Source organism: Mus musculus, chromosome 3 (assembly GCF_000001635.26).
Source record: "Mus musculus strain C57BL/6J chromosome 3, GRCm38.p6 C57BL/6J".
In the NCBI taxonomy this organism is placed as follows: domain Eukaryota; kingdom Metazoa; phylum Chordata; class Mammalia; order Rodentia; family Muridae; genus Mus; species Mus musculus.
In genome coordinates, this window is record NC_000069.6 from 81,863,774 (window position 1) to 81,981,639 (window position 117,866).

General features: G+C 39.0%; 2 protein-coding genes, 1 long non-coding RNA gene and 1 pseudogene across 4 annotated transcripts; 2 read left to right on the forward strand and 2 right to left on the reverse strand.

Moving 5' to 3' along the window:
• Positions 1 to 16,953: 16,953 nt before the first annotated feature.
• On the forward strand, positions 16,954 to 17,093 carry Gm22531 (annotated as a pseudogene).
• Positions 17,094 to 52,815: 35,722 nt separating this feature from the next.
• LOC102640985 lies at positions 52,816 to 60,861 on the reverse strand. Of its 2 annotated transcripts, none has more exons than XR_375741.2 (3): positions 60,564 to 60,861; positions 53,343 to 54,430; positions 52,816 to 52,871 (listed from the first exon to the last, which is right to left on the reverse strand). It is a non-coding gene; the product is annotated as an uncharacterized LOC102640985 (long non-coding RNA). The 2 variants fall into 2 exon arrangements; XR_001783861.2 differs by having other exon boundaries at positions 53,343 to 54,988.
• A 7,966-nt stretch (positions 60,862 to 68,827) lies between these two features.
• Positions 68,828 to 92,952, forward strand: Ctso (cathepsin O). Its single transcript, NM_177662.3, has 8 exons — positions 68,828 to 69,002; positions 77,759 to 77,864; positions 78,420 to 78,559; positions 81,089 to 81,256; positions 82,541 to 82,662; positions 87,600 to 87,763; positions 88,426 to 88,518; positions 90,453 to 92,952. Exons 1-8 carry the CDS (start codon positions 68,892 to 68,894, stop codon positions 90,485 to 90,487), a joined length of 939 nt encoding a protein of 312 aa, NP_808330.1. The 5' UTR covers positions 68,828 to 68,891; the 3' UTR covers positions 90,488 to 92,952.
• Positions 92,953 to 94,638: 1,686 nt separating this feature from the next.
• On the reverse strand, positions 94,639 to 111,955 carry Tdo2 (tryptophan 2,3-dioxygenase). The gene is made up of 12 exons (NM_019911.2): positions 111,886 to 111,955; positions 111,551 to 111,656; positions 110,548 to 110,638; positions 107,864 to 107,934; positions 105,717 to 105,844; positions 104,312 to 104,498; positions 103,212 to 103,319; positions 100,149 to 100,260; positions 98,952 to 99,009; positions 97,660 to 97,739; positions 96,697 to 96,787; positions 94,639 to 95,171 (listed from the first exon to the last, which is right to left on the reverse strand). Exons 1-12 carry the CDS (start codon positions 111,918 to 111,920, stop codon positions 95,018 to 95,020), a joined length of 1,221 nt encoding a protein of 406 aa, NP_064295.2. The 5' UTR covers positions 111,921 to 111,955; the 3' UTR covers positions 94,639 to 95,017.
• Positions 111,956 to 117,866: the final 5,911 nt, after the last annotated feature.

Sequence of the window (117,866 nt, forward strand, 5' to 3'; positions counted from 1 at the left end):
TGTCAGTTGCCTTGTATGGGACCCATCCATTCCCTTGGAAACCTAGCTATAACTAATAGCTATAGTTGGACTAGCTATAACTAATAGCTGTAGTTGGGCTGTCACTTGAAGGACAATTGAGCTCTATGCCTCCCTGTTGAGCCACTTCTGTTCTTCCTCCTGGTTTTATCTAAGACAACAGTTCTAACTCCTCTCACATGTATTTGCTGCTATAAACTTATCTGTACTGGCTAGTTTTGTGTCAACTTGACACAGCTGGGGTTATCACAGAGAAAGGAGCTTCAGTTGAGGAAATGCCTCCATGAGATCCAACTCTAAGGCATTTTCTCAATTAGTGATCAAGGGGGAAAGGCCCCTTGTGGGTGGGACCATCTCTGGGCTGGTAGTCTTGGGTTCTATAAGAGAGCAGGCTGAGCAAGCCAGGAGAGGCAAGCCAGTAAAGAACATCCCTCCATGGCCTCTGCATCAGCTCCTGCTCCCTGACCTGTTTGAATTCCAGTCCTGACTTCCTTTGGTGATGAACAGCAGCATGGAAGTGTAAGCCAAATAAACCCTTTCCTCCCCAACTTGCTTCTTGGTCATGATGTTTGTGCAGGAATAGAAACCCTGACTAAGACACTTATCTAAAACAAGAATTCTTTCAAATTAACATTATTTAGATACTCTAGTCTTTATATTGTCTTCTTAGCAGCTATTCTGATGCTTGGCTTTATGACATCACTCACACATTTATCCTCCCTTGCCCAAATCTTATCCAAGTCCTATTAATGTTAACTCAGCGCTACTCTTACCTGCTGGTACAGTATTCCTAACAGGCAAATGCACTCTATAAGTTAATCCTACCCTGACCCCACTCATACCACAAGCAGCTGTTGCCCTATGTTCTGCCTAGTGAAAATTGCCATGTATCTTATTTGCCTTTTTAAGGAGGATAAAGGAAGGCCAGATGTCCCTTTGCATGTGATACAATGAGCCAGCTGACCTCTAGTTTTCATATAATCCCATTTGTCTGCTCAGTGGCATCCCTCCAGTGTAGTGAGAGTGGACAACTCCTAAGGATCAACTGGAAAGGATGAAAGAGACAAGGCATGAGTTCCTAGAAAATCTCATCTAACTCATGCAAAATTGTGAGCATTCCTCCCCTTTCTTAGACCATCACTCCTCTGATTTGCTTTGAATCATAGCAATGATTCTCTCTGTAATTTTCATATGATAAAGGGTTGAGAAATTGATGGGAAAGTTATCCTCCCACGATTCCTACTGTGGTCCAAGAATAAAAGCCTCCTTCATCACTCGGCCCCTCAACTGATGACATGTCTTATCATTTGTACTAAAATTCTAAGATGTAAAAAAGGCCTCGTTTTGGGTGAACTGCTAATATTTTATCCTAATAATACAGATTTGTACTGGAGGAAAATTTATTTTGCCCTTTCTTTTCAGACCTGTTCACTTAGAGGGTATAAATTACAGAACAAGAGAAAAACAAACAGTAATGTCTCAATACCTTGGATTAGTCAAGGTTTTCTAAAGGAGTGGAACTGTATGTATGTATGTACATACATACATACATACATGCATAGACACTGCGTACCTGTGTGATTTATTATAGCAAAGAAAAATGCATGGCTATGTACATCAATTAGTGGTTAATCAAGAAAAGTACAGGAAACAGAGTGAAGTTTGCCAAGCAGGTCTAAGCTTGTCATTGATAAGCATGTCAGAGAGCTAGCATCCTTCTGAAACAAGGTGGCACAGTCTCACGGAGGGGATAGCCATAGATGTCACTTAGAAAAGAAGAACTTTTTCTTTTTGTTCTGTGTCTGGTTGTTTTTCAAAATAATCAGTTCAAAATTAGCCTTATGCCAAAAAAGCCTATCTTGGGCTGATGGTATCTGGTCTCTTGAATTACCTCTTGTAGTTTGTCATTAGACAACCATCTTCAGGAAGAATGACTGGAACAGTTTTCTCAGTCACTCCAAAGAAACAAGGGGCCTAGCAGCAAGGGATGAAGGGAGAGAGTATATACTAAATGTGTATTAAGTGATGGATTAATAAACAAAGCTGTCTCTGCTTTGTTGGTACTTTCATATTTACAAGGTTTGTTTTGAATGCTGGCTTTTACTCATAAACAAAAAAGATGACATGTTTTGCTTTTTAATACTCTCTATTCAAAAGTGGATATTATACTAGTGATTAGCTCAAGGAATTGCAACAGAATTAATGTCAGTCTTCACAAAATTCTGACCTTCTCTTATGGGCTTCATCTCCATCATGACACACGAAACTTACTGCTAATAGTATGTGTGTGTTTGTCATGCTTTCTTTAAGCATGTGTCTGTCTTTACAACAGCCTGAGCACTAGAATGGCTCCTGCTATAACCATAAGATTCCTCTTTACTTCCTCTCATCCTCTCAGCTTCTCGGTTAGACCAAGGTAGTGCTTCCCTGTTTACCGCAGGAATCCCACAAGAACAACATACAAAGTGACTGGAAGTATATCATATGGAATTTTGTGTCCAGTTTAAGGGCACATCTTACTCCTCATTAAATGAAGTAACTTTCCCAGTGGAAAGGGCATTTGTCTTCTTTCTAAGGCTTTGCCTACAACCTAACGTGGGGCTTGAGCAAAGCAATTGGTTTCTGTTACAAATTTGAGTCACTTCACTTCAAGGAATCCTAATGAAGCTATTCTTTGAGCCCAGTGTTCTCTTGTTTCTTTTATGAATTCACTTTGTACTAAAGAGGAAAAAAAATCAAGGGAAATGCCTACATTCAAAAAAGAAGGCTTGGAGCCTGAGCCTCGACATACTGAAAGGGAGCTAGTGACCACCACTCAAGGTTAATCTCTAACAGGTCTCCCAACTCCTTTAGCACAATTATTTGAATTAACACAAGAAACAGGTTTGGTAAAATTTATTGATTTTCATGGTCAAAGCAATTAAATGTTTAGCCAACTACTTTATATGAGTTTCAAGTCAAAATGCCCTAGTTGTTATTCTGACAGCCACAAACATCTGTGCTCAGTACATTTTACTTTACCATATGATTTTATCCTTTTCATACCAGGCAACGGACTGGTAAGAAAAAGGTGTAAAGTTAATAAAAACCATGTGAGACTTCATACTGTCCACGGTGATTAACTGACCACCAGTAGAAAACCTCTGATCCAGATCAATTCTTTTGAAACTACACTTCAATGAATTAATTGAGTCAATTATTTTTAAAGAACTTTCTCCTAATAGGTTATAGAATTTGTTAATGTTTATTATGGGAATAAGGTCTACTTCCTTTGCCCATATCCATGGGCATTGGTATGAATATGATGCACTTCTGTTGCGGGGGCAGGGGGAGTTCAATTGATCTTAATTATCAAAGTGTCTTTCTGAAGATTAAATTACTTTGATGGACAACAAGTTTCCAAAGATTGACTTCAATTCCAGATATCCCATGATTACTTTAATATTGCAATTAAGGGGTTCAATTTGTTTTCATTAAACCTCTTACCAGGTTTTGAATGACCAAAGTCAATTACTCAAACTTTAGCCTGTGCATCTATGGAGAAAAAATACTCATGAATATTTGGAAGAGAAGTCTTTTTGCCATCTATCTAGATGCCAGTTTGAGAAATTTTCAGTTAAGCTACAAAGAATAAGCCTTGAGAAGGGCAAACATGTAATTTGTTTTCATAAACGAGCCACTTTAAGACTGAAGGGGATACTGTTAATAACTCAGGATAATGGACAAAGATGATGACCCAAGACATCCTGAAATTTACCATCACACCAGCCATCTCTTCTATGAAGTTTTCAGGCTAAAGTCCAAGTTAAAGAAAATAAATGATGTAAGAATTTTCTATGACCATGATAAATGACAGGTGATGAAAACTTAATAATAAATCAATTTGAACAGCAAACTTAATAGTAAATCTCAGAATATTGGGAAACAGGAACTGGAGAATTGGCCCAAAAAAGAGCACTTATTGCTCTTGCTGACCTGGATTTAGTTTCCAGAGTCTATTTTGGGGGGCTCACAACCACCCACAATTCCAAATCCAGGAGATCCAACAATTCAGATCACCTGGGTCACACATTTTATTCATAAATGCTGAGAAAAGTGTTTATATGAGTTTCCATGATACATGAACTCTTAGAAAACTGTGTGTTATTAATAATTTGCAAAAAAGAACATACAGTGTTTTTATGATGGTATGTCAAGTGCTGAGATAAGATTGAAGATCCCACAGGATTCAGTGTAGTCTAAGTCAAAAGACATGGCAGCAGAAGTAAAAGAAAGACAACAGAAATCCCAATGATTTCATTGCAGGAAATACTTTTTTATTTTTTATTTTTATTAGACATTTTCTTTATTCACATTTCAAATGTTATCCCCTTTCCTGATTTCTCCTCAGAAAAGCCTCTAACCCCTCCCTCCTCCCCCTGCTCACCAAACAACCAGCCCCCCACTCCTGGCCCTGGCATTCCCCTTCAAAGGACAAAGGGCCTCTTCTCCCATAGATGACCAACAAGGCCATCCTCTGCTACATATGCAGCTGGAGCCATGAGTCCCTCCATGTGTAATCTTTGGTTGGTGGTTTAGTCCCTGGGAGCTCTGGGGGTACTGCTTGGTTAATATTGTTGTTCTTCCTATGGGACTGCAAACCCTTTCAGCTCCTTAGGTCCTTTCTCTCACTCCTCCATTGGGGACCCTGTGCTCATTCCAATGGTTGGTTGAGAGCATTCACTTCTGTATTTGTCAGGCACTGGTAGAGCCTCTCAGGAGACAGCTATATCAGGTTTCTGTCAGAAGCACTTGTTGGCATCCACAATAGTGTTTAGGTTTGATGACTGTATATGGGATGGATCCCCAAGTGGGGAAGTCGCTGGATGACCTTTCCTTTTATATCTGCTCCACACTTTGTCTCTACGACTTTTTCCATGTGTACTTTGTTCCCCCTTCTAAGAAGGACCAAAGTATCTACTCTTTGGTCTTCTTTCTTCTAGAGATTCATGTGGTTTGTGAATTGTATGTTGGGTATTCCAAGCTTTTGGGATAATATCCACTTATCAGTGAGTGCATTCCATGTGTGTTCTTTTGTGATTAGGTTATCTAACTCAGGATGATATTTTCTACTTCCATCCATTTTCCTAAGAATTTCATGAATTCATTGTTTTTAATAGCTGAGTAGTACTCCATTGTGTAAATGTACCACATTTTCTGTATCCATTCCTCTGTTGAGAGACATCTGGGTTCTTTCTAGCATCTGGATATTACAAATAAGGCTGCTATGAACATAGTGGAGCATTTGTCCTTACTACATGTTGGAAATATTTTAAAAGACTATATCAAGAACAAAAAGAATAAGTAATCATAGAAGCCAGTAGACTACTAACTTTAGGTACTAACTTCGGTCTTTCTCTGGAGGTTGTAAACCTTCATTAGACTTTGGCATGTTTTATTTTAACATGATTTACACAAAAGGTGATCAGGCAAATGTGATGAATTATGTTCTTTTAGACCCTAGTATACATAGCCTCAGCTATACTGTAATGATCACATAAAAATGAGTCCTTTCAGTTTTGCTTCTCTTCCCCTCCCCTCCCATCCCCTCTTACACAGGAGAGAAGGCTCACATTTTAGTAATTAAAGTTTTCTTACTTTTTGGTGTGGGGCTCAGAAAACCATGCACCATAGACATGGGACTTGGGCTAAAAGAGACAAAAGGCTTTCCTCCCTTTCCCTCCCCTCCTCTCCTGTCCCTTCCCCTTCCTTCTATGATATCTTTTGATCATTATCTCTGTTTGTTTCTTTGTTTTTGTATTTCTGGGCATCAAACAACGGTCTTGAAAAATCAAGTGCATGCTCTTTTGAACAGCACTCTCATCCCCTTTCTCATTTTTACTCTGTAAACTAAAACATTTACACTGGAAAGTCAACACAGAAACAACTCTGTATGGGACATGGCCATGCCTGCAGTGTAAAAAGCAATTTTCAGAATATTGACTTGAGATTCCAGTCACATATTGTGGGCCCTCAATATGTGATGAAAATTTCTACTGCTAAATTGCAACTGAAATTTAATACATACTGAGAGGCTCTATATAATGAATTTTGAATGTCAATTTTATGAGTCAATTTTATGCAGTATATCACATGAATTTTTAAATTGCCCTTTAGGTCGATCAAAAAATACCCCCCGAAAAAAAGCACCTTTCAAACTTAATATTATATATCATGGACTCCACAGATCATTCATTGTATTTAACAAATGAGCTATGATTTTTTAAGTCACCATTAAGTTCACAGAGATCACAAAGACCTAAAGGATGGACACTGACCATACTAAAACTATGGTCTATTGACTGACAAAGCAACCATTTTAAAATATAGCTGAGCTGTTTTACTATTTAATTAAAAGTGACATTGCAACTCAAGGGAAAAGTCACATTACTTGTAAAATTGCACCTTGATAAATGTTTAGTTAAAGGGGGAAAAGTTAAAAACATTGTAATTTTATATAAGCTTTTTAAAGTAATAATAAAGCTTATCTGAGATGATATGTGACAGGCATGGCCTTTTGTCTCTTTTAGCCCACGTCCCATGTCAGTAGTCTATGGTGCGTGGTTTTCTGAGACCCACACCAAAAAGTAAGAAAACTTTAATTACTAAAGTGTGAGGCTTCTCTCCTGTGTTCTTGGAGCAACCTCCTCTGGATATGTCTTGCTTTTCTTTGCTTTTTCCCCCTGCTTGCCTTTGTCCCCCCCTCCCCAATCTCCCCTCTCCTTCCTTTTATTTTATTTTTTAACTAAATATTAAAAAATTTATTGGTGTTTAGTAATGATAAAATCTTTAAGAAAGATAAATTAGGGAAGGCTGAACAACCATAAGTTTTCTTCTTCTTCTTCTTCTTCTTCTTCTTCTTCTTCTTCTTCTTCTTCTTCTTCTTCTTCTTCTTCTTCTTCTTCTTCTTCTTCTTTCTCTCTCTCTCTCTCTCTCTCTCTCTCTCTCTCTCTCTCTCTCTCTCTCTCTCTCTCTCCACTCCAGATTTTATTCCCCTCCTAGTCCACCCTCCAACTGTTCCAAGTCCCATATCTCCCGACACCCCTTGTCTCCAAGAGGATGTCCCCAACCCCTACCCCTCATCCTTCCAGAGCTCTAAATTCCCTAGGGCCTCCAGTCTCCTGAGGGTTAGGTGCATCATCTCTGAATGAACACAGACCCAGAAGTCCTCTGCTGTATATGTGCTGGGGGACCTCATATCAGCTGGTCTATGCTGCCTGGTTGGTGGCACAGTGTTTGAGAGATCTTGGGGGTCCAGGTTAATTGAGACTGTTGGCCTGGCTTACCATCTTCCACCACTACACCCCCATCTTCCCTTTCCTCTTCCTGCCCTTCCTTTTGTTTTCTTTTATCTTTTTCTATTGCTGGACTTGCCTCCCCTCCCCATGCCCCCATACCCTGATCTCCCCTTTCCTCTTCCTGCCCTTCCTCTTTATTCTCTTTCTGTTTTCTTGAATATTTTATTTATTTTTCATTTCAAATGTTATCCCCTTCCTGATTTGCCCCCAGAAACCCCCTGTCCCATGCCCCCTTCTCTTACTTCAATGAGGGTGTGCCTCCACTCACCCACTCACTCCTCCCTCACATTCTCCTGCATTGGGACATCTAGCCTTCACTGGACCAAAGGCTTCTTCTCTCACTGAGGCCCAACAAGGCCATCTGCTACATATACAGTTCTGCTATGTATACAGCTGGAGCCATGGATCCCTCCATGTGTACTCCTTGGTTGGTGATTTAGATCCTGGGAGCTCTGGTTAGTTGACAATGTTATTCTTCCTATGGGGTTGCAAACCCCTTCAGCTCCTTCACTCCTTTCTCTAACTCCTCCATTGGGGACCCCATGATCAGTTCAATGGTTGGCTGTGAGCAACTGCCTCTGTATTTGTCAGGTTCTGGCAGAGCCTCTCACGAGTCAGCTATATCAGGCTCCTGCCGGTGTACTCTTCTTGGTATCCACAATAGTGTCTGCGTTTGGTATCTATATATGGGATGGATTCCTAGGTGGGGCAGCCTCTGATGGCCTTTTCTCCAGTCTCTGCTCCACACGTTGTTGTCTCCACATTTGCTCCCATGAGTATTTTGTTACCCCTTCTAAAAAGGATGGAAGCACCCACACTTTGGTCTTTCTTCTTCTTGAGCTTCATGTGGTCTGTGAATTGTATCTTGGGTATTCCAAGCTTTTGAGATAATATCCACTTATCACTGAGTGCATACTATGTGTGGTTTTTTGGAATTGGGTTACCTCACACAGGATGATATTTTCTATTTCCATCCATTTGCCTAAGAACTTCATGAATTCATCTTTTTAATACCTGAGTAGTACTCCATTGTATAAATGTCCCACATTTTCTGTATTCATTCCTCTGTTGAAGGATAACATATAACAAGGACACAGACTCCACTATGTTCACAGCTGCCTTATTTATAATAGCCAGAAGTTGGAAAGAACCCAGATGTCCCTCAACAGAGGAATTGGTACAGAAAATATGGTAAACTTATTATTTTTCTATTGCTAGACAGTGATAATTTGGATCTGCTTCAAGAAATCAACTCTATGCTCAGAGTACACACATCCATCTCACATGTAAGAAGATGCAAGATACAACTTGCCAAACGCATGAAATTCATGAAGAACGAAGACCAAAGTGTGGACACTTTACCCTTTCTTAGAAATGGGAACAAAACACCCATGGAAGGAGTTACAGAGACAAAATTTGGAGCTGTGATGAAAGGATGGACCATCGAGTGATTGCCATATGCAGGGATCCATCCCATAATCAGCTTCCAAATGCTGACACCATTGCATACACTAGCAAGATTTTGCTGAAAGGACCCAGATATAGCTCTCTCTTGTGAGACTATGCCGGGGCCTAGCAAACACAGAAGTGGATGATCACAGTCAGCTATTGGATGGGTCACACGGCCCCCAATGGAGGAGCTAGAGAAATTACCCAAGGAGCTAAAGGGAACTGCAACCCTATAGGTGGAACAACAATATGAACTAACCAGTACCTGGGAGCTCTTGTCTTTAGCTGCATATGTATCAAAAGATGGCCTAGTCGGCCATCACTGCAAAGAGAGGCCCATTGGACTTGCAAACTTTATATGCCCCAGTACAGGGGAACGCTAGGGCCAAAAAGGGGGAGTGGGTGGGTAGGGGATTGGGGGGGTGGGTATGGGGGACCTTTGGGATAGCATTGAAAATGTAAACGAGGAAAATACCTAATTAAAAAAAAAAAGAAGATGCAGTTGTTTAATGTGAGGCATTTCTGGTGGAGGAAGATAGCTTGTGCTGTTTTGACATTTTCTTTTGTTCCTCTGTGAGTCTTCCTTTTCACGGGCCTTCCACATCACCACATCACTCCAACAGTACCTTCTTTTTTTCATCTATTTGATTTCCCAGAAAATAATAAATAAATAAAATCTCTTTGAAACAACCCTTTCTGTTGTGTTTGGCCAGCAGATCATAGCCTGGGTTTTAGCCTGGAAAGGCATTTTGGAAACCTGGAAGAGAAGAGGGGCTAGGCGGCGAGAGAAAGAAATGTAGCTAAGACAGGCATTTTGATCAACAAAGTGGCAGGTTCCAACAGTGGGCATGACAAAATGATTGAGCGGGAAGCTCCACCCCTGAACAAACAAGTTTCAGGCTAGAAAAAAAGAGACTACACCCTTCACATCTTTCAAGTCATCTGGATACTCTTGACATTTTCTCCTCTAGTCAATGCTATGATCTAATGATCTCAGACAAACCTTGAATATTTTCATAATTTATATAGGATTTTTTTTCTCTCTTACTTCTCTTTGTATTTTCTTGATGGTATCTGCTATTCTCAACACTCTTTTTCACAAATAATGAGTTCCAGAGTCCAGAGTCACCTACAGTGGATTCGGTGTTAATTTCCACACTTGTCACCATACTGTTGTCCAAAAGGAATACTGTCAGTGTTCACAGCTGAATCTAGACCTCTTTTGTTTTATTCCTATATTATATGAGAGTACACTGGTTTTCTTTTTTCCCCCATATTTTTAATTGGTTACTTCCTTTATTTACATTTCAAATGTTATCCTCCTTCCCAGTTTCCCCTCCACAAACCCACAAACCCTCCTCCCTCTCGCTGCCTCTATGAGGGTGCTCAACCACCCACCCACTCACTCCAGCCTCACTACCCTGGCATTCCCCTACATTGGGTCATCAAACCACCACAGGACCAAGGGGCTCTCCCCTCCCATTGATGTCTGATAAAGTAATCCTCTGCTACATATCCAGCTGGAGACATGGGTCCCCACCATGTGTACTCTGTAGTTGGTGGTTTAGTCCCTGGAAGCTCGGGGGGTGGGGGGGGGGTTTCAGGTTGGTTGATATGGCTGTTTGTCCAATGGGGTTGCAAACCCCTTCAGCTCCTTCATTTCTTTCCCTAACTCCTCCATTAGTGTCCCTGCACTCAGTCTGGTAGTTGGTTGCGTTCATACACAGCTGTATTGGTCAAGCTCTAGCAGAGCCTCTCACAGGACAGCTATACCAGGCTCCTGTCAGCAAGCTCTTCTTGGCATCAGCATCTTCTTGGTATCTGGGTTTGGTGTCTGCATATGGGATGAATCCCTAGGTGGGGCAGTCTCTGGATGGCCTTTCCTTGAGACTCCACTCTGCTATTTGACCCTGCATCTTTTTGACAGGAAGAATTCTGGATTATTATTTTTGAGGGGGATGAGAGACACCATCTCTCAACCAGAGCCTGTGCCTATCCACTGGATATGGTCTCCACAGGCTCTATCTCACCTTTGTTGGGTATTTCAGCTAATGACCTCTCTGTTGGGCCCAGAAACCTCTTGGTTTTTTATTGTACCAGGCATGCTTTTTATATGTGATGTTCTGTCAAAAAGACTTTATCAAAATGAGATTTTTTTTCTATTAGCTGATTTTCTGCAACATTATGCACTATCATTTTACTTTTTGGACCTGGGAACTGTACCAGAACATAGGAGCTCACCCTTACTGGGCCTGATGTGTCATTGCACTAAGGCCCCAATGCTTAGGTTTTTCTTTCTAAATGACTTGAGAAAACTGCTGGATGTTATTTAAACATTTAATAGTCCTGTATTTCTGTTAAGTTTATTTATTCCTATTAATTTGTGATTTTAAAAGAATATGCCATGAAGCATACATTTGTTGAATCATAGAAATGATCTCTAAACTATTATGTTTCATGGTTTTATGTTTTATAGTTGTTACATTGATATCAACTTCCATGGTTTTATTCTCTTTTTTTTCAAATTTTTATTAGATATTTTCCTCTACACTACCGCCCCCCCCCCCCCGCCCTGTTCCCCTACCCAACTGCTCCCACTTCTTGGCCCTGGCCTTCCCCTGTACTGGGGCATAAAAACTTTGCAAGACCAAAGGGCCTCTCTTTCCAATGATGGCTGACTAGGCCATCTTCTGCTACATATACAGCTATAGACATGAGTTCTGAGTTTATACGGTAGTGCATATTGTTGTTTCACCTATAGGGTTGCAGATCCCTTCAGTTCCTTGGATACATTCTCTATCTCCCCCACTGGGAGCCCTGTGTTCCATCCAATAAATGACTGTGAGCATCCACATCTGTATTTGCCAGGCACTGGCATAGCCTCACACGAGACAGCTATATCAAGGTGCTTTCACCAAAACCTTGCTGGCTTGTACATTAGTGTCTGCCTTTGATGACTGATTATGGGATGGATCCCTGGGTGGGGTAGTCTCTGGATGGTCCATCCTGTCATCTTAGCTCCAAACTTTGTCTCTGTAACTCCTTCCATGGGTATTTTGTTCCCTATTTTAAGAAGGAATGAAGTATTCACACATTGGCCTTCCTTCTTCTTGATTTTCTTGTGTTTTGCAAATTGTATCTTGGGTGTTCTAAGTTTCTGAGCTAATATCCACTTATCAGTGAGTGCATATCAAGTGAGTTCTTTTGTGATTGGGTTACCTCACTCAGGATGATATTCTCCAGATACATTCATTTGCCCAAGAATTTCATAAATTCATTGTTTTAAATAGCTGAGTAGTACTCCGTTGTGTAAATGTACCACATTTTCTGTGTCCATTCCTCTCTTGAGGGACATCTGGGTTCTTTCCAGCTTTTGGCTAATATAAATAATGCTGCTATGAACATAGTGGAGCATGTGTCCTTATTACCAGTTGGAACATCTTCTGGGTCTAGGAGAGGAATTGCTGGACCTTCTGGTAGTACTATGTCCAATTTTTGAGGAACCGCCAGACTGATTTTCAGAGTGGTTTTACATGCTTGCAATCCTACCAGCAATGGAGAAGTGTTCCTCTTTCTCTACATCCTCGCCAGCATCTGCTGTTACCTGAATTTTGATCTTAGCCATTCTGACTGGTGTGAGGTGGAATCTCAGGGTTGTTTTGATTTGCATTTCCAGGATGATTAAGGATGTTGAACATTTTTTCAGGTGCTTCTCAGCCCTTCAGTATTCCTCAGTTGAGAATTCTTTGTTTAGCTCTGTACCCCATTTTTTAATGGGGTTATTTGAGTTTCTGGAGTCTAGCTTCTTGAGTTCTTTGTATATATTGAATATTAGTCCCCTATCAGATTTAGGATTGGTAAAAACCCTTTCCCAATCTGTTGGTGGCCATTTTATCTTATTGACAGTATCTTTTGCCTTATAGAAGCTTTGCAATTTTATGAGGTCCCATTTGTCGAATCTTGATCTTACAGCACAAGCCATTGCTGTTCCCATTGCTGTTCCCATGGTTTTATTTTTAAGAATGCTTTTGTTAAGAATGCTCTTTGCCTGTCTAAATTTCTTAATTTTGGAGCAAGGGGAGAAAACCTTCTATCTTAATATATACTTTTCAAAAACAAAGTAAAACATTTTTATTGCACAGGTAACTATGTATTTCTGTTTAATTTTGAATAGGTTTCTCTTACAGATATAGAAAAGGTTCTTGAGGGCAACAGTGAGTTTTAAATTTTCATCTCTGTTTTTATTTATTTATGTATTTATTGACCTACTTTGCTTTTCTAATTTATATTAGTCTGAATTACAAATGACTACTTTTAAAAATCATTTTAGATATCTTACTCTCCATTGTAAAGTATACTGTGTAACTATTATAGTTGGTTCAAGAGAAAGAAATATTTTTTCTGAGTTAATAAAAATGTCAGAATTATATTATATAGAAATTACTTATAAGACATTTTAAGGAAACATCTTTTCTTACAACTAAAAATTAACATATAAAACAACAATATGAACTAACCAGTACCCCCAGAGCTCCCAGGGACTAAACCACCAACCAAAGAGCACACATGGATGGACTCATGGCTCCAGCTGCATATGCAGCAGAGGATGGCCTAGTCTGACATCAATGGAAGGCTAGGCCTTTTGTCCTATGAAAACTGTATGCCCCAGTGTGGGGGAATGCCAGGGCCAGGAAGAGGGAATGGATGGGTTGGTGAGCAGGGTGAGCGAGGAGGGGATAGGAGGAAAGTGTTTTTCAGAGGGGAAACCAGGAAAGGGGATAACACTTGAAATATAAAGAAAATATCCAATAAAAATAAAAATTTAAAAAAGAACTTATAAAAGTATTTCATAGAGTTTTCTCTGTTGTCTTTCCATGGCATTTTCTTTTATCCCTGATATTTGAGCATCTCAAACAGGAAACACAAAGAAGAGATATCATCTAGATTAGCTCTGGAGGATAACTGAAAAAGAGACCCATATAGACTAGACAAGTGGCAGCTAAAAAACCAGATTGCTCCCTTTCACATTCAAGACACTCAAAATCAACTTATTTTATTTCCCTTTTATATAGAGGCTCTGAAAATAAAAAGCATAAATGTATACATAATATAGTATAAAGAAGAGAGAGAGAGAGAGAGGGAGAGAGAGAGAGAGAGCTAGTAAGGGAGGCAGAAAGAGAGGTAGAACGATCTTTCTATTCACTAAGTTTATGAAATCTTCACTTCATATGGCCAAAGATTTCCATTACTTATGGATCAGGCACTAACAGCAATGTGTAGATTCCATCTCTGCCAATGTAAAAGGCATGTAAATATAAAAAAAAACTATTTAAAAACCTTTCAACATATGAGAAGATAAATCTGATCACCCCCAGAAACAATTATTCTCAGGATGTAAATGTAGCTGAAAACAAGGCACCAACTACTTCCATGACTTCTAACCAGGACACTGGGGTGTCGATATGGAATTTTCTGACTGATGAGAAAAACTCCCCACAGAGTAGGAAGATTGAGCCGAACATTACAGAGATGCAAAACAAAAGTAGAACCTCTTACTTCAACTTGGTAATTGATGGCTTCCAGAGCACTATTAACAAAACCCACATTGCTGCTCTGAATTTCACTGGTCAGTCTTATATGACCAGAGAGCTGTATGGGCATTGTCATGATATATTTCACAGCCAAGTTTACCAAGAGGGAAAGTTTCAGACATCAGTTTCAGGGAAAGAAAGAGTGGGATATGGGGACTATGGGGCCTTATTATTCTAAAGCATCAAGGATATACATTGTGGTGGCCATCTGGGCAAAAGCAATTGCTTGGATCTCCTGGAAAGTAGTAGCAATGATGTGTGGAGAGAGATGCACAGACACTCTTGATTTCCTTTATGTTGAAAAGAGAAGAATTTTATCACACAGTTTGCTATATTTAAAGGGCAGATCAGAGTAGGGCCATTGGGAATGCCGGGCCTTGTCTAAAACATTAAAGTCATAAAGGCTCAGCCCTACCTCCTGAATATACATCCCCCAAAAGGCATACCTGAAAGCATTTTCCTTCCTGCAGTCAGATTACCCTGCAGTTTCCTGAGAAAAGGTATGTAGGCCAAGAGGAAGAAGAACCACATAGGCTGCCCTTGACCTTAGGTTTGCCCTTGATAAAGCTTTAAAAGACACACACACACACACACACACACACACACACACACACACACACACATATATATATTTCATTATTTCTAAGATACTCTATCATTTTTCATTATAAAAGTAAATCAACACTTGTATAAAAATTGACAATACAGATCACTGTAGTCTTAGACTCTGAAGAAACCTGTTAAATAATTTAAGCACTTAAGAAACAATAGTCTATTTTTATTTTTGCTCTTTACAGGCCTATGAAGAGACTGAGGCATCCAAAGAATTTGGAATGTCTACAGGATATTTAAATAAAACTTTAGTATTAAAATTATGGCTTTTACAATCCTGAGATTCTACCTCACACCAGTCAGAATGGCTAAGATCAAAAATTCAGGTGACAGCAGATGCTGGCAAGGATGTAGAGAAAGAGGGACACTCCTCCATTGCTGCTGTGATTACAAGCTGGCACAACCACTCTGGAAATCAGTCTGGCGGTTCCTCAGAAAATTAGACATAGTACTACCAGAAGATCCAGCAATTCCTCTCCTGGGCATATACCCAGAAGATGTTCCAACTGGTAATAAGGACACATGCTCCACTATGTTCATAGCAGCATTATTTATATTAGCCAAAAGCTGGAAAGAACCCAGATGTCCCTCAAGAGAGGAATAGATACAGAAAAATGTGGTACATTTACACAATGGAGTACTACTCAGCTATTAAAAACAATGAATTTATGAAATTCTTGGGCAAATGAATGTATCTGGAGAATATCATCCTGAGTGAAGTAACCCAATCACAGAAGAACTCACTGATAAGTGGATATTAGCTCAGAAACTTAGAACACCCAAGATACAATTTGCAAAACACAAGAAAATCAAGAAGAAGCAAGGCCAACGTGTGGATACTTCATTCCTCCTTAGAATAGGGAACAAAATACCCATGGAAGGAGTTACAGAGACAAAGTTTGGAGCTAAAATGACAGGATGGACCATCCAGAGACTACCCTACCCGGGGATCCATCCCATAATCAGTCATCAAAGGCAGACACTAATGTACAAGCCAGCAAGGTTTTGGTGAAAGGGCCCTGATATAGCTGTCTCATGTGAGGCTATGCCTTTGCCTGGCAAATACAGAAGTGGATGCTCACAGTCATCTATTGGATGGAACCCAGGGCCCCTAATGGAGAAACTAGAGAAAGTATCCAAGGAGCTGAAGGGGTCTGCAACCCTTTAGGTAAAATAACAATATGAACTAACCAGTACACCCAGAGCTCATGTCTCTGGCTGCATATGTAGCAGAAGATGGCCTAGTCGGCCATCACTGGGAAGAGAGGCTCCTTGGTATTACAAACATTATATGCCCAATACAGGGGAAGGTCAGGACCAAGAAGTGGAAGCGGGTAGGTAGGGGAGCAGGCCAGGGGGAGGGTACAGGGGACTTTTGGGACAGCATTTGAAATGTAAATGAAGAAAATATCTAATAAAAATTGGAAAAAAATTATGGCTTTAATATCTGGATGTTGTTTGTGGGGTTAATCTGAGCTCTGTGGTTTACAGTCATAACTATAGCACGTAAAAACTCAAACCCATATAATTCACCCACAGCTTAAATCTTGATTACTTGATATTGTTTCTGTAACATTTAGAAATTTTTAAATCCCTAGTATTAGCAATATTTTGTGTCACACACCTATAAACTCAACACTTAGGACTTGGGAGGTTAAGGTAGGATGAAATTGATTTCTAGGTCAGCTTGATCAACCAACTGAGGCCCCTTTTCAATAAAATGGACATTAAAAATAAGTGTCTATTGAGTACTACAGAGAATGGCACCCTGTGCAGTCAGGTGAAACCACTGACCTACTACCTATCCTTGGGTGATAAAACAGTTTATTAGGGTGTCTCAAAACCTAGAGGGGAAATGAGGAAAGGAGATAAACTTTGAAATGTAAATAAAGAAAATATCTAATAAAGAAAGAAAAGAACAACAACAACAACAAAATCATTCTCTTACTGCCCCTAGAGGTATTGCAGATGTGGCTGTTGTGTCATGTGTGCATCAGTACGTGGTGGAAAGGACACAAGCCACATCTATGCTCAGAGTTCTAACCTCTGAGTCTAATACTCCATGAAAAAGAATGAGCCTGCGATGACCACTTGTCTGCCTCCAGGGGGCTCCTTTCCCCTGCCCCCACCTCACCCAGACAGGGAACTAGCCTGAGAAAACCACAACCACCAGTCAGGCACTACACAGGTCTGGATGAGCTCCCACTGCTGGGAGCCAGTCAAATATAGAAGAAGCCTGCCTGGGTCCAAGAGCCCTGATGGAAGTGAATCCAAGATTACCACCAGTCAATCACCATGGGACCTGGACAGGAGCTAGCCTGAGATACCCACTGGTCTGATGTCACACAGTCCCGACAGGAAAGACCATGGCTGAGATGACCTCTGCCAGGAACCATAAAGCATGAAGTGGGCACAGCACTCCTGAAAGCACTCTTGAAACAACCCCAGGTGCTCAAGGACCCCAGGCACTACTACGAGGAACAAGTAAGTGCTATAGAAATGGAAGAGAAAGAGAAACAGAAGGATGTAGGCTCAATGAAGAGAGACAGAACAGTATACTCAAGGGTAACAAGGAACTGCCTGATGTGAGTAGCCAGAGATGTCACCTGGGACCAAGATGGGGTCCTGGCCTGTGTTGCCACTGGGGGCCACATATGGGTGCATGGCTCTACAGCAACAGGTGTCTGTTACCACCAAAAGTCAGGTGGCTATCCATAGTCTGAGCTGCTACCCAGGGACATGTTGATATCTGAGGGCTGTGCAGAATTGGTCCCAATTGCCTGGGCATTATGAGAGAGCTGCTCCTAGGGATGTAAGAGCAGATCTCTCCTTGTCCCTAGACAGCTCTAGTTCTCTGGAGAGTAGAACCTGAATCCTGCCTAAACAGTATAGTAGAGCTGGCCCTAGATCTGTGTGTTGTCAGCAAGCCAGCCTGGAGACCATGAGAATGGGAGTGCTGGCTCTGCCCCTTTGCTGGTGGTGGCCTTGGATGGGCCCACTGGGGCAGGGCAGGAGAGGTGACCCAAGTGGTGGGAGTATAGGAGAGCTGGCGGGCTGTCCAGCTCAGATATCTCTCAGGCCCAAATCCAGAGCTTTGAATTGACCAACCTGAACATCGACCTCATTGATAAACTGCTGGAGCTCAAGAAGGGGCCTATCCGACAGATCCAAAACTATATGATCTTTATGGCATAGGGCAAAGATGAGATATCTGAGAGAAGTCCTGGTGAGGTGCCAGAGGCCTTGAACCAGACTAATGACTGATTTCAATGAACATTTACAAGCAAAGATGTGTGGACAAAATGGTATACTGTGGGTATACTATGACACACTACAGATTCCACAAAGACTCTTCTTTTTACTCTGCTGAGTGGGGTTGCAAGGTTGGAAAGCAGGTGTGAGGGGAGGTAAACTGAGTGGGATTGGGATGCATGATGTGAAACTCTCAAAAAAAGAATACAATATTTTTTAAAATATTAATAGTAGAAGAAAAAGGAGGAGGAGAAAGAGAAGGAGGAGGAGGAGGAGGAAGAGGAGGAAGAGTAAGTGGAAGGGGAAAAGGAGAAGGAAAGAGAAAAAAGGAGAAAGGAGAAGAAAGGAGGGAAGAAAGGAAAAGAGGAGGAAGAGGAAGAGGAAGAGGAAGAAGAAGAAGAAGAAGAAGAAGAAGAAGAAGAAGAAGAAGAAGAAGAAGAAGAAGAAGAAGAAGAAGAAGAAGAAGAAGAAGAAGAAGAAGAAGAAGAAATTACTCAGTTTATGTAGTAAGTATCTGGCTGAGCTGGGGTGGGCTCAAGTCATTACCTTAGGACATTATCAGCAGCACTTCCATTTGGCTTAGTTTGTAATCTAACACTAACATTCAAAGTTAAAAATAACATGCTATTTTATTCTTATTTTCCTACTTTTGTAGAACTAAGACTTCTCTCTGTCTTCATGCTTGGGAGACAAGTACTCAATCTATGAACTTTTGTCTATGGTTTTGGGGTCCATGCCTAGGTTCATGGTCTTGTGTGTGCTCACCATGTGCTCTGTCTTTGAGCTATGCTCCTAGGCCACAAGTAAAGTGAGAAATTTCTGTACACTCTAAATTTTTCCCTAATATCTGTCTATCATTTAGAAATGCATTAAATTATCATATCTTATCAGTTTCTAAAATCCCTTTATTTTGTGATCACAAGTTGGGCTGGCTTGTTTTGTGACGACTTGATGAAAACTAGAGGTATCTGAGAAGAAAGGACTACAGTTGAAAATATTCTTTCCTAATATTTGACATTAGGAAAGTCTGTAAATTTTTGTGTTTGTTAATGATTGATATGAGAGGTGCCACATCTCACAGGGATGGTCCCATCCCTGGGAAAGTTCTGAGGTCTATAAGAAAACAGGCTTAGCAAGCCCTGGAGAACAAGCCACTACATAGCACTCTCCATGATATCTGCTTCAGTTCCTGCCTTCAGGTTCCTGCCTGCAGCTCCTACATCAAATTTCTTTGATGTTAGATCACAATGTGGAAGTGTGACTGAAATAAACCCTTCCCTCCACAAGTTACTTTAGGTCATGGTTTTCATCATAGTGATAGACAGTAAATGAAATCTCATGATGTTGTTATTTTAACGTATTTATTGGACAATAAGAACAATGGAAGCCCAACATGTAAAAATGGTGACTAGCAATTATTAATATTTACATTCACATTGCCACTCTTTTTTTTAAAAAAATGAGTAAAAATACTGTTGTTTTTTAACATCATCGTTTATTAGCAAAAAATTAGAATAAGTATATTTTCTTACTGTTCAGGTGTTTTACTAAAATGGCTTTGAATTCACAGATTTCATCTGCCTTGTAGGCCAATCATGAATATGTATTTTGGTAGACAATATCTGACCACCCTAGAATAGAATAATGCTTATTCTATGGGAATGACCATCTGCAAAAAAACCCAAAAGTCTGTATACATTTAAAGATGTTGAAATATAGGCTATTACATTCCAAGGTCTTCAAAGTGCCCTAAGAATATGGTAAATAGAAATCTGTATGCCTTTCTAACCTAAGAATACGGTAAATAGAAAGCTGTATGTCTTTTTAACCTTCAGAAAGCTGTCAATAAAGGGACAAATGAAACAGTTGCAGTAAGTAAACTACAGCTTAGAATACAAGTTTCTTCTAAAGCATTATGACCATATGTGGGTGAAAAGCTGTTTTTAGCAAACTTTCCAGAAAATTCTTCTAGTGCTTTTCAGCCTTTGGAAAGACCTCATTCTGCCTACAGCTCACCCCTGAGACTCATCAATTCAGCAGTCAGGCTGAATCATTTATTAGATTAGTGGCCTACAGAGAAATGCCCAGTGTGAGTCAGAGAGAGCTGTGAGTTGCCTGCAGGTTCTTTGAAGCTGAGTTCTAGCCAAGTGGGAGGGCTGGGACAAAGGGGACAGAAGCAGAGGGCAAACTTAAACTCCTCAACTGAGTGCACTTTAAATGTTAACAACCTGAGGCCCACTCTGTTGCTTTTTTCATTAGCTTTAGGCCTGTCTGAAGTGATATTTCTGTCTTCCACTTAGGGCATGGATGCCAAGTAAAGGAACTAACTCAATAGATGACTGGGACAACTTCTCAACTCCTCCAGGTGGATCTCTGACTCCTCCTGTTTTCTCATAACCCCCGGGTAAGATTTCCACTCTGTTTAATGGGTGCTTACCTGGATGTGCATTGTCAATTTGTTAATCTGAGAGTTAGAATCTCTTCCTGAAAGTGATCTCAGAATGAATTAGTTTTGTATTGAGCCAGTACCAAGTCCAATGGAGAAAACGCATGATAGACAATACGAAATCCAGAATTAAAAAGATTCAGAAATTACATATTTTAAGGCACTAAAAGATGTCCATTTCTGGGAGTGAAAGGGAAAAGCAAGTGGTGGTACAATTTTGACACAGGTTTTTTGTTTGTTTGTTTTTTTTTACTGGCTGGGAAATATATGTGGAAATTCCATTCTACAGATAATATTTAAAAATTTTAAAAATGGCCTCTCTATCATGCTTTATGTGGACATGGATTTCTATCTGTCAAGAAAAGAAGGTAAAAATTAGTTTTCTAGATTCAGCCTTCCACCCTTCTTCTACCATGCATTACTAACTGGTGAGTTTTTTTTTCCAGTTTTGTTTTTTGTTTGTTTGTATAGTTTTGTTTTTGTTTCCTTTAAAGCACAATTTATAGTGGAACTTCCTTTTGAAGAAATACAGAAAGATTAAATTTGAATAAATTTAGTCAGAATTTACAGATGCATTCCCAAATGCAGATGTATTTTTGTGGCATTTTGAAATTATTTTTCAGTGATTTTAATTATGTGTTTTAGTTATTTGTGTGAACGAAAAGCTCATCATTCAATTCCCAGATGCTTTTTGAACTTTTTCAAAGAGAGTGTGATAGCATCATCTCTAACTAGGAGTCATCTTTAGCTACCTGAGATTGCTGGCTCTCACCCCACCACACACACACAAACACCCAGATGGTGCTTCCTTGCAAGTTCCCCCCAAGACACACCCCCTCCCAGATGTTGTGTCATCCGTGGTACCATTCTCCTTATCTGTGTCCATGTTTGGTCAGTCCAGCCTGAAGCTGGGACCCACTCTTCCAAGGTGTTTATCTTTGCTGTGTAGACTTGTTTAGCATCCACACTACATTGCCTAGAACCACTGGCTGTCAAACACTGGCACTGTGCCCCAGCAAGTTTGGCTCTATTAAAATCAGCAGAGACAGGCTAGATATAAAAAGGTCTAGCAATAACCTGCTCCTGTGACCTCACTCAGCTGAGTAAGACTAGATGTTTTACTGGACAATAGTAATACCTTTACATGAAATGAGGACTGAGTTCTCTCTTATCAGTCAGATTCATGAATTCCACATCTGGAAAATATTATTCATGCAAACCCCAGGCCAGTTGCTGGGAGTGACTAGTGGGAACAGTGGTTCACTTTTCCTGAGGGATTTTGGTTACTAAAGTGGTCTTTGGAATGGGTTAGAGAGTAAGAAAGTTGAATTTTTAGGACTGCGGATGTTATACTTGAAGGATGAGATCATTCCTCTGCTACCGCAAATTTCAATATGCTTATGATATCTGATGGTATACATAGTTTAACATCTCAGTATGATATTGGAAGTGATGGAGCCATCTGCAATGACTGTGCAAATGCAGGAGGAGAGTCATGGAAATTATGAGGTGTAGGTGGGACCTTGATCCAAGAGCTGTGGGCCTGGATCAAGATTCAGTTGACCCTAATCACCAACAGGCTGGTGATACTCCTTCCACCACCCTGTCTAGAGTATTGAGATAATTCCTTTTCTTCATGCCTTATGTTGGCTCTTTCCAAAACTGAGGTTTGCAAAAGCTAAAAATACTATGTAAAGATACTTCTTCATTTAGACTAAGCCAGTAAATAATGTCTTTCTAGGTCAAGACTGACAATAAAGACTATTTTCCTTGCTTGTGGATGAACATTTCATTATACAATTTACTTTTTTCAAACTCAACAGCAGAAATGCATGCCAGAGGGAATGTGAAATGGACTGTATGAATCGCAGCAGCTACCACCATATTCCCTGCCTCAACAACATCTCTTGGTACACTGGTCTTGAAATTATGTAGAGATGAAACTACATAAAATGGTTTCTTTAACTTTTCTTAATACATGGTGTGTGTGTGTGTGTGTGTGTGTGTGTGTGTGTGTGTACTCACTGTAGAGATATCACAGGTCTCATTACATCAGGAGATATAAACAAAGATAACTAGAAGCCATAATCATATATTTCCTCAAGCAAAAGTTCATCACTTAGACAGTTAGGATATTTTTTCCTTTAATTAAAAGAAAACTGATCTTTCCTAAGGAGATCTCAGATAAGATATTCGGTGGACATTCTGTTTGATGGGAGACTGTTGACAGCCATTCATATCTACTGAGCCCAGTGTTCTGCCCTGTCATGACATTTTATAAAAACCTCTAGAGTTATTGAAAGTAAGTGCAGATGTTCTCAGTTTTCTTACACTACCTTTAACAAGTCCCCTGTGGTCACATTTTTATACAATAGCATTGTAAAATAAGGAATCTTTTAAAAGCAGGGTTAGTCAGGGAAGACACAGGTTTTAGTCACTAGTTAAAGTTGCCTTGGCTTAAAATATGTACTATTTAATAACATGATGGATGGAATTTTTCTGATAGTCTGAATATATATGTTCTTTTTGGATGCAAAAATACCTAGAGAAAAATGCCTTTGTTCTTAGATGTTATTACTAGTTTCCTTGTCATGGTCAAATGTAAATGACAACCTAATAGGAGAGAAAGAGAGAGAGAGAGAGAGAGAGAGAGAGAGAGAGAGAGAGAGAGAGAGAGAGAGAGAGAGAAAATCATCTAATTATAATGTATAATTAATGGATGTGTATTTCAGATAAGCAGTCTGTGTCCTTTAACATCAAATCAAGAGCTCTTCACAAAAGACATCGCTACAGATTGCAGAGTTAGAGATGGCTCTGCATGACCTGTGTTCTTATAGATAATCTCATTACAACAATAATCTGAACAGACCCAAGTCTCTACTGCTCATTCATGTATAGAATTCTACTTAATGCAATTGGGCAGTTCCTAGATTAATGAACTAAGATTGCGTTGTGACTGTAAACATTCATATTGAGGTTTGTAATACACTTGGCAGCAGAAAGAATAGTTTTATGTTAGTAAAATGTGTATGACCCTCTGTGAGGTAACAAAAGAAGTCCAGTTAGACAACTTTAAGATTATAGTTTTCAATAAGAAAAATATGGCAACTCCAATAATCTAAAATATCATTATGGCTAGTTTTCCAACTTCTGTGTATGACAAATAGTACCTCTGTATCAACAGCACAAATACCAAGTCCTGACTGAAACAAAAAAAGACCTGAGCAAAAAAAAAATAAAATAAAGTAAAATAAAATAAAACTGTTTTCCCTAATTAGAAGTTACAATTAGGTGGGTGGAGAGATGGCTCAGCTGTTAAGAGAACTGACTGCTCTTCTGAAGGTCCTGAGTTCAAATCCCAGCAACTACATGGTGGTTCTCAACCATATGTAATGAGATCTGACGCCCTCTTCTGGTATGTCTGAAGACAGCTACAGTGTACTTAGATATAATAATAAATAAATCTTTAAAAAAATGTTACAATTGATAGATAGTCTTATCAGCCAGTCCTCGGTGTAGTAATCTCAAATAAATTTCAAAGTACTATAGTGAAGCAAAGAGATCACTCATAAGGTCTTTATTTTTAATTTCAGTATAAAAGGTACATATCTTCATAAAGAGATATAAGAAAGAACAACATGTCAATGGCTACAAGGGGTTTGGAAATAGAAGAAAAGTATAAAGGTAAGGAAAGGGAAGCGAAGGGAGAGGATGGATGGGAAGAAGAAGAGGAAGGTGAGGGGAAGGAAGAGGAGGCAAGGGGAGGAGACAGGGAGGGACGGGGAGAGCAAGGAGAGGATAGTGAGAGAAATAGAGTGAGAAAGAATGAAAGAGAGGACGGGGAGGAAGTGAGAGGGGGCAGAACAGGGGGTGGGGCTGGCTGACCCTGTATCTTTCTTAGCTTTAAAAAGTCCAAAAGTGAGTATGGTTGTCAGAGTGTATTCAAGGTGTCACCTTTGGAACCACGTATTACATTAGTGTTCAGGAGTCAATGGCCAATGGCCACTGTCAGACATGGAGCTCTGTATACTTTCTACACTATCGACTGGAAGCAAGTTCCATAACTTAGTTTTTATTTTGTATTAATTTCAACTTTCTAACCCTTACAAAGGAGACACTAGGTAGTCTAAATAAGTTTAAAGAGCAATAAAATAATGAACATAAATAATTTAAGCATATTGTAGTTCAAATAAAGGGTATTTGCACTGTCTGCAGAACTACTGCTAGAAACAAGCAAAGATGTTCTCACATAAAGAAATGGTAAAATCCAATCTCAGCATTAAAGCTATTTAAAGCTGTATTTTAGCAATATAGCCTCAATGATATTAGCCACATGGACAACGAAGTCACAGGAACGTAGCTGGTTTTGTTTTGTTTTATTTTCAATACCTCAACATATGGAAACGTATGAGAAGAGGACAGACCACTAGAGTAGATGGAGTTGAGCAATGTGAGACTCAGTACGGATGGATATTCAGCATGACCTGAGAATGTTTTCCTCTATGCAGGATTTCATGTTTAAAACATAAGAACAAAATAAGACATATTACAGCCTTACCACAGAGACTCGTGCCAGATATGCTTTTCTTCAGCTTTCTCTTTTATTGAGTGACAGGGGAAGAAAGGAGGTACAAACAGTGTAGAATGCGGCCACAATATTATTCTGTCTCGTAACTGGAATGAAAAACCCAAATATACAATAGAGGAATGGGGTTAAAAGCTTAGAGTTATTTACTCTAACAAGTACATCTTAATGATTACCAGCTGGAAAAGGGAAAGGGAGACATTCTTATTCCGACTGTCAAAAGAGAATGATTGGATGTGGGATGGCTCAGAGATGATGCACCTCGTCTATGAAGCAACTTTCCCTGGGAATGGTTCTCCTGACAGCTGAGCTGTGCAGGTGCTGAATGCGAGGCATTTTCTGCCAGCTTGCTGATGATTTGCATCCTCACAGGATGTCGTTAAACAAAAACAGAATGGCCTTTGTTGCCAGTATAACAGGTTTGCAGAGATGTAACTTATGGCTTTTTATGCATCCGTGTGGAACTTTCCATGGATCCCTCATATACCGGATGTCATCATTATCACTCACTGCAGGGACAAAGATTAAATGCCTTTTTTTTCCATTGATTTACTTATTCATTTTACATCAGGATTGCTGCCCTTGCCCCAGTACCCCTCACATGGTCCCTCCTCCCATTTCCCTTCTCCTCTGAGAGAGTTGGGAACCCTCTGGGTATCCCTCCAAGCCTGGCACATCAAGTCTCTGAAAGGTTAGGTGCAGCCTCTCCCTCTGATGTCAGACAAGGCAGTCTAGTTAGGGGAACTGATTCCACAGACCTGCAAAAGCTTTTGGGACAGCCCCCTGCTTCAGTTTTTCAGGGGACTTCAATTCCCCAATCTCACCAATGGACAGGTCATTGAAACAAAAATCTAAACAGGGAAACAATGAAATTAACAGAGTTATAAACCTAATAGACCTAACATATCTACAGAACCTTTCACCTAAGAAAATACCTTCTCAGCACCTCATACAACCTTCTTCAAAAGTGACAATGTAATCATTCACAAAGCAAGCCTCAACAGTTACAAGAAGATTGAATAAAACCACATGAATATTATCACATTACCATGGATTAAAGCTGGACTTCAACACCACAAGAAAAAAACAGGGAGCCCACATATTCAAGGAAACTGAACAACTCTCTACTCAATGATTTCTTGGTCAGGGAATAAATAAAGGAAAAAAAAATTAAAGACTTTCTAGAATTCAATGAAAATGAGAGAAAAGCATACCCAAACTTATGGGACAAAATGAAAGCAGTGCTGAGGACAGTTCATAGCACTGAGCGCCTTCATAAGAAATTGAAGAGATCTCATACTAGCAATTTAACAGCACACCTGAAAGATTTAGAACAAAAAAGAAACAAACACACCCAAGAGGATAAGACAGCAGGAAATAGTCAAACTCAGGGCTGAAAGCACTCAATTAGAAAGAAAGAGAACAACACAAAAACTCAACAAAACCAGCAGCTGGTTCTTTGAGAAAATAAACAAACCAGATAACCAACAAGATAGACAAACCCTTAGCCAAAATAACTAAAAGGCAGAGAGACAGTATTCAATTTAACAAAATCAGAAACTCAGGAAATTAAAAAAAAATCATTAGTTCTTATTTCAAAATCCTGTACCCCACAAAACTGGAAAATCTTAACTAAATGGATGATTTTCTAGACAGATAAAACTTACCGAAATTGAATCAAGACCAGGCAAACTATCTAAACAATCATCTAACCCTTAAGGAAATAGAAAAATCATTGACATTTTCCTAATCAAAAAAGTCTATGACCAGATGGCTTTCGTTAAAAATTCTACCAGTCTTTCAAAGAAGAGCTAATACCAATACCCCTCAAACCATTCCACGAAATAGAAACAAAAGAGGCAATGTCAAACTCATTCTATGACTCACAGTCCCTGTACGCTAAAACATACAACGAAAGAATCAACAAAGAAAGAATCTCAGACCAATTTCTCTTATGAACATCGATGCAAAAATACTCAATAAAATATTCTCAAACAGAATCCAAGAACACATCAAAACCATGCTCAAATAGGCTTCATCCTAGGGATGCAGGGATAATTTAATATATGAAAATCCATTAACAAAATCTACCATATAAACCAAAAGAAAAAAAAATCACATGATCATCCCATTAAATGATGAAAAAGCCTTTGAAAAATTCCAAAACTCCTTCATTTTAAAAGTCTTGGAAATATCAGGGATACAAAGAATAATTAGACACATACCTAAACATAATAAAAGCAATTTATAGCAAGCTAATAGACAATAAAAAATTAAATGAAGAGAAAATTTGAAGCAATCCCACTAAAGTCAGGGACAAGACCAGGCTGTCATTTTCTCCCTATCTATTCAATATAGTACTGAAGTTCTAGCCAGAGAAAAAAGGCAACTAAAGGAGATCAAGGGGATACAAATGGGAAAGTAAGAAATGAAGGTATCATTATTTGAGGATGATATGACGATGAACATGAGTGACACTCAAAAGTCTACCAGAGAACGCCTATAGCCGATTTAAAAACAAAAACAAAAACAAACAATCAAACAAAACAAAACAAAACAAAAACTTCAGCAAAGTGACTGGGTACAAAATTAATTCAAAGAACTCAGTAGCCCTCCTTTGTACAAAGGATAAATGGGCTGAGAAAGAAACCATGGAGACAACACCTTCCACAATAGCCACAAATAATACAAAATATCTTGGTGTAACTCTAACCAAGCAAGTAAAAGATCTGTATGACAAGAAGTCCCTGAAGAAAGAAATTGAAGAAGATCTCAGAAGATGGAAAGATCTCCCATGCTCATGGATTGGTAGGATTAAGGCAGTGAAAATGGCCATCTAACCAAAACAATCTAAGGATTCAGTGCAATCCCATCAAGATGCCAACACAATGTTTTACAGACCTTCAAACAGCAATTTTCAATTTCATATGGGAAAAAAAAAAACCACACACACACACAGGATAGCTAAAACAATCCTGAACAATAAAAGAACTTCTGTAGGAATCACCATCCTTGATCTTAAGCTGTATTACAGAGCAATAGTGATAAAAGCTGCATGATATTGGTATAAAAGGCATTTTAAATGCTAAAAGTTAAAGTGGTAGGATTAGATAGAGTATATATTAAAATTTTTAATTTTACATTTAAAATGGAGGTAAATGTCAAAATTCTGACAATATTTAGTTGTTCTGAACCAACTTTGAGTAACTTTCAACTGTGGGAAGCTGCAAACGCCATTACAAGATGGTGCTGGCTACCACTGGCCTCCGCCTATGATTATGGGTAAACAACCAATGTGCGCATGTGCATAAGATTTTTTTTGCTGAGTCACTGCCTGGCCCGACGCATATTAATGAGGTACTGGTAGCATAACCAATCAGGTATGGACACGTCACTCCTAGGCCTATATAAGCAGCACCATTTTTGGGCTCTGGGTCTTCCTCTTCATGCTGAAGCTAGCGTAATAAAGCATTGCTGCAGAAGGATCCACTTGTCCGCATGTGTTCTTGCTGGCGAGACGATAGCGCACGGGACATTCAACAAATGTAATTTTCTTGGAAAATGCCTGATCCCTCTGTACAAAGCTGCAAAAATCTCTGCTCAGTTTCTTTCCAGAAAGCTGTCCTTTGATTCTGGGAATAGCCAATTTCTTTTCTATATTTAATGTTCTGATCATTAATTGTTAATATGGAACTTGTTATAATTTTTGTCCATGTTTTTCTTCAGTTTTTCTTCATTTTTAAAAAAATTATGTGTGCAGCTATGTTTTTATGTCTGATAAGATAAAGACAGGTTATAACTTAATGTGAAAGTAATATTATAAATTAGCTCTGAGGTATTAAAAAGTAGTTTATTGTAAAATTGGGCTAGCATATATCCATTATACTACATGTTGGAGAAACCAGCAGTTGTTTTATGAAATATACATTTTCATTAACTTTCAGCAGAATCATTAGATATGTAATTAGCATCACTTAAATTTGCCCAGTTTTCATTCTTATTGTAATGAAATTAGTTCAGCACCTGTAGTGCTTTCTGCATATGGGTCAGGACACAGCTCCTATTTCCTTTGCCAGGTTTCCCAAAAACTCACGACTAACATGTTGAAATTTCCCTTCAGAAGACAAACTTCAGGTGGTTCTTGTCTTGTCCCCTAAAGGCAAACAAGCTGATGCAGTGTAAATTTATAATACAGTATCTGTTTCTGTTGTGTTCTGATTGGGCTACAACGTACAAGGTTGATCTAATGAAGACACAATACAGATTGTGCAATTTTATTCTTTCTAGTGGGTAACAAATTCCAGGAAAGACTTGTGCTGTGTGTGTGAAGGATGCAAAGTCAGGGACAGAAGGATCTGCATCCAGAAGTGTTTTCAGCCTCTTGCAGGTTCACAGTAGAGATGGGAAGAACAGGAAGCACAGGGCAATCCTTACCTGTCCAGGGTGTTTAGAAGTCTACAGCATACTTACATCATGCCTGAAATCACTGTTTCCACAATGCTCTCCAGGTATGTGACAAAATTACCTGCCTTCTCCATATCAACACACCCTCAAATACCCCCAAAGAGCTACTGCCCTCTTCCCATCCACACATATACCCAATCTTTTCCTTGGTACCATTGTAGCATCATCTTGTGCTTTAGCAATGCCCTTAAAGTAGCCACTTCTATGCATTAAAGCTAACTCAAGTTTGAACTTCAGCTGTGCTACAAATTTGCTGTGTGAGCTTCTTTATATTTATTTCAATATACAAATCGTAAACACTCTTGGTATAATTTTATTTACAGAGATCAAATGAAAGCTTTTAAGAATATATAAAATGCTTATTGTAAACACATACTGTATAACTCTCTATTACATTATTAAGACAAAACTCTGATATCAATAATCAGCAATGTTGATGACAGTGGGTTATGTGTTGCATCATGTGGGCTTCGGGTCATTCTTCCCTTAACTGGCAAGACAGAACTTGGAGTTATAGCACTGAAGAAGCAAGAAGGGTTTCAAGTTCCTGTTTGCAGGCTCCAATACAGGCAAGGTACGTAAATGAAAATATTTAGATGTTCTTTCTGGAAAAATACAGGTGTGGTGCTAATAGCAAAGTACGATAACCAGAAAAAGATTCAGGGAATTGGAGCTCAAAAAGACTGTCAATTCTGCCAGCCTTTATAGATACTAAGATGTAGAACTCCTTTGATGTGCACAAGGGCTGTAGCAAATGAATTATAGAATTACCTTTATTTGGAGATGGGCTTTCAGCTACTATGGAAGAAGAAAATGTTCCATCATATCTGGTGTGCATCTTTAATAGAACTACCTAGACATGTAAAGGTGGTGAGAGTCACATTTCTGGTCCTGAGGCCCTGGAAAGATGCTCAGAGCTAAGCTTTCCATCACACTGAAGGAGCACCTCCTGAGGTGAGGGTTTCAGAATCACTGAATGCTGGATCCAAAATTATAAACTTGCACCTGAAATTAGGGCCTTTGATTTCTCAATATTTCATATTTTGTCTTATAATTGCTTTTGTTGACTTTTATTTTGTGGAGACTCTTCACTACTGCTAGTCTTTTTCTTTATTTTCCCTTTTCTTTATTTTCCTTGATAGTATTTTGAGTGATAGCCAAGGCTTCACATATATTGGGCAAATGTTCTGTTACTCTGCTTTGTGTTCATCCATTTTCTGATAACATAGGAGAGACATAAATTCTTGAAAACAGTAAGTGCTGTAGTATTTAGGATGCAGAACCTGGAGGAAGATGATAGGTCACACCATGTACAATGTCCTGGGGCAGATTGTGAGGCTCCCCTTCCTCTGAGCTCTGGTCATGAAATGATTGGTTTTATCTCAGCATGTGCTACCACGCAATTATATAACCCCAGAGACCTGAGCCCAAAGCTGCTGTGTTTGGTAAGTCAGAGACTTTCTGTTTGAAGAATGTAGCCAAATGCATGACTTCTTGTAAAAGTAGAATCGCTTGTGTGTTTGTTACAGTGTCTAAAATCCAGCATAGGACTAGGAGTGCATAGACATGAGAGTTTCTATACATGAATTCCTAAGAAAATCCTTGAGAAGAGAGAAACATTCTAGATCTTGACTTCATCACTTCCAATTTCTTGATTGTGACACTGCATTAATGGTTGCTATCCTTGGAGAAAAGAAAGCATTCATATAATATCTCTGTTGTTTATTATAGCTGTCTATTAATAGACTGTTTTCCAAAGAAAAAGATTAATTCTAAAAGAAATACTTAGTTAACTCAGGAAAAATACTGATACCAAAACAGATATCGAGGAAATAAATACATTATGTATATAACTTCACAGTGAGCTTATGTAATAGAATATCTTCATTAATTTAGTCAATTAAGCTTCATATGAGCAGGTGCTTATAAGTATTATGTAATGAACATCGATGGTAACTGGGCTTCTTCTGTTAATGTGGAGGTAGAGTACAGTAGAGCTTTGTTCTATTTCTGAATACCAGAAATATTGTTCAAATAGAAGCAAATTGAGGCTACTTTTGTAAATGACATTTTTAATGCATGGAAACTTTCCTCAACATGCTATCATTGATGGCTTGTCATTCAAATAATTAGCTCCAGCAGGTGATATTGCAAAACTGAGCCTCAACACTGAAATATTTTGTTTAAAAACATCCACATTCTCTGCCCATGAGGCTGAGGGAACTCATCGAGTGCCATATGATTTGCTCACCATGAATAAATGGAAATTAACTGCCCTTGGATCCCCAAGACTCATCAGTGCCTGGTTCCCCACAAATGAAGAATAACCAAGGGTGATAAAGAAGAGTAGAAGACAAGGAAAGAATTCTGAATTTGAGATTGAACAACCCAAGATGATGAGAGGAATTCCCACTCTGAACTGTGTTCTCCTGATAGATAATAATGAACTGGGTGAATGCATAAGCAAAGACAAGCTTTAAGGACTTTGAATGTAGAAAGTGCCCTCCTCCAGCACACGAGCACATGAACCTTAACTTATGGGCAGAGCCAAGCAGACCATCCAATACTAACTCATGTGTTTGTTTTTGTTGTTGTTGTTGTTGTTGTTATTGTTCTTGATCCTAGTGAAAAGAAGCCAAAACATTGTCTATGAATACCATCTTGGTTTGTTTAAACTATGTAGACATTATATAATTGTTCAGTAATTAAATGGACTCTCAATTCTGTAATATTGTATAAGTTCTGTCAACTCTATATCAGGCTCCATTGAAAAAAGGAATCCTGATTGTTAGACATGTCCAGAATAAGCTTCCATTGCCCACAACGGACAGAGCAAACTGAGTCTCATAACCCAGAGAAAGTTCAAAGAATGCCGAGTTACTATGGTGCTGTAATAAGTCTGCACCATTACAACAAACACCTGCAGTCAATCACCTTAGAAGAAGAAAGATTTATCTCAACTCAGCTTGAATGGTTTTCTCTGTGATTGGCTGGCCCTGTTGCTTTAAATCATTGAAAGGCCATACATCGTGACAAAAAACATGTACTAGACCAAAGTCACTCAACTCCCCTCAGGGATGAAACAACAGAGGATGAAGAAAGGATGAACTTCTTTGGGAAAAGTTCTCCTTCTCCTGATACATTCCAGTTCTTCCATCCTCCACCATGTAGTTGGCCAAGCCTTTATCTGATAGTCCTCTAGGGGACTTTTATGATCAAATTTTATGTCACCACAAGCAAAGTACTGACAGTGGCTTGGTATATATATTATGTCTCCCTGTGTTATGCAAAAGAGATCAAATCACCCTCATTAAAAGTTGTATGGATGTTGGACAACTACCAGTTTAAAAGACCACTATATTACATATTTCTTTCCTTGCCTACCCTGAGGGTCCTCTGGAATTGAGGAGCCTTGGCCTTCATACTCTCTACTGTATTCCATTGGTGGGGTAATGAGTAATCAGTAATTTCTCTTGAATGAATGATCCCATCCTACTCAGCCATCATACAACACCATGAACAAGACACTGCTGGATTCCTTTCATGAGTGATGTATATTAGTTCACCAAGATTGAACTATAAATCAAAATTTTCAGATGGAACAAGCCTTGTCTCCCAAACTCCAAATGGGAAAAACAACTTTGAAACTTTTGAGAAGAATGTAAAGAAAAAAAAAGGATTTATGAATAAGTGTCATGCTGTTCTAAGTACACAACTGCTTATCCCTTCTATGTGTCCTATGTTGCCATGGTTTCTTTTACCAACTCACCCATCAATAGGAAGTTAGCCATGGACTTATCAGTTATACTAATAATATATATTGTACTCAAGTAAATTACAATTTGATGATAGTCTACTTATACCTCCAGTAATATTTCTTTTTATATTAATTAAATTTTTATTTTTAATTTAATAGCAGGGTCTCACTATGCATTACTGCCTGGCCCAGAGCTCTCTATGTCAACCAGGCTGGTCTTGAAGTTATAGAGAGTTGCTTGTCTCTGACTCCTATGTGAATGGATTAAAGTGGTATGCTACAACACCTGGAGATTTCTATTTCTTCATTGCTATAGAGTTTGACAGGCAAAAATGAGGATATATATATATATATCACATAGTACAGACACTGTGTCACAAAATGGGAGTTGAACATAATGAAATGTTAGACACAGCAGGAAACGTGAATTAGTGAGGTCCAACTGTGTTTGATTGTCGTTTGGGAAATTTGTGGTCCAACGAACTTCACATTCTGGTTCTAGAGCAAGCCAGTGTTAGAAAGGAGAATCTGCTCTATTAAAATAAATAAAAAAACACAAGCAAAACTGGAGCTTCTCAGTTCACCTTGAAACTCAAGGGTGTGATGAGAACTGAACTTCCAATAATGCTAGTTAAAAAAACAATATAAATACACGCATACTCTCTAGCAATGATCAGGTAGTTAATTTTAATATATTCCATATATGCATACTGTCACTTCTATATTTGACTTAGCTTCTATATTTTCAAAATAGCTTTTCTGTTAATGAAAAATATATTTTTCCTCATTTGTGTGATTAAATGGATTTCCTCCCCCAACTCCCAGTTCTCACACAGACAAGAATAGGTACAGAGTAGAATCATTATCAATTTCTTAATGACAAATGTGAGCACAAGGCTCTTTGATCTTTCCACACCAGCCCCATGACTGACTCTTATTTAATATAGTTGAAGAAAATAAGGTAAATCAAAGGATAACATTTTTAATTAGTGCTTTAACTATGTGATTCATTGTGCCTTCTTAAAGAAAAGTGCTCCCACCAGAAAATGAAAAACTCATTACTTCTAAAAGCTGTTTACTTCTATTTAATGATTTCTTCTAATAGGCGGATAAATTGAACAACAATCTTTGAGACCTATTAGCCTGAACAATTTCACAGGAACCAAAATTAATGTTGTGGTGTAGGTTGTTAATCAACTAATCTGAAAGCAATGAAATATCAGCCTGCAAAGTCTTCTATTAAAGGGCACACAGCTAGCTTTTAACCAACTGCACAGCCCAGAGGAGTCTGACTCAAATAACAAAGTAACCAATGTATGTTAAAAAAAAAAAATGAGATCAAGTTAGCCCTTGGGAAAACCTTTCTTTACTGGCATTTATGATTTGTGGTGCTTACAACATTAGTTACATGAGCAGAAAGATCATGTGCCAGGAAAATTGGCAGAATTCTCATAAACTGTCTGATCATCACTTCTTAATCTGGGAGCTGAATGCAAAGACCTTGTAACATAGAGGGGCAAGCTCTTCATTCAAGCACACGATCCTAAGAACTGGCCACTAACATAAATTTGTCTCTATAAACTTAGCAGTGTCAAAGAACCATGTCCTTAGGTGTCCCTTGAATATGGTAGAGCTTCAGTTGATTGGCATGTAGATTGGAGATGGTAATTTGACCTGTCTCAAAGGGCTATGCGACATGTACAATGGAACATGCCAAGCATTTACAAGTGTAAATAGCTTATTACGTGTGTTAACCATTGGTGCTATTTTACCATAGTCCAATAAAATGGAATCAATTTTTTAAAATCACCAATCAATTTTAATTAATCGTGCAGTAACAGGAGTAAGTACAGTGTCCTCAGGATTAAGAAATCCTGGCCCATTTCTTCCTGTGGTTCAGCACAAGTAAATTTTGAAAATGAAGTAGAAATATGACGCTCACCGTCAATTTTTTCCAGCACCCATAAATCATTTTGATTTAGCATCGGATGAGGGCTAATTTATGATGGTTTAAGTTTAATTTTCAGAGAGTGCTAGGGTATTTGTTTATATAAGATAAAGGGCATTTACTGCATGTGTTTGAGTATGCCTTCAATGGCTAGTTTTCCATGACATTTAGTTATTCTGAGTCTGCAAAATATGCAAAGCTCCTAAATCCTTTCTCCACATTGACTGGAAGTGTTCTGATTGTTTAGCATATAAATGTTCATTTCTTCCATGGGGTGTATGTTGATGCAAAATGAAATGAGGCTGTTCTTTCTGCTCTGGTAAACATTGAGTTTATTGTCCCTCTACACTTGGGACATTCCTTTCCTTCTGCCCCATGTTCCAATTTCTTCCTGGGCAGATCCATCATTTGAAATGGTATCATGTGCATTTCAAACACTTTAGAGTTTACAGAGAATCTCTCACTCTTCCTTGAATCAGTAATTCCGGAGCTCATACTCTAGCTTGTCACCATAATTCTTATCTAATTTTATCTGGTGGCTCTTTTTCTGGCTTACTCTGACCCGGCCTTCATCATTCTAATCCTATATAAAACACTGGCTCCTATGAGAGTCTGTCTCTGACTATACTTGTAAACTGGCCAAACTATCTCTGTCTCTCAGTTAGACTACAACAACAGCAATAGAACTATATTCATTTATATGTGTATATGTGTGTGGATATGTGTAAATATGCATATAGATGCACATGGCGACCAGAAGAAGATGTATAATACATTTGGAGTTAAAGGGAACTGAGAACTTCCTGACATGGATCTTGGGAACCAAATCAGGATCTTTGCAAGAACAGTGAATGCTCTTAATTGCAGAACCATCTTTCCAGTCACCACTTTCCCAGTTGTTCTTGACCAGTATGCCCACTAGGTCATCCAGTGATCATTTAAAATAGGTCAACATTTTCAAAAGAAAATGAATAAATGATCAACAGAAATATAAAATCTTTTCAACATAACTAATCACCATAACAATAAAATTCAAAGCCACAAGGATAAAAAGAAAACTGTGACAAAATGATTAAAGATAACAATCAACAACAGGACAGACAATAAGGAGAAAGACTTGCACAATGTCACTGTTAGTGTGTGTTATATTACTGTCATCATAGACATCGGTATGGATGTTCTGCACTACCATGTGAGGCAACAATCTATTACAAATGTATACTCAAAGCAAATATAATCAACATGTTCAAGACCATGCAAGTCTTGTTACCCATAGTTACTCATTAATGGAAATAACCCAAATGTCTATAAGTCAATAAATGATAAAGAAAACATAGAACATGTACACAGTGGAATACTATTCAGGAATTAAAAGGAATGGACTCTTAGCATTTGTGGCTGGAGGCCCTTATGAAATAAGTCAGACCCAGACAAACACCTTGATTTCAGTCAAGCTGAATCTTCCAAAATGTAAACTGACTTCACAGAATTTGTAAATGAATTAGATTCTTTGCAAAATGATGTGGAGTTAGGTACTAATTTTCTGTTAGACAAAAGTAACAAGTTCCTATGAACTACTGGTAGAGGGTGATTACAGTTGACACTGATACACTGTATATTTCAAAAAGCTAGAAATAGGATTTTGAAAGAATTACCATAAAGAAGTGGTAAATATTTGAGGACATAGTTATATTTAACCTAATTTAGATATTGCACAATAAAGAAGTGTATAGAACCACTACATGACTCAATTATTTTCTACAATTTTTACGAATCACTTAAAATAAATTTTGCATTAAAAAATGAAGGAATGTGGCAGCAGTGTCCTGTACTTCAGGAGAGTTTATGATTGCCACATAAACACATAGAACAAAAAATAAGTCTGTTAAAAAAGAAAAACCCATCAATAGAATGAACTGAAAAGTAAACAAAGGTCCGGGGGAATGACTAGTTTTGACTGTCAACACAAGAGTATTTAGAATTATCTACAAGATACACTTTATGCAAGACCTAGAAAAGGAAGATCACTCTGAAAGTGGGTGGTATTATTCTACGGACTACTATTCCAGGCTTAGCTTAATTTAAAAATTCAACAAAGATTACTCTAACTGTGGATGATTTATTCTTCTCCTCTTCCTGGCCACACATACAATGGAACCAGCGTCCTCTTCCTCTGGATTCCACAGCAAGTGCACCTCTCAATAATGGTGCCTCCTCCACCACAGATTGTATCTATGGAAGCCAATACAACCCTTCCATCTTGCACTTGTCTTTGTCAGATATCTTATCGCAACAATGAGTAAGGCAACTAATCCACAAAAATGATATAAGAAGTGGAGTTGTTGCTGAGAACAGCTTGGCCATGTGATTTGCCCAAGGTCCATTTAAGTAGAGAAATACTTCCCCCCCCCCATAGGAAAGAGCTAAAGGTATTTGAGAATAGAAAGAGAGTCACAAATGTCAACATGCTCTTTTGAAATCTGACATCTTAAGTTTATACATTATAATCTTTTGCCTTCTTTTGTATATGCTCAATAGATCCACAAATAATTTCCACTTCCTTCCGTCTTCTCTTTTTTTGGAAAATTAATCAATGGCTTGAAAGCCCTTGTGGAAGCTGTTTTTATTAAGCAAGATTCTCTGAAAGAATCTAATCAATAGACTGCATATATTAGAGTTAATAGATTGGCTTCTAGGCTAGGGGATGGGAAGTCTAATAAAGGCTGTGCTCTTGCTGGAGAAGCTGTGAAGCTGGTAGCTGCTCAGTCCAAGGACTGAATGCCTTAGCAGTTTCAATCTTGTCTAAAAGGCCTGGGAATTACCTAAAGAGCTGCATGTCTTCAACCTAGACCTCTTGACACTTGGGCCACTTACTAGAAGTTACCATAGAGACTGGTCTCCCCATCCTTTAATTCTTTGGAAAATTGCCTCACAGACACACACAGAGATGTTTCTTCTATTTGAGTCCAAATCACAAGTTGACAACCAATTGAAAGCATCTTAAAATTTCATTATCTTTATAAGTCTGTTCCAAATGGTATCATTTGACACGCTTATGCTTGCCAATGCCCTTGGTCTCTTTCAGTGTTTTAAAAAAAACTTTTACTGCTTACATTTTTATGAATTTTTTCATTTGTTTTATTTGATCTATATGAATGTTTTACCTACATGTATATCTTCCTTCATGTCTGGTAGGTACAAAGATGAGAAGGGGATGGTATGTTCCCTTCCATTTCACTTTGTACTAACTAACACTGGCAGAACAGATTTTGAAACATCATACAGAACTATTTAATATATGGAATAAGTATGTATAAATACAGACAAACTAGTTCGTGAAGAGGAAAAGGACCAAGAGGGAGCCTGAATCTCAAGTGCTCTAAAACACCCAAGATCACAGGATCATAGGATCACAGAGGAAGCTCTAGTCTCAGAATATCAGACAAACCCAGGAGCACTGGAGCTCTGACAAACTCAAGATCACAGCTAAGGCCACAACATCTTTCCCAGCAACCAGCCTAATTGGGACCCCCACAGGAACCAGGGAAACACAAAACCCCACCCAGCTAAAAGCATGAGTTCTTTCCATCTTGCACCAGGGCTGTAGCAAACCCAGGACTCTGGCTCCCCACCCACCCCTGCAAAACCCAGAGAAAACTTGACTCCCAGGAGCTCTAATACAACAGGATCTCAGGAGCTTGATCACACCAGGATTTCAGAATCCCAGATACAGCTTGACTCCCAGGAGCTCTGACAAACCCAGTTCTCAGGATCACAGAGTCAGCTGGAATCTGAGGAGTTCTGACACAACCAACATCATAGGAGGGACAGGCTCAGTCAGAGACAGAAAGGGCAAGTAGCGCAAGAGATAACCAGATGTCCGGAGGCAAACTCAAGAATATAAACAACAGAAACCAAGGCTACTTGGCATCATCAGAACCCAGTTCTCCCACTACAGCAAGTCCTGAATACTCCATCACAATGGGAAAGCAAGATTTGGGTTTAAAATGACTTCACATAATAATGATAGAGGACTTTAAGAAGGACATAAATAACTCCCTTAAAAAAATACAGGAGAACACAGCTAAACAGGTAGAAGCCCTTAAAGAGGAAACACAAAAACCCCTTAAAGAATTGTAGGAAAACACAACAAAAGAGGTGGAGGATTTTAAAAAAATCATCCAGGATCTAAAAATGGAAATAGGAACAAAAAAGAAATCACAATGGGAGAGAGCCCTGGAGATTGGAAACCTAGAAAAGAGATCAGGAGTTATAGATGCAAGCATCAAGAGCACAAAACAAGAGATAAAAGAGAAAATCTCGGGTGCAGAAAATACCATAGAAGACATTGACACGACAGTCAAAGAAAATGCAAAATGCAAAAAGCTACTAACCCAAAGATGCAGGAAATCCAGGACACAATGAGAAGACAAAACCAGAGCATAATAGATATTGAAGAGAGTGAAGATTCCCAACTTAAATGACCAGTAAATTTCTTCAACAAAATTATAGAAGAAAACTTCCCTAACCTAAAGAAAGAGACCCATGAACATTTAAGAAGCCTACAGAACACCAAATAGACTGGACCAGAAAAGAAATTCCTCCCATCATATAATAATCAATACACCAAATACACAAAACAAAGAAAGAATTTCAAAGCAGTAAGGGGAAAAGGTCAAGTAACACATAAAGGCAGACCTATCAGAATTACACCAGACTCCTCACCAGGAAAAAAAAAGTCAGAAGATCCTGGGCAGAGGTCATACAGACCCTAAAAGAACACAAATGCTAACCCAGACTACTATACCCAGCAAAACTCTCAATTAACATAGATGGAGAAACCACATTTTTCCATGACAAAAACAAACTTACACAATATCTTACTACAAATCCAGCCCTACAAAAGAGAACAGATGGAAAACTCCAACACAAGAAGAGAAACTACACCTTAGAAAAAGCAAGAAAGTAATCTTCTTTCAACAAACCCACAAAAAAGATAACCACACAAACATAACTCTACCTCTAATAAGAAAAATAACAGGAAGCCACAATCACTTTTCCTGAATATCTCTTAATGTCAATGGACTCAATTTCCCAATAAAAAGACATAGACTAATAGACTGGATGTATAAACAGGACCCAGCATTTTGCTGCATACAGGAAATGCACCTCAGTGACAAAGACAGACACTATCTCAGAGTAAAAGGCTGGAAAACAATTTTCCAAGCAAATGGTTCCAAGAAACAAGCTAGAGTTACCATTCTAATATCGAATAAAATTAACTTTCAGCCAAAAGTTATTTAAAATTATAGGGAAGGTCAACTCATACTCATCAAAGAAAAAAATCTACTAAGATTAACTCTCAATTCTGAGCATCTATGTTCCAAATTCAAGGGCAACCACATTCATAAAAGAAACTTTACTAAAGCTCAAAGCACACACTGAACCTCACACAACAATAGTGGGATACTTCAACACCCCACTCTCATCAATGGACGGATCATGGAAACAGCAACTAAACAGAGACACAGTGAAACTAACAAGAGTCATGAACCAAATGGATTTAACAGATATCTATAGAACTTTTCATCCTAAAACAAAGAAGATACCTTCTTCTCAATACCTCATTGTACCTTCTCCAAAACTCATCATATAATTGGTCACAAAACAGGCCTCAACAGATACAAGAAGATTGAAGTAATCTCATGCATCCTATTAGATAACCACAGAATAAGGCTGGTCTAAAGTAATAATAAAAGTAACAGAAAGAGCACATACACATGGAGGCTGACCAAAGCTCTATTCAATAATAACTTGGTCAAGGAAGAAGTAAAAAATTAAAGATGTTTTAGAATTTAGTGAAAATTAAAGCACAACATACCCAAACTTATGGGACATAATGAAAGCATTGATAAGATGAAAATTCATAGCTCTGAGTACATCCAAAAAGAAACTGGAGCGAGCAAACAGTATCAGCTTGACAGCACACCTGAAAGCTCTAGAACAAAAAGAAACAAATACACCAAAGGAGAGTAGACATCAGGAAATAATCAAACTCAGGGCTGAAATCAACCAAGTAGAAACAAAAAGAACTACACAAAGAATCAACAAAACAAGAGGTAGTTCTTTGAGAAAATCAAGAAAATAGACAAACCCTTAGCTAGACTGACTAGAGGGTACAGATACAGTATCCACATTAACAAAATCAGAAATGAAAATGGAGATATAAAAACAGAAACCAAGGAAATTTTTAAAAAATCATCACATCCTACTACAAAAGCCTTTACTCAACAAAACTGGAAAATCTGGATGATGTGGACAATTTTCTACACAGATACCAGATACCAAAGTTAATTCAGGATCAGATAAACCATCCAAGCAGTCCTATAACCCCTAATAAAATAGGAGCAGTCACTAAAGTCACCCAACCAAAACAACAACAACAAAAAACAAACAAACAAACAAACAAACAAACTCAGAACCAGATGGGTTTAGTGCAGAACTCTATGACACTTTCAAAGAAAACATAGTACCAATACTCTTCAACCTATCCCACAAAATAGTAACAGAAGGAACACTACCCTATTTTTTCTATGAAGCCACAATTATGCTTATCCCTAAACCACACAAAGACCCAAAAAAGACAAGGAACTTCAGACTAATTTCCCTTATGAATATGATGCAAAAATACTCAATAAAATTCTTGTAAACTGAATCCAAGAACACATCAAAACAATCATCCATCATGATCAAGTAGGCTTCCTCCTAAAGATGCAGGGATAGTTCCATATACAGAAATCCATCAGCATAATCCACTATATAAAGAAAGTCAAACAAAACACATGCTCATCTTATTAGATGCTGAGAAAGCATTAGACAAATTCAACACCCTTTCATGATAAAAGTCTTGGAAAGATCAGGAATGCAAGGCCCATACCTAAACATTATAAAAGCAATATATGGCAAGCCAGTAGCCAAAATCAAACTAAATGGAGAGAAACTTGAAGCAATCCCACTAAAATCAAGGACTAGACAAGGCTGCCCACTCTCTGCCTATCTATTCAATATAGTACTTGAAGTCCTAGCGAGAGAAATTAGACAACAAAAGGAGGTCAATGGGATATAAATTGAAAAGGAAGAAGTCAAAATATCACTATTTTCAGATGATATGATAGTATGATAGCTTAAGTGGCCCCCAAAATCCCATCAGGAGAGCTCCTAAACCTGATAAACAACTTCAGCAAAGTGGCTGGATATAAAATTAACTCAAATAAATCAGTAGCCTTCCTCTCTTCTAAAGATACACAGGCTGAGAAAGAAATTAGGTAAACAACACCCTTCACAATAGCCACAATAATATAAAATACATTGATGTGACTCTAACCAAGCAAGTGAAAGATATGTATGACAAGAACTTCAAGGCTCTGAAGAAAAAGATGGAAGAAGATTTCAGAAGATGGAAAGATATCCCATGCTCATGGATTGGCAGGATTAATAGAGTTATAATGGTCATCTACAGATATAATGCAATCTCTATCAAAATTTTAACTCATTTCTTCATAGAGTTAGAAAGAGCAATTTGCAAATTCATTTGGAATAACAAAAAAGCTCAGGATAGCAAAAATAAAAGAATTCTGGGGGGGGGGATCACCATCCCTTACCTCAAGCTATATTACAGAGCAATAGTGATAAAGGCTATATGGTACTGGTATAGAGACAGGCAGGTAGATAAATGGAATAAAATTGAAGACCCAGAAATAAACTTACACACTTATGGTCACTCGATCTTTGACAATGGAGTGAAAACCATCCAGTGGAAAAAAAGACAGCATTCTCATCAAATGCTGCTAGTTCAACTGGTGATCAGCATGTAGAAGAATGCACATTGATCCATTCTTATCTCCTTGTACAAAGCTCAAGTCCAAGGGGATCAAGGACTTCCACATATAACCTGAGACACTGAATCTCATAGAAGAGACAGTGAGGAAGAGACTGAAACACATGAGCACAGGGGAAATTTTCCTGAACAGAACACCAATGGCTTATGCTTTAAGAACACCAATGGCTTATGCTCTAAGTTCAAAAATCAACAAGTGGGACTGCATAAAATTGCAAAGCTTCTGTAAGGCAAAAGATACTCTCAACAGAACAAAACGGCAACCAACAGTTTGGGAGATCTTTACAAATCTTACTTTTGGTAGAGGGCTAATATCCAATATATACAAAGAACTAAAAAACTTAGACTCCATAGAACCAAATAAACCCTATTTTAAAATGGAGTACAGAGCTAAACAAAGAATTCTCAACTGTAAAATATCAAATGGCAGAGAAGCACCTAAAGAAATATTCAATATCTTTAGTTATCAGTGAAATGCAAATCAAAACAACCCTGTGATTCTACCTCACACCAGTCAGAATGGCTAAGATTAAAAACTCAGGTGACAGCAGATGCTGGTAAGGATGTGGAGAAAGAGGAACCCTCCTCCATTGTTGATGGGATTGTAAACTGGTACAACCACTCTGGAAATCAGTCAGACAGTTCTTTAGAAAATTGAACATAGTATTACCCGAGAACACAGCTATACCACTCCTGGGCATATACCCACAATATGCTCCAACATATAACAAGGACACATGCTCCACTGTGTTCATAGCAGCTTTATTTATAATAGACATAAGGTGGAAAGAATCCAGATGTCCTTCAACTGAGGAATGGGTATAGAAAATGTGGGATGTTTACACAATGGAGTACTACTCAGCCACTAAAAACAATGACTTCATGAAATTCTTAGACAGATGGATGGAACTAGAAAATATCATTCTGCCTGAGGTAACCCATTCAAAAAAAGAACACAAATGGTATGCACCCACTGATAAGTGGATATTAGCCCAGAAACTTCAAATACTCAAGATACAATTGAAAAATACTCACAGACCACATAAAACTCAAAAAGAAAGAATACCAAAGTGTGGAAGCTTCAGTCCTTCTTAGAAGGGGAAACAAAATACTCACAGGAGAAAATATGGTGACAAAGTGTGGAGTAGAGATTGAAAGAAAGGCAGTCCATTGACTGTCCCACCTGGGGATCCATCCCACCAAACCCAGATACTATTGTGGATGCCAAGAAGTGCTTGCTGATAGAAGCCTGATATAGCTGTCTACTGAAAGGCTGTACTTTCCTGGCAAGTACTGAGGTGGATGCTTGCAGCCAGCCATTGGACTGAGCATGGGGTTCCCAATGGAGGAGTTAGAGAAAGAGCTAAAGGAGCTGAAGTGTTCTGCAACCCCATAGGAAGAACAACAGTATCAACCAACCAGCCCCCCCCCCCCCCAGAGCTCCCAGGGACTAAACCACCAACAAAAGAATACACAGGGAGGGACCCATGGCTCCAGCCACTTTTGTAGCAGAGGATGGCTTGTAGGGTCTCAATGGGAGGAGAGGCCCTTGGTCCTGTGAAGGGCTGATGCCTGGTGTAGAGGAATGGGTGGGGAGGCAGGAGTGGGTGGGTGAGTGCAGTAACACCCTCATAGAATCAGGGGGAGGGGGATGGAATAGGGGGTTTTCGTGGGGGAAAACCAGGAAAGGAGATAACTTTTGAAATGTAAAGAAATATCCAACTTTAAAAGCAAAAAAAAAAAAAAAAAAAGAAAGAAAGATCTTGCCTGAACAAATAAGATAAAATGTATTTTACATGTGATTATTTTCATTTGGCTAACAATATGCCATCTACAATAGTTGAGCTTAACTTGGATGCTTATTATAAAAATAGACAATAGACATTTATAAAATGTGTTATTTTCTTCAATTTTTGTGACCTCCTGAAGACATAAATCAATAAATGGAAACGAAGATGTGGATAGTTTTGAAAGTGTCCATTCTTACCATCCTTCCTAACACTATGAACCCAAATGCTGAGATTCCAGCTGAACTTCCCCGAAGGACCAGTGTTGTCCTCAATTACAGCCACAAAGTTCCATCCCTGTTCTATTCAGAAACCTCAGGTAGTGCAATATGAGCTACAGGACAGCAGGACTGAGTCCCAGGTAATGATCAAAGGAGAACAAGAACAAATTCACACCTTTCGTTTTTAGGACCCAAAAGCACCAAATGTGAGTTCTATTCTTTGAACTAAAGAGATGGAGAACCTTAATGGTTAAATGCGAGAAGTGGAGACAGTCACTAGAAGGAAGTTTAACTTGAAAAATTCAGTTCCACTAAAAGCAAACAGAGGTTAAGATATTTTATGTGGGTGGATAAGTAACATTGACAGCTGCAAAGGATTTTCTACTTCATGTGCAATAGTCTTCTAGCAATGTCTTAATGCATACTGTAATAAACACATTAGCAAGCCTTCCACTCATCAATTAATTCTCTTCCTCAATTTTACTGAAACTCCCCAACAAGCATTTTCTGAGAACCCTTTGAGATTAACTAGAAATATCCTTTAAAAATGAAAAAGAAAAAAGACAACATCTCTCTGTCTCTCTGTCTCTCTCTGTCTCTCTGTCTCTCTGTCTCTGTCTGTCTGTCTGTCTCTCTCTCTCACTCTCTCTCTCTCTCTCTCTCTCTCTCACACACACACACACACACACACGAGTTTATACATTTCATGAAAAATATTATGAACCAAATTTGCTCACTTTTTAAGATGTAAAACTAGACATTTTCATGGAAAATGACCTTGAATGCCAATAAGTGATCCAGTTACTCAAGATTGGACATCAAGATACTTATATTTAAATTGCTTTTGTTCTGCAGAACAGGCTTGTCATTGCTTCATGAAAAGACTGTAAACATCATTCAAAGTCACAGTGCATGAAAACATTGTTATTCATTTCCTCACTATTTGCATACCCAGTTCACTCTTGCTTATGTTGATATAGATGTTTTCTCAATTCCACCTCAGGACCTCTGTGGATGAACTGCTGAGTGTTTTCCACAGCAGTTGGGACTGATTCCAACTAATCACATCCTATGATCGCCGACAGATCAGAAACAAAATAAGAGACTGCTGCCTCAGTCTCTCTATGTCGTCTTGCTAAAAGAGGAGTGAGTTTTCCTGTGTGTGGAGCTTCTTCTGTTCCCTATTCCTTCTGACAGCCCTGCTGAAAAGAAATTCGGAACTCATTTTCCTCTCTCAAGTCTCTCTAATAAACTGCAAATTTTATGGAAATGAATAAAGCAAGAAGCCCATTCCATGGTCTCAGGCATCATAAGCAACACTGTGCAGGCAGGAGCAAAATGAGATCTCAGTACTTTAATAGCCCTTCACTTAGGGGGAAAAACTATCCTGGGTTAACTCTATTCAAAACTGCTCAATTACACTAATATGGGGATTTAAGAGAAACAAAAACATTAGTGCTGATTAGAGCATCACTGAGATATGTAACAAATTGTACATTGAGGTTCTTCTTAAGAATGCCATCTCTCTCATGGATGCTGACAGGACTGTAAAATAGCTTTGGCATTTTAATGCTAGCGCATTATAAAGTTCCAGATGACAGCTGCACAGCCAACACTTTAAAGCCATCAGAAAATTCAAGCCGCACAATGGTCACAGCTGGACCCATCGATCAAACTGTTTTTGCTCGAATGAGATTCAGAGGTTGTTGGGTAATTAAGCACTGCATGTTCTGGACTGTCGAATTTTAATCATGGGAGCTAGATCTGGAAGAAAATGAAACACATGCTCTTACCTTGCCTGAGATGATGGTATTTTGAGTCATACAAGAATCTAGGGTATTGAGGCATGCCCAGGGCAGAGTCAGATCCAATATTTGTCATTAACTCTCCTGGCCATGATATTTGAGAACATGTAAATGTCAAGGATTAAAGCCAAATAGTCATACTCATGCTGGGGACAGCAGAGTGCTCAATGCTTCTCCCTTCTTGCTAGAATTTATTACAAAAGAAACTCAAAGCTCCAGGGTCTCTGATACAGTAGATGTTAATTACATTATTTCCATGTGTCGCAAAGTAATCTAGGAATGTTTTTTCCAGAGGACACAAGAAATTGTGAATCTAGTGGCATTTTTGAGGCCAGCATTACAAAAACACTTTCAAAATCAACATGGTTCCACATTCAGACAAATTCTGATGCCTCCATTCTATCTTGGAACTGCTTTCATGATACAGTATTTGATTAATGGCTAACACTTACTAGAATGGAGCCAGTCTCAGCAAGTGCTTCAAATGTGCTTTTAGGATATGTATACTTCAAAAAAATTAAAAAAAGTAAGAATGTGACTTACTATTTCATTCTCACCAATGAGGGACCTTGAGGTAAATATTAATGCATCTTATTTATAATATTTTGCCAATATACATTATTATTGCTCCATTGAAAAGTAATGGAAACAAAGAAGAGATTTGAGAATAGTCACAGGTTCACAGCTCTGGCAAGTGATGAATGCAGACTTGAAAACCATCACCAGCCTATTGACTATGAAACCCATATTTTTATCCCTTAAGCCATTCAAGATTCTTGTCTCAAGATAGAACAACATCGATGAAAATTCCCTAAGGACACAATGTGTCTTCTGTGTGTCTTAAGGGCAGAGGAATTCAGCCCTTTGTTTTCATCTCACAGGGCAAGAGCATTGACATTAGGCCCTCTAAGACTTTAACCAATTCTTCTTCTGGCAGAGTTCTGACATTCAGACCTTATTAATCCTTAGGTCAATGGCTCAGGGCCTCTGTGATGTTCCATATGCAGCCAGGCTGAAGAAAAACAAGGACTGTCTATTCTCTCTCTCTCTCTCTCTCTCTCTCTCTCTCTCTCTCTCTCTCTCTCTCTCTCTCTCTCTCTCTCGGTACAGCAGACACAACTCATACTGTATGCATGGATTGATGAAATACTGGTTGCATAAAATCAAATATTCCTTAACCTCTGTTATACTTAACCTGTGTTATATCCCTTCAGCATTTCAAACCATGAAGATTTTATGCAGACCAGCATCAGAAAAGAACAATGGCCTAAGCACTCTCATCAACCCTTTGGATAGTTGGCACAAAGGGAATTCACTTTTTTCTTTCATGGATGTTTGTTGAAACTTTCTTTCTAATAGATTATAGTACTGGAAACATGGTAACAAATAAACATATGTAATTACACTTAAAAAAAACATCTACTCAAGCATGTGAGTGAACATGCTGATTTTAGAGGGAGGAAGAGAGTAATGGGACTGAGCTGAGGGAATCTGGCTTGAAGAGATAACATTAGATAAAGGCATAAATGATGTAAAAGAAATGATGGTTGGCAATGTTGGGCTTCATGGCACTAATGACGACCAACTAAATCAGCTCAAATTCCAGCCCTGCCATCCACATGTACATTTCACTGGTGTTTTATGCTTTGGGTTCCTTCTATAAAATGAAGACCACCCACAGTTTACAGGAGCATTAACTAAGTTATTGTTAGTCACAAGGCATTATCTAACATGCCAAAGATCCTGGAAGAATATAGACAATACCAACCACTGGATCCATATGCAAAATGGTACCCAGGAGTGGATGTTACCAGTTACCTGCTTGGGAAGACAAAAGTTACTGGGGTAGGAACAGGGGCAGAAGAAGGGAGGGCAGTGGGCAGGTGGGAGAAGCTAAATGAACACAGTAGAATGTAGTACGCAACAACTCTCAACTTGAAGGTGCAGCTCTATAGCTACAAGGGGATCACCATCAGATGAGTAAGTCAAAGAAACCCTGGGGGTAAAGCTTGAATATCTGATTCTGAAAGGCAGGCATTAGATGCTGACATTTGGCCAAAAAGGAAAAAAAAAAAAAAAAAAAGAAGAAAAAAAAAAAAAAAAAAAAAAAAACACTGATGTAGGCCTGTGGTAAAGGAACAAGTTTGAATTTGATTCTAAGAGAAAAGCCAAACCGTTGGAATGTTGGTGGCATCCTGCCCACTTCCTACCTCCACTGCATTTATGCATATCAGATTCTTAACTATCTTGAGATGTGTCGCATTCTCTTAGATTTGAAGAGTCCTGTGAGAGACTCTTCTTTCTGGGCCCTCCCACACTGTTTCTTAGATCTCCAGAGAACCACACTTGGTGGATTGTGCACCTGGACATGCCATTCAAGAAACTAAGTCAATATCTCGAAGCATCCATCTTCAAATCTTATACATTAAGTCACAGGTTTTTCTTAGGAACAAGCAAACCCTAGGTGAGTTTTACAGCAAAACTCCCAATTGCTTTAGAAATCGGGCCACTACAATAAACTCCCAGATGTTGGGTGCTAAAGCATGATGAGAGCAAGGGTGGTTTTGTTAGAGTACAGAGCTTCATTTGAACTCGGATGGAAGATTGGACATGTCAAGATGTCCAATGATATTCTCTTCAGCATTTCAAATGATGTGACCCAAGCATAATCAGAGTTCTAAGGTTTATATTCATAACATAAGTAATATTTTATAATGATGCTTTTAATTTTAGAGCAGTTTTTAAAAGCATGAAAAAGTCATAGACAAAAGTTATGCCCTCAATTGAAACTGACCTAATGCATGTCTCAAATGTGCAGTCTACTGCACAGCTAGAGCTATACCTATATTTATGTGCATAATTTATGTTTATGGATAACTATCTGATTTATGCGGCCATAGTAGACATCTGGCATGTCATAAATTTACAGAAGACTAAATATTAAAATAAAAAAGATTATTGGAGAGGGGACTCCTGGAGTACCTTCCCATATAACAAATACTAAATAATAGGTTGTTTAGCTAATAATTTGTCCTATGTAGATTCTACATAAGACAAAAGCAGTCATTGTATATCTGATTTTTCCTTGTATATCAGGATTCAAACTAAATAGAAGTTAGAGACTGTCTTGCACATTAAGTCCAGGAGAGCATTTAAATGGCTCGCCAACTCCAGTTCACATGGTGATATATAGTTCTCCTGGGTATGGACTGTGAAACTGAGTTAGTGTCAATGAAAGAGAATGGGAGATGGGCTTTCAGATGTCCTCATTCAGCCAAAGAGAGAAGTACAGTTCAAAGAGTTTTCACCCACTGAGCTTTTCAAATAACCATCCAGTACAATGGATGTATTGCTTTGGAGGGAAGGCTCAGAGGGATACTAAAGAAACTGATAGATATCATCATTTTAACAGTGACTCCAGGGTACTTCATCTGTCCTTCGCATATGGTAATCAGCCTGCTCACAGGGCCACTTGACTGGTTATGTGAAGGTAGAATCTGTGTGCTTTCATACAGCCAGCTCTCTGCTAGGACCAACCCATGAACTCAGAGCAACTAAACTAATAACAGCCCTTGTCTCTAGACTACTGACCATCTCTCTTCTTTAGGAAAGAAGTCAGGAAAGATACCAAATGGTCCCATGACCCAAACAGTAGCACCAGTCACAACAATCTGGATGTAATCCGCATGCCTTCCTTTTTTTAATAAATACATATCAAAGTGTTGTCTATATGTGCTGAAATGTAAATATAAAACTTAAAATGTCTCTTCAGTTCAACTTTTATACATGTTGTCATCATACATATTATTCACTGGCAGCCATGGCTTCACCTTCCTTTTGTGAGATTTGGACATTCATGCAGCATCTAAAAGCTAAAATATTTTGAGCTACCTCTTTGCATGACCTCTGACCAATAAATTCATCAGAAAATATCATCACCTTCTTTGTCAATAAAACAAGGTCCGTGCTGCTATTTGGATATTTCTAGCTTTTATGAAGACCACAGAAGAGCTAATGCTTGATATAAGAATCCAAACCTCAACAGAGTTGGATAACATGGAGCTGATCATTGAAATCAATATGTCCACTCATAGACTTGGTCTCCAGTTAGCAAAGCATTAGCTTGTCTAAGACCCTAGGGTATGCTAGATATATATTTTGAATAGTTGCGCCTTAAAATTTCAAGTTGAGTTAGATATCGTGTTTACATTTTTCTGCTTTTAATGGGTCTTGGGAAGAAAATGTGCTTGAGCCAAATCTCTTGATTTCTATGACATTAATAATCATCTCTACAGATCCTCCCTTTTGTCCCATTACTCTTTTCTCATCTGCTAAGAAATAGCTTCCAGGGTGTGGATAAGAGACTATTGTTTGGCCGGTGTTCTCAGCTGTGCAATGGTGCCAATCAAGCTCAAGTTATTTTACAGTTTCTGTTTGTTTGCCTTGATTGAGGTCGTTTAGAAAGGATTCAGTTGATAGCCTAAGCTATTCTGGAACCCGCTGTGTATCCCAGGTTATCCCCATACTTATGACAATGCCATTCCTTCTGCCTCAGCTCCCTTAGTGCTGAAATTATATGCATGAGCCAATACCTAGCTCTTAAGTCATTTAAATCATTATATATAGGAACGAAATTCAAAACAAGTATAAAAGCTAAGATTCAAATAAGTCCTCAGATATTAATCTATGGAATAGATTACAGCACCAATGAGAGAAAACATGTGCCTTACTGGTAAAATTTAAGGTATATAATATATAGGAAACATCAAACTTACGTATGCCATAGCTTAATGATAAAGTAGTTTTAAGCAGACCCACAGAAATCATAAATAGACCAGGAATATTCAACCAAATACTGAGTCCAGACCAAGTATTTAATTCTCAAGACTCCCTCAATTTCAAAGCTTAAGAGGCTAGGAGTATAGATATGTATCAGATAATGTAATCTGCGGTTTTAGATCCTGGAAAACTAAAATGAGAAAATCTTAATAAAGCTCCCAGCTAATGCTTGTTTTCAGAGTTCTGCCAGTATCTACAAAATTAAAAAAAAAAAAAATCGAAGGTCACTTTCTGTGCCTGGTCCTGAATTCTCCCTCTTCCTTCTCTTGTCATTTACTCTTCCAAATGGAAATGGACAGAGCCACTGGAAAGTCTGTACAGAAGCTCACCAAGAGGAAGTGAGTCACTTGGTGAACATGTGTCAAGAAAGGAAGCCTGAGTGGGTCCAGATGGCAGGGTGCCACACAAGCCTAGCACAACTCTTCATCTTGGGCAAAGCAAAGCAAGAACAGGCAATGTTTGTAATGGCGTGCTAACATCAGTCGGCAGACACAGTCTCCATGGCACCAAAGCACATCATACAAACAAAGGAGAGCCACGGGGAAGCCAGGGCTGCACCAGCTCTCTAAGTTTTAAAGTAAAGGATCAGGATGCTAACTGACAAGGAATGATCATAGACATTTGACATGTCTGTTTAGCATCCCCATGCTGAATGGATGCCTTCATATCCCTTTAGCTACAATAAACAAAGCAGACACTCAGTGTGAAGCCTATCTGACTGGCCACCTCCATTGGTGGCAGTGGAGTCCCAGTAGAATAAGGGCTGGCTTGGACATGCTATTTACCTAAGTTTTTCCCACATCCATCACTTATTAGCTGTTCATCTCTGGGTAAGTTATTTCACATCCGTTCGGTATGGCATGCTGTGTAAATAAAGAGAAGAATGTCCTATTTATTAAAAGGATTCATGGTGACTAGATCTAGAGCAGAGACAAATTATGTACTAATATGTACCTACTAGTAAAAGCAAGGTTTCTTTATGCCTTCCTTAGCAATTATCTTATATTGCTTTCATCAAGTTCCATACTAGTCACTATAAGTAGTTTGTTGCTACTATGAAAATAAAATGAATTTACATTTTTCAGCCACATTTTCCAGACACACTCATTTGCATGCTCTCCTCCAACCACTGAATGTCATCTTGCAGGATTTTCATAAGGTATGAATATTTATTGTTATTTAAATGCAATCCTGTGCGAGATAAAATTGCAGCCTCAGACCTAATTCAGTCTGTCCTTCCTGCCTGTGCATAATATGCATATGAGATGATGTAATGAAAGACCTAGGTATCTCTGTCACTGTCCCTTCCACACACTTAAACCTCATGCTCTTACCTGACAATAACCAGCAGACAGGCAGGGAACAGGGCCAGGGGTCCTTGGGCAACAGAAATCCACTGCTGTACCATGGGAGACACTGATATGCCCCTATCCGAGGCAGACCTGCTGTGAAATGACATCGGTGCTGTCACTGGCATGAACACAGGTAGGAGATGCTCTATAGATTCCCCTCACAATTCTCTGCAGTGATAGCAGGGAATGGCGCCATCTGAACCCTCCAGTCTCCCACAACTCTAGCCCTTAATAGTTCACCTGAGACCATGCCCTGGGGTTCCGTGGCAGGGCACCTTAAAGCTACCTTTGGAGAGTTCCACTGTGCTAGGAAAAGGTATTCACTCTTGCTACACCCACATGACCAGGATTGCTTGTCAGTTCCTCATCTTCTATGGCCTGCATCTGCCTTGTGTAGAAAGCCGGCGGCAGGCAGGCAGGCAAGCAGCTGTGTTGGTGAATGGGAATTCCAGTGTGGCTCAGAATGCTAGGTTTCCCTATTGACTCTCCATCCTTTCCAAGGTTTATACTCTCCATATTTACCCTGGCTGCTGTTTAGCAAAGACCTTAATGCTGCAATCTCTGTTGGGGTTGGTATGACTCAGGGATGCCCTCCCTGAAGACTAAGAACTCCTTCCTCCCCTCCTCAGACAGGCCCCAGGCACAGGACTGTTATTTTCCTGGTCTGGTTCTGAGGATGTCTGGCCACAATGATTCATGGTGTTTTTTTAATATGTGGCTGGAAGCTATTGTTAGTTCTCAGATACAGACACCTACAATACACACAGTAAGGGAAAAATCCTCACCCATGTTTGATTATACCATTGTAGTACATAGAATGAGAAGAAAAATCCCCTTAAACTTTAGAGTTGAATAAATGTCAAAGGTACAGATATTTGTCTGTATGTGGTTTTATTTTCCTTCCACGGTACATGTCATATCGGAAGGAACGTCAACCATGGAGCTGGCTTTCTTCAAAAGCTCACTTTTGAAGGATTAAGGAAGTGTGTTCTACTCTTCCTGCTGTCATCTCTTCTTTCTGATGCTTGATGAACAGTGCTTGTCGTGAGTTCAAGGCCACCCATGGGAAGCTGGGGAAGAATCATATAAAGCGTGTCAAGTTCATTCAGGCTGCCTGAGGTCCAGTCCATCTTAGCTGATAGTTCTTGGGTCCTATTAATCCCCAAGCTCTGTCTCTTGGCTGAATTGCAGCTGGCTGTGAGACATGTAACAGTGCTTCTGTCGCCTGGGATCAGCTGCCTCTCCCTGATGACTAAGCCCTTCCCTGGCATGTAGGCAGCTAGCGACTTCATATTCTCCATCATATCCTCTAACCTCAATCGCCTCTGAGACAAGTTGACCTCATCTCTACCGTGAAGAGCCACAGCAGACAAGCAGGCCCTCCACACAGAATCTAGAAAGCACGGGGATTTTTTTTGTAGACATGAAATACCACGAAGAGCTGTGTTACACGGTCTCTCTTTTGGCCCTCTAAATGATAAGGCCTCTCTGTTCTCCATAAATGGTTTAAATGTGCTTTCTCTGTATCTGTCAGTCTCTTTTGGGAATGTTTAATCACCAGTGAACTAAGAATCTGAGCCACCATCTCTTTCCATGAGCTATCCCAGCGTTCAATACCTCCAAAGTCGCTGTCAGAAGAAAAGAGACATTTTTTGTTAGTTACTTTGATAGATTAGCATTACTTATTGCTTCAATTTAATACAAACAAAATCTTGTTGCATTATGATTGAACCCATTAAAGACAGAAAAGTAGAAAAAATTGCAAATCTCTATAAATCTGTTGATTTTATTTTATTTTTTTTTATTTTTATTTTTATTTTTTTACTATTTTCTTGGTGTATGCTATGGAGTCTTGCTGATCAAAGATTACAAATGGTAACAAGCAGTAACTCAGTTCATTATGGCAAATTAATATCTCCACAGCTTGTGCTGCTTGTTCTTTGTGGGAAATCATACATTAATTTCATTTAGATCCTGTAAGTGTGGGGTCTCTAACCTGACACTTGAGTATACAATTATCTTTAACATTAGGAAATATCACTTCAGAGGAAAAGATGATCCTATTCAACAATTATATCTCATTCATCATAGAAGTTATCCATTAAACATCTGCTGCTATTGACCTCTAAGGCTGGAGATACTGAATAGAACATGCTGTAGCTTCATAGTCTCAAAACCAATACTTCTGAGTATAGAATGTAAAAGGATGTCTATCTCAATTATCTTTGAAAATATGCTTATGTTTATTTAACTGATTTATTTGTAACTGTACTAACAATTTTGTTTCTGATGGTTATGCAATGTAATAGAAATAAGAGTTGTTAATATGATCATGAGTGAAAAAAATATACACACACACATATATATATATACACATATTATACATATATATACATATATATATATACACATATTATACATATATATATACATATATATATATACACATATTATACATATATATATATACATATATATATGGTTAATCACATGAAAATGTCTCATAGTTGAAATTTCTGAATATTTGGAGGAGAAAAATAATTTTGCCTTTAATTCAGATCTCAGGGTTGTGTGTGGTGATGCATGTATCAGCTAGAACTTTGCTTCAAAGTGTGATATGGATTTGCTGCTTGCCTTTAACATCAATGTTCATTCCTTCCAAAAGATTGGTTAGTATCTGAAAACAAAGATGGAATTCATTGCAACAAAGAGTCTTTTGTCAGCTCTATAGTAGCAATGTGAAGTGTAGAGCAGAGGCAATTAGCAACAATTACGGAATACTCAGCTCTTCACAAACACTGAGAGTCTGTGCCTGCCAGTACCGTTAAAGGGAACAACATTCTCTTCAAAGTGCTGAAAACTGAGGAGGAAAATGCAAAAACCTTCACTACACTTAAATGCCCTGATAGCATTTTTAAAACATACAAACGAGCAGTCAGTGCTTTAATCTTCAACACACACGCTGTAGTGAAAAGGGTGTTCCCACCATCCCCACCCCCACCTTGTTTGGAATGGAAACTGTCTAATAAAGAAGAACTGAATGCTAAATAATAGACAATTTTTCTCTTATAATGCTGGGAAGTCATGACAGGCTTCCCACATCAGAAGAATCAACGACGACATATGCAACTGTAAAGACAACATACAATTTACTTAAACTCTTCCGCAAGTTCACTGGAAAGATTCTCTGGGCAGGTACTCATGTCTCTTTTCACAGTTTCACCTCAGGAATACTTTCTGGGATGAAGAGATGATACCAGCACCTCACAGGCCAGAATGGCTTCTTTCCAACTACTTGATTTTACATATGGACACAGGCAAGTCTTTACGTGTTCATCATGGATATAAAACAAGTATTTTTCTGTTATTTTTTCCTCCTTAATACATTTGCTATGTTTTTAGCAGTGCTTTACCAGTGTTATCGTAACGCTATGTAACAGACACCCCTGTTAAATTTTAATGGACCAGAGAAACAATCATTTTTCCTTCCATGTCTCGGTTGACGAACAGTCTGTGGATTATCTGATGGCATCAGCACTTGCCTAGGCTCTCCTGCACTAGAATGAGCTATTTCAGGTCTTTATCTCAGTATCCAGGCTGAAGGATGCTCTTGAAGGTGTGTCTTTCTCATGGCAAACAGCACAGGCTCCAAGAACATAAGCTGATGAGATTCAATAGGCAAATTGAGGCTTCGGCTTGTAACTCATACTCTATCATTCCTAGGTACTGTTTCATCAGCAGAAGAATGCATAATTTGACTGTCAAACAAGAGAGCTGGTGCCCAAAATAAGTGAGGGGAAAAATGTTATCTATAGAGAATTTATGGAGGTACAGCCGAAAGGTAAAGATCAATGCCAAATGGCATCACTGAGCCAGTCATGCAAGTAAAAGATGGCTGCTACAGTCCAGTGTCCGGTGCTGTGGTACAAATGCAAGGTTGGAGCATCACAGGTACTATAAGCAGGAGCAGCTGTATCTCTGCCCTGTCATTTCCTCCCGTTTTGTTGCAGATGCTTCGCTGTGTTGGCTACACTGCACAAACTGTCTTGACTTTCATTCGCCCCATTTGCCTTATTGTTTGGATAATGCTTTGCCAAACAGCATTTTCTTTCTTTCTTTCTTTTTTTTTTATTTAGCTCTGGTCTCTGCATAATCAATCTCATCAAGTCTTTATTGTTATGTATTCAACCAGAGGGAACTACTTCAAATATTCAATCACCCATCATAGATTAGAGTCAAGGTTCATCATTAGAGTTTGGCAGACTTTAACTGTCAATCTCTGTTTCCTACCATTAAATAATTCAGTTTCTTTAGAAGAACAGTAATTATTTCTCAGATATAGAAATTATAAATCAATGTAACTCTATAATGAATTTAGACTATTTAACAGACTTAAAACCTCATTAGGTTTTATATATTGCATTTTTATTTTAAACAAACAAACAAACAAACAAAAAACCCCACTTAAGTATCAGCAAGCTCATGAAATACAGTAAGGCAGGACAGACAGTTCATGCTTTCATCCTGACCTCTGTCATTAAGATTTATAGGTTCTGAACACATAATACATGCCCTGCTTTTGATCTCCTGGTAACCTCATTCAAGCATGAGCTTTGAGCTTTGAAGTTTTGTGGAATCCTGGTCGGTTGATCCTAAGCAATACCAACAACATCCCAGAATTTTTTATTTTAACTTAAAACATATAAGCCCTTTTATTCAAGTTGATCACAATGTAATTACACATTAAAATTTAGAAATTCTATACATCTGTGTTTCTAATAGAAAACCAATATCCAAAGTTTGACTTAAACATTTTGACCTAAACTAGAGACTTAGGTTTGAGTCTGACTTTAATTCTCATAATCTTAATTTAAAATTTTATTGTAATTTATTTCTAAAGGCATTTATTGATACTTTGTTTTAGATAAAGCTTGGAACATGCAACAAAACACACAACAATGCCAACAAGGTTTGCCATAATAAATTCCCTGATGCTATATGGTAGGGACACAGAGAAGTGAGCCAAGCAAATTCAAAAGAGAATTGTAGTTTTGCTGTAAATTTTTTATGAAGAAAATAGCTCCTAGTATGTGTGTTGCTTGAGAGAGTAAGAAAGAGAATCCAAAGAGTAAAATGAGCCAGCAATATTGTGTTGTGAAAGAGCAAATCTCCTTTGCGAATGAGTATATGTCCTTCAGCTGTCACAGGAAGGGAAAGGCCAGATGTGGATGCCAAGTAAGCAAAGGAGAACGTGGTACCCACGAGACTCATTGCAGTGGGCAGGGGTCGGGCCAATGAAAAGTTCTGACAAGGATAATCATGGTGTCCAGGAACAATATGTGCAGACTACCCACAGTAGCCGGTTTCCCTTAGAAGAATAAAAAATACTGCCTCTCTGCTCATCACACAAACTTGGAAACTAAGTCATTCTTGTGGGTTTCCTTTGTATGGGTAGCACCATGTTGAAAGCTAGATTTTCAAAGTACGTATATATGTCAGCAGAGTCAATTAAACAAACAAACAAACAAAGCATGAGTTAACACATCAACTAAAAACTAGAATGTATATTAAGGATCCTCACAGTAGGCTGAACACATTTGGAATCTGCTGTTCCCCTCCACATCCATTGTGGTTTGATGCCTTGACATCCTAAGGGGCTGAGTGAAGGAAAGAAGACAGGTGAGATGGGAAGGAAATGACAGATATGGAGGCAGAAAACCTGAGGTCAAGTGGAGTGTGCACATTGCAGGAAGTGGCATCAACTCTTCAGAAACCCGGCAGCACCTCAGCTCCTTTATTACACACAGCACAGTGGGGCGGAGTTAGTAGGCTAAGTATGAGGTGTCTGAATGAGCCGTGTCAGGCTGTAGACAACCAGGGGGGAGCTGTGGTTGCTTGTTTGTGCACGTTTTGCTAATATTTGCACACAGAGCAGAGTAAGGCGTTGCCATTCCTGAGCTTGACCCTTAGGGGGAAGGCTTTATCAGTTTCTCATGAGTCATTGCCAAGCCCATGTCAGACAAAACACATTCACCCTGGCAAGGACTTCATTGGCTCTTTACACATCCACTCAAAGCTTCCTAGGCTCACATGGTCCTTTCAGAGGAAATTATAAGATGCACAGCTTGGTAGCTGAACCAAGTAGTATCCTAGCAACAAAATGCTAAGCACTTTCTTTGCAGTCAACTAATAATTTTAATATTCTCATATACGGAGGGAAGGAAAAGGTCTGGTGCTCTGATAGAAGTGAAAATTCCTTCACAATAGAAAGGATAGAACCTGTGTGTCCATCCATCCAGCACATACCTGTTAAATGCCTGCTAAGAGCCCAATACAGTAAGATTCCTTGGGACTCACAGGTCATTGTCAACATGAGATCAAGATTCTTATTTAACACGTTATGCACTGGACTCACATAGAGTATCAGCTAACAAGTCACTGTCAAATGGCTCTCCGCTTTTAACTGAAAATGCATTAAAGACAATATCAATTTCCATTACCAGAAAACTTCAGACAAAGACAACCGACAACATATATACAAAGAGAGACACTTGTTAAAGAGATTGTTCCACTCTGTTAGGGAGGGTGGCATGTCCTGGGATCTGCAGGGTAAAGTCGGGAAGCAGGAAGCTTGAAGATCAAGACTAGCCCCAGTTCCGAAGTTCTGTGACCCAGGAAAGGTGATGGGAAATTCTGGTCCAAAAACCTGAAAGCATGCATCTTGGCAAAGCAAATGCGTCCACTCGTGTCTGGGCACAGGAAACAGCCAGTATCTAGTGTTAACGGCAACCACGTGCAGAGAAATCTGATGCCCAGAGAGACCAGTCTTTTCTCCAGACTGACCACTGACTGATGCCAGCTCCCGTCCCCCTACAGCTATGGACAGCAAGTGTCTTTACCAGCTCTGTCCCTGAAAACACTTTGTCCAAGAACATCCTTACAAAACCATTTAGCATCATGTTTAATCAAACAGCGTCACCCTCCCTGACTTGGCAGGTTGATGCATAACACCACCTATCACAGGGTCCATTTTACGAAGGTTGTTGGAACGAAGCTACGGTGAGCAACCATAATAGCAGTAGGGAAGAAAAAGAACCTGGGAAGACAGGTAAAGACCTGCAGGAGGCAGAGGGGCGGGGAGAACTCAGCTGTATAGGAAGACTTTTCTGTTTACCTGCATTTTCCAGTCAATTTTTAACTTACCTGAGAAGTTTGGAGAGGGGGAGTTTCTGAGGCAGACCGAGCATCCCCACCCTCCGCTTGTCTGTCAGCCATGATGGTGGAGATGGCGGAGAGCAGGCCTTTCACGAGTCTCACTGGGTTTGTGTGTATTTGTGTGTTACGTAACAATTCTCACGAAATGAACATGTATTTGTATGTTATATAACAAGGTGTGGGTGTGAAGACATAAAAATGAGAAATGTCGAGGCAGCACCTCCGTGCCCTGTTCCCGAGGTTGCCGGTTCTTTCTCGGAGACAATGATGGAGTGTGAGAAGAACTCACGAGTGCAAGATTGTGAAGAAAGTACTAATGAATACCCTCAGAATTACACGCTTCACGTTTCTGCCTTCAAGTTTATCCTAAAAGTCTTTTTTGGAAATGTTAATTCTATCATTTTATTTGTCTAGTTCTGCAGAAAGGAACATTTCTGAGGCTAAATCCTTATTAGAAATATTCAATTTCATCCGAAATGTTTCCACACATAATATTACAGTATAATAAGAAGTCTCTTAAAATATCTAGGTGCTTGCTTAATGTAATTATTATTACCTGTTTTAATGTCAATTCGTTCTCCTGTCTACCTTCAAAGACATCAATTGTGTGAGGGGACTTGTTAATTTGTCTCCTTGGACCTCAATTCCTTCAGCTGGAAAGTGAAAATTTGAATAAAAAGACCATTATAGAGTTCTCTAGCTTTAACCTTATATTCATGATTTTTTTACATGCCATTTATACCAGATTCTATCCTTGGCGCCAATGTACTGTCTTAAGAGATACTATGCTGCCCTCATGTGGTCAGATATGAGGATGCACACAAATCAGTAAATTTTTTTGGCCAGTTTTGTCTGCCAGTTCAGTTTGTTATCCTCAATAACAAAATTAATTAGGAACATATATCCCCCAAATTCTAATACTTTGACAAACAATAAAGATATGAATTATCACATATCAAAAATAATATGAATACACTAATGGTATTTAAAATCAACCCATTAGGTAATATAAATATACATGCCACAATTTTTTTTCAAATCTGTAATATTCAGGTGGTAAAATTAACAGTTTCACAGTGTTCTGAGAGGCCGTGATACATATTGTCTGATTCCATAACTTAAAATATTTCAACACTGTATTATCTTCCAACACCTTAATTTTGAAACATTCTATTTTTTTTTTCATATTCCTTTGTTTCTAGGAGACATTTCTGAGGAAATGGGCATAAAATGTTTAAAACTCTGGCTGGATATTATGTGGAAACTCTACTAACACAATAGCCACCCTGAAATTAAAGTGCAAAGGGAGTTGATTTTTTTATCCATTTATCAAATTGTGACCAATATTGATGATTTAAGGTAATGAGAACTTGATAGAGATCAATGGTCTTAGGCCTCCAATAAATGGCACTCTTCTTATCAATTCACAGAAGGGTAAAGTTATCAATCGGAAGTTACTCTGTGATCACTTCATGAAACAGGCGAGCAGTGGCTGTGATTGTAAAAAATATCAGTAGTGGTTTTACAAGCACGATGTCTTAGAGAAACTAAGTGGGTGAAACCAAGAATCAGATAAACTAAGACTCGGGGGAGGCTCTGCGGCTCTGAGCCCTGCAGCTGCCTGAGACGCATCTGAAGGAAGTGCATCCATCATCTGACAAGCAAATACCACAGCTGCAGGAAGGATTCAGAAAGCCCCTAGTCAGAGGCTGTGTGCTTCATGAAGCTCTTCAACCTAAATTGATCGTTTCAATTCCTCTTTCAGACCCAGAATAACAACTTTCTCTTCCTCACTGTAACTCCATGTGTTGGTACCTACCATCAGACCTTCTCAGCAAGGCACATAGGTACCTTCATATATTATTCTCCCTTCCCATACTCCAGGACCAAATAACAGTTCCTTCATTCCTATTCTTGCTTGCTTGCTTGCTTGCTTGCTTGCTTGCTTGCTTTTTCTATTCTAAATGACCAAATCTTCTGCCCATTTATTTGTGACTATAAAAGTGAATAATGATCAAAACCTTTCAATATTCTCTGGGTCAATGCAAATATTCAAGAAGGAACGGATTAGGGAGGAATTGCTATACTTAAAAAAAGATAAAATCAGGAATCATATTCCCTTGTGTTATAGACAGACAGATTTTACATTATAGGACTGTGAAAAGTTCCACCTTAGACTGTCTCTTCCCTGTCCATATATTTCTTCCCTGAGGAAGCCTATATTTATTCACATCTCTCCTTCTGAGTAATATGATATTTGCACAGGTAGTGGAGATCAAAAGCATGATACTTGCAGGGTCTGTTTAACGTGTGGGAGACACATACCTACTAAATCACCATATAGCATTAATGTAAGTGACAACCATGAGATAAAAAAAAAATACCAGAAGTATTTCTGTAGACAACAAAAATTATGCTTGCTTGCTATTTTAAATTGAGAGAGAGGAAGAGAGTTGTTGACATTTCTGTAGTAGATAACAACACTACGATCATGCCTTTAAAACACCAACTCCACCCCATATACACACACAGCAGGCCGAAAGCTTTCATCTCTGCACATTTGCTCAAATGCCTTCGGAATAAAAACAGACCGAGGTTACCATAGAAACTGCTCATGGTTTCAGGTGTTTCTCGGCTCGGGGGCATTTTGTTTCACTAACTGGGTGGAGAGGGAAGTATGCATCATGGCTTCTCATTAACTCCACTCTCCCTCTTTGTTAGAGGTTGGCTGCAGGAATCCCATGTTCTCCTGGTCTGTGTTCCCAGCAACTTCTCTCGCTGCCATTTGCTGTGCCCAAGTGGCACAGAGCCACTTTAGAAGGTTGGCGACTTCTGCCCATTTCTGACTGCATTTTCCTCCCTTCTGATCAGCAAGGAAATGAGAATGTTACTTCCATAGGAACTCACATGACATGCTTTCCTGTTCCGACTTTATACCATCCATCTGGAATGCTATCAGTGTAAGATATGAAAAACAACGGCAGTGACTGTGGAACTCCAATTAACACCAATAACAGCAAAGATTTAACAGTGTGTGGGGTTGGGGGGCCGGGGGGAGTCAGTCACGGTGTGATGCTATGGATCTGGGAAGGCCTGCTCTCTAGTATCTCTTGACTGAGATGCTGGACTGTAAACATGGAGAAGAGGAACAGGAGAGCAGCATCCATCATTGCTCTCTGTTCCTAGGTAGACGTGATGTCACCAACTCACTCAAGCTTCTTCCTTCCTGACACCGCCCCAACCCATCATTATTGACTGAACCCTTGAGCTGTGAGCCAATCTGAACCCCTTCTCTTTTAAGCTGCTTTTCCCTTTTTTAGGTCCTTTTCTCAAAGCTGTTAGAAAAGAAACCAAGATACCTGACACAAAACAAAAATACAGATGCAAATTTTACCTTCTGTGTTGGGTTAGCATGCAGTCTCAACACTCTAAGTGATGAGTACAAAAGATCATGAGTTTGAATCCAGTTTAGACTATATAGTGAATTCTGAGGCAGCATTAGGCTAAAACATGAAACGGGGTCTGAAAAAAGCAATAAGTTATCAGGAAAAAAAAAGATAAAAATGAAATCTTTCATAAGGTTCTCAGTAATTAATTCCCTTAAGGAATGATGCTCTCCTCATAACGTAGGTTGACAAATTAAACATTAAGAAAACAAATCAATGTGTGGAGAATTTATTTATTCACATGCATTCTCAAATGTCAGCTGTGTCTCTAAGTGATGCAAAAACATGCAAATCTCGCGTCACTCTGTAGAGGTGTGAAAACCCCCAGATCCACCCTGAATCAGTCTGAGACTCAAACTATCCCACCATCTTTAGTTTCGTTGAGTTAGTTTTGTCTTATTTTATCATGATGTCCATAGTATGTCACGCAATTCATTATTGCTATTAATAATCAAGTATGCTGTATGCCTTAAGAAGGTGTGGACTTTATGATAAGTTATGTCCCAAGGGACAATGAGGAGCTGATTGGTGATATGAGAAGGGTTAGTGTCGAGTCCACAGATTCCAGTCTTAGACGTGTGTGACTAAACACACAACCTTGAGCATGTAGCCGATGGTCTCACTGCTTCCATTTTCTCATCTTCAAGTGGAAATGGTGATGCTAACTACAGTAGGACCTTGCTATGAGATATCTAATGTGAAAAAGTCTTATCCTTTTCTTATAAGAAAAGTTAGAATTTCTGAAATGTTTATAAGGCTCAGTGGTTCACAAATTATAAATACCTATACTTTTTTTTTTTTTTTTTTTGGTTTTTAGAGACAGGGTTTCTCTGTGTAGCCCTGGCTGTCCTGGAACTCACTTTGTAGACCAAGCTGGCCTCGAACTCAGAAATCAGCCTACCTCTGCCTCTGCATCCCAAGTGCTGGAATTAAAGGCATGCGACTTTTGTTTGTTTGTTTGTTTGTTTGTTTGGTTTGGTTTGGTTTGGGTTTTTTGTTTGTTTTTTGTTTGTTTGTTTGTTTTTTGGTTAAATACCTATACTTTTTAAGTAATGGCAAAAACAGACAACACAACTTCCCAGAGAAGTCATTTATGATTAAGGTAGAATGATTAATAACTGAAAAAAACTTAGAAGATTCAAAAAAAAAAGTGAAAACACAGCAAATGAGGATTTGAATACCATAAAGGTTGAGGAAGCATCAAGGAGATGACAATTATGAGTATATAATGATTAATGCCATTATGTAAACACACACACTCATGGCAAACATAAAACAAAAACAGAGGCAGTGTAATTGGCCTCTAAAATGGCAGCTGATGGTGGCTCACTTAACACTTTACCTAAGTCTGTGGTCTCCCAGCTACAGTGTTGTTCTAGACTTATTCCCTGATAGACAGAAGAGCTGATGTGCCCAGGATGGACTTAACACCTCTGCTCTGGTCCCTTTCTCCTTCCCTTGCCTGTGCTCTACATCCGCACTGACACACTCCAGAGGAAATCAGCTGTTAGCACAACTGATAGCACAACTGAGAAGTCATGCTTACAGATCAGAAGGAAGTCCTATGAACTTCTGGTAACTTCACATTTCATCAGTGTCTGAGACCCTGAGCCATCACAGCCCTGTCTGTGTCTGGCACAAATGAGTACACAGGATTTAATATTGTAAATTCCCATGTTTGGAGATAATTTTTATATATAGTATAGATAACTAAATCAAGGTTGAAATAACTTCCAAACATTATTTATACATTTGATGAAATTACCTCCTCCTATGCAATGCCACTCTCTGTATTTTATGCATTTAATATTTACATTATTTACTTGATATTGTCATATATATCATGTATTTTATCATATTCATCTCCCACTCGTTGAAGACCCACTCTCATCCCATCTCTACTTGACTGTCCCCTCTTTTATGGTTGATTTTAAATTTCAAAATCCAAGGAGTTCAATTTGTGCATGCCATAAACTCATGGTTATTAGAGTATCCATTGAGTCCATCTTCCAGTGGCTATATCCTTAAGCAAACCTTACACCACCACCTCCATCCACACAGCAACAAATATTAGTAGTTCCTGCCACTCTCCTCTATGTGTACACTCACTCCCAGATAAAAGCCTTCTCAAGGCCCCTAAAATAATTGTATAATTACTCTATAGCATATAATCCTAATTACATTCTTACATGGCCTCTGAAGAGCTACATGATCTCTGCTTGGTATTTATCTCAGTCACTTATTATTTTTAAACTCCATATGTCTACATTTACTTCCTTTAGGTCTGTGGAGCATACTGCCTGCATTTCTACCCTCAGGCTTTTGAATGTGATGTTTCACTAATGGTCACATGCACCAAACTGTGAGTAGCAAGAAGTGGTCTTCAGTGTCTCTTTTCAGATCCCTCTAAACAAGGGGAACCCAGAGTTGATCCTGTAGTCTGGATGCAGAGTTGCCCTGAGGGCCCCCTTGTTAAATGCTTGGTCTCTGGGCAGTGCTACTGAGAGACAATGAACACCCCAGTGAAAGTTCTTTAGGCCACACCCTTGAAGTGGCTCTCTGACTTCAGGCTCATGAATTTTGTCATTGCCACTTCTGCCTTGTTCTTTCATCTGTGACAAATTGCCAAAGGAATGTAACGAGTCTGCCTGCTCTTAGACTGAAACCTTCATAAGCAAGAGCCTAAATAAGTCGTTTTTCTTTATATATTGGTGGTGTCAGCTATTTTGTTCTAGTAATAGGAAGCTGGCTGATATGGCTAGGTTATCCATCTCAGAGAAAATTCTGTCTGCTTTTCTGCACATTTCATCTCTGTTTATCTCTGTTGGGTGAGCAATGGCCTGAGTAGAATGTTCCCTTCTTAGGGCTACAGACACGGTTACATACACGGAAGTCATCAGTGTAAAGTGAAAATAGAGGCCTCTTTGCTCATGAAGTATTATGAATTTTACCTCCAGTGATAGTGACTTCTATCAATCACTTTATCACTGTCACTATGCATGAACCTGGTTCTCCGGGACCCATTATAATCTATTTTAAATAATGTTTCCAGATGCCTTCACTGTAGATATCGTTGCCCTCTTACATCTGCAGAACCAACATCTATCTGATTTATAGCTTTAGTTTTTATTAGGTACAGGGGGTAACTGTGTTCTCTGATGCAAACCTGATGATAAAATATATGACCTGGTGTGAAGAGACCAGGGAGGTCCTTTAGACCCTCAGTGATAAGATGCTGTTCCTATTGGAAAGTTTAGCAATGCAGGCATAACTGAGATAGCAAGGAGCCCACAGATTCCTGCTTATGTTAATCTCAGCAATCCTTCTGCAAGTGGCCCTTCGTTGTAGCCTACTCATCTCTATGCATTCTCTCCTGTTATTACTAAACTGAAGTTATTTTTCTGATGATAATTTATGTCTTTTGACAATCCTTTGAGTTAGAACATTTATGCAGGATAACTGCTGTGATCAAAAGAAAGTTTATTTGGACTAAATTTAATAAGTTTATATCAACAAACATTTACTGATTGAATACCCACTATATGTTGTTGGTGCATAAGAGACTAAAGAAATGAAATTGTCGCTCCCACGAAGCTGGCATTACAGAAAAGTGCTATGGATCAAAAGGCTACAGACTGAACACCAGAGGCAATGGGGGCAGTATTAGAAGAATAGGGTGGAGAGGGGGAGAAGGTTAGGGTTTTAAGTAGGGCAGTCGGGGTAGGTAGGCCTGGGAGTGAAGGAACAAGAAAATAAACACTATGGTTATTCAGATATACGCCAGGTTGGAAGCTAAGAAACAAAAGATGCAGGACATTCCGATTTCTGGGAACCTGGTTACAGTTTGTCCACAAAGGATCTGCTTTTGGACAATAGAGAAGGGGTAAAAAAGAAACACAGAGTAAAGACTCATTCTAAGACAATAATTTGCATTTTGTGTACATAGGCCCTTCTGAGAAGCAGCTGGCTGTCTTCTCCCAAGGGTAACCAGCGATTTGTGATATTTGGTCTCAGATCTTAAATCACTCAGTCTCCTTAAAGGAGAGCTCTGAGGCAGTGTACTGGAAACCTCTTTAGCTGAGATGTGAGTGAGCAGACATATTGACTGGTTTGAACATGTTCCCCTTTTCCTTTTACACTCTGTATACCGGCACCATGGTAAAAGGAAACAAGATTTTTAAAAATTACGTCAGTTAATTATAGCTGGGGATAGAAAGTGAGGTGGATGGATTATGAAGTAAGCTAAGCAAGAAGAAAACAACATAATAAAATAATAAGAAAAATTAAAGCAACCTTAACAGTGAAACAAAGAAAAGCACAGGACGTGCTCAGCATATAATGAAGTGTTTAGGATTACTTAGCTAAATTTCATTACAAACTTCGGAAGCGGGTGCAGCTTTCTACAAGTGGAGAAATGGCCACAAGATATTGTGCAGTTCTGTGCAGCAACAATTTTGTCAAGTATTTATACGCATCCATAGAGAGAAGTGTGTAAATTCGCATACACTATACGTCCCCATACAACCTGCTGAGTTCAATTTACACACACTCAGTGAACACATATTCAATTTAAACAGCAGGAAGTAAAATGAAGGGCTGAATCTCAGACAGCAGGAAACACAATAGTTTGTATCTTCATACTGTTGTGTAAGTCAGGTTTTGCTCTCTTTCTTATTAAGTAAGAGGGAAATCCCAGATGCCCAATAACAGCACAAAAGCTCAATAATAATCCCAAGAAGCACCAAACAAACAAAACAGCTGGGACCCCAGCAGCTTTCTGCTTCTGGGCGTGCACAGGACACAGGCAGTGGGCGGAGCCAAGAAACCGAAAGAGAAAGCGGGCCGGGCACAGTGGACCTCGGGCACCGGGATGAAGCCGCAGTTGGTGAACCTCTTGCTACTGTGTTGCTGCTGTCTCGGCCGCCACGGGGTCGCCGGGACCTGGTCTTGGAGCCACCAGCGGGAGGCCGCCGCCTTGCGGGTACCAAGCTCCCTCCCTCTACTGCCCCGGGGCTCCTAGGGAGGGACCCAAGCTCCAAGCGCGCATTTCCCCAGTAGAACTGCCTCCTAAAAGTTTGATTCCCCAGGGCAAGGATTTCTGTGCTATATCCCAAAGCACCAAAAGATGTCCAAAGCAAAGCTAAGGGGAAGAAGTATCCTGAATCCTAAAGCCTTTCCCACACCAAACCTGTCGCATAGAAAGCCGCCTGCAGGGGGCACTGGCTCTCTCCTCCTATAACTGGAAGTTAATGATTTCTCAGTCCTGGAACTGTCTACCACCATCAAGTTCTCTCTGACTTGGTGGAGACTGATGTAGAACAGGAGACATTTCACTGCCTTAAATTCGGATTTCTTTTTTTAAAGTTTTCATAATAATCCTTCAATTGCTCTCCAACCTTAAAATTCTGAAATGGACAAGTTAGCTGACCACGGATAGATTTTCCCAGTAACCAGGGGAACTGACCGAAATGCAGATTCACAGTTGGCCTCAGTTGCTATACTTAATGCTCTCTGAAAGGTTTTTAAATCTGAAAAAAAAAAAAAGAAAAAGAAAAGAAAAAAGAAAATGCCATCACGATTTTATTAGAGGAGGACTCACCTGTTCGACTCAGTGTCTATCTGAATTCAGGAATGCTGCTCTTAGGCCATTTAACTAGTGTTTACTGATGTTTTCTGAAATTTCCATAGAACCCCATAGCTCTGCCCCGTTCTCCTTGTCCTCTTTGGCCTGAGAAGTTCCAGTATTCATTCAGTCCGGCCTTCTTTGGCTTCAGCTACCCTTGTGTTGTACTCAAATCAAAATGCTGTGCTTTAGTTCTCCTTTTTGTTACTTTTGAGCTCATTTCTTGTTACCAGTCTATTTCTCAGTGTCCTTGGCCTGTGTGTTACTGAGACCTGTCCTTGATTTCCAATAGGGTGAGGTAGTCAGTGTCACAGGTTGTTGATAAGGTGTTTATTGGCCAACTAGTTTTTTTTTTTCTAATCTTGAGTATTGAAAGCTAACAATGTAATGTATAATTTTTTTTCTCCTTACTGAAATAAAGCAAGGTTGCCAAGAAAAGCAACTTAAAGAAAGTGAAAAAGGGTCTACTTTGGCTCACACTTTCAGGGACAGTCTATCATCATGATAGGGATGTCATAGTGACATGTGTGTGGAGCAGACATCCATACTACATCAGCAGCCAGGAAGGGAAAGACATGGATACTGTATCCCAGCTTACTTTCTCATCTTTATTTGGTCCAGAACCCCAGCAGGAGACACAGTGACTCCTAAGCTTACCAAGGGCTTCCTACCTCAGTTACACCCATCTAGAAACATCCTCCGAAATATACTCAAAGGTTTATTTCCATGGACATTCCCAATCCTAGTAAAGGTACAATCAAGATTACAGTCACAGTCACTGAAAAATTATTACAAAATAGAATTTGTGTGTGAACTATAATTTCCATGCCTACTTGTATTTTACTCTTGAGGAGATTGCAATCCCCAGACACACGTCTAGATTCTCTTTGGAGGAGAAATGCAACCAAGGTTCCATATAGAGAAGTAAGAGGTTGGAGGTTGAAGAAAACATTTCAAATCTTAGTACATTTTTTTTAAAACTTAGGGTTAAAAACACCAAAACAGCTTTGCAAGCAGTTCCTGTTGGCAGGAATTTGCTGATAAGTCCAGTGACCTGTTTTCTGAGCACTTAGTCATTAAATGATAGCTACAAACTGTGAGTCCTCCTGGAGAGTGTCAGCTGGAGAGTTGGAAGCAGAGGGCTTTGTTTCTTTGGTGACTAAAAGTATTAAGGATTCGTCTGGCTTTACAGTATGGGTTGAAATATATGGTAAGTAAAACTCAGCTTATAAGTCTAAAAAGTGTCATTTGAAAAAAGAATGTTTCCACTGTAGAATTAGTTGGTTGGAGATTCTACTGTTTTCTTACATGGCACATTGTGTACAGAATCTATAAAATTCCATTTGTTTCGCAATGCACTGAAACATTTTAAAGTAGGTTATAAAGTAAAATTGAGCCATTAAATTAAATCCCACTTAATTGTATTCCTTAATCAATAAGGTAAACAGCAGCCCTGCTAGCTGTCGTTATATTATTATTCAATGAGACAAGACTCCTCCATGACTTATTATGGAATATCTTACATGCTACCTGAAGGAAAAGGAAAGGGAGGGAAGTCACACTCCTGCATGGTGGACTGGGCTCTTGGTTCTTGGTTGTTGGCTGACGCTCTTCACTTTCCCTTTGCTTTTCCTGTGGAAGGCAGATGAGAGACTCTGGCTTTTTAATACTGTGACAAAAAACCCTTAGGTGGCTTACTTAAATAGAGGAGAGCTTTGTATTTACTTAGTGTTTCTGTCCATGTTTGGTGGTAGATTTGAATCTGTGGAGATATAGTGCTCTGGGGAGCATGCAATAGAGGAGACTTGTTTGTCTCTCCGACAGTGGGAATCAAAAGGGACATGCCAGGGCCCTAATTGCCCTCTACCAGTCACCAAAAGCAGTCTGCATTCTTAGCCTAGGAGGACGTGAGAGGCATCAATGGATTCAATAAAAGCTGGTCTTCAGACTCCCTTCAGAATACTCTTGACAAGCCACCTAGTTGGTGGCTTCACATGCATTGAGGAGCATTGCCTTAACACTGTGATGGCTCATGCTGTGTCTTTACTGAGTTGTGTATGTGTCTGAGGTCATTTCTATATAAGTAGATTATTATAATGTAGATTATTATAAGTAGATTATTTAAATGAGTGCTTATGATGAGCCACAGATATCCTGGTTATCTCCCCCAAGTCTACCTTGTACTTGCTGCTGCTTGGGAACTTTCATGAGGAGGTGACTTTGAGAGTAGTCAGTCCAGTTCCACAGACATTTTAGGGTGATTTTTAGCTTAAAGCACACATTGTCTATATCGAAATATAGTAAAACTTGTAAAAACCTTAGATCAGATCATGTTCATTCATTTTTCCTTCTGACTATCTGCTTGACCTACAATTTGTCAGTTATCCTGTGTTGGGAACTGATGTAGATGTCCTTGGTGACATGTGAAGAATAGTGTCTGTGGAGGCCTCCAAGAAGTTACATTAGACTGACACATGTCACCCCAATAGTTACAGTAGTTGAGAAGGTGGAAACAAGTTCCTCCAATGTACTCTGTCTGAAAACAAACAGCATATTATATATGTGGGGGACTAGCATTCGTTTCTAAAAAGCAGTATGAAATCCTGTACATTAGAAAATAGATTCTCTCATTTCATAAATGCACATGTAAAAAGTCCCCCTTCTAATAAGGGATAACATATTTCTCACCTAGGAATTCTGCATGTGAGATTTACAATTCCCACGTCTTGAGAGAAATTCTCAGCAATGATTCCATGCTGACTATAATCTGTGCATATTTTGTCCCTGCTTAGATTTGCCAGACCTTCCAGAGAGAACATTTTCCATGCATACATGGAACTGACTTATTACCCACTGAACTCTAGCATTTGCCAGCGAAGGCTGATAAGATCAAAACTTAACAAATAATGAGCTCAGAACGGTAAAAGAAAGTGACCTTACAAGATGGGCAATGGGTTGACTTCATCCAACCCTAGTTACTTGACAAGCCAAGGCAGGAGGGTCACTGGAGACATGGTGTTCAAGACCAGCCTTGGTACATAATGAAACACTTATCTCTGATTTTTGAAGCATGAATAGATGAAGGGCATGAGCTGCAAGCACGATCATCATCAGAAAGGAATATCTTTGCTTACATTGGTAGAAAGCAATAAACTAGAGTAAATACAAGAAACCCTAGCTAGCAATGGGGAAAAGATGTCTAATTTCCATGGTTGTCTCCCCTAATAAAATCAACATAAAGACCCACAATGTAGATGTCCCCCGCCGCCCCCCAGCCTGTGCCTTACAGGTTGGATGGCTGAACCCATGCATCACGTGCTGGTTGGATGACTTTAAGAAAAACATACACCCATCTATGCCTCAGTTCATTAATCTGAGGTGAGAAGATGAGGTGAGCAAGTACCTCATGCAGAGGTAGTAGTTCAGAGAACATACTTAAAACAGCAATACAGTTTAGCTAACCTTCCCATCCCTCAACTGTGCTTGGTAGCTATGAACATTCCTCTTAGACAACACAAAGCCCAGGAAATTGATCCTCAGGATTTGCTTCTTTCTCCAGATATTATTGAACACATGAAAGGAAAAAAATGTATATATCTAATTTGTTCTTTATATTAACAACCAGCAAGAAAAAAAAATTCCCCAACTGCTCTCCTCTAAGGGGGTAGATTGAAGACCTTGCCAACACCCATAGGTTTCTAGTTGAAGATATCCGTGACCATCAACTGTCATAAACAAATCTATCTTGTGCCACTTTGTTTCTCTTGCTTGGAAAGGTCTGGAGAGTCAGGATGCCAGAGGTGGAGTGAGAGGCTTTCTGATTTCTCAGAAAAATTTTGGTTTCTGAGGAATGTTACAACTCCAGCCTAATTTCCACATGAGAGCAGTCCAGGCCTCTTATCTGCAGAGCTATCTTTTATCTCTACCAGATGCAAACAGCCCTTTCTGCTTCTGACTTCCAGTAAACATTGTTTTTGTTTTTTCTGACAGTGGGGTTGGAAGCATTTCCAAGCAATACTAAAACAACTTTGCTACTCCAGTAAAGCAAATTAGAATAAGAAAGAGATTACAAGAGTACATAGGATTATCATACAATTAAAGTTTTGTTTTGTCGTGTGAGCTATATAAGCATGCATGCATGCATGTATGTATGTATGTGTGTGTATATATATATATGTATACACACACACATATATATGCATAACTGCACACATATACACATGCATGCTGTCACATATATACAGGTACATGCATGCCTATGCATATTTACATGTTTATAAATTTATGCATGAATGCATACAAGCATACAGAAGCAAGGTTAAGTAACTGGCAGGGGTAGAAGAAGCTTGGCTGTCAGAAGTCATTGGAAGGGAAGGGATACAAGACAGGACTTTCTAGAGTTGGGATCTTAAGATGCAGTGTTGATTAGAGAGGTTTGTAGATGTATAGTACCTATCAAAATCAAAGAGGCAAGTTTTCTCCTATATTTTTTTTTAATAAAAACTGGAAGTTTTCCTCAAATTCTTTATCCTTAAATTCTTTTCCACTAAGGCAGCAGATATCTAATTGTACACCAGTCAGTTAAACAATATAGAAAGTAGGTTACTGTAGTTATCTTCCCATTTTGTCTGTTAAAAGGCTCTTGTTTGTCAGCTGTAAGTTTTCCTACATAAGAACGGTTTGACTTCCTCTTCATGGCTTTCCCTCTTAAATGCAGTTGTGATTCAAACCTAAGAGCTGAGGTGCAGTTCAGTGGTAGAATATGTACTTCACATATGTAACACCCCATGTTCTACCCCAATGCCAAGAACTAAAGGTTTAGGTCTTTCATTTGAGCATTGCATGTAGCTTTAGAGATGGTTACCATGTGCCTGCACACCATCATAGCCTCTTCTGCTTTACAGTGGAACTCCCTGATTCACCATTCCCCTACTCTCTGTCCTAATACACGGCTTTTGATGCAATGAGAGGAGACATATGTAGACTCACAGCCGCCAAGGCTTGGAGACATTTGCTTCAATAGTCAGAATTGAAGGCCACAAGTACAGTGACTGGAAAGAACAGAAAAATCCCAGAAATGAACAACAGTTTCAAACAATGTGAGCCTCATGTTAGGTGAAAACTAGCATTGAGTTCTAATAGAGGAATGCATGCTCTGAGGTAGCCTGTTCTGTTGGCATTGCTGCATTATGAGTACAATAGCAGGTTGTTTGCTATAGCTAGCTAGTCTTCATTTGTAGTACAGCAAGAAATACTTGCTGCGTTCTAACCTATGCAAGGTGAAAGCATGGTCTTCGAATGAGGCTTCCTATAATCTGCTTTTAAGAATGAAGGCAGAGCTTGGGGAGATATTCCCAACAGAATTACAGATAGTCCCTATAGTCTAGTAACCAAATTTGTCAATTAAGAGAGTGGGGTACAGAGAGATTGAATATTTATCTTTATATTACATTTCAATAGTAAGATATTCAGTTTATTTTAAAAATCAGGCTTGTGCACATTTATTTGCACAGGGATGTAAGAGAATTATGATTCCTCCGAATCTGGTAGTGGGGAGTTTTGAGAGTTGCTAGAGTTAAAAGAGGGAGGTGAAATTAGGGAATGGCAGAACATTTTGTTCTTTTGCAAGACATCAGCCATGATAAGTAGACTGTTCCTGGCAGAGTGCTAGAGGGCTGTGAAAGGCAGGAGTGATTGCAGGGGTGATAACACTGACACTTGGCAGCCTGCAACCAGTGTCTGGTTTAGCAAGTGAAAGAGACCATCATTCACAGGAGCCATACATGGGCGGCTGCTGCAGGGGCCACTGTGAGATCCATATCTTAGAGAAGGTCTGGCAATCATCTTCTAATCGTTTACAATTAGGTCTACAAGTATTTAAAATACTCTTGCTCTAACTACTTGGCAACCAAATAGATTGATCGTTACAAATCCCAAGCATGCTGTAGATCCCAGACAACATACACCGTCTTACGGAAGAACTCCATGTCATTTGATTCCCTATTCTGTTAAAGTGATTCCTTATGTTCATGTTTTCCTGTGCTAGTCCGTGTACCATTTGTGTATCTGCTCCACTTGATCATGATGTATTTTCTGTCTAAAACACTGTTGGGTTTGATTTGTTAGTATTTCAGTAAGGATTTTGCATTTGTACTCAAAAGAGTTATTCATGTGTCGTCCTGTTTTCTTGGGCTCCCTTTCTGGTTTAGACTCAAGGTCACATTGGTCCAGTTTAAGCTGTGAAGTATCCTTTCTCTTTGTTGTCTATCATACTCGTGTCATTTCTTTCTTATTTGTATGGAATTCATCATCGAAGCCATCTGGAACTAGTGTTTTCTTTCTGGGTCAGTTTTCTATCACAATTGTAAGGCTGTGAGCTGATAAAGGTTCGTGTTTTCGGTTTCGTTCATGTTTAGTAATCTGCTTCTTAAGCGGTTTTCCCATTTCATACAAGTTGTAAAATTTATTGGCCAAAATAATTAGTTTCCAAATGCCAGAAGCATGGTAATCATTGGGCTTTTCCTGCCCAATATGGTCATTTATGTGTTGTTTTCACACTTAACCTCATCCTAGGTACATACCTATGAGAGAACATGGAGAACCAGGATCCGCTGTTCACTGCAGCCTAACACTGACCTTGAATGAGAGAGAGAAACAGAGAGAGTTGTGACATAAGCCCTGGGTTTTTTGTTTGTTTGTTTGTTTGTTTGTTGGGGGAGTTGCTGTTTTTCTTTTCTGTGTAGGTCACCAAGTGGCTGTAATTTAATAGCAATCTATCAGAAGACTCTCTGTGTCTGCCCTATATAGCCAACCTTAGTACTCAGGCATCAGCTGTTTGCCACCATGGCAACTGCAGCTTCCTGCAGTGGGTTCCTGACAATTCAGCCACCAGCAGCTCAACGCCCAGAGATGGAGGTTTGCCACCCAGGTTCTCATGGCTGCGTGTGGTCATGGCTACCAAGTGTTCCAAATATCCGGCATTCTCTATTCCTGCCCTGTTTTACCTTGCTTAGGAAAGTAAATTAACCATCTTATGAATGTTTCCTGTACATTCCTTTGCAGCCACCCCTCGGCGGCCTGTGTTACCACTCTTGTTATGCAAAATTAACTTCTAAATTTAGTTTTATTTTTGGTTGTATATCTGTTGGTTACATTCAAAGCATTGCTTCTCCAGGAGCAAGTTCCTGAAACTCAAAAGGACTTCTAAAATTCACTGGTTAGCAGTCCTTCTAGGTACATTCAGTTAGAGAGAATTAAGCAAGACCCTGCTGAGTCTCAGCTGTGATCTTGCTGAAAACCAACTGATGAAGGATATTAAGAGGAGACCCTATGAAAATTTCACATATATCATTATTAAAAAGTAGATGGCTTTTGTGGAGCTGTTGTTTTTACAGCCATGTCTTCAGTGCTGGTCACATAGTGAAAATTCAGACTGATAAACTTGTCCCAGTTTTGCTTTCTGGTTTCTAAGTCATAAACAAAAACACCTAAGTGCAAAAGTCAATATGTACTCAAGCTAGCATGGAGAAAGTGGTCCCTGAATTTCCATGCAGCACACAGGATGAGCCAGTGTTAGGAAATGTAGGAATATTTATAGAAAAAGCAAACCTAAGATAAATTATGATGAAGTACAGAGCTATGGTTACATTTTTTTTTCCTTCCAGCTTGGTAGGAAAACCAGAACTTCTTGGGAGATCCCTAAGACTGAATCTTTTATAAAAATCTTTTTTGTCCCAAATAAAAATCTTGTAGAAAACATGCTTAAGAGAATGGGGTTTTTAATTCGTTTATCAACTTTGTCCTTTTTCAGGCTTTGTTACTCTGCACAGAGAAAAGTAAATGCATGGGGACACATTTCCTGTACGTAATTATTTAATTACAGTGTGTCACCAGTGTCTAGTGCTTGTCAACACTTTAAAGACGCTGTGTGTGATATTCTCAGCTTGTGTGGGGAGTTATGGAAGAATTACAGGTGCATATGGCACATTTTGCCCTGCCTGAAAATCAGGTTTGATATTTGCACCCCGCCCCCCCAAATCTCCAAGTTAGTTATACCTTTATAACTTCGGTGAACTGAAATAGTAGATATATAAAGTTTGTTTTCATTCTTTTAGGAAAGCCTTCATAGACACCGATACTTGAACTCTTTTCCTCATGAAAACTCCACTGCCTTCTATGGAGTAAATCAGTTTTCTTATTTGTTTCCTGAAGAGTTTAAAGGTAAGATCTGGCAGTTCTATTGATTAATTTCCCAAATTTAACTCTTTGTCTAACTATGGAGTGGTTTAATTGAAAGTGTTGTAAAGTGTGTGATGATTGGTATTTTTAAAATGCCAACTTTACAGTATGTGCCATGTGCTGAACATAATGGAAGTGAATTGAAGAACTACCTATATTTCTATGCACATCCACAGAGCTGTAATCATCAATTGTCTCATTATACTTCAAGTTGTCTAGCACCCTTTCTGTTTAGGATATTCATGTCTGTGTGAGTAATAATAAAGGAAACAATGTCAATTATACACATTTTTCATGAGTGGCCCAATTCTATCAAGCAAGTCATGTTACATCAGCTCCTGTCCCGTTGTTGAAATTTGCATTCCTAGCTTTCAGTAAAATGCATTTCCTATTACAGAAAAGCACTGAGGAAAAATCTCATGTGACAGGTTGGCTAGGTAGTGACTGCTTTGCTTCACAAGATATTCCAAAAACAAGTCCCCAGAGTAGCCCTTCATCTAATAACTTTCTCCATGATGTCTTCCTCCTTCTGTCCAGCTTTGTATTTAGGCAGCAAATATGCCTGGGCTCCCAGATACCCAGCAGAAGGACAGAGACCTATCCCCAATGTGTCTTTGCCATTGAGATTTGACTGGAGGGACAAGCATGTTGTGAATCCTGTAAGGAACCAGGAGATGGTAAGCATGACAGCATTTTACTCTTTGTTGTCTAAGCATTAGAAGGTACCTAATGGTCAAATCAAGGAACCCGTGATTTTTTTCTACATAGAATTACACCTGAGTAATACAAAACAGAAAAGAAGGCTCCGTGAGAGAGGAGAGATAGTGATGTAATTCTGACTTTTAAACCTGCCTGGGTGTGCTTACTTATCTATGACCATTGCCCTCGCTGCATGTACACCTCAAGGATATATCCCAGTAGCCATACTACTATGCAAACCAGGAATTCTGGGGACTAACATCAGGAAGGTCAACACCATTTCTGGCTGTGTGATTCAAAAGGAAAGTGAACCAGAGAGTGAAATGAGTCTAGTCACACATTGTCTGGACTTTTAATCTTCACTTCATCCTCTGAGCTTTATCAGAAGACAAGTTCTGCTTGCTCGCTCCCTATAACATCCTGTATCACCCAACCTGTGTCCCTAGAAATGCCTCCAGTGTAGTTCAAGCCTGCATATGCTTGTTACAGATCAGCTATGTCCAAGATTTGATGGTAAAGGGAGAGTGGACATAGAAAAACCAGATTAGGTCATAGTGCTTAAAAGCTTTTTGAAATACGTTTAAAGCAAATAAAAAAAAACCTAATAAACAAAGCAATACATTTTGGTTTTGCTTGCTGAAGGATCTACAAATATATAAGAAAAACAATAGGTATAAAAATGCCAATGGAATATAGCATGAAAAGGACTCACACTGTACTTTCAGATATGGGTGCTGAGAGGGAAGATTTTTTTGGAGAGTGGTTTCAAATAAGAAAGAAAATGGCAGCACAGTGTGGGATAGGTGTGATTTGTAATACACAGGGATCTGTCTAGTTTGAAGAAATTTAAAGAGTATTCCTTTTTTCTTTTTAAGTCACATTTCCTAGTGCAATGTATTCCACCGTCAGAACTGGTTATGTAGCCAGTCAGAGAAGATCAGGTGTACAGCCACAGACGGTACTCCCAGATGGCATCAGCAGCTATGTCCTTCCCCCTCTCCATGGTTTCCATCTGGTTAAAATGTTCTTTCCTCACTCTCAGATTCAGTGTTTATAGTTGGTCATTATAATTTGCCACCAAACCATTGCGTGTGTGTGTGTGTGTGTGTGTGTGTGTGTGTGTGTGTGTGTGTGTGTAAGTAGTGGGTTATGCATGAATCCAGTCCTTCCCAGAGGGTAGTGGGTTTCTGTAGGATCTGCCTCAGTGGCTTAACTAATGTTGGCTGTGGATGTGGTGTTCCCAGTCACACAAACACTTAGATTTAGGGATCAATCCATCTTCAGTTGCTGACTGTTTTCCTCTGATATGGGGACTGAGGTTAGAAACCCAAGTAAGACCTTTGAAAACCACAGTGTTGTTCGGAGCATCACCCCACAAGTACAACTCAAGACTTCCCTGTGCTAGTTCTGCAGGATATGGTGTGGTCTTGAGATTACGCCAAGTTTTTGGATCCTTGCCCCATCTCCCTCCTTTCCTCTCCCTCTTGCTATTTCTATGGATTGTACAGACATTCATGTGGCTCTGTTCCAGTCCTGGGGCAGCTCCTTTCCTTAGAACCCATTTTCTATTTTCCCGAGAAGCAGTGATTCATAAGCAGAAGTTATGAGCTAATCATAAAACACTCATCCCTCTAAGTGTTTGCTTGACCTCCCCTAATTCATTAGCCTGGCCTGCTTACTTTGTAGTAGTGACATTACTGACTTAGTCTTAAAAAATAACAAGGTGCACCCATGGAAGGAGTTACAGAGACAAAGTTTGGAGCTGTGACGAAAGGATGGACCATCTAGAGACTGCCATACCCGGGTGTCCATCCCATAATCAGGCTCCAAACACTGACACCATTACACACACTAGCAAGATTTTGCTGAAAGGACCCTGATATAGTCTTTTGTGAGGCTATGCTGGGGCCTAGCAAACACAGAAGTGGATGCTCACAGTCAGCTATTGGATGGATCACAGGGCCCCCAATGGAGGAGCAAGAGAAAGTACCCAAGGAGCTAAAGGGATCTGCAACCCTATAGGTGGAACAACAATATGAACTAACCAGTACCCCCTGGAGCTTGTGTCTCTAGCTGCATATGTATCAGAAGATGGCCTAGTTGGCCATCATTGGAAAGAGAGGCCCATTGGTCTTGCAAACTTTATATGCCTCAGTACAGGGGAATTCCAGGGCCAAGAAGTGGGAGTGGGTGGGTGGGGGAGTCGGGGGGAGGGTATGGGGAACTTTTGGGATAGCATTGGAAATGTAAATGAAGAAAATACCTAAATAAAATAAAATAAAATAAAATAAAATAAAATAAAATAATTGAAAAAAAATAACAAGGTGCCAATGCTCGAGAGAGAATTTTAATTTCATTTTGAATGAATAGTTATTTTATAGGTCTCTGCTTTCTGGACACTTTCTGTTTATTATTACTATTTTCTTTATATGGCTGTATCTATAGATACTGATAAATTTGACTTAGATACTGTGTGCTAGCATTCAGTAATCCTGTCTTCTGAGCAGTGTGGAGGATGCTGGGCCTTCAGCGTGGTGAGTGCCATAGAGTCAGCTCGTGCAATCCAAGGGAAATCTCTGGATTACCTGAGCGTGCAGCAGGTCATCGACTGCTCCTTTAATAATTCTGGCTGCCTCGGTGGCTCTCCTCTCTGTGCCTTGCGCTGGCTAAATGAGGTAATTGTCTCTGCTTTCTATTCCCTGGTTTCCTCTTACATGCTGTGTTCCTAGAATCCAATCACTCCTATATTAAGCAAAGTTCAATGTTCAGAAATCGAAGTAGACAAAGCTTGAATGACTTAATCAGAAACTTCTTCTGTACATATACTGTAGGGCATCAAGCCAAGGCCAGGCATGTGCTAGGACAGAGTTCAAGTGTGTTACATCACATGCCCTGAAGATACTAGAAGTAATGGCTTCCAGGTAAATTAGCTATCAATCTATCAAGGGTTGAAGACATCTTAAACACATGTGCAGAAAGGTATTGTAAAGATTTCTTCACTTTTCTTAGTAGGTAATTTTCACATGGAAACCACTCAGATCATTTCTCAGAGAGATGAGGATATGCAGTTACTAGTTTCCATGGTTGTCCAGAATGATGTTAGGTGGGACACCATAGGTCAGCTGTTTTCATAACCATAGATGAAGAAATATGCACTGGAAGTTGGAATCTTGTCACCAAGCCCCCAACTTCCCACTGCAGCCCTTTGTCACAGTCTAGTTTTGTCATTTTTCTCTCTGACTCTTCCACATCCAGCACCAGTGGCATGAAATGAGAAAATAGAAGGCCATTGTACAAGTCATCCAATCAGTGCTGCCCAAACCCAAATGCCCTCCCATTCCAAATTCACCTTATAAGCCAGTGACTGTGTAGACACATTATATATAACCGTAATCGAGCCTCCACCCTTTGAAGAAACTCAGCCCATGGGCCTTTACAGGCAACCACAAGAAATGCAGCACAACAAAAGATATTTTGATAATATCAAGGAAGAATATTTGGTCACTGTCTGGCCACAGAGCGTTGCTGCCTTGGTCTTAGGAGCCCTGGAAGAAAAGTGTGTTCCCCTAACATGCCCTCAGGAAAAAAGATGACAAGATGTTATTAACATAGATAGATAGATAGATAGATAGATAGATAGATAGATAGATAGATGATAGATAGATAGATAGATAGATAGATAGATAGATAGATAGATAGATAGATAGATAGATTATAGAGAGGGAAGTCATTAAAAAATTAAAAGTTAAGGATTCCAATTTTCTTGGATGTTTAGTACAAGTACCTTCTTGTGCTAATTTTAAGATCAGTTAGAATTTTAAGATCAGTTAGAATTTTAAGATCAAACTGCCCATGAGCTACTTTGGTGAGGCCTGACTTCTTCGGCTGCATTGAAGAAACAAGCTCTACTTAACCTTTCAAACAACAGGCAGTGAACACTTTGTCAATGTTTCCTCTAGACACAGTTGAAGTTGGTGGCAGATTCACAGTACCCATTCAAGGCAGTAAATGGCCAGTGTCGCCACTTTCCTCAATCACAAGCTGGAGTTTCAGTCAAGGATTTTTCTGCATATAACTTCAGGTAACTGACGTGTGTGTGTGTGTGTGTGTGTGTGTGTGTGTGTGTGTGTGTTTCTGCAGGATCTGTTTTCAGAATTAATGACTTTGATAAAGGTACCCTTCCATACTCTCAGTTTAGAACCAACTTCCTACTAAAGAGTTCAACTGATGGTCACAGTGGTGTATAAAAGAAGCCTATTAAAGTTAATCTACGTGTTCTTCAATATACAGTCACACTATAAATAAATTTAAAATGAATAACTTCTAACCTAGTTTAAAGCTACAACTTATATCTACCACCACTCACAAAATTCAGATGCTAAAACAATGAGCCTTTTCGCAGTCTTAATATTTGAGTCTGTCCAAATTCACATTGTATAGAATATAATGGATTTGGATTGAATGTGGAATACAAGTGATTTGGATAGTCACTCCCAGGTTACATACCCAAGAAACCCTTCTGACCATAATATTTCTTGTAGTTTTCAAGTAAGCAACTATTTCAAAAACTCAAGACAAGCGTATTAAAACTTAGAGCTAAGACTGTGGCACTGAAGATAAAATAGATAGCATGCTTGTAGTGGGAGTGTGAAGGTGATGCAGGATGAGTAAAGGTGTCAAAGGGAAGGAAGAGTGCTGGACATTGAAAATCAGGGTGACTTCGGGTGAGTTCAAGTGTAAACAATCACTTAAATACCTTTAAAGTCACATGAAAAAAGTCAAAGCTGGCCAGAGAATTCTTTGGGCCATTTAGTCCCACAAATGAGTAAAATGCACCTTTAGAATAAGAAGTCAGACAACAGAAGAGAGCAACTCTGGAATCTATTGTTAAATGCTTTTTGGGTTATTGTGCCATTGTGAAAACATCATCAGGAATAAAATCATTTATTTCAGACAAGGGCATAGAATATCTTATGGCTACTGTTGCTTGGACCCAGTGCCATCTACATGGGACATAATTGCAATCAGGGGTGAAATTAGATCTTTGAACAAAATATGGCCCTTTAAATAGACATATAAGTTCCCAGAGCACGAAAGATTGTCAACACAGCTCCTGCTGCAAAGGACGTGAAAATGGCCCTAAGAACACACAGTCGAACCTTTCCTCCATGACTGGCTGCACAGGGCTCTGTATATAAGGACCTTGGCCACTGTCTCCTTAGGGAGTGAAGGTAATCCACTTCCTGGAGGGGAAAGTAAAGCTATTCGCAGGAGAACCCAGACTTCCACATGTAAGTAATTGGAATCAAGGGAATAACTGTTCCCAGGGAACATGATCGTAAGTGGATAACAGGGAAGAGACAGAAGAATAGTTTCACCTGAATGAGTGGGGGTGGGGAGACTTGTGATGAATGAGGTTAGAGAAAGAGAACACTCCAGTATTATGTAATCCCTACAGCCATTTTCTTTATTAAAAAAATTTTTTCCTAGTAACCTCAAACTATAAGAATGAGGCTTCAGAAAGACCATGAATTTATGTATTCATTCCTTTATTCTGATAACTACTGGCTAGTGTTTATTGTTGGGGATTGGACAACAAGGAGCGTAGACAAAGTCCGGTCCTTGAGGAGGCTCATGCTGTGGTGATGGAGACAGACAAATAACACAAAGAGAAACACGGTGTGTTTGGTGAATGGGCTTCTAAAAAGAACAAAGTGAAAGATTTGAAAGAAGAATCCTCTCAGGGAAAGGAGAGTATGCATTCCAAGTAGGGGCTGCCTGGAGGAGCCTTCCTGAGAAAGGAGTTCAAGTGAATGAGCTCATGAAGGTAGAATCCTTGCTCCAACCAGAGGAAAGGAGTGCAGAGGTCCCGAGACAGAGGCCTGCCTAGAAAGCTTGCAGAGCAAGGAGGAGACCAATGTGTCTCCAGTAGAAAAAAGATCAAGGCCAGCATATGAGGACCTGCCAGGGGACTCGAAGAATAGGGAGGTGAAAATCGGAGTTCATTCTTCTCATGAGGGCCTGGCACTGCACACTTCTTGATGGGAAAGTCTAGGCTTTTCAGACTGAAAAATTGAAAAACTTGAATTAGCAGAATGGGGCAAAGGGGTCTCGGGCAAGAGGAGAGTGGCAAGGAACTATCTATCAGTACAGTTGAGAGATGTGGGCAGTGACCGTGAGACACCCCAGCAAGTGAGAGGAAGGACACAACAGAGCAAAGTGTTCTATTCTTCAGCCAGAATCTTACTTATGACTTGAGGCCAATGACTGAGGAACTCTGGACTCAGAGGTGAGATGCACACTTCTAAGCCTCATTAAAACTACTATAATCACCTTGTAAGACCCTTGAGATGAGGGTGCATCTGAGGTAGAGGTGGCCATGCTGCCATGATTCCTGGGTTTATTAGAAGGTCACCCCTATTCTGGGAAGTAGTGGTGTGGACTACTGTGCTGGGAGCTGGGGCTGGAGGGTCTTCCTTGCTATCTGCTTTATTGATTAGAGTCCAGATCTCGGGTATATCTGTATCATTCCTTGCACCAGATGTTAGTCTACGACGTGGGAACACTGCATTACAGACTATAAGGCTGGGATGAAAAACGTGCCTCTTCACTTCTGAGCCTGATCATAGCCCTCTCTAGTTCTGAGATCATGGTCTCTAGTTTTCATGGTCTAATTTTCAAATCCTATCATTCAAGGCAGAGTGAGTCAGCCGATCCTCCACAAAACACTGTGCAGAAACAGAAAAGATCAACAAAGAGGGTAGAGTCAAAATACAAACATCACCTAGGCTTAAGGCAAAACACTATCAAGCTAGCTGTCTTCCAGGAAGTTTTGTTCCTCAGATATGGGGCTTATACTACTCAAACTGCTGTATGAGACCTGCTGTGCAGATAACCAAAGGGAAGGAAGTGACTGTGCCCTGCAGGGATCCCAACTAGGGACAGGGCATATTATCACCCCAAGCTCTCTGGAAGAGGAGATAATATCCAGATGTCAGTAACAGAAAGTATTGACCTTAAACAATGAACCCTGTGACAAAAAAAAAAAAAATCAGGATTTCTTTGAGGACTATAGATTTTATAAGTTGTTGATTTGTGGAATAAAATGTAACCACATGGAAATCTACGCCGGCTCTCAGCAATGTAGTTCATCTGGGACTGACTGAGGGACACAGATAGCACAGGCCACAGGGTTTAACTTGGAGGAAGCCGTGCTCTCTGCAGAAGAAATGATGGCACTGTCACTTTTTCAGATGTCAGAGATCAAATGGAGCAGCTCTCTGAGGGTCATGACCATGGGCTACCTAATATCTAATCTGCTAGCACCTGCTCCATGTCCCCTCAGTTGGCTCTAGGTGGAGATTGTTACTAGATTATTGCAATGACTCGTACTTGGCACTGAAGAATGGGTACATTCTCAACCTTCTCTGCCTTGTGTCCTTGAAAGTGGATTGTTGATGAGAGGGACTTATGTGTCTTTTGTTCTCTTACATAGATGGGGACTATTGTATTTGGGTAAATATAGAGAATATATATGAATTGCAAAATATTCAAAGAATTTTAAGACAAAATGGTTGTGCTGTATACTACGCTGAACTGAATTTGTTCTTGGGTAACTGAGAAGGCAGAGAAAGATTATAAGGTTTGAGTAAACCATATAAGATTTATTATAGATTTATTATATAAGATGATAACTCATGCTAGACATGCCACACAACATACCATCTATTCAATTCTATAATTTTATACTTGTGTAGTGTATGGATGTTAAGATGGTATAACTATAGTATACAGGTGGGGTTTGAACCCAGCATTCGAGAAATCTGAAGCCATTCTTTGGGTACAGAACCTTTCAAAATTTTATATTCCTTTCCCTCCCCATATTTTTGTGATGCTTCTGTGCAGCAGTTAATAGAGCAAAAATTCCAAGTGTAAAAGCTGAATATCAGGTAATAGTTGGGAAGACCCCTTGTGAACAGTGAGGTCCCCATTTTTGTTGTAGTCTGTTGCACTGACAGACTGTCGGAGGACCTTCATTTGCAAACTGTCCCCTTGCTGGAAACTGGCCGCAGCAGGCACAGTAAGGAAGCATTTACTCCGAAAACCCCTAATCCTTCATAGCTTGTGGTAGCAATAAACCACCACATGCTATCTTTACGGCCTTAACTACCAGTGCCATGGTTTCAGTATCCTTCACCCACAGGCTGGCCTTTGAAAGATGTAAATAGTGGTTTGATCGTACACATTTAGGATGGACGAAAGCCAAATGTTGGGTAAACTTGGATTTTGCTATAAACCAGTAATTGTAAAAGTAACAACTGTTTGCTTTGCAATCTCGGTAACCTAGCACCTAGTTCTGCGAGCATCTTGAAGTTTTCTTATTTTTTGACTCCTCTTTGGTTGTGTCCCTCTGTGGGAAGCTTCTTTGTAATACGGGCATTAATGTTCACTGACAAAAGTGGGTGCTGTTGTTTTCAGATATTCATCTCTAGAGGTGTCGAAGTATGAACAAATATCAAAACTTTACACTTGCTTTCTTTTATTAAAATGAACCCTGCAGTTTAAAGGAATGCTTTGTTTACCAAATACAAACTTTTGTCCATATCTCCTTAGAAGCCTGCGCTGGTCCTATAACTGAGTTCTGGCCAATGAGATTCATACACCCAAAAGTGTTATTTCCTGGAAATCTTCTCAACAGGGATACAGAATTTCTCTTTTGTGTTTTATGCTGATTGGAATATGTGTTAAATATCTGGAAAGCCAAAAACATTGGTCCCTGACAAGACTGTAAAATAGATATATTTCATAGTAAAAGATATGGAAAGAGGGTGAGCTCCTAACATCCTGGAGTCCGGTACAGTCCTGGACTGTCAAACTCTCTTGCATTTAATGTCTGTGTGTATTCTTTTGTGATTGCTTTTAAACATATACTGATACAACACAGATTTAAAATGTCGTGTTTTACTTTTGCCTTACAAAGCTAAATTCTTGACCTGTGTCTATATCTTCCTTCAATAGGGGCCAAGAGGATGAAATGGCCAGAGCACTTCTGTCCTTCGGCCCTTTGGTTGTGATAGTTGATGCGATGAGCTGGCAGGATTATCTGGGGGGCATAATCCAACATCACTGCTCCAGTGGGGAGGCCAACCATGCCGTTCTCATCACAGGCTTTGATAGGACAGGTAAGTACTAGCGCCCCGAATCCTTCTCCAGATGGGGCTCATAACTAAGGCTGCCTGGACTGGACGCCACTGAGGTGTTCTGCTGTGCCTCACAAGTTGCCTGTCTCTGATTGTCCTCATGGAATTGTCTCGACAGATCAATCACGTTTTTACGGCTCCCTCTCTCCGCACCTCCCTCTCCCCCCTCCCGAGTGTGTGTGTGTGTGTGTGTGTGTGTGTGTGTGTGTGTGTGTGTGTATGTGTGTGTACACAACCCGTGCTGAGCCACAGCCTAGTCTGTGAATGATAATTTTATTCACATAAAGTGAATGTTTCATCTGTGATATTTAGAGTAAGTGTTGGCAGGAGTGAAAAACCTGATAGTTTATCAAATGTATTTAACACTCCACCTGCTAATTCCATGGGAACGAATTTGCCTTGGCCTATTTGCTTCTGTAATAACAGAGTCTGCCATATAGGATGACAGAATAAACAGTTCAAGTTTATGGAGCTGCCTGCAGAAAATAATTTGCAGAAAGTCAATGCACTTTATCACTGTATATTTATAGTATGCTTCTCTTGCAGCAATTACATTGATGGCATATTCAATTTAAATATGGAAATGTATTTGCTCCTAATCAATATGGGTTTATCAGTGTATCTGAGCATCTTAACCTTTGTAGGAAATACACCATATTGGATGGTGCGAAACTCCTGGGGATCCTCCTGGGGAGTAGAAGGCTATGCCCACGTGAAAATGGGAGGTAATGTTTGTGGTAAGTCATAAATTTGTGTTGAAAACTCAGGTTAAATATGAAGGGCTTTTTGAAAATATGATCATGACAGACTTGAGTGCTTCCTATGGGCTCAGTGCCCTTTTGTGGTGTTAATCTCTTTTGTGGTTGCTTATCCTGTTAATGAGAAATGAAGTGTTTCATAATACACTATTAAACACACATACAAAATGAAAAATATATTATATGTGTTTGTGTGTGTTAAAACACAAAATAAAACAATAATTTAACAAAACAACTACTTAAAAATAAACAGATTATATACTCCATCTAGGTTATTAAACTTCCCCAGAACATGCCCCTGCTCCGGTTTGACTTTTTACAACGTATGACTTGCCCTAATTGTTCAAGATGGCTAAGAGTAGCTGAGGCTATAGGTCGGTGTGAGGCCATTTGAGTAACATGCTCAAGGCCCTGGAGTTGATCTTCGATGTTGCAAAAGCAAGGGAAGCATGGAAAGAAAAAAATCAGGAATCAAGTTTTCTTTGTGTTAAAGTACGAAAATCTGTACAGCACACTTATTTTTGCTTAATTTGGACCTTGTCACCTGGAAAAGGCTTACAAAATGCCCATAGAAACCGCAAGACTTACCAAATAGGCAGATGCCTGTATAGTGTATAACAAACCTAACAAAAAAGCAAACAGAAAGAGGTGGTTCGGGGTTCTACCACTGATGCTGAAACCTGTATTCAGAACTGTAGTGTAAGATTGGGTCTGGAAAACCATCAAATTTTCTAAATCCTCGAGTTAAACTGAATTGCATGGAGAAACACTCATTTCTCGTTTTAATGATTTCTAACGATGTGGCCCACAAATCTTCACAACTTGCAGGCCCTTTATCCCTCTGAGACAGATAAAAGAGTTACAGCAAAATTTAAGAGTAGGTATTTTTGCTGCAATCTAGTGATCGCTGTTCACTTACCCCAGGGCATAGAGGCGATGAAAATTAGTAATTAACCTGTCCTACTAGACAGCCAAATGGATTCCATACTGGAAATAGCCAACTTCTCAGAGCAGAGGCCCCTGCTGCTCCATCATCCTCATGGCTGCTTTTGTGCCCTAGGAGCTCACAGCTGAGATTCAGCTGCCCAGGAGCCTCTGCTGCTGATTCACATAGCTTCTTAACGCAGCAGGGAGCTGTGTCTAGTTTGCTCTAAAAGTTGACTGTGTAGAAAGCTCTGCCAGGACTGTGGGTCTGGTGAGTCCAGTGCACACAGTGAAGATGTGGTTCACAACTGCCTTCACGGCTCTGCTTTTTCTCGCCTCCCAGATGTCTTCTTCCCTTTACCTGCTTCCACGGTCTGTGTCTCCAGAGGCCTCCTGGTTACTGATTGCCCTGGGATACAAATGCCTACCAACCTTATTTCCTGAACATTGTATACCCAGTGCCACCCACAGTATTACAATGAACAGGAACAAAAGGCAGAGACTATTCCATAATCCAAGCAAATTAAAAAATATTGGTCATTAAAATGAAATTTAGTTTTCAAATGGGCTCTTAACGCTCTTACTGTGATGGCTAGTTCTATATTCTGATGCACTAAGAAAGCTTATAAACACTTATGTTGTATTAAATCATAGTGAACTTCAAATCTAAGAGCTTACATTTTTAAACATTTTAAAATAAATTCCATAAGATATTTTAGGTATAAATATCCCTTAGGAAATACATATCATGGAAGAGTAGATCTAATATATGTTCGTGTATTATGGCTTGATTTTTAGAACAAAAATCTTAAGTGTTCTTCTATTGTTTGCCTTTAGTGTTGCCTTTCTTATACTGGCAGCTAAGCATAACTACTAATTTGGTAGTGGAAACTAACATATTTCAACATAAGTGAAAATTCAAATTGTCAAGCAAATTGTGCAGAGGAAATTTCTCTTAAAATTTTATCCTTCCTTACCTTTTGTACTAGGCATTGCAGACTCTGTAGCTGCTGTCTTTGTGTGATCATGAATTGTTTTGGATTCACCATGAGACAACTACGAAAATGATGCACTTCATAGTGTGATCCAACATCATACTCAACTCTAAGCATTATGCACCTTCAAGTTCCAACAATTTGTCTACAGAGAGGTTCTAAGAGCAAACTGGCATTTTGTAAAGCAACCTAGGACATTCTATTTTTTGCAAAGACATGGACAGCCAAACTTCATAGGAAATCCCCAGGACGTTGACTGATCAACGGACTCTGTGGGATAGTGTGCACCTCTGAGAGTTTGGTGGGATCAGAAGTCACATAGTATTCTCCTCCTGGAAGCAGTTGGGACTTTTGCTTGCTTGTTGTCTTTCTGGCTGTCTACATTAAGGAAGTATTTTGGTCAGGGTGAATTGAAGATATGATGAGCCTTTGTTTTTCCCTTGTGACTTATAATCACCAGTCTTAGATTACCTCATCTACAAGAACTCTCAACCTGATGCAATGTGTGCCTCATAATTAGAATGGCCTTCTGTTCCATGTGAACAGATTTGGAATATCAGTTGTTTTATTTCAGCAAATGGAACTTACTCTAGACAGTAGAACAAATGTGCACCAAGATGAAACAACGATGCACAAAGAGAATCCCATCTTCAGAGAGACAATCCAACTGGAGTTAAATAAACACGTGACAACAGTGTGATAAGGAGTACACTATGCCACTTCCAGGGAGTCATGATGTCTATAAAGCTTCACTTTTAAACACCCAAAATGTTTAGCTTCTTGCCTTCTTCCCTCTGAGGTAGAGAATGAAGTATTGTCCACATTTATTCCCTCTCTTGTCCTTTATGGTACAAGTCCTATGGTTTCCTGGTGGTTTACCTTCCAGTCCAAAGTAACTCAGTACCGTTGGTTGTATTCCATTTCTGTTACCCAATCTCTTACTTAAAAACAAAATCTCTGACACAGGCTCACATTGCTCCTTGTTTATGTCCTTCATTAGAATACCAGCATCAATAACAAAGCTCCTTACTCTTTTGTCTGTACCAGTGAGAAGCAATCTTGAATGTGCAGATCATGGAGGGTAAAGAAACGGCAGAAGACATTTCTTAAGGTTTTGAATAAAGTAGCCTAATTATCGAAGGAATCCAGGAAGGAATGTAGTTCAGCTATAGTGTTTCTTAATGACTTTCATTATGTTATCAGCAATGTTTCTAATACCCAGTTTCAAATGCAGATAAACTTGAAATTTTCAAAATCACTGTTACTCTTTAAGTATTCTGGATTGATAACATTTATAATAATACAACCTACATTTGACTTTGAATTAAAAGTAACTTATTCTTAAATATGTAGTCTATGATTTATTATTATTTATGAGCACTAATAGATATTTATTAGTATCGATAAGCTTTATATTTACATTTTCTTGGATTTGAACCCTTATATCCAATGTGCTTTTCTCCATAGATGATTTTAATTCCACCATGTCCAAGATTCCTCTCATCATCTTCCCATATCTGTTGTCAATGCTCAGTGGTCCTCTTCTCCTTACCTTTTCTTTCTGTCAGCAGCATTGCTATTGTATAAGCAGGCCATAGAGTCAAAAGGAATTCTAGACAATCAAGTTGTCTCCTCCTTAGAACCCATTCCTACATCTGTCTCCATCCTCTCTTTCACGCATCCTTTCTGGGAGGTACACTTTTTATTATCTCCTATCTACACTCTTCAGTTGTTTCCAGCCAACCTAAAATAAAAAGGGAGATATCTTCATAAAAGTTTAGGTTTTTTTTTTGTTTGTTTGTTTGTTTGGTTGGCTTTTGTCTTTTATTTTTGTATAGAGTTATGATGAGTTTTGATGTGATGCACTTCAAACACTTTTTGTGATAGTTTTTGTTATGTATCAATTATATGTAACACTCCCTTTCAGTGACTTGTTAGCTTTATTCCTTTCGTTTTCTTGTTAGTGCCTGGTGTAAGTAACTCCCTATGGTTCTGACAACCTTTATTAGTAACTAAACTATGTGACCTTTAACACAGTAGGTCCTGAACAGTAATCTCCAGAGCAGAACAGATGGCTTTGAAAGATGCTACTATAATGTGTCCTATATTTCCCCAGATTTATATTTCTAAAATGATGTTATCATTTTACTCACAAGTTTTACAGCACTGGAAATCAGTAAGATAACATGCAAATTTTTTCAAATAAGCATTATGGAGAGGTCTCTCTCTACCTTTGTATCCCCTGTAAATAAGTGATGACGCATATACACCAGCTCATGGGTGCTCCTGCCCCAGAAAACCAGAGACAGAGCAGCCGAATGTGTTCCTTACTACACAGCATTCATACTGAAGATCACCAACAGGTCCTGAAAGTGATTTGACAAGGTCCCCATTGCAACTGTTAAATGGGTCAACTTTGCAGTGCCTTTGAAATATCCCATCACTTGGGAGGCAGAGGCAGGTGAATTTCTGAGGTCAAGGCCAGCCCCCCCACCCAAAAAAAAAAAAAAAAGAAGAAGAAGAAGAAGAAGAAGAAGAAGAAGAAGAAGAATTATCATTTAAAATAGCCCTTTTTCTCAGTCCCCAGAGCAAAGGGGAATGCGGTCCAGTGGAAGAGTCACCAGTACAAATATGACATTGCATTATGTACTGTAAAGATAAAGTGCAGTCAGCACTGTGATATTTACACTAAAAATTATAGGATCCTTTGGGAGGGGGAATTGCTGTAATGGTTTATATAGTTTAGTCATCAAGAAATATAGATACAAAGAACTCCGTCATTGAGTCTATTGGAGAAAGCCAAACATTGACAGGTAGCACTTATTCCAGGATTCTAAGGCATTCAAGTCATAAAACATCTATTTACAAGCCTTTTTTATTATATGATGAGAGAAAATGAAGCTTACAAAATAGGTATTCCCCATTTAAATAGGAACTGGTGTTTGCTTAGAAGTGTACCACACAGATAGTTACAAAGGACCATTTCAGCATTTACCATTTAGCCTACTGATTTCTGAGATTTTGCTGTTAGCCCATGGTATTTTCCTCTGTATTTATATCTGTTTAACCCTCACTGTGTGTTATGTAAGTACATGTGTGAGTGTGCACATATGCACACCTTACATACACACAAGTGGTGCAGTTGAAATCCATGGTCATCTTCCTTCTATAACACTGTAATACCAGTTCCAGGAGCACCAAAGGTCCAAAAATCCATGGACGATCAGTTCTTACATGTGAGGTGTCATTTATTTTGATATAATCTGGCATCTTTATACTCTTAAGTCATTTCTAGGTTAGCTGTGATAAAATAACACAATGTATGCTATTATTGTGTAGAGAATACTGACAAAAAGTCTGCAAAAAATACTGTATTTCTTCCTTTACATATTAAACATTGGAAAGTCGATAGATCCAAGATGTGGAAGCTAGCGAACAGATGGTCCCACTTTACATGCGTATTACAGTGCAGCGAAGACTGATACTTATGGTGTTTCGTTGAGACTGATTTATAGTGTGCTTCTTTCAAGAACTTCCTGTTTCTTCAAAATAACTTCTTAATTCTAATTTTGAATCTTTAGAAAATTTACCAGTATTTTGTAGTCTTTCCCATATCAGCAACTCAGCTAAATGCTGTCAACAGCCAAAAAACAAGCTAGAAAACAAAGACTAAGACTCAAATCTGATATAAACTGTAGGCATCATGTACTTGTTGCAAATGGACATGGTTTCTGTTTAATCAGTTGACCTGTTTATTGGGTTGGGAAGATCTTTTTTTTTTTTTTTTAATTTCCAATAGAAGCGCTACTTATTTCTGCAGCATTCCCCTGTGTTAGCACTGACCACGTCTTTAGCATTTGAGCAGGAAAAAGTGTCAGAGTCCACAGTGTAAGGAACAAAATGCTTTACGACAGCCAACACTGACACAGAAGAAAGAAGAGCATCTTCAAAATGTATCAGGGTTAAAATATTCTGGGAGCTGAACTGGGTTGCTGTGATATATTTCTTAAGTGCCTTTGAGTTCTGGGAGCAGGTGCAATAATATTATAGTATCCCTCAGGCTAAGCTTCAGACAGATTTCTGCTCATCAAGACGCCCATAAAATATAAGATTCCCGAGTTTTTACAAGCAATGAACAGCCAACCACTAAATTTATTACTCAAACATTTGTTTCAATAAATTTTGTACAGAAGGGTAGTATTTATTGTATCTATAATACAAAGTAACTGCTCAACAAGCTTTATAAAGTATGAAGCAATAAGGTAATAATTATATGAAATGGTTCTACAGAGGTAAATGTCAGGGTAAATTGAGTTGTAGCAAGAATTTATCATATGTACGATGATGCTAACATTTTACTATATCAGTTATCATAATGCTTAATCCTCCTAATCGCTCACCATCATGATATGCAAGATCATAAACTTTTTTCCAGGATTGGACCAAAACATCATAACACTGAACTACACATATAAATAGATTACACCAATCATGTATTCATAAAAATTTATAAAAAGCCGACTGAGAATCCTGTAGTTTTCACTGATGTTCAGAAGAACTCAATCCGATTCATCGCTGCTGAAGTAAGAGCTGTCACTGTACTCGGCTGTGTAAAGGAATTTGTGAATGATCGGATTCATCTTTGGTACCCAGTGTCTGGGAACCAGATATGTTGAGAGGTTAAATAAATCCACAAAAACCTTGTACCTGTCGCTGGAAACATATACATGCAGACATGTTAGATGGTGGATATAAAAGCTGTTTTACTTCATATTTCTTCAAAAATATTTCACACAAATAGCTAATATTCAACATTATATCTTACATGTCATATATATTGTATATAGGTTAGTTTCTACATAACATAGGTATTAATATTATGTAAATGTTAATCACTTCCCAGATTAATGTTTATAGACAGTAATGTGTTTGATTCAAACCAGAGTGATACAGATTAATTATTGTGTTATTATACTCATATAGATGAGGTTGTGTCCTTATTTCCTACTTGTTTAAAGATTTAATTTTATAATTAAAAATATGTTTATGTGTATGTCTGTATGCAGGTATGTGCATGTGCTTATCGGTATTGGTGAGGACAGAGGTGTCAGGTGTCAGGTTACCCTGAACCTGAAATTACAGGCAGTTGTAAACTGACTTACATGAGGGTTAGGAATCAAACTCTAGAGGAACAGTAAATATTTCTAACTGCCAAGATATGACATTTTTTTTCATTGTAAAAGGGTGGTATTTAATGTTATACATTTAAAGTACATAGTTCTTAGTTACTCACTGGAAAATATTTTCTAACTGCAAAATAGCTATCATATAACTTCTACGAAGTATTTATAAATTTAAAGATCATCTTGGCTTCATTGCAAATATTTATAGACTGCTTTTCATATGAAAATGCTTTTCTGTTTGTTAGCCAGCTATTTGAATGAATAGTTTTAAAGTAGCAAACCCTGGTAAAGTTTTATAGAGGAAGACTCTTTGCCTTTGAAGTCAACTAAATCTGGCTTGGAATCCTGCTTCGGTCACTTGTACACATCAGATGGGGCCATGAATATGAAGCTAAAGAGTGGAACTCTAAAGTAAGCCTATATACTTCCTCTGGCCAGCATGGTGTGAGGATTAATGAGATAAAGATGCAATAAGATGAGAATAATCAGAATACATGTATGAAAATGCAAATAATAAATTTGTTTAAAAAACAAACAGAACAAGCAAAAACTTGAGCTGGATTTAATTGAAGACTTTTCTTCCTGGATGGCATGCCTGCTGATTCCTCTATGCCAGTGATTCTCAACCTTCCTAAGGCTGTGATCTTTTAGTACAGTTCCTCATGTTTTGGTGACCTCCAACCATGTTTTTTGTTGCTACTTCATATCTGTAATTTTGCTACTGTTATGAATTTGCAGATGTAAATACCTAACTTTTCCTGTATGGCCTTAGGTGACCCCTGTGAAAGGGTCATTGGGTGGTGCCCCACAGGATGAGAATCACTGCTCTATACCATTGCTGACTCAGAAGCCATTGATCCCAGACCACTCTTCCACACAGGCTGAAAATGATGAAGTTCTTTGACTGAGGATTTTATATTATTACCTTCAGTTTCCACAAGATTATTGGCATCTAACTAGAATGTGCTGTTAACAATTCATACAGAAGCAAAAACTGATATGCATAGGCTTAGAGATGCCAAGATTTACAGACCTTGGTGAGAAGCCCAGCTTACCTCACAGTTGAACGCAGGTAATGATAGCCTGAGGATCCCCCAGTGCCAGCCTTGGTGCCCAGCATTCTGTGCACCATGCACACATGATTATCTAGGCAAACATACAAATTTACTGCATGACTATTTCTCTGCCATTAGCTTTACAGAGTTCTGAAACCAAAGGGTTGGTAATGATAATTGCTTCAGCAAAGGCTGACACCTTATCTCTTAGCCAGATGGAAAGGTCAAATATGAGCACCAGATGAGACCATCAGGTTGCCTAGCATCCCTGTGGCTTGGGCTATACACATCTTAATTCATTCTTCATTGCTTTTGGCCTGTGAGCCCAGTAACTGAGAGGAAGGGCCACAGTGTGGCTTTCATGAACCCTTCCCATTAGCTTCTCTGCGGGATCCCTCTTCCAGGAAAAATAAAAATTAAAGCAAAACCAAAAAAAAAAAAAAAACAGTAAAAGTTATGCATTGGAAGTTCATCATGTTAACTCATACAAGCCATGACCCAGGACAGATGGAGAAACTAGGAAATGAGGGAGTCCTGAGGAGTAAGATAGAAAATACTGCATGTTTTTTTCTCATTTGGGCCATGTTTTAATAACATACATGTGAACATACAATGGGGGCCATGTGCAATGAAGAAGGCATGAGATGGAGATGGAATGAAAGAGAGGCTGTTGGCAGGAGAACATAAGGTACAATGATGGCTGGGTATATAAATGACACAATGAAACCCATTATTTTAACCGCCAGCCAAGAACTAACTAAAGGCTAATGTAATGAGACAAAATAAAGCAAATAATGTTACTTTAAAAGGAATTGGGATGAGGATTGAGATATTATGTATTAAAAATGACAGAACATTCATTTTCTTTTCATTCTAGAATACTTCCACCCCCCCCCCCCCCGAAATGTCTTTGTGGTAAAGGCACAGGATTCGGGTGAGGGAGCTTGATGGAGGAGGACTTACATCTCCATTTGGTCATGAGCGTGTCAATGTCCATAAGTGAGGTCAGCAGCTGGAAAGGGACCTGGAATCGAGGCTCCTCCCTACAGGAAACAATAGGAGGAAGTCCTCTCTGATTAAGAAAATCCAGTGCATCGAGACAGGCCAGAGTGTCTGTGTGTGAGTTGGCCCTGATCAACTTGGTACTTAAGAGCTAAACTACCTCCAGATTGTCTCCTCAGTCACTATTCAGTGCCCAGTGTTTGTATATGAGGTAACCATCCAAAGAGTCATGCCTACTATGGACTCATTGAAAGGGAGATATGCTAGAGTATCTTATATAGAATGCTAGCAGCTATCACATTCTTCGAAGCAGATCCTAAACTGTGCAAACAAAGACAATTTCTATGTCCCCTAGTGTGCTGGGATTTCTTTTTCCATTGAAGCCATAAACATTCTTGATACATATGGTACTTAGGGTATCTATTTATTTCGAGAGGAGAAAGAAAATGCTAAAAGATTTTGTTCCTTTTGTTCCTGAAGAAATAAGTCCAAGAGAATTTGCAAAATTAGACTATACATATACAATATTCTACAAACTCCCCCTTGAAGCTTGTTTGCCCCGGGAATCGTCACTGCCTGAACACACCTTCATGGGATCCAAGGAGAGCATAAACACTCATCAGGATCTGAAAACATTTTAGATTCTAAAGGTGATTTTATATAAAACCACTGACCAAGGAGCCAACTTTTTATGAGACATTTTCCTTGACATACTTTTTAATTTTAGTTTTCATTATATTTTCTTTATGCAGGCCATGTACATGCAATGACTTGAGAACCTTCGGACAGGAAACAACTGGAGGAAGTCAGCTCTGTCCTAGACCTGTAGTTTCTGGGAATCAAACTCAGGTTGTCCAGATTGGTAGCAAGTGCCCTTACCCACCCACCAATCCAACTGGCTTCTAATTTCCATTTTATAAAATAGAGAAATCTCTGAAACAATATTTTTAATAAAATAATAATTTCACATTTGGGTTTCTAAGAAAAGATTTGCTTTGATCTTTTGGGTCACTTAATGACTGACACGCAATGCTCTCAATAAGTAAAATACAATGTGTGTTTGTCTGTCTGTACATGTGTATAAACAGCCCAAGGCATGAGTAAAGACAGACTTGTTATTTAAAGTAATAATTTTCAGTGTTTTTCCCAAAAACTAAATTAAATTTTGATTGCAACTTATAGACCATATCCTTGACATCTCCATATCCACTCTTCAATTTTACTTCCAGTTTTTGTTATAATTTTCTTTTTACCTGTAAAAATATATCATCAGTGCTCCCTGGAGTGCACGGTATGACAGTCGTCGTTCACCTGTAGGATATGCAGGAAATTTTCAACATTAATATTTCTTCTTGGTGCTAGTGATGGAATCCAAGGCCCTAGCATGCCTGAGCCAAGGAGTTTTAGCCCTGATCTGGAGTTCACACCAAGTCTCAACTCAATAGGTAATTTAAGACAATCATATTAATTTGAATTGTCATCTTAGTTAAATGTACTGTGTTTTCAGAGAAAATAGCCAACATTTAGTTTATATTTTTCTTCCTGAGCTTGTACTTAGTAATCTACAGTTTTAAAGGTCAAATTAATATATTATCTATATTTTTAGTATTAATGTACTATCTATATTTTAGTATTATCTGTATTTTTAGTATATTTTTAGTGTATATATATTATTTTATATTCTCAAATGTTAAGTGCTATATTAGAAAAGTCTGATATAAAGAATAAGTAACTCCTGTGATACATGTATTTTTCAGTTACTTCAAAAACTAAGCAAGATTCACTTCATTCCCTATTTGAAAGTGATTTGCAGTTTGTCTATGTTTGATTTGTTTGTTTTGGATGTGGTGGTGAACATCTGTAATCCCAATACTCAAAAACTGAAGCAGAAGGACCATGGATTTAAAGCCAACCTGGGGTACATACTAAGATCCTATCTGAAAATGACTGGAAATTGTAGTTTTGGTTTTGTGTTTGTTTGTTCTAATTTATGTAAAATTAGTTTTCTAGAGTGTGGCGTGTAAGCTAAGAAAATGTTCTGCCCTTCATGGTGAGAAGTAAAGATTAGCTATGGCTCACTGATAATTATAGATAATGGAGGCTAGCAACTGATGCTCACCTCATTCCACTGCTACACTCTGTATTGTACGATAAAAAAATAATTCTGTTTTGCATATTCCGTAGTACTTTACAATCACAGTTTACCTTGGTACCCTTGTGTGTAGCACATAGTATGGAGATATTTGCTAGTGTCTTGTAACTACGCTGAACAATCAAGATGATTAATGTGGGGCTGTCAGACACAGTAGTAACCCATTCCTTACTTCTCTGAGTAGGCAAACCGTTTAACCTGACTTCCCCCAAGTTAGTCTTGATAGACAAGCTTATGGCATATCTCTGTCTTCATGCATATACCCTTGAGGTCTAAGACCCCTGGACAGCACATTTACCTTTACTCAGAAGGTAGTCATGACGCTTCTCATCAAACAAGCAGAGCAGCACCTCCTTCTGCTTCCGGAACTCTGCCATCTGTTCCTCTTTTTCTTCAGAGTCGGTTTTAGCCTTATGGGAAAATATTGTTTTAATCTTCCCCAGCAGAGAGCAGACTGCTGTTTAAAATTTGCTTTTTTCAGAAGAAATAGATTCTCAGCGTATAACAAGTGTGTATTCAATTGATCTTAATACCCAATACTACAATATGGAAGATACGTCTTCCAAGTAGGAAAAGTCCATATACTTGCTGGTCTCTCATTTTCTTTATGTTTAAAAATTTTAATAATGCCAAATACTCTTGAGAAAACTCCTTAGAGATGGACCAAAATGAATAACAAGTGATAGTTACTGATCTTAAATAATAATCATTTAACTTAGAGATAATATCAGTCTTAGAGAATGTTACCTCTTAATCCGAACCAGTACTAATGCTATTTAAATCCTTTAAAATTATTTGATTGGTTAAAAAATTTGCTTTATCTGCCTACCCTCCAGCTCCACTTGGAATTGGTAATCTGGATGGTGGCAAAGCAGCCAGCCCAGTTAGCCTCAATGTGTCAGAGCAAGTACAGCAGCAGGGAGAGCCTGGGTGCAATATTATTGCTAAGGATTACTCATTTATTAAGGAAATGCTCACAGGAAAGTAACAGACATAAAAAATGTGAGCAAAAACTAAATCACCTCACCTCAAAAACGTTCTCTTATAGGAATAAGATGGGATATTTAGTCACCCAAGCACAGCATTAAAACCATAAACAGCACTATATACAAAAATAGAAAAATCACCATAGGGGGTGACAGCAGCCAGAAGGTTGGCAAAGATCGAATGAATATTCTGCCTGCTGACAAACATTTTAAACTGAGAGAATTCAGAACACTGAGCTAACTCAGCTAGTGGGAGCAGCACAGTGAGGTTGGCCCATGTGATATGTGAAAGCTTTAGGGTTTGTGTTAGGGATATCTATCTATTTATTAAAACAGCAATGGAACACGAGAGGTTTTAAGCAAAAGGCAGAGACTATCAGGTTTTCATTTTGGAAAGACAACTATTACTGGAGCACAGAGAATAAACTGGAAGGCCTACGGTGGGGAAGGGATAGGACAGTCAAGAGACTTTAGTTTTAGTCTTGGTGGTAGGTGTAAAAAAAAAATCATGAGAGAACTATTGTAAGATACAAAGCTGATACAGCCATCTCTCAGAAATATTGTTGAGGGACTGGAGAGGTGAGAGATTGCTCAGTGGTTAGGAATACTTGTTGCTACTCATGATTCAGTTCTTAACACCCACATGTTCACTCACAGCTCTCTGTAACTTAAGGCCCAGAGATCCATCACTCTCATTTGACCTTTGTGGGCACCATCTGGGGCACACACGTATATGCAGACAAAATACTCATAGGTATAAAATTAAAGTAAATAAATCTTTTAAAAAAATCATTGTTGAAAAGGAATAGGAACAAGGACCATTCCTAGGTGACTTATTTGACAGTTGAAGGCTCTTGGGAGGAAAACATACTTAACTCTGACAAGACTGGGTCAAGGTGAGGACTCATGGGAGGGAATTCTTCTACTCAATTTTCTTTTCTTATTTTAAGAGAATCAGGAGAAGATACAAGTAGAATGTAAAAATACATGATCTGAAATCTAAGGGGACATCCAAGCTGGGTATAAATGTTTGAGAATCACTGGTGAATACCTAGAGTCAAAGCAGAAGGTGAAGAAAGCAGTAAAGAGCTGGGGAGAGAAGAGTTAGAGAATTCTTTGTGGGAATAATGCCTATTCCTGGGTGGTTAATAACATTGAGACGGGTTGTTGAATTCATGTATATGAATGTCACATGTGAATGAGAAAGTATGAAGGCAGGATGATGAGAATTTCGTGGGAGACAAAGCTACAAGTAACATAACATTATCAAAATGCTTTAAAACATGAATACACAGTCATAATCCTTTGGAATAGACATCCTTACTTTACATTTGGCCTGAAAGAAAAATTATGCAGGAAGTAATTTTTATTGTGACAGAGGTCTACCATTTAAATGAAAGTTGAACCTGTATCAGATGATTTTTGAAGTACGTGGTTTAAGAACCTGTATTGGCTAGTTTTGTGTCAACTTGACACAGCTGGAGTTATCACAGAGAAAGGAGCTTCAGTTGAGGAAATGCCTCCATGAGATTCAACTGTCAGGCATTTTCTCAATTAGTGACCAAGGGGGAAAGGCCCCTTGTAGGTGGGACCATCTCTGGGCTGGTAGCCTTGGTTCTATAAGAGAGCAGGCTGAGCAAGCCAGGGGAGGCAAGCCAGTAAAGAACATCCCTCCATGGCCTCTGCATCAGCTCCTGCTTTCTGACCTGCTTGAGTTCCAGTCCTGACTTCCTTTGGTGATGAACAGCAGTATGGAAGTGTAAGCTGAATAAACCCTTTCCTCCCCAACTTGCTTCTTGGTCATGATGTTTGTGCAGGAATAGAAACCCTGACTAAGACAGAACCCATTCTCAATGTGGCAAGGTTGAATGGCTAAAGAAGTGAAACCATGAAGACAAGGTGCAAGACCTGTATTCCCAAGAATATTTGGAGACAATTTCATTTAAAAAGTAAGGGTCAAATGGGTATTGTCTGTAGCCAATGAAGGTGATCTAGCAAAAATAATAGCAAAATAAAAATAATAATAATAAAAATAATAGCAAAGGAAAACATATGTGGTTAAATATATTTTCCTAGTTTCTTTCTTCTGTGCCACTTGGGCCTTGAATTGATCAACGTATATAATTTTCAACTAGAATAAAAACTTATCAATCCCATGTAAACAATATGTGATAACAACAAGTAAAAATCCTTCTTTATAGTGAAGGTCTTATTTTGGCATAATTTTTATACCTATGGAGAAAGGTAATTCAATCATGTAATATATAGTCCAAGAAGATACATTTATAAAAGGAAAATTATGAGAATAACAGGTAATTTTTGGGTTAAATTTCTAATTCTTTCTCAGTAAGTTTATGGCATCAATTCATAATTACCTGAATCCTTAGAAATTCTTCTTCCAGGCCTTTCAAGATATTTTTTTCAAACTTTCCCCAGAAATTAAATCCATTTGGCTCTAAACCAGGTGTTCTTTCCAGCCATGCCTTAGGGAAAGAATTATTTAGGTTAATACCCGGTAAACTTAAACTTTTAACATCTTCATCATTTTGAGAAACATGTTAGCCGACTTGTAAAACTTTGCCTTTTCCTTCATTCTGTTAATTTAGGAAATAACACCAGTATATTTTGTCTACTATTTTACTGTTTTACTAAATTACTAACCTTGGGAAGACGTTAAGTCCTTTTACCTCTGCGCTATCTTTGCACATCCTCCTGTAATCGATCTAAGTTTACAAATGACCTAGAAACCTGGAAATCAAACTGACTTTATAAAAACCTATTATTTCTTACTTAACATGCATTTAGTTTTGGAATCACCTTTTTATTCATTTTTCTCTATCTTAATAAGTTCTTTAATAGTATATAGGCAATAGTAATCCAAACCACACTTACAACACCCAGGAGATTAAAGAGCCAATTCATTCGAGAAAAATTTTAATTTCTAAGAGTAAAGCTTAGTGATAAAAATCAAGACAAGTCTTGTATTATGCTATCATAAAAACCAAATTAACCATCCATAAACAGTGTTTATAAATTCCAAGAAAATTTGAATGAGGGATTTTTTTATGAAGAGAACATTCATAGTTATTTAATTAGTAAAAATTCTCAGTTCAATTTTTCAATTATGCAATATTTCAGAGAACCAAAGTTGATTGAATAATCAAGCACAATCAAGGCAAGAAATCAGCTAATTGCATATTTCTCAGTAGGAATATTTGATAGAATAATTTAATGAGATGATCATGTTCTTAGGCATTGACATACAATTATATAAATCTTGTTGAATTTATCAGTCAGATTTTAATATTTTAAATATTGCAGTAAGCTCATTTACAAGTTTAGTAGCTTTTTTTCCTGTCTTTGTTTATCGTGAAAGTAACACCATTTTGATAAGAGTGCTAGAATTCCGATACAACAGACACTATGATACAAGTAGGCTGGAGCACTACTTGAGGGGCTACTCAGGTGCTCTTACCTCCACCAGCTGCAACAGCGTCTGCTCCTGCTCTGATTTCAGCAACAGCTCATTGTAGTCTCCTCCAAAGTTATCACGATAGTGTTTCCTGTTGTAAGGGACTCTCAAGCTCTGAAGAACACCAATCTTATTTTCCAGCAGCCGGAACTGTAGACTCTGGAAGCCTGATGCTGGAGACAGGTATTCTCTGAGAACGGAAGGAAAAAAAAAAAAAAAAAACAAGGAAAAGATGAGATGTTTTTATCCTTGTAATGTTTTCTTCTAAAAAGATGTTTTGTTTTGTCAGAATAGCTAACAGGGGCAGAAAGGCACCTGGATTCTACATAAGGAGCTCCTTATACAAATAAAAAATATGAGGTACTTAAACATCATTGTCACTGTGGACCAATTTGAAGTTGGTTAGAACTTTTGATAGTTATGAAATATCAGATATTTTAATACATATAATATATACTTTAGTATATAGTAATGAATAGAAATAATATATAAATTTCCAACTAGGAAAATTTGATTAAATATACACATCACTAACTGTGCATTTGTGTAACACTTTTCCTTCCTAAGAAAAAGACAGGTGAATATTATGAAATTGTGTTTTTCTACAGTGGCAAAGATTGTATACAAATATTATTTAATCCTACCTACCAATTCTAATCATGGATATTATTATTCATCCTCCTACCTAGACAGGTATCAGTGAGGTAAAATAGCTCTAAACAATGAAATGCTGCCTGGTTCATTCAAAGATGACCAGCAATGTTACTAAAACATCAAAACAGTCATATCTTCTAAATCCCCAAGTGATGCTGAGACTTTAATTTCTTAGCCACTACCAAAAATAATTCAACTCCATTTTCTTTTACTTTGAAACTTATTTGAAATTTTGCCTATTACACAATACGATGGGTTCCTTTTCAATTTCTTGAGAAATTTTATCTAGTTTTAGAAAAAAAATGCTTGCATGTATACTTTTTAAAGATGTAAGTCTATATTCAGATGCAGATATACATACAGACATATACAGATGGCTTTGTGTGTTTAGGAGGTTGGAGCCAAAATTGACAGTGTATAATGAACACTGACATTTTAGTTGTCATATTTATTTATATACTCATGCTATTTCTCATATATTTATATCATAAGTTTACTTAAGCTGTTTCACATATAATAACCTTTGTTGTGAAAAACAGGACACAGAGACTGAAATTAGTTGATCCTCTTAGTTCTGAATCTAAAAGTGAGTCACGGGATGTTTTTATCCACTTCTGAAGTACTTGTGATCAGTGTGCCCAGTATCCTCTAAGCCCTGATGGGTCAGGCTTCTCCTTTCATCCCACACCTGTTCTTTTAGAGAACCAGGATGAGATTGTGAGCCTCATTGCACTCTAAGCTGGGAAGCACTCACCTGAAGTCATTGAAGTCCAAAGCAGTCATTGTTTCCAGAACCGAGAACTGCTGTACCAGGAGCTTGAAGATGACCACCACACGATGCATCCGAGCTATCACCTTGAGCATGTTCCTCTCATCCCTGACCTGATGTTGGGGAATAAAATGCTGAGTGGTCAATTGGATTTAGAGAAGATGCAGAATAGATTGGGAGTGACAATATACTGCTATCAGTCTTGTGTTAACATTAACAGAGAAATTTGGAACAGAATTTTGCCAGAAATATTTTAAGATAAGAACAATTTTGAGTTGCATGCAAGAGATTAGTACAAACTGGATTTTTTAAAAATAAAAATAGGCCTGGTGGTGGTGGCATATGCCTTTAATCCCAGCACTTGGGAGGCAGAGCCAGGCCGATTTCTGAGTTCGAGGCCAGCTTGGTCTACAAAGTGAGTTCCAGGACAGCCAGGGCTACACAGAGAAACCCTGTCTCGAAAAACAAACTAACAAACAAAAAAAATAATATTAAAAATATTTTAAATTAAAAATTACATAGATGCAAAGTAGAAGGTATAGGGGTGGTACTGATGCTATGGTCCAGTTCCTTAATTGGTTCTTAATCTGTTAGTAAGGAAGCCATGGGCCGATTGCTAGGTAGAAAGTATAGGTGGGACTTCCAGGTCCCTGGAGGCAAACAGACGATGCAAGGAGAGGAGAGAAGAGTTCACCATACTTCTGATGGAAATGTTGCCAGCTATGTGAGATCTCATAGCGAGTGGCCACACAGGCTACTCCTACAGGCAGGAGGTCAGGGGTGTTTAGCAGCAACCAGATATAACTGAGCAACTAAAGTTTAGGGCAGGTGGAGAGGTTCAGAGCTAAGAGTATTGATAAGGCACACTTTTCCAAGAGGGAAATAGTAACACCGACCACCCAGCAATTGTGTCAAAAGGCAAGTTGAAATTGAACAAGTGTGTGTGTGTGTGTGTGTGTGTGTGTGTGTGTGTGTGTGTCTCCTTTATCCATGGATTCTAGGGAAGCTGGTAGGAGCTGGTAGTTCAGTCCATTCTTGGAGCTTAGGTAGGGTAGCAAAAGCTACATGCAACAAGGAGCTATCCAAGAGAACAGCTTTCACTGATTTCAAAGCATGGTTCTGCTTTAGTGTTGTTTCAGAGAAGAAAGCTGAAGGGAAACCCTTCTGGGAAAGGATGAGATACGTGGATAAATCTCTTCATCTGTGCCTCACTGAAAGCCTAGGTTGCCACTGAGAAGTCAAGGTCTTGTATTCACATGAGAGGGGCAGAGAGGGAGAGGGGGGGAGGGAGGGAGGGAGAGAGAGGGAGGGAGAGAGAGGGAGGGAGAGAGAGGGAGAGAGAGAGGGAGAGGGAGGGAGAGAGAGGGAGGGAGAGGGAGAGGGAGAGAGAGGGAGAGAGAGGGAGGCAGAGGGAGAGAGAGGGAGAGAGAGGGAGAGAGAGGGAGAGGGAGAGAGAGGGAGAGGGAGAGAGAGAGAGGGAGAGAGAGGGAGAGAGAGGGAGAGGGAGAGGGAGGGAGAGGGAGAGGGAGAGAGAGGGAGAGGGAGAGAGAGAGGGAGAGATAGGGAGAGAGAGGGATAGAGAGGGAGAGAGAGGGAGAGGGAGGGAGAGGGAGAGAATATGAACTGCTGCTCATGGAGCAGAGACTCAGAGATGGGACTTATGATGGTATTTTGAGCTCAGGGAAGGAAGGAGATGGAAGCAGGTATCTCAGTTGCAGCTGCACTTGTAGTCCCTGGGTGCTGTTCTGTCTTCTCTCCTCTTTTGTCTTCCTGCCCTTTCCCCCTCCTTCCTTACTCTTTCATTTCCCTCATCTAGTCTATCTTGCCTTCCTCCACCTATCTTGCCATAGGTAATACTAAGTAGAGATAGAGTTTTCTTACCTGTTATAGGATCTTCACTATTTGGGCTTGCAATCTACCCAGTTTATAGCAACTTAAAGAGACCACCAGTGAATGTTTTAAAGGGATTTGTAGATGTGAAATATGTTGAAACTTCTCAGAAAAAAAAATCTCCAAAACTCTTGAGTTGTTTTGGTAGTTAGCTAAATAGAAATTGAAATGCTGATTTCATAGTTTCTAAATGCTTTTAGAAGTTATACAAAATCAATCAGTTCAATGACATTGAAACTTACATGGCCATTTTGGAAGATTTCACGAACAGAATCTAGTTCCCAGAGGATTTGTTTAAACCAAAGTTCATAAGCTGTAAAATTTAAAAAGCCAGTTAGAAAGTATCCCTTTGACTATAATTAAAGGACAGATACATCTAACAAATAAAAAAATTAACTTTAAAAATAATAAATGTGAGCATGAACTCATTTATGTTAGAAATTAGTATTTTAATCATCTCTAATTTTTAAATTTCTAATATACTGTATATTTAACTTTAACTGGTATATACATTATTATTACAGTGTTCCGTCCTTAGGAACATATTTCTTTGAATCTTTTAGGATAGCCCATTCTCACTTCTTGCTCAGATACATACTCCTTAGTGTTACCCCTCCACAGAGATGAACAATTTCCCACCTAGATGAAAATTGTAAGGTCTTATATTTTAAAGTAGTGTTTTGTTACTGCTGTTGTTTGCTTGCTTGCTTGCTTGGGATTTGTTGAGTTTGGCATATATATATATATGGTGTGTGTGTGTGTGTGTGTGTGTGTGTGTGTGTGTGTGTGTACACTGTAGCTGTTTCAGACACATCAGAAGAGGGTATCAGATACTGTAACAGTTGGTTGTGAGCCACCATGTGGCTGCTGGGAATTGAACTCAGGACCTCTGGAAGAGCAGTCAGTGCTCTTAACTGCTGAGCTATCTCTCCGGCTTTATTTGAACAATTCTGGGGCCTGTGGTCTCAAACCAGAAGAAAGAGCAGACAGCTCTCTGAAGTCTCATGCTAGTCACATTATGAGTTCAAAGGCCCCTGTCTTCTAAGTGAGTCAACCAGTCTGAGAATTCCTGCTTCAGCTCAAGGCCCCCTTAAGCCAGAATTCTGTAAGAGCATTTTCTCTGAAGAACATAAGGGGAGTTTGTTCCTGAGAGTTTACTTTTATCTTCCACGGGGCCACGAAACAATACAACTGGTACTGAAAATTCCTACAACCCAGCAAAGGAGAAAGTACATGGTGAAGGCCAAAATATCAGATGAATGAAAATATCCTTTGGGATAAGGAACCGAATGTGCTTCAGTGTCAGTTATCTAAGCCCTCTGTACAGTGACCAAAGTGTAATCTTTCTGTAAGTGCGAGCTTGTTTCACACTATGAAGATTTACAGTAAGAACATGACAGACATGGGAAGACAGTTTGATTCACTGTGTTTCCAGACTGCTCATGGAAAGTGAAATGATTCTTTTCCACTCGTTTGTCCTTCACTGAAGTGTATAAACCCCACAAAAGAAGAAATTTCATCTCAGTTGCCTAGGTTTTCCTTCAGTAACCAGCACAATGCTTGGCGCTGACTGTATATGTAATGAGTTAGCAAATAAAGTCATCAGTGTAATAAGTAGATGAGCTTAAGGGCTAATAATCTGATATCTCCGGTGTACTACATGTGGTACCATTTAATAGATAAAGCCTGTATCTCTGATAATCAAGACAGTAAGCTCAACTATAATTTTTCAGTTACGGTTAATATTTGGAGGAGTTCTAATTTTTATATTTAGGTAATGAACAAATCAAATGCTTGCTAAGTATTTTGCATGTCTCTTTCCAGGGCTAACTTCCTCTGGGTAGTTCTATGAGCCACTCTCAGCATACTGTAACTAAAGTGCAGAAGACAATTAAATCATGGTGACTACGGTCTGTTAGAAGCTTACTGTGTGTTAAACTCTCAGTGTTTACTGAGAATTATTTCATCTCATTGGTATGGAAACAAGTATGAATAATGAATAACTCCTCATTTGGTGTAGGAGGTCTTAAGTCTAAGTAATCTTACTAAGATTATGTAATTTGCCACAGTAGAGATGCCATTCAAATTTTGCTTTGAGCTCCATTTATGCTGATTATCCAGGATTCCTCTCTTACTGATTTTGCTTTAGTACAACCCAACAAAAATGAAAAAACAAACAAACAAATGAAAGACAGGCATAATACAATGTGCTTATTCTTTCCAACCATTCATTTCTTAACTAAAAGGGTTTCTGATGTAACTGAGGGAAGTAAGAACTCATTTGGACAAAGGACAAGAACTCATCAAAAGGAAAAAAAAAATCTGAGTGTGTAGAATAGAGGAGAGCTCCTGGACAAATACACAGAGTCACAAGGAACTTGACAACCACACAGCAGGCACTCTTATCATGTGTGAAACTGTTCATGATATCTTGGAGAACAAGGCCCTTCTGAAAACACAGACTGCTTGCCTGAATGCCATTATGCAAAAATAAGGAATCTGAAAAATATTGCCAAATATAAAAACTATACATTTTTGCCTAATATTCCATTTTTATAAAATTACATGAATTTGTAAAAAATATTTAAAAAATAATCCTATAATGCAGGGTTTTCAGTGCTCCATGAAAAAAAGTGGCATTTTAGCTTGCAAATCCTTTGTGAAATTTTGAGAGCTGAAAGGTCTCTCTTGAATTAAGGACAAAGCTAGGAGACTAGTATAATCTTTTGTCCACTGAACGGACCACAAAGATAAGGACAAAAGGCCAGAGAGGGTCCTGCGAAATTTTATGTGACACAAAATATTCTCATGAGTATCTATGGACAGTTTCTCAGTCTTTTATGACCTTACAGATAAAGACACATTTGCACTATTGGTGACGGATAATTGCAACACTCACTCCTCGTTGCTCACCCTCAAAGCTCACCTTGATGAGTTATGATGAATAGGTGCTCGTCATGGATTTTGTTCCCTTTTACTTCACTCTGAAGTTCTTGCGCATTCAAAATCTTTTCCAACTTTAAATAAGAAAATGAGAAGATGGATCTTAAGATTTCAGCTCTAGGGTTGTGCACACAGACATTAACAAGAAGCAGACTACAATTCTGGAAAAAGTACCCCTGAGTCAAGTCCTTTCAAACTGTGATCGGTCTTTAAAAAAAAAAAAAAAAAAAACAGTAAATGAGTTTCATCATCAACAACAAAAAGTAGGTTAAATTTGCGATTTTAAGAATAATTGTAGTTGCCGTTCTTCTCCAAAATCCTCAGTGAGACAGCACTGTCCTCTCAAATGCCAGTGTTCTCAGGACAGTATGGTGGGAAGCCAACCGTTTGCTTCAAGTCTGCAATACTTTTCTTTCCTCCTACTCAAAGGCTTCTGGCGGGTTTTACATTCATTATCACTTCATCCTTACAAAACTACCAAAGAAGCACGAGAACTTTAACCATTTCCCACCTTAAATTTTTAATCTGAAAGCGAACCATAATCACCTCCCAATTCCCAATGGAAAGCTGTCTTTTATTTCCTAATGGTTTTGAGAAGGTTCTGTGTACCTTTAACATTTCTACATTGTAATGTGGAATTTGCAGATTTCCGATGGGGATTTGGGGTTCTGACCCCCATCTTTTCACATGTGCTGAGCACAGCCCGTCTGCTATCTGCCCTGTGCTTTATCTTTCACAATCTCCTGTCCAGATACAGAACTTTCTGCTGTTGCAGAGCCTCTTCTAGGAAGGAACATTTCACCACTCAACGTGCCATAGCAGATTTGAATAGGCACAGATATCTACGAATAGAAAGGTCCGAAGGTTCAGAAAACTACTGGTGATTGAAAAAAAAAAAATACAGTCAAGTGAAAGACCATTTAGAGACAATTTAGTGGCTGATGACAGCAGCTAAAGCCAGCGAGGGGTTGGTTGCCAGCACCTACCTGCAAGTAATTGCCATAGATAAGTCCTCCTTTGCTGGCTCTGTTTACACCAGTTTGAGCTCTGTCTTCTTCATTGTCCTCCATAGATACGTTTTTCAAAGTGTATCTGCATTTTGAGTGAATGACACAAAAAATTAAAACAAACAAACAAAAAAACCAAAAGCAGAGTGCCCATAAAATAAGAAAGTACAACTCTGTTTCTAATTCTGTCTGGTTTATTAATAAATTAACAGACTAATAAGAAGCAAGGAATTAACTTTTAAGTCCAGGAATTTGACTGTTTATAGGCTAAGGCTGGAAAGTTCCCTTCCATATAAACAGAGATAAACACTCACCCTACACTGTTTCCTGCAAACGGGCACCCACTCATAGTACTGAAGTGTCTCAGGACCACACAGGTTTGCTAGGTCAGGAATGGTATCAACCTTCCCAGATACTTTAGTGCTTGCCTTTTATGTATCCTGATTGCCAGACACAGCCAATCAGCACCCAGCTTACACTCTTAGCCCGGATCTCATTTCGTACTGGTTCAGAACTGAGCCTCTGTAACTTGGGGGTGGATTTTTGTTGGGGCACAGCTTGTTTGCTAGCAGGGCGTGCCAAACCCTCTAACTTGCCAAGTTGAGCTTTTATATCCAACATAGAAGACATCAAATAAATCAATAGAGGCCAAGTCCATAGACATTTACACTTAACTACTTAATTCCAATAAAGTTTTCTATTAGCATAAGAATCCTTAAAGAGAATGGCATTATAGGCAAAAGTTTAACTTCTCCCAGTAGTGTAGTCTCCTGACTTCTGAGAAACAAGTATTGAAATGTCAGCCCTACTCAGTAGGGGGAAAAGAATAATCTCTGGGAAGTAGAGGGAGAGAGAGATCTAGAAGGGAGAGAGGAGGGGCAGGGAAAAGGAAGGGCAGTTCAGATATGGGAGGAGATGGGGGAGAAGTACAGAGGGTCAGGAGTTTGAAAGTAGCTGTGTAGCAGTGGGGGAAGGGGAATTGGGAGTAGCCACTAGGAAGTCCCAGATGTCAGGGACCCAAGAGGTTCCCAGGACCCAAAAGGGAGAACATTAACTCAAATACCCAACAAAGGGGAGATAGAACCTGTAGACCCCATATCCAATGGACAGGCATGGCCCCTAGCTAAGGGATAGGGCCACCCACCCACCTCAAAAATATTAATCCAGAATTCCTCCTCTCAAAACGAAATGCAGGGAGAAAAAGTGGAGCAGAAACTGAAAGAAAGGTCATCAAGAGACTGCCCCACCTAGGGATGCAACTCATCTGCTGACATCAAACCCAGACATTATTGCTGATGCCAAGAAGTGCTTGCTGACAGGAGCCTAGTATAGTTGTCCCCTGAGAGGCTCTGCCAGAGCCAGACCAATACAGATGCAGATGTACAGATTCAAACATTGGACTGAGTGTAGGGACCCCAATGGAGAAGTTAGGGCAAGGACTGTAGGAGCTGAAGGGGTTTGCAACTTCATAGGAAGAGCACCAATATCAACCAACCAGACCCCCTAAAGCTCCCAAGGACTAAACCACCAACTAAAGAGTACACATGGAGGTATCATGGCTCCAGCTAGATATGTAGCAGAGGATTGCCTTATCTGGCATTACTGGGAGGGGAGCCCATTGGTCTTGAGGAGGCTTGATGACCCAGGATAGGGGAACACTAGGGCATTGATGCAGGAGTGGGTGGGCAGGTGGGGGAGCACCCTCATAGAGGCAGGGGGAGGGAGGAGGGGATGGGGACTTGTGTGTGGGGGAAACTGGGAAGAGGGTCAACATTTGGAATGTAAAAAGAATTTAAAAGTCCTTGGCAAATGAGATTCTCTAGAACAAGCTGTTGCTGCTTAAAGCCACACCCAGTCCATATTAGCTCATCTGGCTTAGCTCTTTTCTCATAATCAAAAGTAGCACACTGTACCAACCTTAAGAATTAGACTCAGCTGAGGCATGCCAGTGACAAGGAGTGACCCATCCACACCCGTGCCTGGTGCGAAAAACGAGCAATTACCACTTGTCTACAGTTCTGAAAGATAGCAGCAATACAACGGCCTTTCTATAAACGTCACTGCTCTCACAAATAATGGCTTTGTGTTCTGTTGAGCCAAGACAGAAGTTCCATCACCCTGCCCATAGACAATTTGCACTGCTATTAGGAAATTGACACAGACAGTGTCGCCCACTTATCCCACTCAAAAAGAGATACTTCAGCCTCAAGTTTCTCAGAGTAATCAGAAGCCAGAATCAGCTTCTAGGCTTTGCTCTAACTGTAATTGGGTAATATGAAAACAAAAACAACAACAACAAAAAAAACTTTAATCCCAGCACTTGGGAAGCAAAGGCAGGCAGATTTCTGAGTTTGAGGCCAGCCTGGTCTACAAAGTAAGTTTCAGGACAGCCAGGGCTATACAGAGAAACCCTGTCTCGAAAAACCAAATATATATATAGTAACTTCCTAAATAAACAAAGCCTTTAATTTTTGTAATTTGGTAGAATCCAATGCACATTTAATTCTTTACTTTATTACAGCTTAATAAACTTAAATGTTTAATTGATAAATAGTATAAAATAATGAAATGCTATGTTCCTGGAGAACTTGGAAATCACCAAACTCCTCTGGCGTATCTGCCTCACAATCTGTGTTCTGGCAATGGCCTGGTCGTTACTTATTTATGAGACGGAGGGAGCATTACCTAGGGAAGGGCTATGCTCACTGCTCGCTTCCCTGGTGACCTGGCCCAGAGGGTCTGGGTCAGATTACATTTGATTGACTTCATTTATTGACTTGTAATTTTAGCTAGGTAGGTCCTTACAGGAGAGAGGGAAATGACTTATTTCACTTTCTTTAAGGCTTTTTTGCTGCGAAGTGCTCTTTACTTATGGATTATCATACTAATACAAAGGGAAGGAAAGGGGCTTTTGCTCTATCAGTTAGAGAAGTAGATATTTTGAGAACAAAATAATTTCCCTTTTGTAACATTGCATTCTGCATGAATCTCCTAAGAAGTCTCTACTTAGTGGCTTCTTTTCCCAATTCTAGACAAATCATCCAAATATTTAAAGCTGATGAATCAGAGAATGGGTAAACTTATGGAAAGTAATTTGCTTCCTCTACTCAGGGTGAGCAACTGCTGTTGCAGAGCCTAAATACAGTCACTCTTGATAGTATTTGCTAGAACAACCAAATAAAATTTGTAAGTAGTTAGAGTCTGGCCAATACTCAATTATTTTCCTTCATGGAAAAATTTATGATTTGAAGTTTGTTTCAGACTGGTAAATTATTTCTCCTTTGTTTTTTTTATTTTTATTTTTTGGTTTCTGTTTGTTCATTTCAATATGGGGATAGGAATGCAGTACCTCGTGCATGTTAGGCAAACTCTCTGTTACTGAGCTACATGCCCAGCCCTCCTCAGTACTGTATTGCAAAGTTTTACAATTATCCATACGTGGTACCCAATAAATCTTATAGTCTCCCCGCCGCCCTCTGTATTTCTCCATCCCTTCCTTTCTCATCTCTCCTCCATTCACTTTTCAGCACCAGGGATGGAAGCAAGGGGCTCATGCCTGCTATGCAAGTTCTGTGCCCCAAGCTATGCCTCCACTCTTATACTGGGAATTTTCCACAGCTCTTGAGAAAATATACTCTAATTCAAAGTAGAAGATCTAATTTAGGCATTATGGAAGATCCAAAGAATACATGGGAGCAGGCAATGTCCTCTAGTAATATTCTGAACTCATATTTCAAATGCATGTAACTATATACACATGGATATCTGAGGAACTGTCCTGGAGGGAAAACTTACTGAGGCACCCAATTGAAAGATTCAAATTATAACTAATTATCAGGCAAAAATGGTCCCCAAAAACCATCTACTGGAAATCTTTGAGGCAAAACATTCTTTTATCCTGTTTGGAGAAACAGAATCTTAAAAATGTGAAGAAGGGATAAGTTGTTGTTGTTGTTGTTGAAAATAGATATTTTTTCTCACATATCTTCATTATGGTGTACCCCAGTACCTTTCCACCTTCCCTCCCAATTGGATCCACTCCCTTCTGCCTCATATTGGAAAACAAACAAATAAACAAAGGAAAAGTTTTCTAAAGGATAATAATAAAATATAATATAATAAAAGACAATGTAATATAACAAAAACTAACAATTTGGAATTACATGAGACAAACAGAATGAAAAGAGGCATTAAAACAGAAACCCACTTGTTCCCACACTAAGGAATCCCACAAAAACATCCAACTGGAATCCTTAATGTATACACAGTGACCTGGTCCAGACCTGTGCTGGCCCAGGGCTTGCTGCTTCAGTCTCTGTCAGCTTGTTTATCTCTATATTTTCTAGATTTCCAGCAAACAGACACCATCCTGTGAGAGTAGAACCAGGAAAAGGATATGCTGGGAATTCTGTTGGGCTACATTGAGACACTAAATACTACTAAGTGCAACGTTTCCAGACATGATGGTGTAGCTTTAACAAACGGCCCATCTGCTCTAATGTACATGAGTCCTTGTCTTCCATTGACTGCTCCCACCTTCCAAGCCAATCGTTCACTTTTTAAAATGTAACATCTCCATACTGCAGGAGGCATGAACGCACTGATCTCGTAGGGGTGCTACCATGAGTCAATGCTCCAATGCTGCCTAGATCTTTGGTATGGTCTTATGACTGATTGATTCATTGATTGGCTCATTTACTTTATCAGTCTGACTCACTGACTGTCTGAGGAAGGGTCTGATTATGTAATCTAAGATGTCTTAGAATGGAGAAACAAATACACCAGCCTCCAAAGTGCTGGGATTACAGAAATGTCTGCCATCCATATCTAATTGCTTATTCCTATTGTTATATGTATAAATTTTGCATGCACGTATGTATGTGTACCACACGAATTCCCAGCACACAACAGGGGAAGAAGAGGGCACCAGAATCCATGGAGCAGACTCTTTTGAACAGCTATGTTAGTGCTGGGAACTTAACCCAGGCCTTTATGAAGAACAGTAAGCCATCTCTCCAGTGTCCCCCTCCCCCACCAAGTACTTATTCTGATTTCCTCTCCTTGCTTAGTGACTGCACCTCCATACCCTTTCACTATGTTGACCTAAAAGCACCAGCCAAATAGCTCCCCAGGTCTACCGGGGCTGTGCTTTGGACGAAGGCGAACTCCTCTGTACTTGTACCACAAGGTCTAATACATCTACACACGAAATAATTGCTTTCTATTAAGTTTTAATCATTTTTCCAGGCAAAGAAGTGTCAGTCATTCAATGCAGTTGACAGGTTGAATCACTGTATTGAAGTAGCTTTCTGTCTGGTGGTGTTTGGTTTCTTTTCAATGATGGGAGTCTAGAAAGAGTAAGTGTGCTTTAACTAGGTTGTAACTTAACCAGACAAATCGGAGCTTTCCAACATCTCTTGTTAAGCCAAAGAATAGGATTGCTTAATGGTAATTGTGTCAGTTTGGAGAAAAAGCAGGAAAGGAACTATCAAGGAGTAACTGTCGGACGTTTCCTTTATTATTTTTCAAAGGAGAAAGCAAAGCCTGCTGGGAAGGTGAGGTCAGCTGTATGTTCTCTACCAGTCCTGTAAGTAAGAAAACAAAGGCCTACACCAGCGACCCCGCAACCAGGACCCTGGGACTCTTCTTCAGAGAACAAGGTGCTTCTGCAGAAAGACTTAGAAATCCACTCTTACTGTATTTCTCTGTTTATTAAAATTGTGTTTTTACAAGCACAATTTCATTTGAGATTTGAAGTACAAGTTCAGTTATTTTGACACAAACTTATTATGAAACCTGCTTTTTTCTTTCTGATGTAATTTGTGGCCAAATTCTAGTTAACATTTGACAATAAGTTTTCCTAAGATTGAGATGATAATTAGCCATTAAGATTTTTGTTCATTGGTAGATTGCTTCCCTAGACTGTATATCAGATTCTGGGCTTTGTCTCCATACTTAATGAGTGAATGAATGAATGAATGAATGAATGAAGAAAATAATTACTCAAACAATAAAACTGGTCAAAATTAATTCCTTGGTATACAGTTCAGTGGAATTTTTAAAATAATGTATTACATGTCATTGAGAAAATATTAAAATTGATAAAATATTCATTGTATAAAAAAACTTCCTTAAAGATTTTATTTCATTCACAGTGTACAATTTTGGAATACTCTAAGAAGCACAATGATCACTCGCTGTATTACAAACAACAGGACGATGGAAACCTCTGTGTCCGTTGCTATGATACACAGTTTGAAACATTGGGTTTCAAGCCCAGTTGTTCAGTGGGACT

Coding starts and splice junctions, on each gene's coding strand:
- Ctso (NM_177662.3), top strand. CDS start 68,892: ATGAAGCCGCAGTTGGTGAACCTCTTGCTACTGTGTTGCTGCTGTCTC. Junction 69,003..77,758: donor GGGAGGCCGCCGCCTTGCGG/GTACCAAGCTCC, acceptor TCATTCTTTTAG/GAAAGCCTTCATAGACACCG. Junction 87,764..88,425: donor CACAGGCTTTGATAGGACAG/GTAAGTACTAGC, acceptor TAACCTTTGTAG/GAAATACACCATATTGGATG.
- Tdo2 (NM_019911.2), bottom strand. CDS start 111,920: ATGAGTGGGTGCCCGTTTGCAGGAAACAGTGTAGG. Junction 104,499..105,716: donor TTGGACTTCAATGACTTCAG/GTGAGTGCTTCC, acceptor TTCCGTTCTCAG/AGAATACCTGTCTCCAGCAT. Junction 96,788..97,659: donor GCTCATGACCAAATGGAGAT/GTAAGTCCTCCT, acceptor ATGTTTGCCTAG/ATAATCATGTGTGCATGGTG.